This window comes from Pan troglodytes, chromosome 13 (assembly GCF_028858775.2).
Source record: "Pan troglodytes isolate AG18354 chromosome 13, NHGRI_mPanTro3-v2.0_pri, whole genome shotgun sequence".
In the NCBI taxonomy this organism is placed as follows: domain Eukaryota; kingdom Metazoa; phylum Chordata; class Mammalia; order Primates; family Hominidae; genus Pan; species Pan troglodytes.
Window position 1 is genome coordinate 140482125 of NC_072411.2, and position 118314 is coordinate 140600438.

General features: G+C 46.2%; 1 protein-coding gene and 1 non-coding gene across 14 annotated transcripts; both read left to right on the plus strand.

Moving 5' to 3' along the window:
* Positions 1-13181: 13181 nt before the first annotated feature.
* On the plus strand, positions 13182-104909 carry TRAF3IP1 (TRAF3 interacting protein 1). Of its 13 annotated transcripts, none has more exons than XR_001716541.4 (19): positions 13182-13446; positions 18025-18093; positions 18528-18689; positions 21407-21550; positions 21647-22063; positions 25554-25625; positions 26689-26764; positions 31094-31189; positions 37195-37296; positions 40140-40160; positions 41455-41539; positions 42016-42099; positions 45503-45626; positions 45849-45885; positions 48646-48722; positions 90125-90345; positions 92630-92762; positions 92998-93118; positions 103577-104909. XR_001716541.4 is itself a non-coding variant. In XM_016950831.4 (18 exons), exons 1-18 carry the CDS (start codon positions 13324-13326, stop codon positions 93055-93057), a joined length of 2103 nt encoding a protein of 700 aa, XP_016806320.1. In that variant the 5' UTR covers positions 13182-13323; the 3' UTR covers positions 93058-93190. The 13 variants fall into 13 exon arrangements, 11 of the variants coding, with proteins under 11 accessions (XP_016806320.1, XP_016806322.1, XP_016806324.1 ...); XR_001716542.4 differs by having other exon boundaries at positions 103581-103845; XM_016950831.4 differs by lacking the exon at positions 103577-104909 and having other exon boundaries at positions 92998-93190.
* Positions 104910-107515: 2606 nt separating this feature from the next.
* Positions 107516-107619, plus strand: LOC112208437 (U6 spliceosomal RNA). Its single transcript, XR_002942922.1, has one exon. It is a non-coding gene; the product is annotated as a U6 spliceosomal RNA (small nuclear RNA).
* The last annotated feature ends 10695 nt before the right edge of the window (positions 107620-118314 follow it).

Sequence of the window (118314 nt, forward strand, 5' to 3'; positions counted from 1 at the left end):
GGTTTCTCTCCCACCCTCTGCAGCACACGCACCTTAATAAGGCCTCTGAGGTTTCTCCTCGTCAATCTGGTCATCCAGTTTAATTAATAGGATATCAGTATACTGAACCAATGCAGCATTGTGCAGAGTGTCTGGTCCATCCAGACTATATTAGGAAAGAGGGAAGAAAGTTAATATGGCCCTGGGGTGAGACAATCAGTGTGTATTCTTCTTCTTCTTCTTCTTTTTTTTTTTTTAAGACGGAGTCTCAATCTGTTGCCCAGGCTGGAGTGCAGTGGTGCAATCTCGGCTCGCTGCAACCTCCACCTCCCAGGTTCAAGCGATTCTCCTGCCTCGGCCTCCTGAATAGCTGGGATTACAAGCGCCCACCGCACCCGGCTAATTTTTTGTATTTTTAGTAGAGATGGGGTTTCACCATGTTGGCCAGGCTGGTCTCAAACTCATGACCTCAGGTGATCTGATGATCTGCCCACCTCAGATCCAAAGTGCTGGGATTATAGGTGTGAGCCACCGCGCCCGGCCAGTGTGTACTCCTATCCATCCTAAATGAATGTAAGCGGCTTCTGGTTCTCCTCTTAAGTAGGGATGGAAATGAATGTATTGGCTTCCTACCATGGACTTGAGATTGTGTTGACCTGCTATAGCAAAGATACCACAATTGGGGCTCCTATTTGTTTGGGTTTGCAGTATTCCACTGTCAATCCCCAGGATCCATGTGGTTTTTGCAGGGGTTTGACTAATTAAATGACTCTATAATGGGGAGAAAGTATACCTGCATCCTTCAGGTTTTAACAGTGGAATCTATTCATCCCTTATAATTGCTGTAACTCTCTTCAGCATGCAATATTGGTTTTTATTCACTGTCTTGGCTGGGGGAGGGGCAGTGTCAGGGATTCCCACTCAGCTTCCCAGGTCTATAGCTCTTATTCCACAATCCCAAGTATCTGGCCAACATGGGGTTACCCCATATGCCAAGTGTGTCCACTTCAATCATTGCATTTGAGGGCTTGGGAAATGACCACCAGGTGGCTCCATGGACCCTGTGGACCTACCAAAATCCAAAGTGGGGCTAGGGCTCTATCACCTGACCCCGTATGCCCTCCCTTTAACAGGAGTCAAGATGATGCTCCATGTCCCCAGGATTCTGTGTGCAATAGTCCTTGAAATGGTTCTGTATTCCCCCTGCCTGTGTATAGTTACTTGAATGAGTGGCCTTAGGTTTCTTTGGGGAAGGACTGTGGGGGAGATTTTGGCTCCCTGCACCGGCAGTGATGTTGGGAACCTGGCCTTTCAATGAGTTCTAGGTCCAAAACCAGGCAAGGGATTGTAGCGGGGGACTGGGGCAGCCACTCTCAGCCTCCTGCTCATCCATGTTTGATTTATTTTAGTTTCGAAAGCTCAGCCACACCCTTGCTGACTGCTCATTCCCCTGGTCCCTAGGAACATTTTGTTGTATTATCCGGCCGCATAGCTCTCTGCATGTCAGGTCTTCCTGGCTACCACTCTGACCTTGCCACTCTTGGCTATAAAAACCAATATTACATGCCAAATATTGTCACTTTGGTAAATGAAGTGACCTCCGAGCCCTCTCACAGGACACAGTGGGCTGGTAGGTTTGCTGGCCCAACATCACGTATGTGCTCTAGTAGGCTCATTTCCCTACCATCCTCCATGGTGGGGCTGGAAGTTTTCCTTCACTTAGTGAAGGCCATAGCTCTTTGCAGGTGTCCAAGAGCCATTCTAACAGCCCATTAGCACTGTCTCCCTGGGACCCAGCCAGGGTCACAAGCTTCTATCACGGAAAGTCCTCCCACATTCATCAACTCTTGTCTTATCAGTCTTTATATTCTGTCCCCTGCTGGGTCCAGCACTCTTGGGATGCAGTCCTGGATGTGCTCTCCTGGATCTTGCTGGTCCATGCTAGGCAGATCCTGCAGTTCCTTCGGAATAGAGTCCCTTCCTCCCTTAGCAGGCCAGCACGTCCTAGCTAGGTTATGTTGTTGTTTGACCCTCATGATTGGTCTGGTGTCAGGAGGGGGTTATTGGCATAGACCCTGAAAAACACATGCGTTGTCTTGCAAGACAGACATCTCTCTCTCTCTCTCCCCCCTGCCCCCCAACTATAACACACACATTCTCTCTATATAAAACACTTCAAGAAAGGGGGTGCTAGCCTTAACAGGAGCAGTGGGCCTCCTCTGTAGGTCCAGATGATTCAGGAGAATCTGGGGATTCTAGTTTGTTTGTTTGTTTGCTTTTGAGACATTGGTCTCTCACGCCCACCCTGGGGGCTTCAGTTGAGCTGGTCAGTGGTGATTCAGCTCCGAAATCTCAATTTAGGGTCCATTTCCTCAGACCACTTCTGAGAGCAACTCTCTTGGGTAGAGATCTCTGGGAAACTGGGTTTGCACCCCCAACTCCATCAGTCCTTGAATGTGGGTGCCCATAGGGAGCAGGAGGCACAGTAGGCCCCTTTGGCTAAGTCTCCCCAGAAGGGAACCTGGCTGTGAGCCCACAGGGATCACTGCTTCTGGCAGCTGGGGCAGTGTGGGCCTCAGCCCTGAGTGGCACAGCACCTACCACAGGGGCCAAGGCAGCCATAGCTGAGAGGGCCACGCCTTTTTTTTTTTGAGACGGAGTCTCGCTCTGTCACCCAGGCTGGAGTGCAGTGGCATGATCTCAGCTCACTGCAAGCTCCGCCTCCCGGGTTCATGCCATTCTCCTGCCTCAGCCTCCTGGGTAGCTGGGACTACAAGCGCCCGCCACCACACCCGTCTAATTTTTTGTATTTTTAGTAGAGATGCGGTTTCACCGCGTTAGCCAGGATGGTCTCGATCTCCTGACCGCATGATCTGCCTGCCTCGTCCCCCAAGAGTGCTGGGATTACAGGCGTGAGCCACCGCGCCTGGCCAGGTTTTGTTTCTGGCGCCCGGCTGCGCCGCTCCTTTTTAAAGACTTCCTCCTTCCTCCTTCAGGCACCCACACGTTCATGCAGCCAGTATTCATGGGGTGCCCTGAGGAGACATATGGACCCTGTCCCAGCCTTCCTGGACCTTGTGCACTAGCTGGGGAAAGCCATGCCCTTGTTTAAGCATGGGCCGGGGGGAGCTGGACAGCACCGCCGGAGCTTGGAGGAGGACTCCTGGGGTCAGTGGGAGTCAACTGCAGGCTTTCAGGGAGTGGCAGGTGGGATATTTCAGGTTGGAGGGCTCAGTCAATTAACCTTCAACAAAAGTGCCAAGAGGCCAGACGTGGTGGCTCACACCTGTAATTTTGGTATTTTAGGAGGCTGAGGTGGGAGGATAGCTTGACCCCAGGAGTTCAAGAGCAGCTTAGACAATATAGCAACATCCTATCTCTACAAAAAAAATTAAAAATTAGCTGATGGCTGGGCGCAGTGGCTCACGCTTGTAATCCCAGCATTTTGGGAGGCTGAGGCAGGTGGATCATTTGAGGTCAGGAGTTTGAGACCAGCTTGACCAATGTGGCGAAACCCCGTCTCTACGAAAAACACAAAAAAATTAGCCGGGCGTGGTGGCGCATGCCTGTAGTCCCAGCTACTCGGGGAGGCTGAGGCAGGAGAATCGCTTGAACACAGGAAGTGGAGGTTGCAGTGAGCCGAGATCGCACTACTGCACTCCAGCCTGTGCAACAGAGCGAGACTTCATCTCAAAAACAAACAGACAAAAAATTAGCTGAGCATGGTGGCACACGCCTGTAATCCCAGCTACTTCGGAGGCTGAGGTAGGAGGATTGCTTGAGCCCAGGAACTGGGGGTTACAGTGAACTATGGTTGTGTCATTGCACTCCAGTCTTGGACGCAGGGCAAGTGACACTCTGCCTCAGAAAAAAAAAATGCCAAGAACACACATTGGGGAAATGATGATTTCTTCAATAAATGGTGTTGGGAGAACTAGATCCATATGCAAAAGAATGAAACCAGACCCTCATCTTGCACCATATACAAAAATCAGCTCAAGATGGATTAAAGACTTAAATTTCAGACCCCAAACTATAAAACCATAGAAGAAAACATTGGGAAAAACCTTCTTGACAGTGGTCTGGGCAATGACTCTTTGAATAGGACCCCAAAAGTACAGGCAGTGGAAGCAGAAATAGGCAAATGGGATAATATCAAAGTAAAATGCTTCTGTACAGCAAAGGATACAATCAGCAGAGTGAAGAGACAATGAGCAGAATGGGAGAAAATATTTGCAAACTATACATCTGATAAAGGGTTAATATCCAAAATATATAAAGAACTCAAACAAGTCCATGGCGAGGAGAACAAATAACCCAATTCAGAAATGGGCAAAGGACCCAAATAGGCATTTCTCAAAAGAAGGCACACAGATAAATGGCCAACAGGCATATGAAAAAATGCTCAATATTACCAATCATCAGGAAAAGGCAAATTAAAACCACAAGTCATTATCATCTCACACTTGGGAGAAAGTTATGATCAAAGAGACAAAGGATAACAATGTCAGTGAGGATATGGAGAAAGGGAACCCCATACACTGTTGGTGGGGATGGGAATTAGTGCAGCCATTATTGAAAACAAGATAAAGATTCCTCAAGGAACTACCAATAGAACTACCTTATTTTATTTATGTATTTATTTACTTTTGAGACTGAGTCTCACTCTGTTGCCCAGGCTAGAATGCAGTGGCATGATCTCAGATCACTGCAACCTCCACCTCCTGAGTTCGAGTGATTCTCGTGCCTCAGCCTCCCGAGTAGCTGGGACTACAGGCGCATGCCACCATGGCTGGCTAATTTTTGTATTTTTAGTAGAGACAGGGTTTCACTCCATTGGCCAGGCTGGTCTCGAACTCCTGACCTCAAGTGATCCACCTGCCTTGGCCTCCCAAAGTGCTGGGATTATAGGCATGAGCCACTGTGCCTGGCCAAAAAATAGAACTACCTTATGATCCAGCAGTCCTACTTCTGGGTAGATGCCTGAAGGATATGAAATCAGTATGTCAAAGAGGTAATTGTACTCCCCTGGTCATCCCAGCATTATTCACAATGGCCAAGACATGGTATGAACCTAAGTGTCCATTAGCAAATAAATGGAATACAGAAAATGTGGGATTTACACACCATGGAATACGAGTCAGCCTTAAAGAGGGAAATTCTGTCCTTTTCTTGGATGTTTGAACATAGAGGACATTATGTTAAATGAAATAAGCTGGCCAGGTGCAGTGGCTCATGCCTGTAATCCCAGCACTTTGGGAGGCTGAGGCAGGCAGATCACTTGATGTCAGGAGTTCAAGACCAGCCTGGCCAACATGGTGAAACCCCGTCTCTACTAAAAATACAAAAATTAGCCAGGCGTGGTGGCGGGCACCTGTAATCCAAGCTACTTGGGAGGCTGAGGCAGGAGAATCACTTAAACCCGGGAGGCAGAAGTTGCAGTGAACTGAGATCACACCACTGTACTCCAGCCTGGGCGACAGAGCGAGACTCCATGTCAAAAAAAAGAAAGAAAGAAAGAAGCCAGAAACAAAAAGACAAATATTGCATGATCTCAACTCATATGTGGAATCCAAAGTTGAACTCATAGAAGCAGAGAGTAGAATGGTGGTTGTCAGGGACTGGGGAGTGTTTGTGTGTATGAAATGCGGATATGTTGGTTAAAGGGTACAACATTTCAGTTGGACAGGCTGAGTAAATCCTGGAGATTAATGTATAGCATGGTAACTGTAGTTAGTAATAATGTATTAATTATATACTTGAAAATTCCTGAGAGAGATCTTACACGGTCTCACTGCAAAAAAAGATGAGAGGAAATGGATATATGAATTTGCTTATTTTAATCATTTCCCAATATATACATAAATCAAAACATCACTTTGTACACTGTAAATATATACAATTTCTATTTGCCAATTATACCTTTGTAAAGCTGCAGGGAAGGGGAAGAAAAAATAAATAACATGGCAAAAATATAAAACTAAATTACAAAAATAATAAAACGTGCTCTGTGTAACTTAATCAGAGTGGAGAGTATCTGCCAGGAGTATAAGTAGGGGCTCCCTTGAGACACCTGAAAACTTCTTACTCATGGTGGTCTCTCTTCTCAGATGTGGTTGGGGCCTGTGGCGTGCAGGATCCCCCTGCTCCACCCTCCTGGTGTCATCTTTACATTGACTGGGGCAAAGGAAGGGTGTCTTGGGCTGCCTGGGGAGGCAGAATCTTACACCCCTCACCCAAGAGTGGCTACTTACCAGCAGAGCTTAAGATTGTTGGGAAATTGGCATGGGTGGCTCAGAGGCCTTTGGTGGATGATGGGACCCAGGCCCCTGCCCCTTCAAAGTCATGGGACCCTCCTGGAAGGGCCTGAGGGCCTGTGAGAGGGAGGGTAGTGAATCTTTCCCTCGGACTGCCCATGGGGGAAAGCTCCAAGTATTATGGCCTGCTCGCTATGTATTGCACCCCCATACTCTTTGTGGGACCCAGAGGGCCGTCCAGCTTGCACAAGGCAGACATAAAGATTCAGTGGCGGGGGTGGGGGGGGTGAGAATATCTGAGCTGGATTTCAGAAAGGTGGGGGACCTTCTTTTGTACCCCAAGCTGGGGAAGCAGATGCGACAGTCACAGCAAACACTTCCTGCTTGTGATGGAAATCTGTTTCTGCTGGGCCTCTTGGGCCTAGTTCCCCTGTCTCTGCCCAGTGGACATGCATTTGCTCCATAGTGACCCCCCACCCCACTCCCTTGTGGATCCAGGGCTGGTGAGCCCATCTGCAGCTCTGCACTTCTCTGACCTGGTATCTGCTCCCCAGCCCTTCCCAAAGCCTGACCCACATCTTGGGCTCTTGGTAGAAATGGAGTTCAGGGTGGGGCCAAGTCAGCCTCCCCAGGCCTTTGTCTCTGGGAATGTCTGCCTCCCGGTGAGGGGAGGCAGGGCCTGGAAGACACATTGGAAGCTTTGTGGCTTCTCTCTCCTGGAGCGAGTCAGGGCCATGGTTATCATTCATTCAGAAACTGTTCATTTCAAAACATCTCCTGCCAGCCTTTTATGTTTCCAACACTTTCTTTGCTGTGATTTTCTATAGTTGTTTAATCAATTATCTTTTTTTTTTTTTTTTATGAATGACTCTTTTTTATGTTCTCTGCCTTTCCCTCTGATGCTTTTAGGACTCTGAGAAGCTTAGGGGTAATTTAGGGTACATCGTCCCTCCTACCTGGTACCTGGCTTGGAGCCGTTAGAACTGGAGGCTTCAGGCTGCCCTCTGCACCCTCCTGCCCTGGGAGGCCCTGGTTGCAGGTCTCTTTCTTGGAGTCAGGAATCCTTAGCTGCCTCTTCTTAGGCCTGCTTTCCAAGCACCCCGGATGCCCATCCGCCCTCCCGCTCTGTGCAGAGGGTGAGGACTCACCTCGAGGCAGTGTTGGGGCCTCATGAGACACAGTGGGTGGCATGGAAGACAGTCCATGCTCCTCAAGCACTGCACTGTCCAGGGACGCATGTCCACTCCCTGGCCACCTCCCCCGCTCCGTAAGGATCTCGGTGGGAGTGGGTGACTCTGCTCCCTTGTCCCAGATCTTCTCAGAGCTCCTGATGCCCAGGTGGGCAGGAGGCTCTCTGATGGCTCACAGTTCCAAACAGCCAGGCCCTGTGCCCTCAAGGCCTCCACAAGGCCTTGGCCCACACGGCTCCTGCTCTCCATAGGCTGGGGGAGAGATAGGAACCAGCTTCCCCTTTGGGCAGCACTGGTTCAGGGTCCCTGGCAGAACCTCAGGGGCCCAAGTGTTCTCCAGGCCACACCTACCTCTCCCACCACTCAGGCTGGCCACTGTCAGACAAGCGGGTTTCTGGCTATCAGGCCCAGAGGAGGATACTGCCCCGATGGGACTTTCTGGGGCGGGGGCCGGGGAGCTCTGCTCTTGGGAACATTGTTCCGAAGGCAGGGCGCTTGTGGTCTCTGTGCTCCTTCCACCGCTGCTCAGGCTGATCCCAGCCAGCTCAGAGCTCAGAGACGGATGGGCCCTTGCAGGAGCCTCTTGGCTCCCAGCTTGGCCATGGTGGGCAGATCAGGGAAGGCGGCCCAGCCAGGCTTCCTCCAGTTTGGGAAGACGCTCCCGCTTTCAGCCACCACAGCATCACCTGCATCTGGTGCAGCACCCCTGAGGGCCCTGTCGTCCTGTGAAGATGACCGCCCTCTCTCTAACACCTGGGAGCAGGAGGCTGCTGCAGTCTTGTCTAAGGGCTTCATCGTTTCAGAGCTTTAGGCCAGCCTCTGCGAAATGAGGGCCCAGCCACGAAGAAGTACAGTCTCACCATGCTCCTCCCCTATAAAGACTTTCAGGGAGGCCTGAGGAGAGGTTGGGTGGTGGGCAGGAAAGGTGAAATGCAGGAATGAAGGGAGCTAACAGCATTCTCCATGTTCATGGGAAGTGTTAGTTTCACTGGGTGGGGGATGTTGGCAAATGACAGGGCAGTATGGGAACTGTTTATTTTTCTTTATGGGGTTTGATGAACTGTGTAATTAATGCTTGTTCTTGGGAAGGAGGTACGTGTGTGATAAGGACATGTGTGGACAATCAGGAGAAGAACGGGAATTTGGGAGCCCTAGAAGGAGCGTGATTCAGTGATTCAGTGTCCACCGTCATCCTGGACTGTTCCAAGGGACTGCAGTGCCAAATGTCACAGTGGACTGTCCTGCAGAGGTCCTTGGGATGGTGTGAGTCTGCACTGGAGACCATATACTCTGGGAAGTGTAGTGCTGAGAGAAAGGGGATGGATAGAAGATCACAAAAGCTTCTGTGGGTTGGGAGTGGAGTTTCCAGAGTCAGGAAGATTTCATGAGGCAGGAGTCAGAGGCTGGTGGTGCTCTGGCCAAGGAGTAGGGTTATAAACGGAGAGCAGCCAAGATGGAATCCCTCTGAGGGTGCAACTCTTTGGGGGCTTGTTTTCCCCACGGAGCATGGGATGGTTCTATATGGTGAGTGTCGTTAAATTCCCTCTATCATGGGCTGTCTCTCTCTTAGGTGTCTCCCAGCCTTTTGGCCGAGTCTCACACAGCCAGCCCACCTGCAAGGTGCAGTGTAGGAGGAAGCAAGGCCAACAGTTAGAAGGAGATGAGCCCTGGCCCCTTTCATCTGGCCTCTGTCTAGGTGACCAAAGCTCACTTGGTCCTGGATATAGTTAGCAGCATGAGGAGTGATGTTCCTAGGACCAGTGGACAGCATGGACGCTGCCTTCTAGAAGGTCTTAACTCCCCATTAAATCCCCAGCACTCAGACAGTAATCCATACATAGCAGTGATTCAGTAAATGCTTGAATGATACTTGATGTGGTATCTTCACTAGAGATATATGAATATTTAGCAAGGGCAGGGAAATATGCTCAAAATCACTAATCACTACAGAAATGTAAATAGGAACCATAACAAGACACCATTCCACACCCGTAGAAAGATGAACGTTAAAAAAGACTGACAGGGGCCGGGTGCGGTGGCTCACGCCTGTAATCCCAGCACTTTGGGAGGCTGAGGTGGGTAGATCTTGAGGTCAGAAGATTGAGACCATCCTGGCCGACATGGTGAAACCCTGTCTCTACTAAAAAATACAAAAAATATCTGGGCGTGGTGGCAGGCACCTGTAGTCCCAGCTACTCAGGAGGCTGAGGCAGGAGAATGGCATGAACACGGGAGGCGGAGCTTGCAGTGAGCCAAGACGGTGCCACTGCACTCCAGCCTGGGCGACAGAGCAAGACTCTGTCTGCGGGGTGGCGGGGGGGGGGGGGGGTGCAGGTGGGAAGACTGACAGGCTGGGCACAATGGCTCACACCTGTAATCCCAGCACTTTGGGAGGCCAAGGCGGGCAGATCACCTGAGGTCAGGAGTTCGAGACCAGTCTGGCCAACATGGTGAAACCCCATCTCTACTGACAATACAAAAATTAGCTGGGTATGGTGGCGGGTGCCTGTAATCCCAGTTACTCAGGAGGCTGAAGCAGGAGAATCACTTGAACCCAGGAAACAGAGGTTGCAGTAAGCTGAGATCATGCCATTACACTCCAGCCTGGGCAACAGAGCAACACTCCATCTCAAAAACAAACAAACAAACAAACAAACAAAAAAACAAACCAAAAACAAAAAGAAGAAGAAAAACAAAAAGACTGACAATACCAGATGTTGGCAGGGATATGGAGTAACTTGGGATTCAATATATTGCTGGTGGGAATGAATGATGATGCAGCCACTTTAGAAACAGCATGGTAGTATTTGTAGAGTTAAACATATTCTTACCCTACAACCCAACAATTCCAATACAAGAGAAATGAAAACTTTCACAAAGACTTGTAAGTGAATGGTTATAGCAGCATTTTTTTTTTTTTTTGAGACAGAGTCTCACTCTGTCACCCAAGCTGGAGTTCAGTAACACGATCTCAGCTCACTGCAACCTCTGCCTCCCAGATTCAAACATTTCTTGTGCCTCAGCCTCCTGAGTAGCTGGAATTACAGATGCACCCCACCACGATTGGCTAATTTTTGTATTTTTAGTAGAGACAGGGTTTCACCACGTTGGCCAGGCTGGTCCTGAATCCCTGACCTCAAGTGATCTGCCCACCTTGGCCTCCTGAAGTGCTGGGATTACAGGTGTGAGCCACCATGCCTGGCCAGAAGCATTATTCATAAAAAATAAAAAACTGAAAGCAACTCAAATGTCTATCAACTGATGGATAAACAAATTACACTATGAAATACCATTCAGCCACAAAAAGGAATGGCATATTAATATACGTGTAACAATATGAATGAATCTCAAAAATATTATAAGAGAAATAATGAAATACAAAAGACTATGTACTGCATGATTCCATTTATATGAAACTCTAGAAGAGGCAAAATTATAATGACAGAAACCAGATTAGTGGCTGCCTGGGGCCAGGGTGGGGAAGGAGATGGGCTGCAAATAAGCAGTAAGAAATGTTTTAGGGTGCAGGGACTGTTCTATATTTTGATTGTTGTGGTGGTAACATAATTGTATATAATTACCAAAATGTATCAACCTGCACACTTAAAATGTGTGAATTTTATTGTATGTAAATAATAAAATATAAATTTTAAGTAGAAGAGACCCCCACATCTAGATATACCATGTGCAAACTTCTGGCAAACCAATAATAAAAATAAAATCTTGAAGGCAGCCAGAAACAATAGACAGAAGAACAAAGAATTACGGAAGACTTTTATTCAGAAACTATGCAAGCCAGAAGTCAACAGAGTAACATCCTTAAAGTACTGAAAAACAAAAACAGTCAGTCTAAAATGCTACACTTCTCTTTTTGTTTGTTTTTGTTTTTTAAAGACAGAGTCTTGCTCTGTTGCCCAGGCAGGAGTGCAGTGGTGCCATCTTGGCTCACTGCAACCTCCAACCCCTGGGTTCAAGCGATTCTTGTGCCTTAGCCTTCCAAGCAGCTGGGGTTACAGGCACACACCACTACGCCCAGCTAATTTTTATATTTTTAGTAGAGACAGGCTTTCACCATTTTGGCCAGGCTGGTCTCAAACCCCTGACCTTAAGTGATCTGCCTGCCTCAGCCTCCCAAAGTGCTGGGATTACAGGCGTGAGCCACTGTACCCCTAGAATTCTTTTTTTTTTTTTTTTTTGAGACGGAGTCTCACTCTGTCACCCAGGCTGGATTGCAGCGGCATGACCTCGACTCACTGCAAGCTCTGTCTCCTGGGTTCAGGTGATTCTCTTGCCTCAGCCTTCCTAGTAGCTGGGATTACAGGCGCCCGCCTCTGCACCCAGCTAATATTTTGTATTTTAAGTAGAGACGGGGTTTCACCATGTTGGCCAGGCTGGTCTCAAACTCCTGACCTCCCAACCCTAGAATTCTATACTTCTATGCTTAATAAATATTTGTGGCTGAATTTATTGGAGGTGGTTATAGGGGGACATGGAAGGAAAACTATAAAAATGCAATTTAGTATTTGTTGATAAACCATACAGCCTGACTGGCATTGAAATTGGTTGTCTGTATAACTTTTCCATTACCAACTGAACTGTGCTAGAAGAAATATTAAAGGAAGTTCTTCAGACAGGAGGGATATGACACCAGATGGCGATTTAGATCTCCACAAAAAATGAGGAGGCCTGAAAATGGTAAAAATGAAGGTCAATTTAAAAGTTATAATGGGGGCGGGCGCGCACGCCTGTAATACCAGCACTTTGGGAGGCCGATGCGGACGGATTGCCTGAAGTCAGGAGTTTCAGACCAGCCTGGCCAACATGGTGAAACCCCGTCTCTACTAATAATACAAAAGCGAGGCTGGTGTGGTGTCGGGGGCCTGAAGTCCCAGCTACTCATGAGGCTGAGGCAGGAGAATCACTTGAACCTGGGAGGTGGAGGTTGCAGTGAGCCAAGATCGCGCCACTGCACTCCAGCCTGGGCGACAGAGTCAGACTTCGTCTCAAAAAAAAAAAAGGTTATAATGATGTGCTCATTAGAAGAACTACAGACCCCAGAGCTCTCAAATCGCCAGAAGGATTTCTGCGGTAGGCCTGTGCATGATGGACAGAGGACAGGTGGGAAAGAATCACGGACACCTAGTAGGACAACTAGGCATGGCTTTGTCCCGGTTTCAGAGCACCGACACAGCATTTAGTCACCATTTACCTTCCTGGGAGGTGGGTTAGGCAGCGGGCACACTAGTCCTGCTTTGTGGGAACAGAAGTGAAGTCTCAGAGAAAACAGGTGACTTGCCCAAGAAGCCTTATTAATTACCAGCCAGGACAGCGTATTTTCTATTCCGTGTGTTTTGGGATAACTTAGTGCCGTCCCCTCCGATGAACCAGTGCCTTCGAAAGCCCTTGAGATTTGGGAAACAGGCGGCACAGATCTTGGAAGTTACCTTGTTCTTAATCAGTCCTCAGGCAGTCGCCTCTAACGCGAGCGAACACCCGCTTCCCGAGGCCGTCGCTCGGCAGAGGAGGGGCCAGGCGCCCGATCCCAGATCCCCTTTCCCCGTCCCGCCGCGCCCCGCCTGCGCTGGCACAGCCGCACTCCCGCAAATCCCTCCCGCGGAACCCCCAGTCCTGCCTGCGCGGGCGCTGGAAGGCGGGCAGGGGGCGGGGCGCCGCGGCGCGTCCGTTGCTAAGGCCGCGCAGCCCTAGTGACCGAACGCCCTGCGGCGGCCGCGCAGGCGCTGTGGTGGGCTCCGGTGCACTGTGGGATGGAAACCGGAGCGGCGCGTCCTGGCGGGACCGGGCGGCGGCGGCGGGGCCGGCGGCGGCCAGGGACCCGGGCTTAGGCTCGGCCGGGCCGGCTGAGGGGCGCGGGCGGCCAGCGGGCGGCGGACGCCGTCATGAACGCGGCGGTGGTGAGGCGGACGCAGGAGGCGCTGGGGAAAGTGATTCGGAGGCCGCCGCTGACAGAGAAGCTGCTGAGCAAGCCCCCGTTCCGCTACCTGCACGACATCATCACGGAGGTGGGCGCCGGGGGCCGGGCCCGGCCAGGTGCGGGTCGGGATTCCGGTGGGCGCCGAGGTCAGGGCCCGGGCCGGGTGGCGCCGGGTGCGAGCCGGGCTCGGACTCGGGTGCGGGTCGGGGGCCGGGGCTGGGCCGGAGTCGGGGCCCGGGCCGGGTGTGAACCGGGTGTGGGCCGGGCTTGGGGTGCAGGTCGGGGGCCGGGTTAGGGCCGAGTGTGGACCGGGTGTGGGCCGGGCTCGGGGTGCAGGTCGGGGACCTGTTCAGGGCCGGGTGTGGGCCGGGCACAGGGTGCGGGTCGGGGGCCGGGGTCAGTTCCGGGGTCGGGGCGAGAGTTCTGTGCGGCCCCTGCCTGGGAGCCCGGCCTGTAGGCCCAATTCCGCGGCGCCCACGGTGAGGAGGTCCTGCCCCTCCCCCGGCTCCGGGCCGCCGCTTACAAGGAGGCTCCGGGCCCTCAGGAGCATTCTTACTTCTTCCCTGCCTGCCCGTGTATTTCCTTAGAGTGCATCTTCCATTATTCCTGGCAGAGCTGCTTCTGTGACTCCTGCCTCGTCTAACCTTGCAGAATCCCTCTCGCTTGCCCTCAAGTATGTAGCACGTGGAAGGCACTCCCTAAATCCTGGGAGAATGGAAATAATATTTTTTATACAACCCTTCTGCCCCAAAGTTTCCCTGCATACCACATTTTGGGTGCTTAATAAATGCCTGCGGGTGAATTTAGTGGAGGTGGTTGTAGGGAGACTTGGCAGGAAAAACTGTAGCAGAGCTGCACACCCTGCCCTAAATTGAGATTGGTGGTCTCTGTAGCTTTTCCCACTTGCGGATGGTGTGCTCCTCCGTGACGGAGACCCTGGCTTGCTTCTTAGCATGGCTCTGGTGATCTGCACTGGGTAAGGTACATAGAAATTGCACAACAAACATCCCCTGTTGAGTGGGACCTGTCAAGGCTCGTGGTAACTCCCTGGTAACTCTCAGGAGCGTCACTGCAGCGGGCGCAGCACCCATTTCCATGGTGGACCCAAGGGCACGTGGGAACTCAGAGGTGTGTTTTGGGATTTAGGATTCAGGTTGGCCTTGCAGACTTCCAGGGCCTCATGACCTCACCTGGTGATGGTCCTCAAGCTCTGTTTCTCACTCTTTTCAACAGGTTGGGTGCCTTATTCTTGCACAGACTTTGCTTTACTGGTTCTGCCCTCCTACCTTAGCTTATAACGTGTGGTCTCCTGGAGCGTGTGCCTCTGTGTTAAAACAGTGCCTAAAAATGCTCTCGAATCCACCCACATCCCAGGGCCTCGCCAGCCCTGGTCATGTCCTCCCAGCTGGTGCAGCACTTACAGCCTGTCCTGGACAGTGTGTGGGGAGAGGACCTGCTGTGTGGATAGCCCGGTGGGAGGGGGACAATGTGCCGCATCACCACCGTCCCGTGAAGTAGGCGGGTACCCGTCCTCTGACCCAGAGGGAACAAGAGCCAGTGTGAGCCCAGCCCACTCTAGCTGTGGCTGCCAAAACCTTTATTCTCCCAGTCCTATCTGTCCCACTGAAATGCAGAGCCCCAGGAGGGAGGCGCAGGGAGTGTGCCTTATCCTTGTGGGGCAGTGATGGCGCTCAGCTCACGGTGGCTGTCCAGTCACTACCGCATAGTTGGTCAGAGGAATCCTAATGGGAGAGGAGGAGGAACGTGGCTGTGGCTCACGCCTGTAATCCCAGCACTCTGGGAGGCCAAGGCGGGCAGATCACTTGAGCCCAGATGTTCAAGACCAGCCTGGCCAACATGGTAAAACTACATCTCTACTGAAAATACAAAAATTAGCTGAGTGTGGTGGTGCACCTGTAATCCCAGCTACTCAGGAGGCCGAATAGGGAAGATTGCTTGAGCCGGGAAGGTTGAGGATGCAGTGAGCCGTGATTGTACCACTGCACTCTAGCCTGGGTGACAGAGTAAGACCCTGTCTCAAAAAAAAAAAAAAAAAAAAAAAAAGAATAGCCTTCTTGGCCAGGTAGATAGGGTGTGTGGAACGAGTTGCATGTTCCCAATTAGGAACGACTGGTCTGCTCTTCTCCCATAGACTTCCTCATCTAATGCCAAAGTTGATTTCTCTCCCTGTGTAAAGATAAATAAATTATGACCTACTTGATAAAGATGTTAGAATGACTGACATATTGGAAAGGATTTTCAGATAATAGGTGGAGAGCCTCTTATGAAAATGGTTTACTGTACTGAATATTATACACACATTGCTATATTAGTATTTTAGCTATAGCTAAACTAACCACCCCGTTTCATTAAGCTAAGTGTGGATACTGTGACGTTAATGTCTCTTGTCACTTACAGTTATTGCTCACAATTTTTTTTTTTTTTTTTTTTTTTAGAGGGATTCTTGCTCTGTCGCCCAGGCTGGAGTGCAGTGACACAGTCTCCACTCACTGCAACTTACGCCTCCCAGGTTCAAGCAATTCTCCTGTTTCAGCCTTCTGAGTAGCTGGGACTACAGGCACATGCCACCATGTCCAGCTAATTTTTGTATTTTTAGTAGAGATGGGGTTTTGCCATGTTGGCCGGCCTGATCTCGAACTCCTGACCTCAGGTGATCCGCCTGCCTCGGCCTCCCAAAGTGCCGGGATTACAGGTGTGAGCTACTGTACCCAGCCTATTGCTCACAATTTTAACTGCCAGCATCCTGGGAAAACCTCAGCAGGGACAAAATGAAAATGTTCCAGGAATGTTAAATGCAGGATGCTCTTAATATTCTACCTGTCATCTCAAGAAAAACAGTAGCATAGCTCTTACATAGTGTGGTGTGGAATGAAAACTCCTAGATTCATTAATACCTAACTTGATGCAAATTAAGGAGTTGTGGCTTGATTCCAGAGGAGGCTCTCATTAGGGTGGGACTGTCTTGTTTTTAAAACATGTCTCCCCGTAATAAATATGCTTTATTAGCTGACCTAGGATATGTGGCTATGAGCATACCTGTCCTTACCACATACCATGCAGCCTGCTGGTAAGGGTCCCAGCTATTCAAAATGCTTGTTGCTACAAATTGTATTGATTTTACAGTAACCTACCACATTTCAAAAAACTGCAGTCTGAGACAACCCAGGACCCGTGGCTGGGTGTGGTGGTTGAGAGGAACAGGAAAAATAATTGTCCTAAAAGCTGGTTTTAGGGCTAATTAGGAGGTACAGGTTACCTGAGGGAAGGGATGATTAGGGAGAGAACCAAAGCATGAGGTGTGGAGCCTGCCACCGTCTTAAGAAGTGAGTAGTGACACGTGGTGAGGAGAAAGACCCTTGCAGAACTTCTCGTCTTAGAAAACTAGGCTGAGAAATTCCTTTTCTTTTCTTTCTTTCTTTTTTTTTGAGGCAGAGTCTCATTCCGTTGCCCAGGCTGGAGTCCTGTGGCGTGATTCCGACTCACTCCAACCTCCACCTCCCAGGTTCAAGCAATTCTGTTGCCTCAGCCTCCTGAGTAGCTGGGATTACAGGCACCCACCACCATGCCCGGCTAATTTTTGTATTTTTAGTAGAGACGGGGTTTCACCTTGTTGGCCAGGCTGGTCTTGAACTGCTGACCTCAAGTGATCCACCCACCTCGGCCTCCCAAAGTGCTGGGATTACAGGTGTGAGCCACTGTGCCCAGCCAAAGTTCCTTTTCTTTTTGGAATCTGTTCCCTCCATTGCACCTGCAGGACTCTTGTAAAATGCCGTTCCAGGTCCTCCTCGTGGTCCTTCGGCTCAGTTCATGTCCCTGAGTGGCTTCACAGGGCCTCTGCACCAGGCCCCGAGTGTCTCTCTGGCCTCAGGCTCCTGCCGTCCTACATTTCTTTTGATCCCTTGCACGGGACTCTGTGGGTCCTGGACCTTGTGTGGACTTTCATTTTCTTTTTTTCTTTTTTTTGAGATGGAGTCTGGCTCTGTCGCCAGGCTGGAGTGCAGTGGTACGATCTCGGCTCACTGCAATCTCTGTTTCCTGCTTCAAGTGATTCTCCTGCCTCAGCCTCCCGAGTAGTTGGGACTATAGGCAAGCACCACCACACCCAGCTAATTTTTGTATTTTTAGTGGAGACAGGGTTTCACCATGTTGGCCAGGATGGTCTCGATCTCCTGACCTCGCGATTTGTCCGCCTCAGCCTCCCAAAGTGCTGGGATTACAGGTGTGAGCCACCACACCCAGCCGTGTGGACTTTCTTATGTTTGGCATGTGCATCCGAAATGTCCCCTTGCCCAACTCTTCTGTAAGCCTGGTCCCCATCTAGGTATGATTCCTCCAGGAAGGGTTCCCTGCCACTCCTGCTCCCTCCCGGATTGTGGATTAGGTACCAAGCCTGAGTGCTTCCTTAGTACCTGCATGGTGTCATCTTTACCCATCTGTCCACACAGCCAGACTAAGTTCTGAGAGGATCTGGCTGGCTTCTGCCCTGCACAGCACGTGTAGTAGACATCAAATATTTCTTAAGTGGATGATTCAAATCTGGGCTGCTAGTCAATTCGGACATCTCCCAAGTGTGGGGTTGAGTGGATGAGGCTGATGAGGAGGCTGTCTGTGAGGTGACATGGTTGCCTTTCTTTCTCTCTTGAAGGTGATTAGAATGACTGGTTTCATGAAGGGCCTCTACACAGACGCCGAGATGAAGTCTGATAATGTGAAGGTGGGTTTGAGTCGGGCTTCTCCTGTTGACTCCTCGCCTTAACGGATGGGATTTTTTGTAGGCCTGGTAGTGTGGCGTGTGTCATTTCTCTGCCACATGTGGTTGGAATACAAGGTCAGTGAATTCGTAAATTGATATAGATACCCTTTCTCATTTCATTTTCTCACTGTGGCAACTGGATGTCATACTAGTTTTATTCACTGAAAAATGGGATTAGTATTTCAAAGGTTAATGCTAGCCCATCAACTAAATTAAAGGCTTTAATGAATTGTTTTTGTTTTGTCAGTAAAAGGTCAGTATTTCTAGATTTGTTATATATCTAAAAACAGCTTTGTATGTAAACAAAAACTATCCTATGCCTGGTAAACATACTGAAGATAATGCACACTCTTCAAAGTATTGTAATATTTGTATTTTCAATGGAAATGTTTCAGGATAAAGATGCAAAAATTAGCTTCCTACAAAAGGCCATAGACGTGGTTGTAATGGTGTCGGGAGAGCCACTGTTGGCCAAACCAGCCCGAATCGTGGCGGGGCATGAGCCTGAAAGAACAAATGAGCTGCTCCAGATAATTGGAAAATGCTGTCTCAACAAGGTACTACTGCTGTCCTGGCATTTTGAACTTACTTAGTACTTGAGTAAAAAGTAGTCGGGGGTGAGGGACTCACATGTGCGGGCAGTTTAGGGAAGGAGTTTCAGTGGTGTCTGTCAAACACTGTGCTTTGAATCTGATCCCACCCCTTCTGGAGCCCCAGACATACAGGAGGAGTAATTTAATACTGAATGATAAAACAAATAAGGGTATGTAATACGCAAGTTCTGCAAGCTTTCAATAGAAAATTGGGAACCCTTCAGGCACACTGTGCCTGGCTGGAGGCTGGAGGCTGCAGGCCCAGGCTTCCATGCCCTCTGGCTTTCTCCTTTCTGAGGCTCCCTTGAGGACAGGTGGCTGCTTCCAGCCAGGGCTGCAGTGGCTGCAGGAGCTGCTTTTCTTCTTCCCTGGGTCTTATGGGAGTCTCTGTTCTCTTCCTCCATCTTCAGCCTCTGGTGTCTGCTTGCCTGTCGCCCTTCCTCTCTCTCTTCCACCTTTTCTCTCTCTCTCGGTTGCTGTTTCAGTTGTACGGGGAGTAGATTTTTTCCTTCTTGAGCTTTTCACTGTGGGCTAGAAACTTGGGTGTCAGGCCTCAGGCTTCTCTGGTTAGGTCCAGCCTGGGCCATGTTTGCCCAAATGTTGGAGAAGGTCTTTCCCCAGGGTCTTCCTTCTTTTGAAGGCTGAGTAGTGCCCTGTGGAGGAGCAGGTTGGACTTGTATTGAGAGTGTAATTAATATAGTTTTTCACATACCTAGTGGGTGGTTGGCTGGGGGCTAACCTTAAACGTGACCCAAATGGGAAGAGGTAGGTTTCAGCCCCCTCAACAGCAGTGGGTCGTGGAGGTGCATAGTGGTATCAGGCCGACTCCTAGGAGGCCCCCCCCCAGTGCAGGTCCAGCATGCAAACTTAGAGACTTGGAAGCAGATCTTGCCAGTACACTGGCCTCTGTCCCTAGGCTCCCCAGCTCCCCTTCCCGGGTCCTTTATGTTTCTCATCTTTCTAAAAAGCACATCTGGCTCCTGTCTCCTCTGCTGAATCATCTCCGGCTTCCAGTAGCCTCGGGGCTGGGCCAGCTCCATGGCACAGCTTGTGAGGCTCCTAGAGACCTGCTGCTACTTCTCTCCCTTCAGATCCTTCTCTCGTTTCCCATACCTGAGCCCTCCATTCCAGTCGCCACGCACCCCTGCATTCGGCCCTGGCCGGCTGTCTCCCGTCAGCCACTTGCCCTGGTGCCTGCTGGCTTCTTGGTGCCTGAGCTGCCTTCCTCCTCCAGCCTCACCCAGCAGCAGTGTGGCGTCTGTGAGTGCTTCCTTGAGCCTGGGCCTCTCCTCCCTCCCAGGCTGACTTAGGTGCCCCTGTAGGCTTCCTATAGGCTGTTGTTTAATTGTTGTGTTTATCTGTGTCCCCAGTACACGGTGTGTCTTTGGCCTAAATGGAGCCTGGCACGCGGCAATCACGCAGCATGTGCTTGTGGAATGAGTGTGTGAGTCAGTGGGACTCCTGACTGAGGTGTCCTACACTCTGGATGGCTGTCAGGGATGCTGGAGAAGGAATTTTTGCGTTTGATGGGGCTTGAATCAGATCAGTGGTTTTTTCCGCATAATTTTATTATTGTGTTAAAGTCCATAAAACATAAAATTTGCCATCTTAACCATGTTGAAGTGTACACTTCAGTGCTGGTAAATTCATTCATGTGCAGCCATCGCCACCTTCCATCTCCAGGACTCTTCTCCTTGCAAAACAGACTCTGTCCCCATGAAACACTAACTTCCTCTTCTCCCGTACCCCGGCCCCTGGCATCCTCCATTCTACTTTCTGTCTCTATGAATCTGACTACTCTAGGGACCTCGGATAAGTGGGGTCATAGAGTATTTGTCATTTTTTTGACTGGCTTATTTCACTTAATATAATGTTCTCAAGGTTTATCCATGTTGTGGCATGTATCAGAATTTCATCGCTTTTTAGGGCTGAATAATATTCCATTGTAATGGATATACCATATTTTGTTTATCCACTCAACTGTCAATGGTACAGTTTGCTCCCACATTTTAGCTATTATGAATAATACTGCTATGAACATGAGTATACAAATATCTCTTCAAGACCCCGTTTTCTATTTTTTTGGATAAATACCCAGAAGGGGAATTATTGGGTCATATGGTAAATCTGTGCCTAATTTTTTGAGGAGCTGTTATACTATTTTCCATAATGGCTGCATCATTTTACATTTCCACCAACAGTGCATGAGAGTTTCAGTTTCTCCTTATCCTTGCCAATGCTTGTTGTTTTGTGGGTTTTTTTTTTAGGAGCAGCCATCCTAATGGGTGTGAGGTGGTTAGATAAAATCTTAAGGCACTTATGGCTGGGGTTCTATGATCCCATTAGAAGTTTAAGGTATTTGTAGTAGAGTTGCATGGGTCAGCTTTATTAACCTTGAACACACACATTCACATTTGACAGCTTGGGTAGACTTGAACCAGGATTCATTTAGCTTGGGTGGACGCTACTGTTAGTGACCAAAGTGCTGAAAGTAATAGTTATCAAGATATGCTGTGCTTTGTATGTGATAATAACATGTTCAAAAAATATTTTATCCTTTGAATTTCATTGTAGACAGAGAATCTGTCTCATGAGCTATCTTTGAATGGCGATGTTCTATTTGTTACGTGTGCGGATCTCATTTCACCTAACACCTCATTTCCTTCCATTTGGACGACAAGCTCTCTAGTGACGATGCGGTGCGGAGGGTTTTAGCTGGAGAGAAAGGAGAAGTGAAAGGCCGGGCCTCACTGACCTCAAGATCTCAGGAATTGGATAATAAGAATGTGCGAGAAGAAGAGTCCAGAGTTCACAAAAATACAGAGGTGAATTCCAAGTCGCACATCTTTGAAAATGAAATAGTGAGTCTTTTTGTAGTTTAGGTAAAAACATTCATAAATGATTTTATTTTTATTGCGTAGGATAGAGGAGACGCTGAAATAAAAGAGAGAAGTACAAGCAGAGATCGAAAACAGAAGGAAGAATTGAAAGAAGACCGCAAGCCAAGAGAAAAGGACAAGGACAAGGAGAAGGCCAAGGAGAATGGCGGAAACAGACACAGAGAAGGGGAGAGAGAGAGAGCCAAAGCCCGGGCCAGGCCAGACAGCGAGCGACAGAAAGACAGAGGCAACAGGGAGCGGGACAGAGACTCCGAGCGCGAGAAGGAGACAGAGAGAAAGAGTGAGGGGGGGAAAGAGAAGGAGAGACTGAGAGACAGGGACCGAGAGCGCGACCGGGACAAAGGGAAGGACAGGGACAGACGGAGAGTGAAAAACGGGGAGCACTCCCGGGACCCGGACAGGGAGAAGAACAGAGAGCATGACAAACCCGAGAAAAAGGTAAAGTCTTGCTGAGAACCTCGCCTTTTGCTTAGCAAGAGTTTGTGGTGGTCTCAAACATGATTTTTATCTTTCTTACAATATGACTAGGAAACTGGTTTTCTTTTATGCCTATTTAAAATGATGACAATCTTGGATTCTCAATAGAAACCCAAAGGGATACTTATTTCTTGTCAGTTGTGTTTTGGGTTTTTTTGTTCATCCCCTAATAGAAGTTTATTGTTCAGCCAATCATTTATTAAGGCATTATTCAGTGAGTTTTTAACCATTTCCTACTTCATGTCCAGGGAGAATTCTGTTGGATTATAAGCTCCCTAAGAGCAAAAGCCAGAGATTTCACTCGTGTTCACTGTTGGATGCCCAGTTTGATGGAGTGTCTGACACATAGCAGCTTTGCAGTAAATATTTGGTGGTGGAATGGATTGAGCATCCAGGCAAGGGGTGATGGGCTTTTCAGATCATGAAACACTGGATGGAATTGATCAATTGATGGTGGTTTCTGAGGTCTCCCTTTATGGAATTTTGATCTGGGAGTGGTAGAAGATAATTTGAAGGGGGATGTCAGGAAAATATTAAATGCTTGCTCTTTTTAGGGTTTAATGATTCCCCACCAGGCATGTAGAGAAATCAGCGTTTTTCAGAATTTGAGCTGATTTGCCAAGTTGCTCTTGTCCTTGTCTTGCAGGTGTTTTAAGATGTGTTGCTTCTCCCGTGCGTGTCGTTTGTGTCATTTGTGTCACTCTCAGTATTGCTCTGAAGGCTTTGGAGCAGCCTCCACCTTAGCATTGCAAGCAGTGTTTATGCGCAGTCTGAGTTGTGCATGTGGTGTCTTTAGGAGCATGGACATTGCTCAGTTATTAAGGATTAGGGCTGCTTTCAAGGGCTTTTAGGCATCAGCAGATAAGTACAATAAGACCTGAGTTTACTGTAATTATTGTTTAATTAAATTTTCAGGTAAATTTAGGGTTTGCCAGAAAATCCTGTTGGTTTCAAACTGTTTTCTAAATGTGTGAATTCTTTCTGGACCCACCATGTGTGTTGGGGACGTTTTCCCAGACACGCATTCTTTGGGGGATGTCAAATTGTAAAGCATCCCGCGAAGATATTGGAAATCATCTTGTCTCCAGCTGCTAGGAAGGAGGACGCTGAGGTCGGGAAGGGATCCAGATCTGCCCAGTTGATCCGGCCGGGCAGTGAGGGGCAGGGCCTGAGCTGGTGCCATGGCCTCTTCCTCCCGGGACAGCCATCTTGTCTTGTGGCACTGCGTCTCAGGGTGTGCCTGCCCAGGGGAGGTGGGTGGGCGCCACAGGACTGACCCTGAGGGAATCCTGTAAACCAGGCTTTCCTGTGGGGGTCAGTACAAGCCCGTTTTGCGATCTGTGGGTCACAGTGGGATGGGGGGTGCCTATTGGGCAAGATTGTGTTTTTGTTAGTAATTGAACGTAGTGTTCTACAAGGCACTTTGGAGTTTTACTATTTAAAATGTCACTCTTTCCCCCTCCACTGCACATCCTGGAGTAATGTACCCTAAGATATGTGTCATACCTGGCTTTCCTTATGAGTCTTAGAAATTACAAAGACATTCCCCATCTTTTGCTCCTTTTTAGAGGTGTAAGAAAAAGTATTTTTCATGGACCTGATTTTTCTGAGGCACTAGTATATTCGGGTGTATTTTGCTGTGCATGAGGCATCCTAGGAAGGGGTCAACCTTCCTCAGCTCACAAGGCCTTGGGATTGAGGGTCCCCACGTTATGTTCCCTAAAACTGCTAATGAGGTAACTGGCTTTTTAAGTAGAGAGAAACCATTCCAAAGAAATTCTTAGAGGCTCGGCCGGGCATGGTGGCTCACGCTTGTAATCCCAGCACTTTGGGAGGCCGAGGCAGGTGGATCATGAGGTCAAGAGATCGAGACCATCCTGGCCAACACGGTGATGAAACCCCATCTCTACTAAACCAAACCAAACAAAACAAAACAAAAAAAAAAAACAAAAATTAGCTGGGTGTGGTGGCACGTGCCTGTAGTCCCAGCTACTCAGGAGGCTGAGGCAGGAGAATCATTTGAACTCGGGAGGCGGAGGTTGCAGTGAGCTGACATCACGCCACTGCACTCCATCCTGGGTGACAGAGCGAGACTCCGTCTCAAACAACAACAACAACAAAAAGAAATTCTTAGAGGCTGATATTTGGGAACATATCAGAGCCAAGTATAATGGTGGTTTTGTTTAAAAGCGTCTGAGACCATGGCAAAGTGATTTTTTCCTACTCGAGGCTGTTGCTTACTTGGCTGCCGTGAGATTTGCGTGGATCTCGCATGGTGGTTTTGCTTGCCAGGCTCTTCTGTGGACGATCTGTGGGCTTCTTCATTGAGCCGCATAGGTCTGGGAGGCAGCTGCGTCCTTTCCTCTGGTAAAAAGCGCCAGGCAGGTGTGAGCTGCTGTGAGGCATCTCCCGAGGAACCCCTGTTCCCAGGGACCTTACTCACATCTACGCTGGGGAGGCAAGAGACTCAAGTTCTAACCCCGGTTCTGCCTCAGTCATTCTTTATCCTCTTCCCCATTTTATTTCTGTCTAGTAGAGAGGCTGATGAGATCCTAGGCTACCTCATGGGCTTTTGCGAAGAAGAGGTGAAATAGTAGATATGAAAACACTTGGAAAATTAAGAGTGCAGTTGAGAGGCCAGGTGCTAAGTTAGACTGGCCATGTGGGGGTCCCAGGCCCCCCCTTTACTGCCTCTTTTATGGATAGCACGTGTGCAGTGCCCAGCTTGCAGTCATGGGTAATTACTGCTGATACAATCTGATACCTTCATAATTAACTTATGAGGACACTGAATTGTTGAAATATTGAACAGGCATTCTTTGCTTTTCAGTCTTCCTAGAGGAAAATCTCAATGAAGATAATTGTTCTACTCCTTCTACTCTGAGATATGTCTTCTGGAGAAGTGGTTTAAGGCGTGAGATGAGATGGTGTTTACGGTTTTCATGCAGTTTATGTTATGAGAGTGCTTTCCTCACTTAAAGTCTGAAGCCTTTGCATAAAAAGAATTGCCCCATTCTATAAATAAAGTTAGCCCGTGATCAGCAGAGGCGGCTAGGAGCAGTTTCTCCGTGGGTGTTGGAGGTTTATATTGTTCATTCCCTCCCTCACTTCCAGATCCCCGGGTTTCGCTGCGATATGTTTCCAGGAAGTTCGGTGTGGTGTAGGGATTCGTGTTCCGTGTAGCTTCCTGAGAGGCAGGAGTATTTGAAGTCCTTGCCCACCTACTCTGCCCTTATAGGAAGAGATCTATCTCCCTGCCATTGGCTCGGAAGACTCTTGGGGAACGCAGGCAGCAGTAACAATTGTGGCAATCAGAGCTGGACTGGCGATGTGGTGTTCTCATGGGAAGAATGATTTCACTGTTGGTCAGTGTTATAGAAAATAACTTGGCATATTTTTAGATACTATGGATTGGAATAATTCTAAAGTTTGAATTTTTTTTTTTTAATAGTCAGCAAGCTCAGGGGAGATGTCTAAAAAGTTGTCAGATGGAACTTTTAAAGACTCCAAGGCTGAAACAGAGGTAAACTTTAAAAAATAACTTTAAGAGATGTCAACTTGTAGCTGTGTTGAAATAGTGAATGCTGTGCGCTCCCCGGGTCCACTGAGGCGTGGAAGGAGCACATGGTCTGGGCCTATCTGTAATAGGTCCATTTTATTTGGTTGTAAAATTAATCAGTTAAATGCTTTACCTCCTGGTAAAATAGATGGGTGTGTGTATTCTCTGATTTTCTGTGGGGCACTCCTGGGTTTACTTATGCCTTTATATGACAAGTGTGATGTGTGGTGTGATAGGGTTGTCATTTTGGGGAGAAGGGGGAGGTGGCACTCAGGATGAGTCTGGAAGAGGCAGGTGTAAGTCACCAGACAGACGGGGCCAGTGGGAGGGACCCCTCCAACCTCTGGTTGGCCTGTTCAGGACTCCGCGATGCATTTCCTGGGGCTGGGGGTGGTAGAAGCTCATCATCCCCACGTGGGCCATCTTGTGGAGGTTACACTCATCCCAAGCAGTAGGGGCCACTGAGAGGTTGAAGCCAACTTTCGTAATCCAATTCGCATTTCAGGAGGTATTCAGGAGGTTGCAGGGAGATGGGTTAGGCATAGAGTAGAGGCTGGGAGGCCAGTTAGGGGAGAGAGGTGGTGAGACTGGAACTGTGCCAGTGGAGGGAGGAATAGGATGTGCTGTTTCCTTTGATTTGTGTTCTGTTTAAATATATGTAAATTTTTACCTTCCGAGTTGCTTACAAGTGCATTTAAGTAATTAAATATATAGCAACAGAAGTGGAGTCCTCATAAGCACATCCAATAAGACAGTGTTTCTCCAAGTGTGGGGAGCAGATTGTTGACCTTTTTAGGGCTGTACAGAATGATGGAATTCTAAATACAGTGTGAAAAGGGTTTTGGCCTCCGTGTAATTCACAGTCTCAGGTCTTGAGTCCTTAGTGGTATTGAGTTTTTAAAGCATATGGGCACTATTGCTGGATTTCATACTTGTTCTTCCTCAAGAAGAGCTTGAAAAATAAACCTGCTTATGATACTGCTGTGTAATACATCAATTAATTTCTTTTCATTCTTTTTTCTTTAAGACTGAGATTTCCACTAGAGCTTCCAAGTCATTGACAACAAAAACATCAAAACGGCGATCCAAAAATTCAGTGGAAGGTACTGCAAAACTTATATATGTAGCTGAAAATATGGATATTAGTTTTTTTTTTTTTTTGTCTTAATCTCAATGTCTAGTAGGAAAGAACTCCTATGGCTGGAAAACAGACTTGCTGTGTCTGGGAATGAACAGCGTGTGGAAATACTGAAGATTTGTGGCTGTTACATACACATGCATGTGTGCACAAGTGTGTGAGCTGATGACATCAGGGCAGAGTAGCCCCTCTTTGCTGGAGATCTGTGTTGAAATCTAAAAGTTGTGATCAAATTTTCATTTTCCAGAAATACTTACCAGCCATCTTCATTTCAGTAGTTCTGTCCTTTGCGTTGGCAGTCTGCATTTAATCCTCATGCAGGTTGGATATAGAGCATGTAGGCAGATAATGTTTACGTGTTTAAAAACTGCAGAAATTATGATTGGAAGCCATGCTAAAAGCCGAACGTACAGGCCTGGCCTGCGGTCCACTGAAGGATAGTACCTCATCATCTTGCCTAACATAAGAGTGTCAGGCAAATGCAGGGAAGCCCTGTTGGAGGCCACTGGCATTGGAGGCTTATTTTTCATTGAAGTATGAAGTTACTTTGAATGAGCAGTGCTAGTTTCTGAAAAATCATCCTTTTCCTAAAGTGTGTAAGTTAAAGAAGGGTGGCAAGACGTAGTAGTGGGAATTTTTGCCTTAGAAAGGAGGCTTAGATGGTAGGTTCCACGTGTGCACAATAATTAGTAATGCGTTTGTGACCAGCTTAGTGCCAGAAGCCTTTGCTGTCTTTTGGTTGACCGCTGTGGGGTGGGTTTCCAGAAGCGCAGTGGCTGGCACAAAGGGTGTGGCATTATGGCTACTGCGTGCCCTTAATGGCCCTTCACTCCACACCTTCTCCAGTGTTGTTAAGGCATGCTGATTTTGATGGACGAAAAACAAAAACGTTGATGACCAGTGAAATGGTCCTTGTCATCGCATGTGAGTGTTTTGGGCGTCTCTGACCTGCCTGTTCTTTGGTTTCTCTGGGTTCTTACTGATTTGCTTGCACGTGCTGTATGTTAAGGACATCTGCCAATTTGCCAGTTTTTGCATGAGTGTTTCTTTTTCAGTTTGTTTCTACTAATTATATTTGGTTTGGTTTCTGATTTGCCTAAGTGTTAAACTGTTATGTGCTTGAGGCCTCTAATCTTTTTTTTGGTAATCTGTCCAGAGATTTGAGAGGTGAAGATTTGTGCTTTATCATACATTTTTTTTTACTTAATTTCTTATGTTATCTCTTACTTTAATTCATGGTATAAGGTGAGGCTCTGAATCTATTTTGTCAGAATAATTCATCCGTGGTTCCAGGATCACTTATTCATTGAATGCTTCTCTCCTGCTCTGTGATGCCTTTTGTAGTCTGGGTTACGGGCTTTTTTGTGTGTGGTGTTTTTTACTTCCACTTTTTTATTTTTACTATTAGTTTTCTGTCATTGTTCTTTTCCAAAAAGTTTTAAGCCATCTTATTTGCTTATTCTTCCGGATGAATTTTAAAAACTCTTCATGACTCAAGAATTCCACTCTTGCAAAATAAACAAACCAACGTCTCAGAATTTGATAGGACTTGTGTTAAATATATGCTTTCATTAGTTTAGGAAGATTAGGCACCTCTAACTTCAGCTTAGTGAAGGTGTCCCCCTCTTCCGAGAACACGTTGCGTGTACTTGGTTGCGTATGTTGGTCACAGTGGTTGCTCGCTGGTTTATTTTATTTATTTATTTATTTATTTATTTATTTATTTATTTATTTATTTATTTATTTATTTTGAGACGGAGTCTCACTCTGTTGCCAGACTGGAGTGCAGTGGCGCAATCGTGGCTCACTGCAACCTCCGCCCCCCAAGTTCAAGTGATTCTTCTGCTTCAGCCTCCTGAGTAGCTGGGATTACATGTGTACGCCACCACGCCCAGCTAATTTTTTGTATTTTTAGTAGAGACAGGGTTTTACCATGTTGGCCAGGCTGGTCTCGAACTCTTGACCTCAAGTGATCTGCCCGCCTCAGCCTCCCAAAGTGCTGGGATTACAGCCGTAAGCCACTGTGCCTGGCCTGTTGTTGCCTCTTAATCCAGTAGTTCTTCTGTTGATTCTTTTGGCTTTCCTAAGCAGTCAGTTGTATCATCTGCTCTTCTTTTCTAATTGCTTCCGATATGTGCATCTGTGTTTACTGGTGAGCTTGTGCTCTAGGGTTCTTTTGTATGGTCTTAAGAGATTTTATTAGCAGACATTTATGGGCTTTTTGACACTGAGCTTCCCTGAGCTATCAACAGCTCAGTGGACTCTTGTCTTCCCCTCCTGCTAGCCGGGCACACCTCCCTGTGGGTTCCCCAGCAAAGCTGGCACTCTGCCGGAACATTCTGCCTCGCTTAAGTAGGTTCTCATTTGGGCAAATGCCCAGTACCCAGAGGTGTGTGACACACTGGACCTCTGTGTCTTGCTCAAGGGGATGAATGAGACTTTACTACAGGGCGTGAGGGTATCACATTGTTAAACATATTTAGACTCTTAAAGTCATTCTGGAATCCCTGCAGAATCCAGAAAGCATTCTGCCTGAGAATATTATAATTTTTGCTTATTTCTAAGTAGTGCATACAGAGCTGATCACTTTGACTTAATGAGTACATTTTAATTTCATTTGTTTGTTAACTGCTTTACATTACATTACAGATTAAGTTTAATATATATTTTCATTGTGCAATTTTATGTCAGGAAGAAGGGACCCTAAAACCAGTGAAAATAGTCTTTCCCCTGAAAAAGAACATAACTTTTCCTACTGTAAAGCTAAGAAGGAACATAGCATGAAACAGCTTGGTAAGCTAAGTGAACCATAGTGGAGGCTGTGAGTGAATGTTGAGAGTTGAAAGCTTTACTGCCTGGTCCTGTGCTTCTGCTTGGTCATTGAACATGTGGAAGTTTGTGGGGGTGGTTGGCATAGGTGTGGCCCTGCTTGACCTGGGGCCTGAGCTCTAGAACACTGCCTTCTGGCCAGGGTGGAGAGGGGGCAGAGGGACATGTTGGCCCCATGCAGGGCTGCCCCTGGCCAGGTGAGGATTTCCTACCCTGAGTCAATCACAGGCTTAAATTGTCCATTTGAGCCTTCCTTCACTGATTCTGCAGACATTTATGATAATAAAGAGAACACAGGGGTACATATGTGCATGTTAGTTTGTGATGAATCTTCAAGGAAAATGAAGCCAAGAGGAGCAGGAATGAGGGGCGTGAGCAGGGAGGGCCTCTCCGAGGGAGGACATCTGGACAGAGAGCTGACTTGGGTGAAGGAGGACATGCAGGTGTGTGAGTGGTGAGGTGGGTGGAGAGAGGAACAGTGATAGGGGAAAGGGCCGGGCCAGGAAGCAGGGCCTGGAGCTGCTGGTCCCGGAGCTGCTGTTCCCGGTCCACAGCAGCTGCGTGGTTTACAGTGAGTGCACGCAGAAGTCCTTGAAGAGTTTGAAGCAGCACCGAGGCAAGATTTGACTTAGGTTTTAGAAGGCCTCCTTTTAAAACTGGAGTGGCAGGAGTAAAGGCTGCAGCGCAGCGAGGAGGGGGCCATGGCATCTGGATAAGAGGAGGTGATGGTTCGGACCAGAGTGCCAGTGGTGACAGCAGAGTGGGTTTACTGTGCTGGCAGGTTGGATGCCACTTGTTTGAATGGAAAGGAATCAAAGATGAGATTCATTGTGGGAGGGGTCTGGGCTCCTAGGGGGTGGCCTTTATTGACATAGACGGTTCTGGGAGACACTGGTTGGTGGAATGGGTGGCAGTGTTAGGAATTCTGTGTTGGACAACAAATTTGAGATGGCTATGGACCAACCAAGTAGAAACATCTAGTCGACAGCTGGATATATTGACTTGGAGATCAGGAGAGAGCTGGAGAAACCAAAGGGAAAAACAAAAAATGGAGAGTTCTAGCATACAAGTGATGTTTACGGACATGGACCTTTGCGCAGTAATTAGTCCAGGGGCGTGTGTAGGTAGGAAAGGACGTGGTGAACTCCAGAGCTTGCTGTGGTCCCCCAGGTCAGAAGAGGAAGAGGAGGAGGAGGAAGAGGAGGAGGGAGGATCATCCTTGCAAAGGAAACAGAAGGCCAACAAGTTGGAGGAAAACTTGGAGAGGAAGAAAGTGTTAGGGAAGGAGAGGGGGCTTCTTGTCAAGCTCTAATGAGGGGAGTCATGTGGAGGCTGAGAATTGACCATTTAGTTGACAAGACAGTTTGCTGGTGACCTTGGTGTAACCCTTATAAATCCCAGCTAAAACAACCAAACACAAAATCTTTTATAATATTTTAATCTGTTGTTAACTATTTTATGTCAGGAAGGAAGGAGGATAATATTTCAGCTAAAAGTTTAGACTCCATAGTGTCTGGAATAAATAATGAGCCAAATCAGGAAACGACAACTTCAGAAATAGGTAAGAAAAATATATTCTTTAGTTTAAATTCCTCACCACTTTAATGTGAATGGTTATATCTCAATGTGGTTATACATTGTTAAAAAATTATTCTAACTACTTTAATGTTCATGAGACTTTTTCATCATGTATTGAAGACTGGACATAACTTGAGGTTTTATTTGCTTTAATATGCTAAGTTATGTAACTTTATTAACTCAGCTTTTAGTTAATTTTATGCCTTCTTATACATAGATTATTTTTACATTTCAGTCAAAATGCTTTCTTAATCTTGCTGTTGGGATCTCACAGTGGTGTGGCTGATGACACAGAGAAACGGTTTTTATGTCTTCATCCTGCTCTGCTTTATTCTACTCAGAAAATGCTCGCAGTAGAGATGTTTAAAGTGCTAGTTAGGCACATTGGGGAAGTTGGCCTGTCACAGCCAATCACATTCAGTCCAGCCGTGTGGTGGGTGTGCCCAGCCCTCGTCCTGCTGCCTCAGAGGGGGTGGTCCTTGGTTCAGTATCAGTAACCACTGTCATCTGTGACTTCAGACGGAATTCTTCAAAATGCTAGAATTCTTCATTTGCACTTAAGGTAAAAATAGTGTAAAATTAGACTTTAGGGGAAGAGGAAATTTTTGCTGGGCCCAACTTGCCTTGTATCTGTCTGACTTTTACACGTTCTGGAGCGTAGCTGGAATACCGATCAGCACATCCTTCTCTCTCTGTGTGCGTTCCCCTCAGAGCTGGCATTTCCAGGAGTGGGCGCACTTGGTACAGCAGCCGCAGTGTGAAAGATGATCTGTGGTTATTTTATTCCAAGTAGGGTGACTATATGGGAGTTGTCTGGGTCTTCAGTAGCATGGGATGGCGGAGTAAAAGGTGACTGAGCTGGAGCAGGGTGTTTCCACTGAAGAGAGCCCCTGCCATACAGGCATGCATGTTACCATTCAACCACATCTTGGTGATGTATGTTTTCTTTTTGTGGGAGCTTTCCTCATCCCCAGGCGCCTGGGGGGAACACCCAGGCACACTGCAATCCTGCACTGCAGGAGAGGGCAGCAGGCAGTGGCGAAAGCCTGAGGGGTGGACTCCTGGTAGCCCCCACCCAGATAGCTAGGACCTCATCTCTGAGGCCACAGGGATGACTCCCCACCTCCTGCTTACCTGCCTCATGGCCTTGAGCCAGACACGTGAGTGGGTTCTCTGAGCCACAGTTTCCTCGTCATAAATGGGCGTAAAGATACCTGCCTTGAGGGTGAACGAGGTGTCCATTAAGTGGTGGCTTGCCCCAGGCACGCCGCGGTCTAACCCGCTTTATCACGGATCACCTCTGCTGAACTGCCAGCCCTGGATCAGGGCGAGACAGCGCTCATCCTGAGATGGGCAATGGATTTAGAACAAATTGAAATCATTCTCCAGACATGTAGTGAGGACTGTATAGCTAATATCGACAAGTGTGAAGATAACACAAGCCCAGGCAGTAAGAAGCACAAACTGCAAACGTGGTTTCTGGGTTGAGCTTTTTGCAGAGATTGGGATGGAGCCTGATGCCACCTGCTGGGGAGCAGAGTCTCCCGCTGTCCTTGGGTGGCAGTGTGGGGTGGGTGGCGGGGCGGGGGGTTGGGAACAGTGGCCAGGAGCAGAGTCTGGGCTCTGGAGAGACTCCCGGTCCCTTGTCTTTCTCCTCCCCCCGACCCTGGCCCTGCTCCCCTAGGGTCCTGCCACAGCACGGACCTGGGGTCTCTGTCCTCGCAGTTGCAGGTGTTACCTTGCACTGGTCATGGTTTAACATTTGGAATTCAGAGTTTGCTGGCAGTTGTTACAGTTCCTTAATTTCTTCATTGAGGGTGCACTGCTATTGGGTCTGGTTAATGAGCTGGTCCTCACAGTACCTTTCCTTCTTAGTGCTTCAAAGAAAAGTCCATGTTGTCAAAGCCGGCCTTTGTTGCACTGACTGACCTGGCCCTCGTGAGCCCTGTGCCCATAGCCTGGGTCATCATCAGAGAATTTGTGGGTTTTATTGTTACCATTTTGATTTTTTGGGTGGATTAAAGAGTTCAACAAGGAATTTATCCATTTCTTTTTATGAACAATTTCTTCCTGTACTCCAGTTGTTATGCAAGCTGTAAGGCATGCTTTGTTCGCTTTACAATTGTGTGACAGTTCCAGGTTTTTCTGGAACATTAAGTCAGGTCTTTATTTTGCTTAGTTTCCCTCATTTCATTTTTGCTTACTTCTCTAACTGTTTCTATTGTGAAAAATATGGAAAAGTAGAAAGAATAGTACAACTAGTGCCCATATACCTCTCACCCAGATTCACTAATTTTACATGTTTGCCATTTTGCTTAATGTACAGTTATGCATGTGTGTGTGTATACATATATATATATATTTTTTTTTGAGACAGAGTCTCACTCTGTTGCTCAGGCTGGGGTACAGTGGCGTGATCTCAGCTCACTGCAACCTCCGCCTCCCAGGTTCAAGCGATTCTTCTGCCTCAGCCTCCTGAGTAGCTGGGACTACAGGTGTGTGCCACGATACCCGGCTTCTTATGTGTATTTTTGAGACAGGGCTTTGCTCTGTCACTCAGCCTGGAGTGCAGTGGTATGATCATAGCTCACTGCAGTCTTGAACTTCTTGGCTCAAGTGATCCTCCTGCCTCAGCCTCTTGACTAGCTAGGACTACAGGCATGTGTCACCATGCCCAGCTAATTTTTTTTTTTTTTTTTTTGTAGAGAGAGCATCTCACTTTGTTGCCTAGGCTGGTTTGAACTCCTGGGCTCAAGTGATCCTTTCACCTCAGACTCCCAAAGTGCTGGGATTACAGGCATAAGCCAGCACACCCAGCATATAGTTACATATTTTAATGAACTGTTTCAAAGTATGTTAAAAAATATCCTAACACTTTATCTCTAAATACTTCGACATGCAGCTTTAAAAAAAAGTACATTTTCCTACATAGCCAGAAAAGTATTGTCTATCTGAACTCAGTTATTGCTTCCTGATAGCATCTAAAACCCAAGTTATATTCTAATTGTCCCAGAAATGTTTTTCTATTCTTTTAAAAAAAAAAAAAAACTGGCTATTTGATGACATTTAACTTAGTGTAGCTAAAATTTGCGCAGAACACTGGCCGAATGATGGACCTCTTTCAATTGTATTTATGGACCGTACGTCTGATTAGTTTCAATAACAGTGACTGATAGAGACTGGCCCCTCCCAGCCGGGCACAGTGCTCCTTGCTGTATGCACAAGATCTCATTTGACTCAGGATGGCTCTGTGAGGCGGGGCAAACTGGGCAAACTGCGGCTCAGGAAGGCTGAGGGACCTGACCAAAGCATAGCCCATGGAGAGAGGAAGCGCCAGTGTTCTACCCTAGGGCGTCTTGAGCCAGGGCTCACATTCTCACCTACAAGGTTCATTGGTTACCAGGTAGCTCTAGACAACAGATTGTGCTTATGCTGTGACTCTTTTTTTTTTTTATTTTGCCAATTCATTTTTATTTTATTTTATTTCTTTTTTGAGATGGAGTCTCACTCTATTGCCAGGTTGGAGTGCAGTAGCATGATCTTGGCTCACTGCAACCTCCACCTCCTAGGTTCAGGGGATTCTCATGTCTCAGCCTCCTGAGTAGCTGGGATTACAGGCGTGTGCCACTAGGTTTAGCTAATTTTTGTGTTTTCAGTAGAGATGGGGTTTCACCATGTTGGCCAGACTGGTCTCAAACTCCTGAGCTCAGGTGATCCACCTGTCTGGGCCTCTCAAAGTGCTGGGATTACAGGTGTGAGCCACCGCTCCCGGCCATCATTTTCATTTTATAAGTGCATTATTTATTTGTTTAAAGCTATTATTTGACAAATTGGTTAGTCCCTTCTCTGTGATTATGAATTGATTCTACAGTGTGGTATAATTAGTGAGCTATAGTCTGTTTTCATGTTCTTTCTCTCGGTGTGAACTTGGGGTTTAGTAAAGCTTACATAAGAATACCACTAGAACTTTGAAAAGGTAAAATTGTGAAAGTGTCATTGGTCTCTGAACTACAGAATGAAGATAATGCATTTATAATTTGCTTACTGTGATGGTGAATATGGTAGAGTATGGAAAACATTTGACACTTTGAAATCAAGTACACAACTTAAAACGATTAGAGTGTTTTCTTCTAAAGTTGAGCATCTGCAACCGCCAAACTTATGTTTATTTTTAGATTTTTTTTGTTAAGAACTTAATATTTCATGTTTATTCTCTGGTTACCCTGAGTAAAATATAAATAACTATTTGAATCAGACTATTTAAGTCAGTATCATTTTCACATATTGATAAAAATGTCTTTGCAAAATTATGTGTCATCTATTTTATGTAGTTCTATTGCATTATAAATAAAACAGTTATATGATAGTTAATGTCAGGTTGATTCTGATGTAAGCTGTTTTGAATAGTTTTAAGAATTATAAGATTGTGTTTCAGGAAAGGGAACATTTTACAATTTTATTTTTGTCTCTCAGTTTCGTTTTAGAGTGGTAGGTCCTTTGACTGAAGCTAGTTTTCCAGCTCTGGGTCCTGCTGTAATATAGAACCTATTCCTCTAGCCCCTCATCTGGGCCCCCTATCTTTTTTTTTTTTTTTTTTTTTTGAGACAGAGTCTGGCTCTGTCACCAGGCTGGAGTGCAGTGGCACGATCTCGCTCACTGCAACCTCTGCTTCCCGGGTCCAAGAGATTCTCCTGCCTTAGTCTCCCGAGTGGCTGGGACTACAGGCATGTGCCACCACACCTGGCTAATTTTTCTATTTTTAGTAGAGATGGAGTTTCACCATGTTGGCCAGGATGGTCTCGCTCTCTTGAGCTCGTGATCCACCGGCCTCAGCCTCCCAAAGTGCTGGGATTATAGGCGTGAGCCACCACACCCGGCTCCTACCCTTTTTTTTTCAGACATGATCTCGCTCTTACACGCAGGCTGGAGAGCGGTGGCATGATCATGGCTCACTGCAGCCTCAACCTCCTGGGCTCACGTGATTCTCCTGCCTCAGCCTCCTGGGTAGCTGGGACTACAGGCACCTGCCACCATGCCTAGCTAATTTTTGTAGATATGAGGTTTCGCCATGTTGCCCAGGCTGGTGCCTGCCTTGGCCTCCCAAAGCGTTGAGACTTCAGGCATGAGCCACTGTGCTTGGCCTTTTTTTTTTTTTTTTCCCCGAGATAGGGTCTTACTCTTTGCCCTGGGCTGGAGTGCAGTGGCATGATCACAGCTTATTGCAGCCTCAAACTCCTGGACTCAAGTGATCCTCCCATCTCAGCCTCCTGAGTAGCTGGGACTACGGGTGTGTGTAACCATGCCTGGCTAGCTTTTTAGATTTTATATATTTTTTTGTAGACGAGTTCTCTCTGTGTTACCTAGGTTGTCTTTACTCCTGGGTTCAAGTGATCCTCCCACCTAGGCCTCCCAAATTGCGGGGATTATAGGTGTGAGCCACTGTGCCCAGCCTGTTTTTTTTTCACAGCAAAAATATTTTCTCAGGTATTTGATATTTGTTCTATCTTCATAAACTTTGGAACATCAGTCAGTAATTAGTAGACAATATGTGGAAGTTTTCAATATGGCCAGGACTGTGCACTGTGTCCAAAATATTTTTCTTTTCTTCCTGCATTCCTGAAACAGCCGCCTACTTGCAGCCTCTCAGCTGCTGGGTCTGGCTCTAGTGGGGAGGTGAGTGGAGACTGGCAGTGTCAGGTAGCTCCAGAAATGGGGGGCGGGGGCAGTCTGCTCCTCCTGGCCTGAGTAGACCAAGGATCCACTCATAGTCTGGGGTGTCCTTTCCCTTTCACCCCAGAGCCGCCCATGGGGGAGGAACATTCTAGATGCATGTTTTCTAAAAGCTGCCTTTGGTCAGTCCTTTGTCAGTCCAAACTTGCAGTGTGGGAAAACATAGATAAGTAAGTGTGCTCTATGTTAATGAAGCCGCTGATCACCGGCCCTTTGGTGTACAGTCTTAATGACTAATTTTAAACTGTTTTATGTCAGGAACAAAAGAAGCTAATATTAACTCAACTAGTATTTCAGATGATAATTCAGCTAGTCTGCGGTGTGAGAATATTCAGCCCAACCCTACAGAGAAGCAGAAAGGTAAGAATGGTCCCGTTTCACCCTTTCCTGGCAAGAGCAGAGTGAGCCCTCCAGAACCTTCTTCCCAAAGGGCCGCAGCCCAGAGCCCGAGGTTTTCCTCTTGGGTCTGAACGTGGCAAGTGATTCACTTCTGCCTTTTTGCATAAACTAGAATCGAACATGGTGGTTTCTTGGTAGCATGGGACCCACTCGTGTGCTCCCCCGTGCTTTGTAAGTGAGAGGAGGTGGCATGTTTCATCACTTGGGGGGTGTCATGAGTGGTCCCTGAAAAGTTTTGGGGTCACTACTTGGAGAGCCCCACCAGTCAAGAGGTGTACCCCCCAGACTTCATGGTCACAGTGCTGTGGCCACCATGATTTTTCTGTCTGTCATTTTCTTTGAGTGTTGAATTATACCTCAGTGAGATTTTACTTTCACCATAAATTTTCTCAGCCTTAAAAAAAACTTTGGTAAAATAGCCATTCAATGTTTGTGTTTTGAGGCCTTGGAGCTCCTAACAGGCCTGCAAGGGTACCAGTGCCCAGGTAACCAAGGCTTGTGCAGGTGGCAGCGGCAGGGTGGGGTGTGGCCAGGGGAGGGCTGATGTTTGTTGATTCGTTCAAACAGAAAATTATCTGTTGAAGGCCTACTGCATGTCAGCCCTGAGGCTGGGAGCGCATGAGCCAGTGAAGTCAGGCTGGCCTCCTGCCTTCCTGGTGCAGATGAGGCTCGAAGATCAACAGAAATCGTTTGATGGGGTGGCAGTCTGGGACGGGAGGGGCCTTGGTTGGTGAGGGTGGCCCAGAAAGCCTGCAGGGCAGAAGGGGCTGTATAAACCAAGATCCCAGCTGGGATGCGACTGCAGCAGGGCTGGCTCAGCCCAGAGGAAGGGCCAGAGCCAGGTCCCTGTGCCAGCTTATGGAGTTTAGCCTTTATTGGAAGAGCAGCGGGAGGCTAATTATATCTTTAGGAGGAGCAGTATAATGATATTTAGATTTTAAAGAGTGGCCATGTTAATTAGGGAGGGTTAAAGATTGTGCAGAGAAGAGAGAGAGGCCTGGACTGTGGAGGCGCCCTGGGAGGGGAGAAGTGGTGGGATTCCAGGGCTGCTGGCACGTGCTGGGGGAGCTGGCATGGAGCGTAGAGGGAAGGCCCAGGCTAGAGAGGAGCTGTGAGAGTTGCTGGCGCTGGGTGATGGCAGGAGCCTGGGTGGGGACTAGGTCACCTAGGACGAGATTGTGAGTGCAGCAGCTGGCAGAGCACTGGCGCCGTGGAAGCACAGGCGTCGGGGAGGATGGTGTGGGCCATGTGGCAGGTGCCTTGGGTTCTGGGTAACGGGGACTGGATGTATCCATTGAAAGGTAGAGAGTTCACTGTGCTGACTTTCCTTTTTGGGTATCGGCCTTGTGGTTGAATAACTGCACCTCTCAGGCACCTTTTTGAGTGCTGTGTTAATCCAGGGTCTGTTCCCAACACCCTGGTGTTTTGAAGAAAGAGCCGGGGATTTGAAACTGTGTCTGCTGCCTGCCCCCAGGTCGCACGAGGACTCTCAGTGCTGGTTTCTGCTAAGCACACGCTCCAGGCCGCACAGCCATGAGGAAAAGATCTTCTGCCATCTGCTCTTGGTCCCCAGCAGTCCCATCCCAGGGTTGAGCTGAGTCCTCTGCCCCCATTGGCCCAAAGTGCTGGGGTCTCTGAAACTGCCCTTGTAGTGGCACTATCTGGAACCACATTCTCCAGGCCCCTGCTAACCACTGTGCCCTCCAGTCCCCTAGGCCCTGGTGGGTGCCAGGCTACCCCCTGTGCTGTGGCACTTTGTGGGGTGTGACCTCTGGAGGTTCCCAGGCCCATACTAATAGAGTCCTCTAGAGCCTCCCGGTTCCCCTTGATCCACAAGCTTGGCCCTCTCTCTCCCTGCCAGAGCCACCCTCTTAGGGCAGCATTTATGAGCTCTTGGCTGTTATGCTCACAGAAAGTCCTCCTGTGAATAAACGAGCTAGAGGTGTCTGTAGAGTGCTCCTCACTCTGCTCGGTGTGGACCCTCACAATAACCCAGGCTGATTTCTCGAGGCTGCGTGAACTGTTCCTGTCTGAGGCGGGGCCGTGTTAAATGAGGCGCTGCATCAGGCCCTGCTGCCTCCTCTCTGCCCGTATAGTGTGCTGGGCTGTCATGTGAATCCATGCGCTTTCCGCTCTTCTGCAAATGCGTTCGTGCATCTTAAGAGTGTGCAACAGAGATTTCCCACCTGTGGTTTTGAATCCACCCCACCCCTGTGGTGCCACTGCTCATTTACTTTGACCGTTTAGGTCACATTTGTCCTCAAGACAACACTTGAAGAGAAAGGATCCTGGGTGAAGGTGCAGAGGTGGGCCTGTGTTGAGCTGGAATTTTCTTCTGCTTTCAGGAGCTGATGGAAAAATGCTTACCAATCATGTCTATAAGATGGGCTGTTGTTGACTGTCTCCCAGTCTTTGGAACGGCCCGGGATTTGGTTGGCCGGGTTCAGACTGTTGTGTAGTTCCCTCACATTTGGATGCGCTTTTTCTGTGGCTCTGGCTTTGTCGATTCTTGTCTCATGAACTTGTTTACTTCCTCTCCGATGTGCTTTCTCCACATCCCTGTGTCCTGTTTCTATTTAGTACCATTTTATGATGCACAGTTTGTTTGCTCTTTGTTTTTCTATCTTTGAAAATAAAATGGCAATAGGGACATTAGAAAAGCGGCTATGAGGAAATGATCTTTTTTTCTTAGCAGACATCCAAAATTATGTACAGTGTGTTTTTTCTCCAATTCTGTTCTCATCATTTAATGTATTGAGGTTGACTTACACAAAAGCTAATTTTCTGATGTGCTTTTTCTTTAGGTGACTCCACCAGTGATGCAGGTGAGGAATGGCCTTAGATACCTGTGTGTCATATCAATTGTATGCATGTGTATGAATGTAAATGTGGACTCTCAGATTCATGCTTTATAAAGTGCATTAGTGAAAGTAACTTATTTTATGGAAAAAGATCATAACTACCCTAATTTATTTATTTATTTATTTATTTATTTTTTGAGATGGAGTTTCACTCTTGTTGCCCAGGCTGGAGGGCAATGGCATGATCTCGGTTCACCGCAACCTCTGCCTCCTGGGTTCAAGCAATTCTCCTGCCTCAGCCTCCTGAGTAGCTGGGATTACAGGCATGCACCACCACGCCCAGCTAATTTTGTATTTTTAGTAGAGACGGGGTTTCTCCATGTTGGTCAAGCTGGTCTTGAACTCCTGACCTCAGGTGATCCACCCGCCTCGGCCTCCCAAAGTTCTGGGATTACAGGTGTGAGCCACTGCGCCTGGCCAACTACCCTAATTTAATTTGAAATTTAATTTATATGTTTTAAGTTTGAAAACAATACATTTCAGGATTTTTTCCAGAATATAAAGTATATTTCTAATATTCAAATTCTGACTATTTTCTGAAGTGTTAATTCCTTTTACTTTAAATAGTGGAGTAAACTTGTCTTAATAGTTTAGGCCTTGTTATTTACTGATTAATTCTTTTTATCAAAATGAAGAAAACTTTGTTCAGATTATAAACATAATATGGTATACCAATGTAGAAAAATTTAAAAATGCAAAAAAAAAAAAAGAACAAAAATTAAAAGCACTGGTAATCCTACTGCTTATAACTTAAATGAATATTCTTCTAGAACCCTGTATATATATATATGCATATGTATATAATTGTTAGATATATTATTGTACTGGATTGTTTCACACAAAAGGGGGCTGACATGTGACTGTACCATAATCTACTTAGTTACTGATTGATTGTCAGTATTACCAGTGACGATGGGTGAACATCTTGACATGTGTCCATTTCTCCTCTTGGGTTGTATTTCCTTTAAGTGCTGAGTTGATCGGCCTGCCTTTTGAATTTTATTTCTGAAGTAGTTGAACCAGTTTGTATTCCCTGGGTTTGAGTGTGCCCATTTTCCCAAATCTTCACCGAGTTTAGATATCAGACATCGATTTTCTCTTCATCAACATGATTGATGGAAAAATTGCTCATTTGTATTTGCAGTTACAAATGTATTTGATTGCAAATAGCTGCAAATACAGATGCAAATAGTATTTTCAAATAGTTATCTATGTGTGTTTTCCTTTGTGAATTGCTAATTGATTGTCATTTGTTTAGAAGGAGATGCTGGACCTGCTGGCCAAGATAAGTCTGAGGTGCCAGAGACTCCAGAAATTCCTAATGAGCTTTCATCCAACATCAGGTCTGTGTGCTTTGAATCCCTTTCCCTCAGCAGAGTGATCACACCTAGGACACTGCTGTGCTTCTCTTTCTGGCTGCTGCTATTTATTTAGTGCTTGAGCTAACTTATGAGGAATTACTTATACAAAGAATACAAGAAGTATATCAGTTTTCTGTACTGGAGTTATATCACTATATAGTGATATAATATTTTGGAGATTTAGGGGAATTCAAAATTATAGCTGAATTATGTGATGTTTTGATTAGTGACAGTTGTTGGTATTTTGAAATTACTGAAAATACAAGTGGAAAGATGGACACTTTCTGGTTGGTCGGGTTACTGGGACGTTCCTCCTCTTCTGCAGAGTAGCGCGTCCTAACCAGCACATTGATTATGGCCTGGAGATGAGAGTTAACATTCACCTGGGCTTTCTTTTCCAGTTTGAAATGTATAAGCCTTTCATACTTCTTTTTTGGTTTTCCAATATTTGGGTTTAGAAGAATTCCTCGGCCTGGGAGTGCAAGACCAGCCCCTCCCCGGGTCAAACGGCAAGACAGCACGGAGGCGCTACCAATGGATAGGTAAGGCTGGCTCAGCAGGGCAGTTCCAGCCACACAGTGTGTTCTCCAGTGGGCATGGTGCCTCCGCTAAGAGAAGGGGGAGGGAAGCAGCACATGGTGCTGGAAACGTGCTATTGAGGAACAAAAAGTGAGGGTAGGCCCTCGCCTCACACCATAGGCCAACAGACATGTCAGATGGATGAAAGAGAAAAACCATGCATACATGTAAAATACATCTTCACATCTATGGGAAAATGTTGGACTGCATTTCTCTGACCCCTAGATTGAAGACTTTCTAAGCATGAAAACAATAGGGGAATTAGGAAAAAATAGGGGAAAAAAATTAGGGGCTTAATTGCAGAAAAATTAAAAATAGAAGGTGATCAAAATGTTATAAGCAGGCTGGGCCTGGTGGTTCACGCCTGTAATCCCAACATTTTGGGAGGCTGAGGCGGGTGGATCGCTTGAGGTCAGGAGTTTGAGACCAGCCTGGCCAATGTGGTGAAACTCCCGTCTCTACTAAAAATACAAAAGTTAGCCGGGCGTGGTGGCATGTGCCTGTAGTCCCAGCTACTCAGGAGGCTGAGGCAGGAGAATCACCTGAACCTGGGAGGTGGAGGTTATAATGAGCTGAGATTGCACTGCTGTACTCCAGCCTGGGCGACAGAGTGAGACTATCTCAAAAAAAAAATTAAAAAAAAAAGTCATAAGCAATATAAAGACAAACAACAGATAGGATGGATCAGAGTGGGTTTCAGATCAAATAAGAGGCAGGAATTGGAGGCAGGAGTAGATGTGTTTTTCTAGGAGTTTTGCCACAAAGAGAAGGGAAGGAATAAGACTAGAAAGTGGGAAAGGTGGTGTCAAGGGGAGTTATTATTTTTCTAATGATGGGAATGATCCAGTGGAAAGGGGAAATTGATGACGTAGGCGACGTGGGACAGGGGTTTGGTGGAGCAGAGTCCCCGTGTGGGTGTGGGAACGGGCGTGGAGGTGGAGTCGGCACATGGTGTGATGCAGATTCTTAAGGTGATTTTCTGGTACTTATTTTTCTCATGAGCCGTAAGAGGGTCTGGGGGAAGAGGAGTGTCAGAGGAGAGAGGGGCTGGGTGAAGTCGCTGTGCACGAGAGTGGGCTAGTGAAGAGACTGGAGCAGAGGTTTTCCTCTAGGGGTGATCCTACTTTGGGGACACTGGGCCATGATCTGGAGACATTTTCTGGTGTTCTGATGAAGGGGAGGGGTTAGGGCAGGGCAATTGCTGAACCTCCTGCAATGCATGGGACAGTCTCCACCACAAAGGAGGATGGGCTGCCTGTCCATAGTGCCTGGGCGGAGGCCGTGGCTGACAGCTGACTTCAGGGCAGCATCTGGTGGACTTGGGCGTAAAGAGACAGAAGATGGTGTGGCGGGGCCTGTTCTGCAGCTGCAGTTGGCTACACCTACAGGCACTGGGGGGCACAGGCTGTATTAAACAGGGCTCGGCTCTGCCAAGCAAGTGCACCGAGAGAGAAGGGAAGGAGTAGGAGTATGTGGAAGCGCCACGGTCATGACCAATGTGGGATTTATGCCAGTGAGTGAGGGAGGAGCCCTCGGGGTGAAGGTCAGGAGGAGGCATTAGGATTGAGAGGCTGAAGGTGCCGGATGGATAGAAGGATTGTTGGAGTCAGGCCCTAGGGCGGTGAGCTGGGAATATAGATAGTGGTGGTAAAGGAGTGGGGCGCTTGGATTTGAGGTTGGGGCTTGCTGTTAGTGGTAGTGACAGGGGTGCCCCTGGGAGTGGGCGTCAAGTGTGGGAGGTGGGATCATCCCAGCAGGGTTCAGGGACCTAAGGCCAGGATTTTGGAAGGATCATTTCTCAATACTTGAAATCACAAGTTAAGACAGGAGCACCGTTGGCGAGAGTGGCGGGTCCAGGAGGACTGGGTGGGACCACGGGTTGGCAGCTGATGGCAGCAATGATGGGGTCGAGGGTGACAAGATTTAAAGTTGGCAGTTTTTAGGGAGAGTGATCTGGAAACCGAAGCAAGCATAAGGAAATTACTGACCTTCCCTCTGGGCCTGTGACAAGAGGCCAGTGGGAGGAGCAGCAGCTGCAGCTGAGGGCTGTGGGGAAGCTGTGTCCTGGAGAGCAAGGCGGGACAGAGACGGCCTGCCGATCACGGCAGGCACAGGGGCGCAGGTGTTGGGGAGGTGGAACGTGGGCCACAATGAGGGTGTGCTGGGAGCGTGAGAGACGAGGGACGGGAGCCTGGACTTCCTGGTACTGACAGAGCAGCGGGTACGAAGTGAGGTTGGTCCTGGCGGAGCCACACGGGTGGTTGTTGAGTGTCTCAAGGACCCAGTTGAGGAAGTCGAGGATGTTTGGGGCAATGGGTGTTATTTTCAGAGGTCGTTCCCAAGTGTCTACATTCCCTCTGGACCTTGTGCATGGCACTGAAGCAAGGGAGGGTTTTGGTGTGTGTGTGTGTGTATGTGTGTGTGCGTGTGCGTGCTTGTGCTTGTGTGTATGCGTGTGTGTGTGTGTGTATGCATGTGCACGCATGCAGCACTGCGATAACGGGGCAGGGGAGTTAGGTAATTGCTTAAAGCACGAGTGTGTAGGGAAGAAACAAAGGCAGGAGGGGCCATTAAGGAGCCGGTAGAGTGTTTGGGTCGGGGGCTCACATTTGTACAGAGTGAGCTGACAGTGGCCTGAGTGAGGAGGAGTGGGGCAGCTGTAGGTGGGGCAGTTCTAGTGGGTGGCCCTGGAGAGCATGAGAGAGCCCTTGGGTGAAGGCTGTCACCAAGGAGGACAAGGTCTGGGGCTGGAGGGCCAGGCTGTTGGACGCTGACTTGCCCAGAATGATGTGGACTTGGGTGGAGCGCAGTGTGTACGTGGTGCTGAGTGGGACATAGGGCAGCCACTGTGACTAGGAGTTGAATGAGGGGCCTCCAGCTGGCTGTGTGAAGAGAGGTCTGGGGTCAGCCCTGGTCAGTGGGACCCCAATGTGGCCCCTGCCCTGAGGTTTGTGACCCGGGGCAATAAGCGCCTCCAGGTAGAAAGCAGCAGGTGAAGGGCTGGTGTCACTGAGAGCGCAGTCAGGGGAGAGGCGGAGGCCCTGAGGGTCTTTGTGCAGTAGAGGGCATGGCGAGGCTGTGGGGACGGGAGGCCAGGTGTGGACCAGGAGGCCTGGGCAGCACAGGGACGTGGGGAAGCTGGGTGGGGGTGGAGGGCGAGGCTCACAGGGACTCAGGCCTGGAGGGCTTGCAGAGGACACTGTTTGCAGACAGTCCATCTTAGCTTCAGCGGGTAGCTTGAGATGCTGTTCTAGCTAGAGATGGTTGGTGATTAGATTCCTCTCTGCCGACCTCTGACACAGTTTCAGATGCTTGGGACTGATGAAAATGTGTAATTCTAATTTAATCTAATTTCTTTTTATTTAGGTCAGGGATTGGTAAAACCGTTTCAAATGTGATTACAGAGTCCCACAATTCTGACAATGAAGAGGATGATCAATTTGTGGTGGAAGCTGCCCCTCAGCTCTCTGAAATGTCAGAAATTGAAATGGTTAGTTAACCGAAATATGGTGTTTTTTAATAATAATGTTTTACCTTCATTGAGATTAATAGTCTAGCTTTTAGATTTATGTAGACAAAAATGTCCTGTAATTTTTCAGTTAGTTTTCTACCTTCGTTAATTTTGTTGTTCTTTTTTTGAGATCCACAGATGCATGATCTTTAGAATTCAACAAGCCTGAATCTTCTTTTTCCCCCTTCCTTTCCTGCTCAGGTAACAGCAGTGGAACTAGAAGAAGAGGAGAAGCATGGTGAGTCCTGGGCACGAGTGTGCATGTTTGTCCATGTGTGTGTGCTCATGCACCTTCTCCACGTGTGCCTGGAAGGATCCAGTGCAAGGGACTGTTGTGTGCCAGGTTCTGGTCTGGGTCACACTGGCAGGATCACACTGGTGGTACATAGGACCCTGCGGGCATGGATTACTCTTAAGGCGATGGCTGCTGCTCCCCATCCTTAGAGGAGCGGGAGGGCACAGTTGGAAGCTGGAAACTCACTGGCAACTGTCCTGCAGATGACATCTTGTCTCTTCCGTACGATTAAATTGTGGAAGTAGATGATCTCTGAGGCCCTTTGCAAGTCTAGTTCTGGAATGTTATTGTTGGTTTTCTAGCTGGACAACTCAGTAGTGCAAACCCCGTTCCCCACACCAGGGTTTGAGTATCCTGGAACACAGTTTCTGCAGAAGAGGCAGGCTGAGTACTTTCCTTTATAGATCTGTTCTCACAATATGACTTTGTTTCCTGGCACCTATCACAGGTGAGTAACGAGGGCTTGTTGGTTTTGGGGGTTTGGGGTTTTTTTGGTATCTATATGAAGCCACCCTTTTTTATTTGAGGCGGAGTCTTGCCCTGTCACCCAGGCTGGAGTTCAGTGGTGCGATCTCAACTTACTGCAACCTCTGCCTCCCGGGTTGAAGCGATTCTTGTGCCTCAGCCTCACAAGTAGCTGGGACTACAGGCGTGCACCACTATGCCTGGCCAATTTTTGTATTTTTAGTAGAGACAGGTTTTCGCTACGTTGGCCAGGCTGGTCTCCAATTTCTAACCTCAAGTGATCCACCCGCCTTGGCCTCCCAAAGTGCTGGGATTACAGGCATGGGCCACTGTGCCCAGCCTAGTCACGGATTTTTAACATAGTGGATGTGTTTCATTTCAGCCCATCTCAGTTTTTCTTATTAATGTTCAGATTGCCCAGTATTTGACCAGGGGAACCTATTGGAGTTATTTTCTGGGGGCCTTTAGACACATCCCAGTACACTCTTTAGCTTCCTTGTTTTCTGATACGACAAGGTGTTTCTGGATTATTTTGTGTACTTCCTGCCCCATAACTGCCTCATTTCTTCAAGGCACCTGGCCGCTTACTGCTCTGGGTTGCTTCTTGTTTCCGGGCATTTTCACTGCAAAAGCAGGGATATACTTTTTTAAAATAAGAAAGTATATTCTGACTTCATGATGATATTTCCAATTCCGATTTAGGATTGTAGGGTTTTGCCTGCATTCTTTGGTTTTATATATGCATCTCTTCCATCTCATGCCAAAAAGCCTGGCTCCCAGCAACAGCGGCTGTCCCCACCATGCTTTATGATCCTTCATATGCTCACACAGCAATTTTAGAACACCACCACTGGTTTTTAACAACAATAGGACTACTGGAAACGCTGAAGGATTTTATTTTATTTATTTTTATTTATGTATTTATTTTTGACATGGAGTCTCGCCCTGTCGCCCAGGCTGGAGTGCAGTGGCGCGATCTTGGCTCACTGCAACCTCTGCCTCCCGGGGTCAAAAGATTCTCCTGCCTCAGCCTCCCGAGTAACTGGGATTACAGGCGCCCACCACCACACCCAGTTATTTTTTTGTATTTTTAGTAGAGACGGGGTTTCACCATGTTGGCCAGGCTGGTCTCGAACTCCTGACCTTGTGATCCGCCCCCTTGGCCTCCCAAAGTGCTGGTATTACAGGTGTGAGCCACCAAGCCCAGCCCAAGGACTTTTTTTTTTTTTTGGTAGGTATGTCTGCCTGTTTGTTGGGTATATCCTATTAGGGATGTACAGTCAGTTACCCTGTTTTAAAGTTGTGAAACAATTATTCTGTAGTGGCGCATGCTTGCCAATTGGATATCACTAAGTTTATTTCATTTTGCATTCAACCTTTAGGCATTAGTGTTGTTTACCTTTTTAATGTAAGATAATTCACATGATTTTAAGGTCAGATGTACAAAACCAGGTATAATCAGAAATATGGGGCTTTGACCCGTCTCCTCTACCCTCTACTCTCCCTGTCTCCTCTACCCTCTACTCTCCCTCTCCCTGTAGGTAACAGTAAAATAGGGCTTATACTTCCATTTGAAAAACAAACAAATAAATAAATGCATGTGCATGTGTATTTACTGATACCTGCATTTATTTGCATCTTGCTCTTTTTGATTTGACAGCAGATGCAGGCTTTCATTTTGCAGCAATGCAGAGAAACCATCCTCATTTCCTTCATAGCCGCGTCGTCCTCCACCGTGTGGACGTACCCTCGTTTATTCAGTCAGCCTCGGGCCGATGTATGCTTGGGTGAAACACTATTCCAAAAAACTTCCCATGATATTTATCCCATGAGGAAATTCTGAAAGAAGTGGAATAGTCTTGCCCCAGTGTAAAAGAAGTATCCGTACTTAGAAGCATTTCTTGTTATTTCTGTTTGTAATAAATGGCTATATTTTTGGATGTCAATCTGCACTCCTTCTTAATCTTTGAAAATAGAAAATCTATTTTATTTCTAAAGCTTTTTACTTTTCAAGGAGCTGATTTCCCTGAAACACTTTGAAATGTGATAATTTCCACTACCAGCTGTCTATCACTCTTGTGTACTATCTCCTTAACAAATAAAGATTATTTGAAACTGTTTCAGCATAAAAAGAGATAGGATAAAAACTTAGTGTTTTTCCCACCATCCCACCCATTTAGAATAGGTTTTTGGGATAGAGAATAAACTTTTAACATAAAATCACTGATTTTTCAACAGGTGGACTTGTGAAAAAAATTTTGGAGACGAAGAAAGATTATGAGAAATTGCAGCAGTCACCCAAACCTGGGGAGAAGGTAATGGAATGATTTCCATAAACACTGGCATTTTAGCAGTCTGTTTCATGCATTTACAGACTTTTACACGTTGGAGCATCTTTCAAATATTACCATTATCAGTGATGTCTGTTTGCATATTTAAATGCCATTCCTGGCCAGGCATGGTGGCTCACGCCTGCAATCCCAGCACCTTGGGAGGCCAGCGCAGACAGATTACCTGAGCCCAGGAGTTCGAGACCAGCCTGGGCAACATGGTGAAACACTGTCTTTACAAAAAATACAAAAATTACCCGGGTGTGGTGGCGCATGCCTGTAGTCCCAGCTACTTGGGGGGCTGAGGCAGGAGAATCGCTTGAACCCGGGAGGTGGAGGTTGTAGTGGATTGAGATTGTGCCACGGCACTCCAGCCTGGGCGACGGAGTGAGACCCTGCCTCAGAAAGAAAAAGAAAAGCCATTCCTCCCTCCTCCCGGTTGGGAGGATATCAAGTGTGGGACTTCCTCTGTGGGGCTACTTCCCTGGCCTGGTATCCAGCCCCGTCTTGGGAGGGGGCAGTGGCTTACTTGGGGAGCTCAGGAGCCAAGAGCCAAAGGCCTGTTGGGCTCTGACTCCCTGACTCTCCCCTTCTGGCCTTGCCCATCCCTTCTCCCAGGTCCTGTTTGCAGACTGGGAGGCTGGCTGCCTGATCCTGGCTGATTGCAAAGTAAGAGACTGGGAATTTTTTTTTTTTTTTTGAGGTGGAGTCTCGCTCTGTCGCCCAGGCTGGAGAGCAGTGGCATGATCTCGGCTCACTGCAAGCTCCGCCTCCCGGGTTCACGCCATTCACCTGCCTCAGCCTCCCGTGTAGCTGGGACTACAGGTGCTTGCCCCTGCTCCTAGCTAATATTTTGTATTTTTAGTAGAGATGGGGTTTTACCGTGTTAGCCAGGATGGTCTCGATCTCCTGACCTTGTGATCCACCCACCTTGGCCTCCCAAAGTGCTGGGATTACAGGCGTGAGCCACCGCGCCCGGCCGGGAATGTTTTTAAGTCTTTTTTTAAAATACGTGTTCTATTGTACCTGGTTCCCCGCAGTCTCCCTCACACATGTGTGATTGATGTGCTTTTGTTGGGACCTGTGGCCTCTTGCCAGCCACTACCCTTTCCTTGGGCACATGACCACTAGGGTGGGCACCTGTGGGCCAACAGGGTGTGTCTCAAATGCCACAGCCAGGTTTCTCTTACAGTCACTTTAAAGAGGAAGAATAATTTTTTTTTCTTTTAAACAGAAGTTTCTTGGATAGTTAGCCTAATAACTCAACAATTTAAAAAAGTTTTATATGTAGGGATGTGTGCACACATACGTACACACACATGCACACCTATATGTATTTCTCCCCAGCTGAATTAATGATTGTTTTAGATAATTCTGCTTAACATGTCCTAGTTTGTCACAAAGCTAGGGCCTGAAATAGCCAATGAGAACTGTGCAATTGAGACTAACAGTAGAGGGAGCCCTTTTAACAATAATAACTGGAGAATGTTGTCGGTGGAGGCTTTGCTGACAGCACCACTGTTTGCCTTGCTGAAAGGAGAAATGCCTTCTGCAGTTTGTTTTTTCATTGATGGAATGTTAATACATTATAGTCCTTTCTGTATGCATGAGGGGTTGTCCTGGTGTCCCTGGTGGTATTTCTGAGACCCAGTCGAAAACCCTGAATGTGTCCCTCCAGGCTCCTAGTGGAGGTCACCTTTGAAGCCTCCATTGGTTTCAATTTTATAGCTATGATTTTTACGCAAAGCATGTTAGGATTGTGTTTCAAAGTCTCCTCGGAAGAGTAAATTATTTCAGATTGGTAAATCTTTGGGCTTCAGAAGATAAAAGGAAAAGTGTCCTTTTTTGGTGAACATCTGCTGTTTTGAAAAAGAGTGGTCAGTGAGAACTTCAAAGTCAGGAGTGATGTATGTTACAGTTAGGGGAAAATCAGCAAGCGTCTGTATGATTTTCTTTAGGATATTGATAAACATCAGGCTTAAATTTAACTTGTTGGTCTTCTTAAAACATTTTTGTTACATTTTTTTTTTTTTTTTTTGAGTCAGAATCTCGCTCTGTTGCCCAGGCTGGAGTGCGGTGGCGCGATCTCGGCTCACTGCAAGCTCCGCCTCCCGGATTCACGCCATTCTCCTGCTACATTTTTTTTTTTAATAAATAAAAATGTGGCCAGGCGCAGTGACTTACACCTGTAATCCCAGCACTTTAGGAAGCCAAGGTATAGCTATGATTGCTTGAGGCCATGAGTTTGAGATCAGCCTGGCCAACATTGCCAGTCCCCTTTCTACCAAGAATGCAAACATTAGCTGGGCATGGTGGTGCACACTTGTAGTCCCAGCTACTCAGGAGGCTGAAGCACAAGAATCGCTTGAGCCCAGGAAGCAGAGGTTGCAGTGAGCTGTGATTGCACTGCTGCACTCCAGCCTGGATGACAGAGCAAGCCTGTCTCAAAAAAAACATGTAGGAAGAGCCAAAGTCCTTTTTCCCCCTGCCCCAGTCCTGTTCCCCCGAGGGCAGTCCCCAGGATGAACTTGGTGTGTATCTCTACTTTGGATGTGCCTCGTGTTGTTTTGCGAGTTTCTAATGTCACCCTAGTGTTGATCTGTTATGCAGGTTGCTTTCTTCATGCAGCAGGTTTCTCTCTCTCATGTTTTGATACATGTAGATGTAGTTTATTCATTTTAATTGAAGCCTTATAGTCCATTATTTGCTTGTTAATTACTCTATTGATGGACATTTAGGTTTTTCAGCCATTTCCTTTCATAGACAATGCTTCCATGGCTCCTCTCCATGCCTCCTAGCATTCAAGAGCCAGTGTCTCTTCCAGCAAGAATCAGGCCGCTTTCTGTAAAGGGCCAGATAAAAATACTTCAGGCTTTTTGAGCCAGATGGTCTCTTGCAACTATTGAATTCTGCCGATGTGGCATGAATGCAGCCGCAGCATTAGACCATGTAAATGAGCATGTGTGGCTGTATTCAATAAAACGTACTTTACAAAAACAAGGTCCAGGCTGTGGGCTATAGTTTACTGATTTCAGCTTTGGGGGTATGCCCAGGCTTAGAAGTGCTGTGCCAGGAAGTACACAGATCTTTAGTTTCACCAGATAGGCCACTTTCCTCCTCAAAGTGGCTGTACCAATTTATTCTCCCAGTACAATGAACATCTGTTTCCATACATCCATGCCAACGACAGTCAAGATAGTGAACACACTCATCACCCTCCACAGTGTCATGTGCCCTTGGTGAGCCCATCCTCCAGCCCATCTCCATGTTCCCCTTTCCCCACACCCCACCCCCAGCAGCCACCCCTCTGCTCTGGTTCACTGTGCTTTAGTTTGCATTTCCTAGAATTGTGTTTAAATGGAATCATGTGATGTGCACTCTTTTGAGGTTTTTTTTTCAGTCTGGCCGTTTTTATTCAGCATAATTATTCTGAGATTTATCCATGTTGTTGCAGCATGTATCCATAGTTTATTCGTTTTTATTGCTGAGTAGTATTCCATCGTATGGATATACCACAGTGTGTTCATCCGTGTATCAGTTGATGAACATTTGAGTTGCTTCTAGTTTGGACTATTATAAATAAAGCTGCTGTGAACATTAATGTTCAAGTCTTTGTTTTGACAGATACTTTCATTATGTTGTGTCAATACAGTAGAACCCCTCTTATTTGCAGGGGATATGTTCCATGACCCCTAGCGGATGCCTGAGACTGTGGATAGTACCAAACCCTGTATATACCATGTTTTTTCATGATACGTTCCGATGATAAAGTTTACTTTATGAATTAGGTTCAGTAAGAGATGGACAATAACTGATATTAAACAGAACAATTTTAACAATATGTCAGCACCACTCCCGTGTACTTAGGGGCCATTGTTAAATAAAATAAGGGTTACTTTAACACAAGCACTAGTATACTGCCACAGTCTAGACTATCTGATAACTGAGAGGGCTACTAAGTGACTAACAGGTGGATGGTGTGTACAGTGTGTATATATACTGGACAGAGGGATGATTTATGTCCTCAGCAGAACTGTGCAAGATTTGATCACTCTACTCAGAATGGCATGCAATTGAAAACTTATGAATGAATTGTTTATTTCTGGAATGTTCCATTTAATATTTTCAGATTGCAGGTAACTGAAACTGCAGAAAGTGAAACTATGGGTGGGGATAGGAATGTTGTACCTAGAAGTGGGACTGCTGAGGCATATGGTAAGTGTGTGCTTAACTTTTTAAGAAACTGCCAGACCATAGGGCTGGGTGCTATGGCTCACACCTGTAATCCCAGCCCTCTGGGAGGCCGAAGTGTGAGGATCACTTGAAGCCAGGATTTTAAGACCAGCCTGTGCAACATAGGGAGACCCTGTCTCTACAAAAAAACAAAAACAAAGATTGCCAAACTGTGTTGCAAAGTGGTTGTATCATTTTGCATTCCTACCAGCAGTGTATAAGAGTTTCAGTTCCTTCACATCCTCGTCAGCACTAGGTACGGTCAAACTTTAAAATTTTTCAGCCGGGTGTGGTGGCTCACACCTGTAATCCCAGCACTTTGGGAGGCCGAGGCAGGCAGATCACGAGGTCAGGAGATTGAGACCATCCTGGCTAATGGTGAAACTTTGTCTCTACTAAAAATACAAAAAATTAGCTGGGCGTAGTGGCACAGGGCTGTAGTCCCAGCACTCAGGAGGCTGAGGCAGGAGAATCGCTTGAACCCGGGAGGCGGAGGTTGCAGTGAGCCGAGATTGTGCCACTGCACTCCAGCCTGGGGGACAAAGTGAGATTCCGTCTCAAAAAATTTTTTTTTCATAGTTGTAATTTGCATTTCCTTAATGGCTAATGATGTTGAATATCTATCCTATGGTTGTGTACATAATATATAATGACACCCTTGTGTCTCATATGTTGTAAATATTTTTCCAATCTATCGCTTGTCTGACTTTGCCTTTTTATTTAAAAAACTTTTTTTTTTTTTGAAACAGAGTCTGGCTCTGTTGCCCAGGCTGGAGTGCAGTGGTCTGAATCTCGGCTCACTGCAACCTCTGCCTCCCAGGCTCAAGTGATCCTCCCACCTCAGTCTCCCGAGTAGCTGGGACTACAGGCACACGCTACCACACCTGGCTAATTTTTGTATTTTTTGTAGGGGGATTTTGCTATGTTAGCCAGGCTGGTCTTGATCTCCTAGGCTCCAAGCGATCCTTCTGCCTTGGCCTCCCATAGTGAACCACTGCACCTGGCCAGACTTTTCTATTTTGATGTAAAATTTAAACAGCCTTTTTCTTTATACATTATTTATTTTTTTTCTTTTTGTTTTGGCCAAGAGTTTAAGGTGCAGTTATACTTTATTTTTGATTTTGTCTGAAGAAGCTGTCCTATCCTGGTTGTAAAGGTAGTCTCTAGTTTAGTCTTCTTTTTCACGTCTAGGTCTCTGCGTGGTCTGGAAGTGTGATTTTCTGCTGTGTGGTAGCCAGCCGAGGCTTCCTTACCCCGCCTTTGTACCCCCACCTCTCTAGGGAGCCCAGGCACTACGTGTTTCCGGGCTCTGCTGTGTCTCTCCTTGTTTCAGCACTATGGTTTTACCTCTGGGAAAGCCTTTCTAAATGTTCCTCCACTCCTCCCCCACTCTCCAGGTTGTCTTGATTGTGAGTAAGTCTTTATGGCTTTATATAATTGTGGGATCAGTTTGTGTGGTTCCATGAAAAACCTTGTTGTGATTTTCACTGGAATCGTATTGATCTTTGCTTGACTTGACTTTTACCACTAACTTCCACTCCATTGCCTTGCCTGTCTTTGTAGCAAAACACCTTAAAATAATCGCTTATCTTTTGCTGTCTACAATCTACCTCTTCCCACTCTCTCCTAACCCCATTCCAGGGAGGCCGCTGGCTCTCCACCTTCGTCCGAGTTGCCTGAGTTGCCCTCGGCAGGGTCACCTGACCTCTCAGTTGTTATATCTGCTGGTTATGTCTGTGTCCTGCGACAGCGTTTTGATGCTGTTGGCCACTCTCTCCGTCCTTGGCATGGCCTCCAGCACAGCACTCTCCTCTGGCGCCCCTCCTGCCAGGCCAGTCCCCCTTCTCTCTGTCCTTTGCTAGTTCCTTCTCTTTTCATTCTTTTCTTAGTATCACCATCTTAATGTTATTAGCTGTCCTTTCAAACTAATTTTTTTTTTTTTACTAAGTCAGTTTCCTTAGTGGTTATATTCCATTTTTCTGCTTTTTCTTTCTTATTTTGGTAATTAATGTTTGAATCTGTTAGGTTTAGATTTACCTGCAAGCAAAAGAAAGCTAAAACATTAGTGGCGTAAATGAAGTATAAAGTGTTTTATCTCATGGGTCAGTCTAGAGGTAGCCATCCAGGTGGCAGTGACCCTGACGCCTTCTGCCTCATTCCTCCACAGCATGATGTGACCTCCCTTCCTCAGGGTGCCTCACAGGCCAGGATAGCTTCAGCTTCCAGCCAGCAAGAGGGAGAAAAGGGAGGAAGGAGAAGGCCTGCCCTCCTCCTTCAGAATATTTACTGGAAGTTGGACAGCACTTCCACTTACATTATGTTGGCTAGAACTTAGTCACAAAGGAGACCATGAAGTGAAATCTCTATTGTAGGCATCCATTTGCATAGCCAGAAATCAGGAATTCCATTATCACAAACTAGAACGTGTCAAATTTTCTCAGTGCCTGCCATGCTCAGAAAATGGTAGTGCTTGCAAGGCACATGGGTAAGTGGAAGAGGCTGCCTCCCTGGCTAGAGGCCGAGGGTTCCTGGACCCAGCACACGTCTCACATGTGGGCCGCACACAGTGGCGGGAAGCTTTGCCAAAGCGGAGATCAGAAACAGGGTCGACCAGCTGTCTCTTCCACAATGTTTCTCTCGGAAATTGTTTATTTCATTCATACAGTCATGGCATAAAGATGTTTGAAGTAGCCTTTATGATTTTAAAATATCTTATCTATACTTAGTTTTTCTTTTCTTCCCAAAATTTTGTGTCTTTTTATTTCTTGGTGAGACTTTGAAAAAACTATTAAAATAAACACTCTCTAGCAAAGAATCAACTTTCAGTTTTATAGATACTCACTTTTGTTTTATTTGATTAATTTCTACTCTGTTATTCCTTTTAATTTCTTTGGGCATTGACTTTTCCTAGTCTCTTGAATAAAGCACACAGCTCCTTTATTTTGAGTCGTTGTCGTTTTAAACCTACATATATTTCCGATTGCACAGCTCCTTTTAAGCATGGTTTATCCTTGACTTCTAAATTCCTTGGATATTGAATTTGATATTGAATATTAAAAATTCCTTGAATTTTAATATGAAGTACTTTGTTACAATTTTAACATATGGGCAGTTGGGATTCTTTTTTTAGTTTTTTACACATAAAGATTTTTAAAAGTCTTTTTAATGATAACATCTAATGTAATGAAATTGATTATTTGGAATTGATGAGACTTTTAATGTGGCCTATTTGGTGGTCAGTTTTGTGTTTCGAAGTGCTTGCAAAGCTGCTTACTTCTAGACATACTTCAGGTCCAGGCTTCCACATACCGTTGTTGATTTCACAGAGAGGCAAATGTAAGACTGTATCCTCAGGCCAGGTGCGGTGGCTCACACCTGTAATCCCAGCACTTTGGGAGGCCGAGGTGGGCGGATCACGAGGTCAGGAGTTCAAGACTAGCCTGGCCAACATAGTAAAACCCCGTCTCTACTAAAAATACAGAAATTAGCCGGACATGGTGGTGTGTGCCTGTAGTTTCAGCTACTCAGGAGGCTGAGGCAAGATAATTGCTTGAACCCAGGAGGTGGAAGTTGCAGCGAGCCGAGACTGCACCACTGCATTCCAGCCTGGGCAACAGAGCGAGACTCTGTCTCAAAAAAAATAAATAAATAAAAATAAAAATATATCCTCAAAGCATGTATGCTGAATCTATCATCATTATCGATTTATACATATTATCATAATAATTGCTTATTTTCTCTCTGTCTCATTAAAAAATACAAAACAGGTGTTTTCTGTGCTTTTTCACATAAATTGTGGTGTGCCCTTCCTTAGTCTTGATACTTTTTATTTTTTTGGAGGATTTTTTCAATACTAAAGAAATGCATATTTATAATTTGGGCCTCTCTCCAGCCTGTCTTTGAAGTTGCATTGGAAGTAAAGCCATTTCTTATTGTACTAATGGACTTGAATAATACATTATAGAATAAATATGTGAATCAGATTGCTTTAAGCGTTTTCTTCATTATCCTGACTTTTTTGCTCTCTTTTCAAGAGGAAATATAAACTTTGTTAATAGTAAGATATTAGCTCCTGCCAGCGTTTTTTTTTTCTTTCTTCAGGTTTATGAAGAAGTTTTTGAAAAACCATCAAAAGAACCATTTTATTACAGTGTTTCTTACGCTTTCTAAAGGTTTATATATGAAGATGCTTTAGGCTAATGGCCAACAGTTTCGAAGACTGTTCACTCACTTTAAAGTATTTAAATATTTCTCACTCCTAATTTTTCAGTCTCCTTTTACATGATCTTCCCTTTGTTTCTCTTTTTCATTTTATATCTAATTATTAATAAGTATGATTTTTAGATGCTTTTTCTTTTCATTTAAATTTTTTATTTTGAAATAGCTATTGGAGTACTTCTTTTTGTAGATTTCCTTCTTTCTTCATTTTAAGGTTTTGTGACTGCTCTCTTCTCTACTTTCTTGATCTTGTAAACCGTGCCTTGTTCTGGGACTGCTAGACGTCACGCCCATATCTTGTCCTGGTGAGAGCAGGTGGGCATGTATTGAATTTGACCTGCATATATGTTTTTTGTTGCCATTCTGAAAGAAAGTTGTAATAAGCAAGCAAATATTGCTAGAATGACTAGCATGGATGACTGTCTTAAAGAGGCATTTATTTGGGAATGTGAGAACTTCTTGTATCTTGAAATGCCTCTTGATGGATACAGTGACCTTATCGTGAACAAGTTATGTTTTAATTAAAGTCAATGGCATATAACAAATAGTATTTAGCTAAATTGTTGATGAAAGTCAGGGATTTGAGTCTTAAATTATTTCACTTTGGTGATAGGAATAGATCCTCAAATTTCTTTTTTTGGTAGGTAGATGGTGCAGTTTCATCACAAATACTATAACTCTTTCAGAAAAATGCTATTCAGAATCTCTCCTTACCTGAAATTCTACACCTGACAACAGTATTTTTAGTTTGGATATTTTTGGTCCTAGTATTATTGGATTTTTCCTTTGCTAGGAATATTGTTTCCATTGAAATTGTTGTTAAAGAAATAAAAATGGGCCAGGCGCGGTGGCCCACGTCTGTAATCGTAGCACTTGGGAGGCCAAGTCAAGCAGATCACTTGAGCTTAGGAGTTAGATACCAGCCTGGGCAACATAGCGAGACACCATCTCTACAAAAATTAAAAACAATCAGACGTGGTGGTGCATACCTGTGTTTCCAGCCACTCGGGAGGCTGAGGCAGAAGGATGGCTTGAGCCCACAAGTTTGAGGCTGCAGTGAGCCAAGCTCGCGCCACTGCACTCCAGACTGGGTGATAGTGTGAGACCTGTCTCAAAAAAATAAAATAAAAATAAAAATAAATAAATAAAAATAAAAAGAGACATACTCTATTGGTAAGACTTTAATAGTTAAATTGGGAACTACTGAAATTGATTCTAATCATGAAGGGTTATATGGTGGGGTTTTTTGTTTGTTTCTTAGAGGTTTTGTTTTTGTTTTTAAAGAAATAAGGTGATAGTTTTATGTTCCCAAGTAAAATCTCTGAATGCAGTATCTTACAATATGCAGGCTGGAGATTTTAAGTTTTGGATATAAAATTTGTTACCACCCTATTATCTTATAAAAAATCAGACACCGGCTGGGCGCAGTGGCTCACGCCTGTAATCCTAGCACTTTGGGAGGCCGAGGCGGGCAGATCACAAGGTCACGAGATCGAGACCATCCTGGCTAATATGGTGAAATCCCATCTCTACCAGAAATACAAAGTGGTGGCAGGCGCCTGTAGTCCCAGCTACTCGGGAGGCTGAGGCAGGAGAATGGCGTGAACCTGGGAGGCGGAGCTTGCAGTGAGCAGAGATCGCGCCACTGCACTCCAGCCTGGGCGACAAAGCAAGACTCCGTCTCAAAAAAAAGAAAAATCAGGCACCAGCTATATCATTTAAAATATTTATAAACATATGCCATGGGTGTATTATAGACCACAAAAATGGTTTGGAAGCCATTAAAATATTACATGTATATGAACTTTATAAAGATAATTAGGAGGAGATAGGCCTTTTCTCTATAGACAAATAAAGTTCATGATAAGGATAAAATATGAGTTCTTTAACTGAAAAAAAAAATAGATACACATATAAATGACTTAAGAAAACTGTATTATAAAAATGTGTTTGGCTGTATTGTCACAAACATTTCCAAATTGATATGCCCATTATCTTCTGGTTCATGATTACTCAGCGAATGATAATATAATCAATAAAGATTTTATTTTTACTGAAAATGTCACTGAAATTCATATTATGTCCTCGGTTTTTTAGATTTTAGTCAGTTGTGGCCTGATAGGTTATTTCTGGTCTTAATTTTGCCAGTACCCTTTTCTGTGCTTTGCATAAAAAAAATCTTTATTTTGATTGGTTTTGACAGCCTGCCTTGGATGTCAATTCAGTTTCTAAGTAGTGTAGACCCTGGTGTTTAAATACACTCACTGTGACACATTAATGGATATATGAGGGAATGATGTTGTGTTAGCCCCAGGATGAAAATTAGTGGAGGCTGGGTGCGGTGGCTCACACCTGTAATCCCAGCCCTTTGGGAGGCCGAGGCGGGCAGATCACGAGGTCAGGAGATCGAGACCATCCTGGCTAACAAGGTGAAACCCCGTCTCTACTAAATATACACAAAAATTAGCCAGGCGTGGTGGCACGTGCCTGTAATCCCAGCTACTCAGGAGGCTGAGGCAGGAGAATCGCTTGAACCTGGGAGGCAGAAGTTACAGTGAGCCGAGATCGCACCACTGCACTCCAGCCTGGGTGACAAAGCAAGACTCTGTCTCAAAAAAAAAAAAAAAAAAAGAAAAGAAAATTAGTGGATAAGGATTAGAATTAAATAGAATTTAGTCACATTGACTACTAAACAATGCCCCAGCTCAGTGGAGAGAAGTGTAGGAGGTATCTGGAGAGCAGTAAGTAGAGAAATCAAAGGGGATGTGGCACAAGTTCCAGAAGCCTCAGCGCCCTGCAACAGAAGACTGAAGATGTGGATCTCACTAGTTTGAAGAGGTGTGAAGACTTTAGAAGCTACCCAGTGAGACATCATGAAATTGTTAAAATCTGTTAGTCATTAGGCCTTGAAAGGAATGGTTTAGAAACGACCTAGCTGAGCGAGTGGGCTTGGGCCTTTGGTGCACGCTTGGCATGGGCTGGGGTCCCCTTAGCATGTGGTGGTGGCTGTGACAGCTCTTGCTCCTCGTGGGACTGAGCTTTCTCAGAGAGACTGTGGGACACGGGAGAGACCGCGGTGGGACCGAGAGCCTGGGCCACCGAGCCCTCTCTGTGCAGGGCTTCCCACGCATGGCCTCCTGCACCTGCACCACAACTCACTGCTGAGGAAATTGAGGCTTAGGAGAGCCTGAGTCCCTTGCCCAAGGCCTTGCACTCCAGAGCCTGGATCCAAACTCTTATCTAGCCCCAAAGTACAGGTTCTGACCACAGGAGGGAGCAGCACCGCAGCTCCAGCATGCCCCAGGCCCGGAGTGTGTGCCTCCCTGTCTCAGTGCGGGGTGGGCGCGTTGAGCTGCTTTTTTTGGAGCAACTTATTTTGAGAATTATTTTAATCCTTAAATTCCATATTTATTCAGCTTCCCTTTGAAAAAAAAGGGAAATTTTTGTTTTTAAAAAGTGTTAGTTAGTATTTTTGTCCTTTCCAAAACATATTCACTTGTGCTTACTGTTGTGAGACACACATGTATTTTTCTAGTTCCCATCTATTATTCCTTGCTGTCTGTTTCTGACCTGAAAAGCAGCTTCCAGTGAAGAGCTATCACTAGAGGAACAGGACTTGCTGAATGAATTAGGTTTTATTGAGTTTTTAATTTAATGTGGGTAAAGCAGGCTCAGGAGGGCTGAAATGGACGAAGCAATGGCACAACTTTATTACTTTTCTCCAGGGTATGGATTATAGGGGATATTTTAGAGTAAAGAAAAACTAAGATTCTTGGCATTAAAATGCTTCGATTTCCTATTTATAGCAGTGATGCATATATAATTTTTCATATTGGACTGTTATTAAGGTTTTTCTGATTGAAATCTCCGTACGGTTTCTTCTGGCCAGTAGACTTCCTCCATCCCCAGATGTGACCCCTTTTAGACTAATAAAGCCTCTTGATAATACTTATAATACTTGTCACAGAGGGCAGGACTGACATTCACTTAGTGAAGGGCTTGTATTATACCAGGCTTTGCTCTATGTAAGTTTTATATTTTCAGGAATATTCTTAAATCCCTTAAAGAAAAAAAATGAAAATAAAGTAGAAATACATTTATTTTATATATTGTTATTAATAATTTTTTTTTGAGACGGAGTTTCACTCTTGTTGCCCAGGCTGGAGTGCAATGGCGTGATCTCGGCTCACTGCACCCTCTGCCTCCCAGGTTCAAGTGATTTTCCTGCCTCAGCCTCCCTAGTAGCTGAGATTACAGGCGCCTGCCACCATGTCCAGCTAATTTTTTTTTATTTTTAGTAGAGACAGAGTTTCACCATGTTGGCCAGGTTGGTCTTGAACTCCTGACCTCAGGCGATCCACCCGCCTCGGCCTCCCAAAGTGCTGGGATTACAAGCGTGAGCCACTGCGCCTGGCCATTGATAAATACTTTGTAAATAAAATACACTGTGTCTATACTCTTACATGATGCACCATGTTAGTTTTTAAAACTTGGGAGTAATTTCTGTATATTAGTATTTTGGGTTCTGACTAGGTTTCTAGGTAGCTTAACAAAGCTTTTATTGTACTACAATAAAAGTACTTTGTACAAGTAGAGTTCATTTACAGTAAAAAATGATAGAAAATAATGCTGTTATTTTAATAGTAATAACCAAGCAATTAAAGTAAATATATATTTTTAACAATTTTGAAATTAGCTTTCTAAGAAAAGCGGGTTTAGAAGCAGGCAAAGCATTCACTTGTGAAAGACACTTTTGGGAACTTCAGAGCCTTCAGAGATTAATGGTAGTGATATTAAAAGTGGAGCGCGTTCCACTGTCTTCCATGCGGGAGCTTTCTGGCTCTGCTGCTTTTTGTTGCAGAAGCATCCAGTCCAGAATGAGTTAGGTGTTTTGTAAGTTTCTTTCAGTCTCAAACAGTCTGTGCTCTTCCCTTGATTTGGCCTTGACAGTTTTGAACAGTACAGCTATTTTCCTGACTGGCCCCCGGTTTGGGTTTGTGTGGTGTTTCCTTGTGATGAGAGTCAGACTTTGCATCCTGGGCCAAAACCTTCCAGAAACGAGGCTGTGCTGCCTTTGCTGCGTCCTGCTGAGTGGTTCAAGGTTTCAGATTGTTCCTGACTGCAGACGCTCTCCGTGGCCTCTCGAAGAGGATGCTGTCTGCCAGCTTCTCTGCAGTCAAGCTGCTCCTTTTCTCTTTGTAATTACTAGCATTTTGGAGGAAGTACTTTGTACAATCGAAGTACCCTGTGCTTCACTAAGTTTAATCATTTGTTGGTATCATTATGGGCTTGTGCCTTCCATTTGGACTCTGTGGGCTGTAATCTCTTACTGCCATGATTTTCATGCGCAGATGGCCTCAGATTTGGCTCTGGAGAGCTCCTTCAAGCTGGCTTTGTGTCCTTTCAGCCTGCGCCCGGCATTCTTTGAGCTGTTCCTTGCTTTCTGGCTCATCCTGTTCTTTCCCTGCTCCAGCCCCAGAATCAGCCATTTCCCCAGGAGACCTGGGTCCTTTGATTGGAGAATGGAGTGTTTGCCACTTTTGGAGGTTCAGCTCTCAGGTCATCTCAGTGAACAGAGCTAGAGGGGGAAAATGTACATGTCTGTGTTTGTGTATATATGCGTGTGTGCATGTCTGTCTGTATGTGTGTGTATATGTGAATGTGTATGTGTGTCTGTAAGTGTGCATGTGTATATATGTGTGTGCATGTCTATATATGTGAATGTCTATGTGTGTGCATGTGTGTTTGTTTATGTCTGTATTGTGCATGTCTGTCTGCATATGTGTGCGTGTCTGAGTGTATACATGTATACGTGTGCATGTCTGCATGCATGTGTACATGTGCATATATGCATGGCTATGTCTGTGATATATGTGTATGTGCATGTCTATGTATGTGTGTGTACATGTGTATGTGCAAATGTCTATGCCCTCCCTACCTGGTCTCCCTGGCCGTGTGGGTGCCCTCTCCCTCCTGTGCTGGGCTCCTGCCTCCATTCTCCCTACCCCGGGCTCTCCCACCCCCAGCCTAGTGTACATGCTTCCCTGGCATTGTGGCATTGCCCACTTCATGGCTTCAGGACCAAATGGCTCAGGAGGGAAGATCAGTTACTGACTTTCCCCTGGAATGGGCATTTCATAAGGTGAAGACCAGTGCCTCTCATCTCCCTCTCGTGGCTAGCATAGCAGTGGACATTAAGTGCATGTCATCAACTGTTGAAGAGATGAATTTCATCGCCAGTTGAACAGAAGTTAGAAGAGAAAGGGGGAAGTGGAAGGGAATGAATGATAAAATGTGGGGAAGCACTTGCCAGAGGTGAAAAACGAAGCTATGTGCATTTAGGGGAATTATGGACATTTTTCATGCTGTAGCCTCTGGTGAGCCCCATGCTAACACCAGGGGGTGCTTTAAACCCATCATGAGGCCTCTGAGTGCTAGGGAGCGGGCATAGTTCTCTTGTAATGTGGTTTTCTGCCACAATTTGGACATTTGTCGTTTGGACAGTAATATAGATTTCTGAGTAAAATGTGATAAGAACGAAGTTTACTAGCTTTCTGATCTCAGTTAATGCGACATTGAAAGTATGTTTTTTAGAGGTGCTTTGTACTTTTCGTAAAGAGCGTGAAGCTTGACCTTCTATGAGTCTGCACTTGAAAAGGGCTTTCATGTGCCAGGTAAAAAGGGAACTCACAATATTGGCAGTATTGTTGAGATCAGGTGTTTTTTTCGGTTTGTTTTTGTTTTTTTTGGTGGGGGGAACAACCAAAAACAATCCTACAAGTATATTGTACATCAAGAAAAAATAGGTTCTTTTGAAAAGAACCAAAGTCAGATTTGCTGTAGACTTCTCTGTGGCCCTAAATGCCAGAAGAAAAAGGAACAGTTGCTTCAACATTTGGAGAGAAAGAAACTGACCCAAGATTCTTACTATTTAGCTAGATTGTCATTTCATACATAAAAACAGTGGAAGACACATCCAGATAATGCAAGAGCTCAAAAAAAGATTGTTCTTATATTCTTCCAAACCTAAGCCTAAGGAAAGCCTGAGTGTGGGCCTGGGATGACCAGCACAGTGGCCACTCGCCCATGTGGTGGGGGTATTGGAAAACTGACGAATCCCAACTGAAATATATCCTAAGTATAAAACACACACCAGATTTCAAATATGATGTTGGAAAAGAAGAATATAAACTATCTCATTAGAAATTATTATATTGATTACATGTTGAAATGATTTTGTATATATCACATTAAATAAAATTTATTGAAACTAATTTCATCTGTTTCTTTTTACTTTTAAAGTGAAACTAGTAGAAAATATTAAATTACATATATGGCTAGCATATTTCTATTGGGCAGCATTGGTATAGGTGAAATGAATTAAAATTGATTATTGAAACTGATTAAGCATATAGAATTGAGTATAACTACAGAATTGAATGCAAAATCCCTAAACTAGTTCTTGAAAAAATAGTTTTGTGGAAGAATAACATAATAATAATAGATGGTAGGGTTGAGGGAGTCAAGGGAAGTAAAATCACATTAAAGTAACATTCATTTAAAAGTTTTTTTCTCCACTTTCTTTTTCATTTTTATTATACTTTAAGTTCTAGGGTACATGTGCACAATGTGCAGGTTTGTTACATAGGTATACATGTGCCATGTTGGTTTGCTGCACCCATCAACTCGTCATTTACATTAGGTGTTTCTCCTAATGCTATCCCTCCCCCCAGCCCCCTACCCCCCGACAGGCCCCAGTGTGTGATGTTCCCTGCCCTGTGTCCATGTGTTCTCATTGTTCAACTCCCACGTATGAGTGAGACCATGTGGTGTTTGGTTTTCTGTCCTTGTGATAGTTTGCTTAGAATGATGGTTTCCAGCTTCATCCATGTCCCTGCAAAGGACATGAACTCATCCCTTTTTTATAGCTGCGTAGTATTCCATGGTGTATATGTGCCACATTTTCTTTACCCAGTCTATCATTGATGGACATTTGGGTTGGTTCCAAGTCTTTGCTATTGTGAGTAGTGCCATAATAAACGTACATGTCCATGTGTCTTTATAGCAGAATGATTTATAATCCTTTGGGTATATACCCAGTAATGGGATTGCTGGGTCAAATGGTAATTCTAGTTCTAGATCCTTGAGGAATCACCACACTGTCTTCCACAACGGCTGAACTAATTTACATTCTCACCAACAGTGTAAAAGCATTCCTATTTCTCCACATCCTCTCCAGCATCTGTTGTTTCCTGACTTTTTAATGACTGCCATTCTAACTGGCGTGAGATGGTATCTCATGGTGGTTTTGATTTGCATTTCTCTGATGACCAGTGATGATGAGCATTTTTTCACGTGTCTGTTGGCTGCATAGATGTCTTCTTTTGAGAAGTGTCTGTTCATATCGTTTGCCCACTTTTTGATGGGGTTGTTTTTTTCTTGTAAATTTGTTTAAGTTCTTTGTAGATTCTGGATATTAGCCGTTTGTCAGATGGGTACATTGTAAAAATTTTCTCCCATTCTGTAGGTTGCCTGTTCACTCTGATGGTAGTTTCTTTTGCCATGCAGAAACTCTTTAGTTTAATTAGATCCCGTTTGTGTATTTTTGGCTTTTGTTGCCATTGCTTTTGGTGTTTTAGTCATGAAGTCCTTGCCCATGCCTATGTCCTGAATGGTATTGCCTAGGTTTTCTTCTAGGGTTTTTATGGTGTTAGGTCTAACATTTAAGTCTTTAATCCATCTTGAATTAATTTTTGTATATGGTATAAGGAAGGGATCCAGTTTCAGCTTTCTACATATGGCTAGCCAGTTTTCCCAGCACCATTTATTAAATAGTGAATCCTTTCCCCATTTCTTGTTTTTGTCAGGTTTGTCAAAGATCAGATGGTTGTAGATGTGTGGTGTTATTTCTGAGGCCTCTGTTCTGTTCCATTGGTCTACATCTCTGTTGTGGTACCAGTACCATGCTGTTTTGGTTACTGTAGCCTTGTAGTATAGTTTGAAGTCAGGTAGCGTGATGCCTCCAGCTTTGTTCTTTTGGCTTAGGATCGTCTTGGCAATGCGGGCTCTTTTTTGGTTCCATATGAACTTTAGAGTAGTTTTTTCCAATTCTGTGAAGAAAGTCATTGGTAGCTTGATGGGGATGGCATTGAATCTATAAATTACTTTGGGCAGTATGGCCATTTTCATGATATTGATTCTTCCTATCCATGAGCATGGAATATTCTTCCATTTGTTTGTGTCTTCTTTTATTTAGTTGAGCAGTGGTTTGTAGTTCTCCTTGAAGAGGTCCTTCGCATCCTTTGTAAGTTGGATTCCTAGGTATTTTATTCTCTTTGTAGCAATTGTGAATGGGAGTTCACTCATGATTTGGCTCTCTGTCTGTTAATGGTGTATAGGAATTCTTCTGATTTTTGCACATTGATTTTGTATCCTGAGACTTTGCTGAAATTGCTTAATCAGCTTAAGGATATTTTGGGCTGAGACAATGGGGTTTTCTAAATATACCATCATGTCATCTGCAAACAGGGACAATTTGACTTCCTCATTTCCTAATTGAATACCCTTTATTTCTTTCTCTTGCCTGATTGCCCTGGCTGGAACTTCCAACACTATGTTGAATAGGAGTGGTGAGAGAGGGCATCCTTGTCTTGTGCTGGTTTTCAAAGGGAATGCTTCCAGTTTTTGCCCATTCAGTATGATATTGGCTGTGGGTTTGTCATAAATAGCTCTAATTATTTTGAGATACGTTCCATCAATACCTAGTTTATTGAGAGTTTTTAGCATGAAGGGCTGTCGAGTTTGGTCGAAGGCCTTTTCTGCATTTATTGAGATAATCATGTGGTTTTTGTCGGTTCTGTTTATGTGATGGATTACGTTTATTGATTTGTGTGTGTTGAACCAGCCTTGCATCCCAGGGATGAAGCCAATTTGACCATGGTGGATAAGCTTTTTTTGATGTGCTGCTGGATTTGGTTTGCCAGTATTTTATTGAGGATTTTCACATCAATGTTCATCACGGATATTGGTCTAAAACTCTCTTTTTTTGTTGTGTCTCTACCAGACTTTGGTATCAGGATGATGTTGGCCTCATAAAATTAGTTAGGGAGGATTCCCTCTTTTTCTATTGATTGGAATAGTTTCAGAAGGAACGGTACCAGCTCCTCTTTGTACCTCTGGTAGAATTTGGCTCTGAATCCGTCTGGTCCTGGACTGTTTTTGGTTGGTAGGCTATTAATTATTGCCTTAATTTCAGAGCCTGTTATTGGTCTCTTCATATATTCAGCTTCTTTCTGGTTTAGTCTTGGGAGGGTGTATGTGTCCTGGAATTTATCTATTTTTTCTAGATTTTCTAGTTTATTTGTGTAGAGGTGTTTATAGTATTCTCTGATGGTAGTTTGTATTTCTGTGGGATTGGTGGCGATATCTCCTTTATCATTTTTTATTGCATCTATTTGATTCTTCTCTCTTTTCTTCTTTATTAGTCTTGCTAGCGGTCTATCAGTTTTGTTGATCTTTTCAAAAAACCAGCTCCTGGATTCATTGATTTTCTGAAGGTCTTTTTGTGTCTCTATCTCCTTCAGTTCTGCCCTGGTCTTAGTTATTTCTTGCCTCCTTCTAGCTTTTGAATTTGTTTGCTCTTGCTTCTCTCATTCTTTTAGTTGTGATGTTAGGGTGTTGATTTTAAATCTTTCCTGCTTTCTCTTGTGGGCATTTAGTGCTATAAATTTCCCTCTACACACTGCTTTAAATGTGTCCCAGAGATTCCGGTATGTTGTGTCTTTGTTCTCGCTGGTTTTAAAGAACATCTTTATTTCTGCCTTCATTTTGTTATGTACCCAGTAGTCATTCAGGAGCAGGTTGTTCAGTTTCCATGTAGTTGTTCGGTTTTGAGTGAGTTTGTTAATCCTGAGTTCTAATTTGATTGCACTATGGTCTGAGAGACAGCTTGTCGTGATTTCTGTTCTTTTACATTTGCTGAGGAGTGTTTTACTACCAATTATGTGGTCAATTTTGGAATAAGTGCGATGTGGTGCTGAGAAGAATGTATATCTGTTGATTTGTGGTATAGAATTCTGTAGATGTCTATTAGTTCTGCTTGGTCCAGAGCTGAGTTCATCTTCACTTTCTTTATGGTGTCTTTCAATGACATTTTAAAGACATTTTTAATTTTAATCAAACTTTTCAATCTTTTCTCTTATGGTTAATGCTTTTGGCGAGTCGGTTAAGAAATCCTTCTGTATTCCAAGGTCAGAAAGATATTTACTCTTTTTAAAAAAGTAAAGCTTTGTTTTGACATGTACATGCTTAATCCACCTGGAGTTGATTTTCCTGTATTCTGTGGGACAGAAGTGTAGTTTTTTTCTCTCCTCATATGGATAACCAAGTTTTCCTCCTTTCCCCATTGATCTGCAATGCTGTCTCTGCTGAATATGAAAGTTCCATATGCGTGGAACTCTTTCTGTGTTCTCTGCCCCAGAGATTAGCAAACTTTTTCCGTAAAAGGTCAGGTAGTAAATATTTTCAGCCATGAGAACCATGTAATCTCTGTTGCCACTACTCAACTTTGTTATTGTAGTGTAAAAGCAACCACAGGCAATATATAAATGCATGAGCGTGGCTGGTTTCCAATAGGGCTTTATTTATTTATGGACACTGAAACGTGAATTTTGTATAACTTTCATGTGCTGCAAAATATTATCCTTTAACTGGGTTTTTCAACTATTTATAAATAAAAAATCATTCTTAGCTCATGGGCTATAGAGAAATCCAGGTGGTGGGCCGGTCCACAGGCTGTAGTTTATACTGCTCCACTGGCCCGCGCTGATACCACCCTGCTGTAATGACTGTAGCTTCAGAACAAGGCCTTGTGTCTGGTAGCAAAGCCCCTGCCACCTTATGCCTCTTCTTCAGCTATGTTTTGGCAATTATTGGTCTTGTCCACTTCCATCTACATATTATAACCTGCTTATTAGTGCCGTGAAAAACCCTCTTGGGATTTCAGTTGGAGTATTTATGAACAAAACTATCTCTCCATTTATTTAGACTTGCTTTAAAGTCTTTTAGTGAATGTTTATAATTTGATTTGTTAAGGTTGTTCATATCTTTTGTAGATTTATATGTGGGTATTTATAGTTTATCTGCTATTATAAATACTGTATATTTATTTAAAATTGTTTTCTAGTTGTTGATTGCTGGTAGATAGTAGTGCTGTTGACTTATAACCAGCTTCATTTAAAACTGTTTGCTTTAAACATGTGTCTGTTGAGTCTTTTCTGTTTTCTTCACTGTAATAGCGGCAAACACCTAATAGTGCACGGTGTGCAGGCTCTGTTCTAAGACAGCTAATAACATAGGTCATAGTGAGACTCGGGCACTGTTGTTACCCATTTTGAAACTGGGGCATTTGGAGGTTAAGGAACGTGTCCGGGGCCGTATGAGTGGTGAGTGGCAGAGGAGGGATTCAAGCCCAGGCAATCGCACCCAGAGTCCATGCCTTTAGCCCAAGCTCCGCACCATTGTCTGTGTCATCTGAAAGTCCTGATGGCTTCATTTCCTTCTTTCCAGTCTTAGGCATTTAATTCCCTCTTACTGTTGCGTTTCTGTGGCTAGGCCCTCTGCTAGAGTAGGAATAGTAATGGTGATTGTGGGTAACCTCGTTTCCTTCCTTCCTGATTTTCTTTTTTTTTTTTTTTTTTTTTTTTTTGAGACAGGGCCTCCCTGTCACCCAGGCTGGAGTACAGTGGTGCAGTCATGGCTCACTGCAGCCTTGCTTTCCTAGGCTCAGGTGATCCTTCCTCCTCCCAAGTAGCTGGGACTGCAGGCGAGTGCCACTCTGCCTGGCTAAGTTTTTGTAGGTTCCCCCCAACTGTGGGGCTTGGTTATTAATGCGTGTTAAATTTTACTAAATGCTTTTTCTGGGTCGATTGAGATGATTCTATTATATTCCTTAATTCACTATATGATTGTAGCTTTTCTAATATGAAACAGTCTTTCCATTCCTTGGATCAAATCAATTATGGTATATTATTATTATTTTTAATCCACTGTTAAGAGTCTAGTTGCTAATTAGTATTTTTCCATTTATATTCATGAATGAAATGGACCCATAATTTTGTTTTTCTTGTATGATCCTTATTTTTTTTAGTACCAAGGTCAAGAATGAATTGAGGATAGTCTTTGTTTTTATCTGTTCTGGAAGAGATTGTATATGATTGGAATGTATTTCTTGACAATTTGACAGCTTCACATGTAAAACCACCTGAGCTTGGTGTTTCTTTGTGGGAAATACTTAAACCATTGTTTTCATTTTTGTATTAATTATGAGAGTATTCAGGCTTTTTAAAATGTGTTTTCGAGTCCATTTTGACTGTCAGTTTTTTGAAAATTTTCAAGCTTATTGGAAAAAAGCTCTTGCTAGAACTCTTTAATATTTGCTCTGGATGTAGTTTAGTTTAGTTTAGTTTTTTTTTTGTTTGTTTGTTTTTTGTTTGTTTGTTTTAACCAATATTACTTACTTAGGCATTTTTCTTTTTTTAAATATATTTTTCCAGAAATTTGTCTGTCTGTCTAAACCCCACTGGCTTTTGGCTTTGTTGTTCTCTTTTTAATCTTTGTTTTTCTTTTCATTGATATCTCCAGTTTTATTTAAATTTTCTTCCTTCTCTACTATTTTTCTTTTTAAATTTATTAAGTTGGACACCTAAGTTACTAGTTTTTATTTAGCCTTTTAAGAATCTAAGGAAACTTGTTTTGTGACTATAAATTATCATGTTGTAAAAGTTAGCATTCATTCATTCACCAGCCATCTGGCACCTGCCATGTGCTAGGCACTGTTCTTGGCATTCAGTCAGAAACGAATGACAAGGTTAACAACTGTCTTTTTGGCAGCTGTTGAGATGTTCCTGTATTAATAGACTTCCTAATGTTGAACAGTTCTTACACACCTCAAATAACCTTTGCCTGGCCATCATCTATTATTTACCCAATATAAAACTATATTTAATTTGCTGACATTTAACAATAGAACTTCATCTCTATATTAAAGTGGAATTGGCCTGGAGTTTTAGAGAGAGAGAGAGAGAGAGAGAGAGTTTGTGTTTAGGTTTTAGAATCAAGGTTATGTCCATTTTATAAAATTAATTTGGGACCCTGCATTTTTTCCTGGGCCCTAGAACAGTTTAAGTCTGATGGGTGATCTGGGTTAAGGGAACTTTGAGGCTGGGCACTTTCTTCCCAGTTTGATCTGAAGCCGGGACCCCCTCTCCAGGCCCCAGGCTGCTGGGTCAGAAGCCTCTTACTCACCATCACTTGCAAACCCAATACCATGAGGCACTCAAGTGGTTTTGCGGTCAGTCTTTGCTGACCAGTACCAGGTTGCTTCTACTCTTGCCTTCAGGGGAGGTGGGTCAGGAGTAGAAAGGCCCCAGAGGGTCCGGTCCTTCTTTGGTGCCCTCTGTGGGACTCAGCGTTCGGTCCCCACCTCAGGCAGCCTGGCGCTGATGCTGATGCAGCCGCCCTGTGTCAAGTGCTCAGTGGAACCCCAGACTTGTTCTCCTTGTTTCCTGTCGACTCACTCTTTGGTCGTCTGTGTGTCACTGGGGGCCTGTTTTCTTGCAGTCCAAGGTTACCTGGAGGCTGCTGGTCTCTCGGGCCGGACAACCCCCACCCCATTTAAGTCCCTGCCCACGAGTCTCCTCTTCAGAGAGGCCTTTCCTGTCCACCTAGCTGTGTGGGGCCTCAGCCGCACACTCACCATCTCTGACCCGGGCTCTGCTATCCTCACAGCATTGGTCACTGACTGAGACCATGCGACTGACTGAGACCATGCAGCTGGCTGTCAGGATGCTGGTGGAGGGAAGAGTGAGGAGTGCCAGCTTCAGCAGAACTCCTTATTCTGTCTGCCTTGGCAGCCACAGACACCTGCTCGCGTGAAGGCGGCCGCGTGGTGCCATCACTTGGGTATTTGGAACTTGACCATCCTGTATGTGAATTTTCCTTTGCTCATCCAGTCCTTAGACTCACTTCTTCTATTCATAATTAATTCTGTGACACGTGTTTTCTGCCGAGGACCTCTGACCTCGTGGCCACTTCCTGCTGCAGGTTTAGACGGTGGTTTCCTCCCCCGCTCACATGCCAGCCATTCAGTTCAGTGGGTCTCTTGTTGCCCTGTAACTGCCTTTTATAGCTGCTATTTTTGGAATGATTAAATATGTTAAGAATTTAGAAGGCAAAATGTGTAATAACAACACTGGAGCCAGAATGATAAGGAAATACTGTAGCAATAGGCTCAATAGAAAATGATTAATATTTTAGTAAGACATTTAAAATAGCAAATCCAATTAGTTAGTACAGAGGTGGAAATAAAAAACAAAATAATTGAATAATCACCTCACTGGCCATTTCCAGCATTGATGGAGAAAGACAATTTTAAAGTCCATTTTAAAACTTAGATTCTTTTGCTGCTGCTGCCTATGAGATGGAAAGGGATTCTAAAATGTAGAGAAAGTGAACTTTACAACCTTATGTCCTTTGAAATTTGCTTAGAGGTTCATCTGCTCAGAGACGTCTACGTATTAGAACCATTCAGAGAGTGTTTCTGAAATGCTGGTGCCCAGGCCCCTCCCCTCTCAATTAGGATCAGTCTCTGAGCAGGTGCTGGCGCTGGGTGTAAAATTGCTCCCCAGGTGACTTCGTATGCAGCTGGATCCCTACGGTGCCTTCCAGCTTCTCAGAGGGCCTCTCTGAGCCCTGTAGGAGCCACGTGGAGAAGCTGCTTACCTGGGCCCTTTGGTTCCTGTGCACGACGACTGATCCTGTTAAACCCAGAAAATATGGTGTCTTCATGCACAGGAAGGGAAGGGCCTCTCCCCCGGGTCCCTGAGTGGTGGGAGTGTCCTCTTGGATTTGGCTAATTTGAACAGGAAGCTCTGCAGTTGAGGCAGATCTTGCAGTATCCCCCTAACCGATAGGAAACATGCACTGCTGCCCGACCCAGTGGCCCAGCCCGGCCACTCACAGCATCTTCTTCTCGAGCATGTGGGTGGACTTGGAGGCTTGTTTCCAGGCTGTTGTGGAAGAAGCAGATCCTGCTCTTCCTGAGCTCAGCCTCACCCTGAGCAGCCTCAGTTACCTGTGATTCACCCCCGGCCCCAAGGTGAGATGACCCCAACAATATTTTAAAGGAAATGCCTGCATCACACCTTTTCGTCTTTGAACTCCTGAAAAATCAAAATAACAGAAACACTGTTGTAAAGTGATTAGAAGAATGCAAGAAAATGAGGTAAAAGCATGTTAGCAACCTTCATTTTCATGAAGGTGTGTGAGTCAATGTTTAAATGTGAGTGCTGTACCCATAAAACAAGGATGGAGAGCAAGGATCCTTCCTGGGAATATCTTCCATAGAGACTTAAGTTCTTTTGAGTGCTTGAAACCAGTTTTTCCAGATCTCTATTGAGTCTGACTCATTTGTTTTGGTTTCCTGAGGATACTCTCAAAAGGCTTCATCTGTCCTATTTACAGAATAGCAACTATTTTTCTTGCCACAATGACGGGATTTGGGTAGGATGCTTGGGTTTTTTTTTTTAATTATTTATTTATTTATTTATTTATTTTTCAGAATTCTGTTTCCATGGAACTCCTGGGTCAGCTAGGGTAGCTTGAACCCAAGTTTATCTTCCCCCTCTCAGAATCCCAGTGAAATGAATGGAACATAAAAATGGGGCAAAAACCAGTGAGGGTTGCACCCGCATTCCAGAAACTTTAGAAAAGTTTCTTTGGGACTTGCAGATGGGGCTGGATTCGAGGAGGGCCTGTAGGGCCCACTGAACCCCACTGACACCCTTGGAGGCGGCCATAGGCATGGGTGGCGGGTGGGGTGCTCTTTGATTCTTGTTCCCTGCTGTGGCTCAGTGGCATTTGGAAGTGGGCCCTGAGATGCTCCCAGGTTCAGGCAGGCTTGCTACCACGCTGGAGGCCGGGAAGGTGGGGGCCAGTCCTGTGCCTGCAAGCAGCACTGTGTGGAAGGATGCTGGCCAGGGGCTCCTCCAGTCACTGAAGAGAGATGGACCGAAGTTCCCTTGTAGACACCACCCTGATGGGCCACTGCCCTGCACTTGTCCCTGATGGGATCCTCGAAAATGGGTATAAACATTCATTTGCACCACTGTTCCAGGTAGTGAGCAGAGAGAGGGTTCATGAAGCACCCCACGTGAGCAGAACTGACGGGGACCTTTGAGGAAAGCTCGTCGTGGGCGTGGGGTGGGATACTTCTGTAAATATGTTCATCATGCTCTACGAATTTAAAAAATGCCAATGATTAAGCGAAAAGCAAAAAAATGACATGAAGACCGGCTGAGAAGGAAAGGGGCTGGCGGGTAGGAAGCCACAGATGGGGAAGAGGAGCGCGCTGAGTCAAGGAGGGACTGTTACGGAGGCACACGGATGTGATCAGAGGAACAAAGTATTTACCTGAAGCCGTAAAGAAGCAGAATCGACACAACAGAATAAGCAACCAGTGATGTTTGGGGCAAACTTGAGAAGCCTTTCCAGAATATGAAGGAGGAAACACCAAAGCCATGGGGACATGTGAGAGAGGAGATGACAGAAAGGGGACAGAGAGCCCGGGTGTGATGGTCGGCATTCATAAGGAGGATACGAAAACAGGCGAAACAGATGCCACAGTGGTTCTCCTGCATGGAAGACCTGAGTATGCAGACAGGAAGGCACTCCCTGAGTGTCAGCTAAAAAGTACCAATATGATACTGAGACACATCCTGGTGGAATTGTTGACTGTCAAAGATAAGAAAAGAGCTCTGCAAAGGACCCAGCCAAAAAAGCTGATAAAAGAACAAAAATCAGATTGACCACAAACTTTTGCAACATTAAATGTTGAAAGAATCCAGAAAAATTTCATGATCGTAAAGGAAACATTGCAACACAAGAACTTTATATAGCAGCTTAAGTTGTCATTTGCATCTGGAGGCAGTGAAATGGTGTGTTCAGATCAGCAGGTCGGGGAGGGTGAGGGACATGTGGATGTCTGCCTCCAGGCAGGCCTTTTCCTGGGAGCGGCACGTCTTCCCGTGGCACCCCATAGATGTCTGAGGCTCAGCAGCTCACAGTCGAGTGTCACCAGCTTCCTCCCAGACAGACCTCCTTTGCTGGCTCAGCATAGGGCATCACTGTCCCCCAAGTTGCTCAAGAGAGTCCCACCCCTCCCTCCCTGCCCCTCCATCTCTCATAAAGCAAGAAGCCTGCATGCTTCTCTCTAGTCCTGCTGCCATCCTCTCCTGCCTTCATCAGTTCCCTGGACGGTTGGTCACAAGAGCCTCGTTGCCTCCTCTCTCTCTCCCCCAAGTTGGAAGCCAAGTGTTTTTATTAAAACTTCGATCTCATTAGGTTTCTGTGCTCCTGAAATCCCTTTGTTGGCTTTTAATCGCCCATAGGATCAAGTCCGAAATCCTCACCACTCTCGGGCTCCAGCCACCTCCCTGCCTCTCTCTACACACTGTCCTCCAGCCTGCAGCCTTCCCTTGGCTTCCGGAACCTGCTGGTGGTTTTCATCTCTGAGGAAGTCTGCACCCAGCTCTCCCCTTTGTCTGGAATACTCACCCACTATAGGCCCACCTGCTGTAGGCTGCCCTCCAGGCAGTCTCCTACCACCCAGACTGTGTGGGGCTCTTCTTCCATTCCCCCATCTCCTTGGTGTCTCGGCAACTTGAATCAAACTTGCGGGTCTCTTTTCTGACTAGATTGTGAGAGTCCCAAGGGCAGTGGGCCCGGGCCCTGGCACACAGTAGGTGCTCAGTAAGTGCTGTGAGTGTGTGGCTGCACATAATGGTGCTGTCCAGCATAGGCCTTTGGAAACTACCTATTAATGAACAATCTGCATTGAGTCTGTCAGTCATCATCCAACAGGTGAATGCTCACTGTCCCACTGCACAGATACACCGTGGCGTTTCCCTAGGCCCCTGCTGACTTTGGTGCTGGTGTGCTTACAGGCTTTTGCTATAATTAGAAATGCTGAGATGAAAAATCTTGCCCATGTATTTTTTAGCACCTCTCTAACGTTTCCTAAGGGTAAATCTCAGAAGTAGAATCTTGGGTCGTCTAGATTGTCAACATCTTTCTGTCCCATACCTGAATGTGTTCATTTCCTCATTCTAGCAAACACTGGACATCTTAATTGATTTTGGATTCCTTGCTAGGAGCTAAACCCGTTTTATTACTTTTCATGTTGCAAATTGAGGTGAATAACTTTTTGTTTGTGCTAGTTGCATTTCTCTTTTTGTGAATTCCTGTTGTTATTCTTTGCATGGTGTTCTAATTTAGTCCGTTTACATTTAGTGCAGTTGTTGATATAGGGAGGCTTAAGTCTGTCATCTTGCTCTTTGTTTCACATATCTCCCCTTATGGTTTTTGTTCCTCTTTTGCTTATTTACTGCCGTCTTTGGGGTTGACTATTTGTTAGTTTTCTACTACATTTTGTCCACTGGCTTGTTCTCTGATTCAGCTGTGGTCTTGCAGGGCCCCCCATCTGGATGCATCCTCCTTGGCTCAGTGGCACCCTCATGCTCCTCCATGTAGACTCAGCTCTGTGCCCTGGTCAGGCTGTCATCCCCACACAAGATCTGGGGCACTGGTGGGCTGGCCTCCTGAGTGTCCCTTGTCTCGGGGCTCTCACTTGTATGCTGCCTCCGCCCACGGCTGACAACAGTTGCCTCTGATCTTTTGTTCTGTTTTACACTTGTTTGCTAGTCTGGTTTCTCCTTTTCTAATCTGTCCAGAATCAACCTGATATATGTATGTATGTATGTATGTATGTATGTATGTATGTATGTATATATATATATATATGGAGTCTTGCTCTGTTGGCCAGGCTGGGGTGCAGTGGTGTGATCTTGGCTTACTGCAACCTCTGCCTCCTGGGTTTAAGTAATTCTCCTGCCTCAGCCTCTGGAGTAGCTGGGATTACAGATGCATGCCACCCCGCCTGACTAATTTTTTTTTTTGTATTTTTTTTTAAAATACATTTTACCATGTTGGCCAGGCTGGTCTTGAGCTCCTGACCTTGTGATCTGCCCGCCTCAGCCTCCCAAAGTGCTGGGATTACAGGCGTGAGCCACCACGCCTGGCCTGATGTCCTTTAAAAAGGATTACAGAATCCTAAAACTCTATGGCTAGAATGGAGTTTAGAGATTTCATTTCAGCAAAGATGAAGAAATTTGAACAAAAGTTAAGAATTGCTAGTAATTTTTCCTAAAGCGTGTATTTTATTCTATAATCAAAAGTGAGATAGAAGATCTTCTAGGATGGAAACTCTGTTTCCTGTTAGATAAATGTATTTGTCACTAGCTCCCTTAGTAGCTTCTCCAGTATTTTCTCCTTCTTCATGTAGCCATGGCCAGGGAAGAGCCAGTCATTTCAGTTAAGAAATTCAAGTCAGTTGTAGCTTTTTATTTTTCTTTCTTTCTTTCTTTCTTTTTGAGATGGACTCTCGCTCTGTCTCCCAGGCTGGAGGGCAGTGGCGCGATCTCGGCTCACTGCAAGCTCCGCCTCCCGGGTTCACGCCATTCTCCTGCCTCAGCCTCCCGAGTAGCTGGGACTACAGGCGCCCGCCACCACGCCCGGCTAATTTTTTGTATTTTTAGTAGAGACGGGGTTTCACCGTGTTAGCCAGGATGGTCTCGATCCCCTGACCTCGTGATCTGCCCGCCTCGGCCTCCCAAAGTGCTGGGATTACAGGCGTGAACCGCTGCGCCTGGCCTGTAGCATCGTTTAAGTGTTGACTACTTACCTTACATTTAACCAAGAAATTATTCCTGAACCGGATAAAATCACTAGTCAGTGTACTTTCTCTTAAAAATAAATGACTCATGTAAAATTCAATATCCATTATACTGAAAACCTGTAATGAACTAGGAATAGAAAAATACTTCTTTTTCATGAGAGAGAGAAAACACCTGTGTCAACAGTCAACATCGTATGTAATAGTGAGTGGCTGGAGATATTTCTACTACAGTCAGGAACAAGGGTGGGTACCATGACCCTATTTAGATATTCTACAACAGTGGTCCCCAACCTTTTTGCTACCAGGGACCGGTTTCGTGAAAGCCAGTTTTTCCGTGGACTGCTAAGTCTGTTTGTACAGAATTCTTTTGGCCTCAAACCCACCTCTGGTGATTAGAATGTTTCTTTCCTTTTGGTGCAAGGAGGGCATCTCCTACATGGGAGTTTCATCACCGGCTTTTAAGAAGAAAGGGGGAAGTCAGACTGGCCTTCTTGCACCGCTGTTTTTTAAGTGCCTTTAGCTCAAAATAATGCTCCTACCAAAGTAGCATATTTTTGGGTGGGATAGTCTGTCACCCTTCAGTGAACAGGTGATTTTAATAAATATTTCCCTTGTCGAAGTCAAATAAAATATAGAGACAAATCTTGAAATTTAAAACATTTTATTCGGGAAGAAAGAATTACAATTTGGGGTATACATGCAGACCAGATGGTCTTCGGTATGTCTGAAGAACAGAGCAGGTTGGGAGTTTTATCAGAAAGAGAAAGGTTACGTATTGTCTTGGAAGAAAACTCATTGGCACTAGAAAAGTTTTGGGGAGCTGGCAAGCTGGGATTGGTGAGTGACAGTGGTAGGTAAAGCCGGTCTTAGAGTCACAGAGGGTTGTTTCAGTGGCTTCTAGATAAAACTGGTCTTAGAGTTACAGCAGGCTGTGTCAGCAACTGGGCTTCTGAAAAATATAACTCTTAAACATTTTTTTATTTTTATTTTTGTGACAGAGTCTCACTCTGTCTCCCAGGCTAGCGTGCAGTGGTGTGATTTTGGCTCACTGCAACCTCCGCCTCCCAGGTTCAAGCGATTCTCCTGCCTCAGCCTCCCAAGTAGCTGGGACTACAGGTGTGCGCCACCATGCCTGGCTAATTTTTGTATTTTTAGTAGAGACGGGGTTTCACCATGTTGACCAGGCTGGTCTTGAACTCCTGACCTCAGGTGATCTGCCCGCCTGGGCCTCCTAAACTGCTGGGATTACAGGCGTGAGCCACTGAGCCCGGCCAAAATTTAACTCTTGAAGTAGATGCCCTGAGTGCTTTTTCCCCTCAACCCTATCTCTGGTTTAGTTGGGTATGACAAGAATAACCCAACTCATAAAATCAATTTTCAGACCATTTTAAGGTCCATCAGAAAGGCCAGTTTGAAGATTTCTCTGTTTTGTGTTCTGATCTTTTGCCTTGACCGCAGTGACCCATTGGGGCTCATGCCAAGCTCACTCACCATGGCTTAACACATAATTCTAAGAGGGTTTCTCATTCATCTTCCAAGGCCATTCACGTTTATCTGTAAAAGTAGCTAACATTTAATGATATTTTGCTCTGTATGCATTTTTTCTCCTATAGAAATTTACCATTAATAATTATTCATTATAGACAATATAATTATTCTAACAGCTAACATTTATAGAGCACTTACCATGACTAAGGAATTGCATGTTTTATTTAATACGGTCACCTACAGATGAGATAGGCGTTACACCCATTTGCTAGGTTAGGAAAATGAGGCACAAAAGTTACCTAGTCCAAGATGATATAGACAGTAAGTCCCAGAGGTAGGAGCTACCCCAGATCTGTTGGGCCCCGATCTGGGCAGTTAGCCCTCATCCTGTCCAGCTTCTCATACATCCATGCTAAAGGCTTACCACCCATGTGTAAGTAGTTGTAAGTAATTCGTCTAATGAGCAGCGGTCTGTTATTTGGAAGGCTCCTTTTAACAGCCTATTCCTGACTTGGAGTAGCAGTTTTCTAGCTGCTGCCAGATAACAGTTCAGTAGTTATTATCTTCAGTTGTCAGATTGTAGAAATGGCATGGGAGTAGAGCTAAAGCTTCCTTTATAGCCTAGAAATAAGATAGTGATTAATGAAAAATAGTTGATGTAAATTTCTAAAACTATATGAAAACGGTTTGGCATTACATCATAAAGTTGAGAACACACACCCTTTGACCCAGTAATGCCACTTCCTGTTGCATACCCGACAGTCACGTGCTCATCTCTATTGGGACATATATAAGATTATTCAGAGTTGTATTTTTTTGTAATAGCCCTAGACAAAAAAAATAACCCAAATGTTGTCCGTCAGTGGCAGAATGGATGAATAGTGGTATTTCATTCATATAATAAAACACTATTCAGAAACGCAAATGAAAAAAATACATGTAACATGGTTGATTCTTAAACATAATTTTGAGGCTGGGCATGATGGCTCATGCCTGTAATCCCAATGCTTTGAGATCTAAAGAGGAGGATCACTTGAGGCCAGGAGTTCAAGACCAGCCTGGGCAACATAGCAAGACCTCGTTTCTGCAAAAGTAAAAAATTAAAAAAATTAGCCAGGCATGGTGGTGCACACCTGTATCCCAGCTACTTGGGAGGCTGAGATGGAAGGATTATTAAGCTTAGAAGTCCAAGGCTGCAGTGAGCTGTGATTGCACCACTGCATTCCAGCCTGGGTGACAGAACAAGACTCTGTCTCAAAAAATTAGTCGGGTCCGGTGGCTTATGCCTGTTATCCCAACACTTTGTGGGGGCCAAGGTGGGTGGATCACTTGAGGTCAGGAGTTCAAGATTAGCCTGGCCAACGTGGTGAAACCACGTCTCTACAAAAAATACAAAAATTAGCCTGGCGTGATGATGCGTGCCTATAATCCCAGCTACTCGGGAGGCTGAGGCAGGAGAATCACTTGAACTGGGGAGGCGGAAGTTGCAGTGAGCTGAGATCGTGCCACTGCACTCCAGCCTGAGGGACAGAGGGAGACCCTGTCTCAAAAAAAAAAAAAAAAAAGGATGTGTTTGCAGGCTGTTTTGCTTGTGTGTTCAAGGGATCCAACTTGACCTACATTCGAGATGAACATATGGTTTATGAAGAAGTTTGGTGATGGAATATTTCTGGATGAACAGGACACTTAGAATAATTATTCAGTCATTCTGTGCTTTTCTTTTGTAAATTGAATGCAGGTATTCCTCCGTTTATGAAGAACACAACTTTTTTTTTTGAGACAGAGTCCTGCTCTGTTGCCCAGGCTGGAGTGCAGTGGCGTGATCTCAGCTCACTACATCCTCGACCTCCTGGGCTCAAGGGCATCATCTTGGCTCACTGTAACCTCTGCATCCTGGGCTCAAGCAATCTTCCCACCTCAGCCTCCTAGGTAGCCAGGACCACAAACATGCACCACTATGCCTGGATAATTTTTTATAGAGATGGAGTTTCACCACGTTGTCCAGGCTGGTTTCAAACTCCTGGGCTCAAGCCATCTGCCCGCCTTGGCCTTCCAAAGTGCTGGCATTACAGTGTGAGCCGCTGCGCCCAGCCTAGAAAACAAACTTTTGACAGGTTGCATATAAATCAATTCCTGAGGTAATGAGAGAGTATGTTATTTGAAGCAAATACATACTCTTTTGATTTATTGCCCACCTCCCCACCCTACAATTAATCAGGCTTTTGTTTATTGGGTTTGCTTAATGTTGGGTAGAGCCCTGCTCAGGAGTGTGGCTGAGCAGTCACATCCAGCAGCGGGGCAGGGCAGGGGTCAGAGGCCTCCATTCCCGTGTGCCCTGGATCCTGCTTCCGAGAGGGACTTCTGGCAGCATTAAAGACCAGACTTCTGAGACATTTTTTTTTTACATTTTATTTTATTTTAGATTTGGGGGTACATGGGCATGCTTGTTAATGGGTAGGGATTTGGCTTCTGGTGTACCCATCACCCAGTAGTGAATGTTGCACCCAGTGGGTAATTTTTCAACCCTCCCCCTCCCAACCCTCCCGCATTTTGGAGTACTCAGTGTCTATTATTTCCATCTTCATTTTTTAAATTTTATTTTAAGATATTTTAAAAATAATACTTTTGGCCGGGTGCAGTGGCTCACATCTGTAATCCCAGCACTTTGGGAGGCCAAGGTGGGTAGATCACTTGAGGTCAGGAGTTCAAGACCAGCCTGACCAACATGGTGAAACCCCATCTCTACTAAAAATACAGAAATTAGCCAGATGTGGTAGCAGGCACCTGTAATCTCAACTACTTGGGAGGCTGAGGCAGAAGAATCTCTTGAACCTGGGAGGTGGAGGTTGCAATGAGCTGAGATTGCGCCACTGTACTCCAGCCTGGGTGACAGAGTGAGACTCCATCTCAAATAATAATAATAATAATAATAATAATAATAATAATAATAATTCTCTTGAAGGATTGCAGTTGAAATTCAAATAAATCTCTAAGGTCAATAATGTGTATTTATATGACTTATAATCAATAACTATAAATTTAAAAATCACTAGAAGTGCAAATGCCCATGTTTCTGAGGACAAGTGTGTGTGTGGTAAAATGTAAATAAAATAGTCCCAGAAATAACTGTTCGCCTGAGAAATCTTGGAAGCATTTTCTGAAAAGTGTGTGCGCACGTGAGCACATGAAGTGGCCCAACGCTGAGCTGCCTTGCCAGAGGCCTTCCTGCCAGAAGGCAGCTGAGTAAACAGTCTTTAGCCCGCAGGAAAAGGGAGGCCAGCCAGGTAGGAGGCAGGAGGGGACAAGAGGGGTGACTTTGTGTCCCCTTGAAACACACGTGGGCTGCCACCTCTCTGTTTGCCTAACTTGGAGAAACTGCCTTTAGACACTGGATCCATGGTGAGGGTGCCACAAAAAGGTGCCATGGGTGGTTCTGCGATGTTCACAGCAGACTTCCTCTGAGCTCAGGATCACCAACCTTTCAGCGGAGAAAAGAGCTTTGAGATGAATTTCATAGCTGTGGGTTATTTATATTCTTAAAATGGAGATGGAGAAGGAAGTGTGTCGATGAGGAAGGTAAATTACATTTTAATGAAAGAACTTGCCTGGACATGACAGCTTGTTAGGTGGTGCTGATAATATCTATAAATACTTTTTTCATTGTGCGCTAAAGTATTCCAAACATGCCTGGCTAAGAATCTTTCATAGCCAACAAGTTGACAGGAGGTAAAATAACTGTATCAGTGCACAGGAAAAAGCACCCATGCTTTGTCCTGGGGGCACTTGCAACTTGCTTCTTTCTGGGGAATAAATTTACGATAATGGTTAACATCTATTTGAGGGTTTACTATGTGTGAGGCACTGAACTGCTTACTTTATATTATCCCATTTAATGTTACCTGAAGGATAAATATTATTATTTCCATTTTATTGTGAGGAAGCTGAGGTACAGAGAGGTCATTCCAAGGTCATAAAGTTAGGAGGTGGTGAGGCTGGGTTGGCACCAGGCCCTGGAACCACAAGGCACTGACTGCGGGTCCTGTTGCCCCCGAATCCTCCTATGGTCTAGGTGGTTTTAGGTCATATTTTGTGTAATGACAGATTTCCTTTCCTTTTCTTTTCTTTTCTTTTTTCTTTTTTGAGAAAAAAGGGTTTCGCTCTGTTGCCCAGGCTGGAGTACAGTGGCACAGTCTTGGCTCACTGCAACCTTCTCCTCCTGGGCTCGGGCAATCCTCCCTGCTTAGCCTCCTGAGGAGCTGGGACTACAGGTGTGCGCCACCACGCCTTGGTAATTTTTGTATTTTTTTTGTAGAGGCAGGGTTTCACCATGTTGGCCAGGCTGGTCTCAAATTTCTGGCCTCAAGTGATCTGCCCACCTCAGCCTCCCGAATTGCTGGGATTACCGGCATGAGCCAACACACCCAGCCATGACAGATTTTCAATAATTAACACAGCAGGGGCAGTCATCTAATTCCTGTGTGGGGGTAATAGATCCTCAAACTACTATTGGATTAAAAGTCTTTAAAAACAAGGTTGTTTTTATCTGGAAAATTGTTGATATATCTACATGAGCAACATATAACTCGAGGTCTGTCATCAGAGAGGTGTGCTTTTTAAAGCAAATAATCACGGCTTGATGCATTCACCCTGCCCCTGCTGTGTTAAATGAAAGCTTGAAAATTGCCAGAGTGTTGGTGTTTTGCAGCAATGTATTCCAGTGCCTTTATGCTAGTAATAAAACCTGTCCTGACTATCACAATCCCAGCCCAAGTGTACTTATTTTAAAGTCTTAATCTCTTAAAAATAAAATTATAAGCTTTAAGATTAGTGTTCCAAATTCTGCTTGGTCCTGTGCAATAGAAATATGAGGAGTTTGGCCAGATTACCTCTTAGTGTCTTTTTCTACATTGTAACTCTCCAATTTTGTAAGATATTTGTTCATATTAGTCTCCTACCTTAAGGTCCATGCCCTAAACATTTTTATATTAGAGTTAACACGATGCCAAATGCACAGGAATTACTTGATAGTCATTATGAATGGGTTTTAATAGAAGTTTGAATTTCTTAACTAAGTCAATGAGACATTTACTAATTTGTGTATAATAAAGACAATATATTTTTCTCTTGGGAAGTAGCTTATTTTATTGAATTCATTTCAGTCATTTAGCATCTTAATTTAAAGGCATTTTATATAGCCTTTTAGAAATTAAACGTTTTGATATAACCATAGATTCATATCCAGTTATAAGAAATAATAGACGCCCAGGTGTGGTGGCACGTGCCTGTAGCCCCAGCTACTTTGGGAGGCTGAGGCAGGAGAATCACTTGAGCCCAGGAGTTTGCGTTCAGCCTGGGCAACACAGTGAAACCCTGTAAAGAACAAATAGTAGAAAAAGAAATAATAGAGATATACTGTATGCCTTTTGCCCACTTTCCCCCAGTGATAACATCTTACAGAACCATAGTACATTGTCAACCAGGATATTGACAATGAAACAGGATCCAGAACATTTGTATCACCTCAAAGATCCCTCTTGTTGCCTTTTTATAGCCACACCCTCTTCCCCCACCTTGAACTCTTCCTTCACCCCCAGCTACCACCATCAGTTCTCCATTTCTGTAACTTTGTCTTTCAAGAATCTTGTGTAAAAGGAATCCTACAGCATGTAACCTCTTGGGATTCACTTTTCTTATTCATAATCCTCTGAGGGCCATCCAGTTTGTCCCATGGATTAGCAGTCTGTTCCTTTTTTTTTTTTCTCGAGACGGAGTTTTGCTTGTGTTGCCCAGGCTGGAGTGCAATGGCGTGATCTCGGCTCACTGCAACCTCGCCCCCCCCACCCGGGTTCAAGGGATTCTTCTGCCTCAGCCTCCCGAGTAGCTGGGATTACAGGCATGCGCCACCACGCCTGGCTAACTTTGTATTTTTAGTATAGATGGGGTTTTGCCATGTTGGTCAGGCTGGTCTCGAACTCCTGACCTCAGGTGATCCGCCTGCCTCAGCCTCCCATAGTGCTGGGATTGCAGGCATGAGCCACCGTGCCTGGCCAGTCTGTTCCTTTTTATTGGTAGATAGTTTTCCCTGGTGTGGATGCACCACAGTTTAGTTAACCAACTACCTGTCGAAGGACACGGGGGTTGTTTCCAGTTTGTGGCTACTTTGATTAAAGCATCTGCATGCATTTGTGTACAGGTTTTTCTATAAACATGAATTTTCATTTGTTTGGATAAGTGCCCAGGAGTACAACTGTTGGTTGATACTGTAGTTGCATGTTTAGTTTTATAGGAAACTGCCAAACTGTGTTCCAGAGTGGCCATATCTTTTTACATTCCCGTCAGCAATGAGTGATCCAGTTTTCCCTAACCAGCATTTGGTGTTGTCACTATTTTTTATTTTAGCCATTCTGATTGTTGTGTGGTGATGGCTCATTGTGGTTTGAATTCGCATTTCCCTAATGCCTAATGATTTCAAACATATTTTCATGTGTGTGTTGGCCATCCTTATATCTTCTTCAGTGAAATGTGTCTTTTGCCCATTTTCTAATTGAATTATTTGCTTTCTTGCTGTTGTGTTTTAAGAGTTCTTTGCATATTCTAGCTATAAGTCCTTTATTGGATGTGTGATTTGCAGTTGTTTTTGCTCAGTCTGTGACTTACCTTTGCGGCTTCTTCCCAGGGTCTTTCGCAGAGCAAACATTTGAAATTTTTTTCATGCTTTTGGTGTCAAGTCTTCGAACCCAAAGACTTTTTCCTCCTGTGTTTTTTATCTTAAAGTTTTATAGATTATATTTAAATCCATAGTCCATTTCGAGTTAATTTTTGTTTAAGATATGAGATGAGGTCAACGTTTTGTTTGTTTGTTTTTTGGCTTATGGATGTCCACTTAACCCAGTGCCAAATGGTGCAAAGCTCTCTCCGCCACTAAATTGCTTTTGTACCTTTGTCAAAGATTGCTTGGGCATATGGACATATTCGTATGGATCTACTTTTGGATTCTGTGTTCTGTTCATTTGATCTATGTCCCTCTGTCAATACTGCACTGTCTTGATTACTGTAATTGTATAAAAAGACTTGAAGCCTACGCGGTGGCTCACACCTGTAATCCCAGCACTTTGGGAGGCCGAGATGGGAGGATCACCTTAGCTCAGGAGTTTGACACCAACCTGGCCAACATGGTAAAATCCCATGTCTACTAAAACAAAAATTAGCTGGGCATGCTGGTGTGCGCCTGTGATCCCAGCTACTTGGGAGGCCGAGGCAGGAGAATCGCTTGAATCTGGGAGGCAGAGGTTGCAGTGAGCCAAGATCACACAACTGCACTCCAGCCTGGGCGACAGAGTGAGACTCCATTTCAAAAAAAAGCCTTGAAATTGGGTAGACTGGTTATTTCTGTCTTTATTCTTTTTCTGAAAATGTTTTAGCTATTGTAGTTCCTTTGCCTTTCTGTATACATTTTAGGATAATCTTGTCTATACAAAAACATTGGCTGCAAGTTTGGTAGGATTTGCATTAAACATGCGTATCGGTTTGGGGAAAATTCATGTCTTTACTGTGTCGTGTCTTCCAATCCATGGACACAGTGTGTCTTCTCATTTATTTAGATTTCCTTTGATTTCTTTCATCTGCATTGTTTCGTTTTCCATTTCCAAGTCCTATACATGTTTTGTTAGATTTACAACTAAGGATAGTCTTCTATTGAACAATTGTCAATGGCATTGTATTTTTAATTGCAGTGTCCATGTTTTCATTGCTCATACATAGAAATATAGTTGATTTTCATATGCTCATCTTGTATACTACAACCTTGCTGAACTCACTTATTAGTTGTATGAGTTTTACGTTTTACTTAAAGTCCCAATTATTTAACACTTTCTATGTGCCAGGCATTATGCTAAAGCTTTCTTGTACTTGTCCAAGCCAGTAAATGGTGGAACTAGGATCTTCATACATAAATCATTTATCCACTTCATTAGTTCATTTCACAAATTCTTAGGCAGAGCTTATGTGAACCGCAGTGAATCTAGGCACAAAGTCCTGCCCTCCTGAGCCCACAGTCTGAAACTAGCAGAAGTAATGCAAGTGATTATGTAGCTATGATACGTTCAAATTAAATAAGTTGATTTGTTACAACTGAGTGCATTTACTAGCTCATTCTGTAAGTGGGTGAGGCAAGGAAGGGCCCCTTACCGGTCTGGAGTGGGGTGGGGGTGTCCAGGGAGGGCTTCCTAAAGAAACAGTGTTGCAGGGCATGATGGCTTACATCTGTAATCCCAGCACTTTGGGAGGGCAAGGCAGGAGGATCACTTGAGCCCAGGAGTTTGAGAGTAGCCTGGGCAACATAGTGAGACCCTGGCTGTAAAGAAAGAGAGAGAGAAGAAAGAAAGGAAAGAAGATAACCATCTGATCTTTGACAAACCTGACAAAAACAAGCAATGGGGAAATGATTCCCTATTTAATAAATGGTGCTGGGAAAACTGGCTAGCCATATGTAGAAAGCTGAAACTGGATCCCTTCCTTACACCTTATACAAAAATTAATTCAAAATGGATTAAAGACTACATGTTAGACCTAAAACCATAAAAACCCTAGAAGAAAACCTAGGCATTACCATTCAGGACATAGGCATGGGCAAGGACTTCATGTCTAAAACACCAAAAGCAATGGCAACAAAAGCCAAAATTGACAAATGGGATCTAATTAAACTAAAGAGCTTCTGCACAGCAAAAGAAACTACCATCAGGGTGAACAGGCAACCTACAAAATTAGAGAAAATTTTCACAACCTACTCATCTGACAAAGGGCTAATATCCAGAATCTACAATGAACTCAAACAAATTTACAAGAAAAAAACAACCCCATCAAAAAGTGGGCAAAGGATATGAACACACACTTCTCAAAAGAAGACATTTACGCAGCCAAAAAACACATGAAAAAATGCTCATCATCACTGGCCATCAGAGAAATGCAAATCAAAACCACCATGAGATACCATCTCACACCAGTTAGAATGACAGTCATTAAAAAGTCAGGAAACAACAGGTGCTGGAGAGGATGTGGAGAAACAGGAACACTTTTACACTGTTGGTGGGACTGTAAACTGGTTCAACCATTGGGGAAGTCAGTGTGGCGATTCCTCAGGGATCTAGAACTAGAAATACCATTTGACCCAGCCATCCCATTACTGGGTATATACCCAAAGGATTATAAATCATGCTGCTATAAAGATACATGCACACGTATGTTTATTGCGGCACTATTCACAATAGCAAAGACTCGGAACCAACCCAAATGTCTAACAACGATAGACTGGATTAAGAAAATGTGGCATATATACACCATGGAATACTATGCAGCCATTAAAAATGATGAGTTCATGTCCTCTGTAGGGACATGGATGAAACTAGAAACCATCATTCTCAGCAAACTGTCGCAAGGACAAAAAACCAAACACTGCATGTCCTCACTCATAGGTGGGAATTGAACAATGAGAACACATGGACACAGGAAGGGGAACATCACAATCCGGGGCCTGTTGTGGGGTGGGGGGAGGGGGGAGGGATAGCATTAGGAGATATACCTAATGTTAAATGATGAGTTAATGGGTGCAGCACACCAGCATGGCACATGTATACATATGTAACAAACCTGCACATTGTGCACATGTACCCTAAAACTTAAAGTGTAAAAATAATAAAAAAATTAAAAAAAAAAGAAAGGAAAGGAGAAAGAACTGATAGTAATTTTCCCAAGCTTATTGATTCTTATCAACTCACATCAGTTTCTGACATTCAGAGATGTCTGTGATCAAAGCTCATATGAAGAGAATTCTAAATGTTGCATGGCAAAGAACCCAAGAACTCCTGGCCCAAAGCGCATGCAGCTCTGCACTCGTCTCTGCGTCCTCCTCACCTCCTTCACCTGCTGCTGTCTCAACTTGACCCCTTCCATCTGGCCCCTGACCCCTGGACTCTGTGGCCTCCCTGAGCGGCCAGCACAGTCACGTCTAAGTCGACCTGACCTTCTGCCTGCTGGGTGCTGCTGGGTGCTGCTGGCTGCTGCTGGCTGCTGCTGGCTGCTGCTGGGTGCTGCTGGGTGCTGCTGGCGCTGGCTGCCCTGCACATTCTCCATGCCCTCCTTTCCATGGCACCAGTTTCTGCCTCTCCTTTGGGTTTCTTTCCCCTTGCCCCCTGGCAAGCTGGGTTTTGAAGTCATTTGGGATGGAAGGTGGACCATTTGAAGAGCTGTAGGGTCAGGCCCTCATTCTGCCAGTCCATTTGGGAAAAATCTTCCATGTCACTAAGCTCTTGTAACAATAGCTACAAAAGTTTCTTGTTAGTTGGGAACTGAAATCTGCCTGTATAGAGATTTGCCCTCAGATGGATTTCCAGGTAAAGACAGACCCCCATCCCCATTGAGCAGGGAAGGAGCGGCCCCTCCCTGGCAGTGCTGTGTCCTCTGATGGCGTGCAGCACTTCAGAGTTACTCTGTTAGGCAGCATGGCTCTCCCTTTGCATGGGAGTGAGTGTCCCACAACCAGCACTGTCCCTGCCTGCGGGCCTTTCTTCCCAGCCCCATGGCCGTGTGCTGAGTGCACCGGCCCTGTTCTGCCTTTGGACTGAGGAGGCGTGTTCCTCTTCCTATGTCTCCCTGACTGTAGGAGCGATCTCTCTTTGAGTCGGCATGGAAGAAGGAGAAGGACATCGTTTCCAAGGAGATAGAGAAGCTCCGCACGTCCATCCAGACCCTGTGCAAGAGCGCACTTCCCCTGGGGAAGATCATGGACTACATCCAGGAAGACGTGGATGCCATGCAGAATGAGCTGCAGCTGTGGCACAGCGAGAACAGGCAGCACGCCGAGGCCCTGCAGCAGGAGCAGAGGTGGGGGGTAGTAATGGGGAGGGGGCCCTGCAGCAGGAGCAGAGGTGAGGGGTAGTAATGGGGAGGGGGCCCTGCAGCAGGAGCAGAGGTGGGGGGTAGTAATGGGGAGGGGGCCCTGCAGCAGGAGGAGAGGTGGGGGCTAGCAGGGGGGTAGTAATGGGGAGGGGGCCCTGCAGCAGGAGCAGAGGTGGGGGGTAGTAATGGGGAGGGGGCCCTGCAGCAGGAGCAGAGGTGAGGGGTAGTAATGGGGAGGGGGCCCTGCAGCAGGAGCAGAGGTGAGGGGTAGTAATGGGGAGAGGGCCCTGCAGCAGGAGCAGAGGTGGGGGGTAGTAATGGGGAGGGGGCCCTGCAGCAGGAGCAGAGGTGGGGGGTAGTAATGGGGAGGGGGCCCTGCAGCAGGAGCAGAGGTGGGGGGTAGTAATGGGGAGGGGGCCCTGCAGCAGGAGCAGAGGTGAGGGGTAGTAATGGGGAGGGGGCCCTGCAGCAGGAGCAGAGGTGGGGGGTAGTAATGGGGAGGGGGCCCTGCAGCAGGAGCAGAAGTGGGGGGTAGTAATGGGGAGGGGGCCCTGCAGCAGGAGCAGAGGTGAGGGGTAGTAATGGGGAGGGGGCCCTGCAGCAGGAGCAGAGGTGAGGGGTAGTAATGGGGAGGGGGCCCTGCAGCAGGAGCAGAGGTGGGGGGTAGTAATGGGGAGGGGGCCCTGCAGCAGGAGCAGAGGTGGGGGGTAGTAATGGGGAGGGGGCCCTGCAGCAGGAGCAGAGGTGAGGGGTAGTAATGGGGAGGGGGCCCTGCAGCAGGAGCAGAAGTGGGGGGTAGTAATGGGGAGGGGGCCCTGCAGCAGGAGCAGAGGTGGGGGGTAGTAATGGGGAGGGGGCCCTGCAGCAGGAGCAGAGGTGAGGGGTAGTAATGGGGAGGGGGCCCTGCAGCAGGAGCAGAGGTGGGGGGTAGTAATGGGGAGGGGGCCCTGCAGCAGGAGCAGAGGTGGGGGGTAGTAATGGGGAGGGGGCCCTGCAGCAGGAGGAGAGGTGGGGGCTGGCAGGGGGGTAGTAATGGGGAGGGGGCCCTGCAGCAGGAGCAGAGGTGGGGGGTAGTAATGGGGAGGGGGCCCTGCAGCAGGAGCAGAGGTGAGGGGTAGTAATGGGGAGGGGGCCCTGCAGCAGGAGCAGAGGTGGGGGGTAGTAATGGGGAGGGGGCCCTGCAGCAGGAGCAGAGGTGGGGGGTAGTAATGGGGACGGGGCCCTGCAGCAGGAGGAGAGGTGGGGGCTAGCAGGGGGGTAGTAATGGGGAGGGGGCCCTGCAGCAGGAGCAGAGGTGGGGGGTAGCAGGGGGATAATGGGGAGGAGGCCCTGCAGCAGGAGGAGAGGTGGGGGGTAGTAATGGGGGGGTAGTAATGGGGAGGGGGCCCTGCAGCAGGAGCAGAGGTGAGGGGTAGTAATGGGGAGGGGGCCCTGCAGCAGGAGCAGAGGTGGGGGGTAGTAATGGGGAGGGGGCCCTGCAGCAGGAGCAGAGGTGAGGGGTAGTAATGGGGAGGGGGCCCTGCAGCAGGAGCAGAGGTGGGGGGTAGTAATGGGGAGGGGGCCCTGCAGCAGGAGCAGAGGTGGGGGGTAGTAATGGGGAGGGGGCCCTGCAGCAGGAGGAGAGGTGGGGGCTGGCAGGGGGGTAGTAATGGGGAGGGGGCCCTGCAGCAGGAGCAGAGGTGGGGGGTAGTAATGGGGAGGGGGCCCTGCAGCAGGAGCAGAGGTGAGGGGTAGTAATGGGGAGGGGGCCCTGCAGCAGGAGCAGAGGTGGGGGGTAGTAATGGGGAGGGGGCCCTGCAGCAGGAGCAGAGGTAGGGGGTAGTAATGGGGAGGGGGCCCTGCAGCAGGAGCAGAGGTGAGGGGTAGTAATGGGGAGGGGGCCCTGCAGCAGGAGCAGAGGTGGGGGTGTAGCGGAGTGGGGCAGTAATGGGGAGGAGGCCCTGTGGCAGGAACATAGGTGGGGGTAGTGGAGGGGGGGTCCCCGGAGTCAATGGGGACTTTGCTGCATACCTCCTTGTCCCAGAGGCTGTTCTGTATGTCATTTAAGGACTTCAAGATTATCATTGAAGAAATATTAACTGCTGCTTTTATAAATCTCATGTTTGACTTCACTTTTGGTTGTGGCAGGGGTTGTGAAAATAAATAAATATTATCCTTTTCTTTGGATGAAATGAATAATTTACTTCTGTTGTCTTTCAATGTCTTAATTAAGAAGCCAACACACAATGAGATGAGAGAGTGATGAGCCGCTGGTTTTGTTCTCCCTCAGTATCACAGACTGTGCCGTGGAGCCCTTAAAGGCTGAGCTCGCGGAGCTGGAGCAGCTGATCAAAGACCAGCAAGACAAGATCTGTGCTGTGAAGGCCAACATCCTCAAGAATGAAGAAAAAATCCAGAAAATGGTATATAGTATCAATTTGACTTCGAGAAGGTGAACACTCAAAAGTTTCAGAGATGAAAAGTCACCTCAGTTTAAAAGCAAAAAGGAAGATAGAAAATCATTATTACTCTTTTAAGTTCCAGTTTGCTAAGAAAATGAACAGTTTACAATGTTATTATCCAGCTAATTTTCAGAGCTTTAAAACTGTAAGCATGTTAAGTGTATTAAAAAAACCATGTTTTCTTACCTCCTTCCAGATGGAATACTGGCTAGTTATAAATAGCGCTTCCAAACACCTCTGTGAAAAGTTTTTTTGAAAGCCTGTTCTTTGTGTTTCTGCTGTAACCTGTTTAGTTCTGTACCAGAACTCTCTAGCAGGTAAGTGGTGTGGGCATACCAAGGGAACAGTAGTCCTTTATTTTGGTTTAGTGGAAAGACTTTCAGAGGTCAGTGCCGAATGAAGGATGACTGTGTACTTTTTGATAGGCACTTGATAAGTAGAGTGAAGCCTGAAAATGAATACATTATATTTTTAGTTAATTTCCATTGGAAAGGGCTAACCTCAGCCTGTCTCCATATCAGGTACCTATCAACTGGATTGTTTTCATTTTTGTTTTTTGACCTCTTTGTAATTGCATGTACTTCTCTATGTAATTTTCCTCTTGATCTCTACTATCTTTTGCTTGTGTTTCTAGTCCTTAAAGTTCATAAATTTAAAAAGGAGATTTCAGGATGGCCTTTATGGACATTGTCTGGACATACATCCTCACTTTCTTCCGCAGTTTACCCTGGTTTTCCTCAGACAGAGGCTAGCGCAGCCCCCCAGAGTCCTTGTTCTCCTCAAGAGGGTCTCGCTCTGCAAAGCATTGGCCCCCTGCCTTTTCCTTTGCATGGGTGTGCACACCCAAGAGACAGGCAGCTTAGGAAAAACAACATAAGGAAGACTTAAAAGGATGCACTGATTTACGACGTTTTTTGATGTTAGCCATTTTTTTGGAAATTGTTTTTTAAAGCAAAAGTTTTTTAAAAACATGGTTTATAGTTTTTCACTTACATATACTATTGTAAATACTTAGCAGAGTCTTAAGTTACTGTATAAAACATTTCATTGTGTTTGAAGACATACTTATGGGTCTTGAGGTCTGGGTCCTAATACTTTTAAATAGTGTATTTATTATGTAAACTGAGGAGTGCCATTTAAAGTGTGAGGATTGCCTGAAAAGGTTTTGTTTCTTTCTTTTTTTTTTGAGATGGAGTCTTACTCTGTCACGCAGGCTGGAGTGCAGTGGCGCAATCTCGGCTCACTGCAACCACCGCCTCCCGAGTTCAAGTGATTCTCCTGCCTCAGCCTCCTGAGTAACTGGGACTACAGGCACACGCCACCACGCCCAGCTAATTTTTGTATTTTTGGTAGAGATGGGGTTTCACCGTGTTGACCAGGATGGTCTCCACCTCCTGACCTTGTGATCCGCCTGCCTCGGCCTCCCAAAGTGCTGGGATTACAGGCATGAGCCACTGCACCCGGCCAGGTTTTGTTTCTTTAAGGATTAGCACAAATGGCACTGTTGGGTTTTTCTTCATACAATTTCCAAAGTAAATTCTGTACTAAGGTTGTTATATGATTTTCTGAGCTGAATAAGTTCAGGAGCAGATTATTAAGATCTGCCATTCTGAAACGCTGGTCTTTTTCTCCTTCCTATAGTGCACCATAAAATTCTGTTTGATCAGATTATATTAAATACATTTTGGGGGAGTGGAGGGACATGAGTTAAGTAGCCCTTCATGTATTTATAATCTCTTTTCTACTGAATCAAATGACTTAGCCATGACCCTGAATGGACCTTGTTTTACTTCAAGTTAAGATGTCTGCCTTTTATGAATTTGTATATGTGAATAGAATTTGGGGGTTGCAAAAAATTGCATACGTTGTATGTAAGTAAAATTTTTTATGAAGTAGTCTGTCAAATTGTATCATAAAGTTTATTTTTCTTTTATACGTAAATCATTAAAAATAATCACATATTTTTTCCATAAGTGTATGGATTGTGCAGTTTGATTCACACATGGAAAAATCATAAGCATTTGGATTTTTTATTTTCAAATGTGTGTGTTTTGTTTTTCTCGTGAGGAAAGTTCAGGGAAATACATCTTTTCATTCATATTGTGACACATCTCTTTTCAGTATGAATTGAAGTTTTATAAGATAGGTAAGCATTTATCAGAAATTGTAAGATCATTTGTGAAGTTTTAGAAGGTCTCTACACGTGATTGTTACTGTATCTTATCCTACACACTAGATCCTGATCTTATTTAATTTGAGAAATTTAATTTTTCTCTTATTTTGAGACAATACACAAATGGGATTATTAAGTATTTTTCTATACTTTGGTTTATAAGTTTTCAGGGAGTACTGGAGTCATACTTCAGGAATTTGAATTTAAAAGTTGAGCTGATGATAATTTATATTCAAAGGAAATGCATAATAAACCTTTGGAAGAAATAGTTCAAGACTAAAATGCAGCTTTCTACTTTGATATTCATCCTTATTTTTCTTTTTAATAATCAACTTTTAAAAACTGAAATCTGTGAAGAAAAATGATGTCACTTGGTGACATGAAGTGCTACTTAGGATTTGGGTGATATGGAATTCTAGTCAGTGTATTAACAAGTGCCCCCGAACTATTCCGGTGCTAGTCTTCTGAGCTGCCCTGGACTGATGGGGTTTATCTTCTGTTGGTCGATGTGCACAGTGTCATGGCACACGAATAAGAGAAAAGATGGCCAGGGCCTTTGAGCAGCTTTGGGATCAGTAGCCAGTGTGAGCCAGCAGCAAGCAGGATGAGCAGCCTGTTTGAGCTTCCGCAGGAACCTGCTTCAGAAGGAGGCCACGCCCAAGCAGGATCAAGGCTCAGCATGTCACCATCAGGGAAGACACTAAACACCCAGACCTGGACTTGGCTCCCCACTCTGGACTCTTCTTTCCACACCCGAAAGTGCAGAGAGTAAATAACCTTGTTCATGGCGCCTCTACGTAGACCACTGTGGGCTCCTCTGAGGGGCTCTCCAGCAAAGACTAATGTAGCAAAGCAGAAGTAAGAAAAATTCTAAGTCAAGCATGAGCCAGCCTAAGTCGGAGGGGAAGGAATAGCTGTTCTCAGTGATTCTCAAATGTAACTACTTGCTACATTTGGGCTCTGAGTTTAACTCTATCCTAGGATACACTTTATTAATAAAAATGTTTTATATTTTTCTAAAAAGTGTTTCAATAAGTATGGTTTATGCAAGCTTTACATTGGGGCATTAGTGAAGCCCCCTAGTCAGAACCCCTTTTTGATTATGTGTATTTTCATAAAGGGATATTGGGAGGGACTTTGGTTTCTTTTAAATTCAGCAAGAGAAATTTAAATGTCTTTTAAAGCTGTAGAACTTGACCGGGTGTGGTGGCTCACGCCTGTAATCCCAGCACTTTGGGAGGCCAAGGCAGGCAGATCACCTGAGGTCAGGAGTTCGAGACCAGCCTGGCCAACATGGTGAAACCCTGTCTCTGCTAAAAATAAAAAATAAATTAGCCAGGCGTGGTGGTGGGTGCCTGTAATCCCAGCTACTTGGGAGGCTGAGGCAGAAGAATTGCTTGAACCAGGGAGGCAGAGGTTGCAGTGAGCCAAGATTGTGCCACTGTACTCCAGCCTGTGTAAAAGAGTGAGACTCTGTCTCAAAAAAAAAAAAAAAAAAAAAACTATAAAACTTGTTTTGGCCAGCCGTGGTGGCTCATGCCTGTAATCCCAGTATTTTGGGAGGCCGAGACGTGAGACTCACTTGAGCCCAGGAATTCGCGACCAGCCCTGGCAACATAGTGAGTGAGACCCCATCAAAATAAACAAAAAAGCCGGGCATGGTGGTGTGTGCCAGTAGTCCCGGTTACTCAGGAGGCTGAGATGGGAGGATCACTTGAGCCTAGGAGGTTGAGGCTGCAGTGAGTCATAGTCATGCCACTGCATGCCAGGCTGGGTGACAGAGCAAGACCCACTCTAGAATAATAATAATAATAATAATAATACACAAAACTTGTTTTTAAATCCATATATAGAGCTGAATTCCAAATTGGTTATCAGTTTCTTAAACCAAGCAAATTGGTCTTTCTGTTAAGAAAATGGAATTCAAAAGAAAGTTAAATTACACATATTACAAGAAGGTTGTACTCTGGTCAGTCAGGGCAGAATCACATCCTTGTAAATGAATGCAGTCAAATGTGTGTGTCCAGCTTGGCGGGCGTGTGGTGTTGGCGAAAACACCATAGAAACCTCTGGGTGTCTTCTGATGAAGCCAGGCACCCAGAGCCATGTGATTCCAGGAGATGCTTGTGGAACAAGGCTGGGCTGGCCCTGCCCCACTGGGCACACCGATGGTAGGGTCTGATTTATGTTCTCCAGCAGCCAGGCATGACACTTTGCGGATAGTGCTATGTGTAAGTTTTTAAAGAAAATTATCCTTACTGTCAATCATGTATCAATATCACCCTTAGTCGTGCCAGGTATTCATGTTGGCATAACTAATTCATATTCCTAAAGTATTCATTTCTTCTTATTTAAAGGACTTTTAATGGAAGAGGTAATATATTAGCATGGATGCACAATCACGGTTAGCTGAAAGGTTCCTCTGTGAGAGGTCCCCTCCCGTGGTCCCTGTCTGCCTTGCTTCTCCTTGCCCCTGTAGGCAGCCATTTGCATTAGACCCTTGTACAAGCAGATAAGAATATTTACTTTTATACCCCTGCAACATACAGTTTCACAAAAGGTCATAGTCTATACCCTGTTCTGAACCTTGGCTTTTCGGATTTATGCAGTCTGGGGACCTCAGAGTGTCCACCCTAGACACCGTCCTCACTTCTCTCCAGGCTGCGTGGATCTCCCCCTGCGGCTGCCTGGCTTCTCCTGCTGGCTCCCTGGTGCTCAGTCGCGTGGTTTCTAGTCTTCCGCCATTAAAAGCAATGCCGCCGCGAATAGCTTTGTTCTCCCATCATTTCTTCTGTGTGGAGAGATACCCGGAAGTGAGACTGCAGGGTCAAAGCACAGTGTGTCGCCATATTGGTGGGTGTTGCCAGATGCTGTTTGTGGGATGGTTCCATGTTCCTGCACCAGAAAATATGTGGAAGTGTCTTTTCCCTGCAGCCTTCCAGCAGCGGATGGCCACACGTAGAGATTTCCACTGCTCAGGCGAGAAAGGATCTCAGCATGTTTTCATTTGCACTTTCGCATTTTCACTGAGTTGGAGCCTCTCTTGATGTGTTTAAGGGTCATTTGCTTGTTTGCTTTTCTGTTCTGTGAGCTGACTGTTCAGCTCATTTGCCCTTTGTTCTGTTGGACTCTTGGTTTTCCCTCCTGGATTTCTAGAAGCACTTCGTGTTTTGAGTTCATATTATTCCCAGATTGCCTTTTGACTGTGCTATAGCTTCCTTGCCCCAGTGCGATGCTGGACAAATACGAAGGACAGTCCTTGTGATTTTATAATTGGTCCGATGCTGCCAGGAACGATGGCGACGGCTGTTTTCTCGTGTTAAAAACAGACTCTTCTGATCCTGGTTACAGAGAACCTCTAGCAGGAATGGATGTTGAATTGTTCTTGTGATCGCATTTTCTCTCCTTTGGCTTAGTAATGTGCTATCCTCGATTACCCAATATGAAAATATCCTGCGTTCATAGATGAAGTCTTGCGTGCTCAGGCGGGCTGTTCCTCCCTCGTGCTGAGTAGTTCTGCCGCACATGCGTGAATCCACTGTTTCTTGCTGCCCGGTGCTTGTCAGCCGGCAGGGGGGTTGAGGGCATTACTCTGTTGTTTGATTAACCCCAGTCTTAGGTAGACACCGTGTCCCCGGGTCTTGGCTGTAGCTGGGTTGGGGGCATACTCTGTTGCTTGATTAACCCCAGTCTTAGGTGGACACCGTGTCCCTGGGTCTTGGCTGTAGCTCTGGAACCAGCTTGCATTCCTGCCCCTCCCCCAGGAGTCAGGGTCTCCTATTCCTTCCCAGCTACAGGGGTTCCCCCAGTGCCCTAAGGCTGACAGGCTTCTCAGCTGCCCCTGCACCGTATTTTCTGTCCCAGAGGGGAGAAGATTCCAGCAGTAGTTCTGTGCCCTCCAGCAATGACTACCGTTGGAAACTTCTCCCCTCTGGGACAGAAGACACCGTTCAGGGGCAGGTGAGAAGCCTGACAGTCTTAGGGAATGGGGAAACCCGCCGGAGCTGGGAAGGGAGTAGGAGACAGGGCCCATAGGGAAGAAGGGTCTTTCTCAGGTGTGCACAGCAAGGGACACTTCAAACTTTCTCCAGTCTTTCCTGAGAGGTTTTGTGGAAACAGCCTTGGGGAGGCAGCTGACCCCTGTTGAGGCCCCGGGGGCTTTGCGTTCTCTCTCCTGGAGCACACTTGTCCTGCAGCCGCCCCACTGAGCTTTGCTCCCCAGGTTGGCCTGCACTCCCCTGCCCCCTCTGGCAGCTGGCTGTCTGTCCTTAGGTTTGTCCAGCTGTTTTTCATCTGAAGAAACTCCAGCCAGGCACGGTGGCTCACACCTGTAATCCCTGCACTTTGGGAGGCTGAGGTGGGCAGATCACCTGAGATCAGGAGTTTGAGACCAGCCTGGCCAACATGGTATAACCCCGTCTCTACTAAAAATACAAAAATTAGCCAGGTATGGTGGCACGCACCTGTAATCCCAGCTGCTTGGGAGGCTGAGGAAGGAGAATCGCTGGAACCCAGGAGGCAGAGGTTGCAGTGAGCTGAGATCACGACACTGCACTCCAGCCTGGGTGACAGAGTGAGACTCTGTCTCAAAAAAAAAAACAAAAACAAAAAACCCAGAGTTTAAATTCTGAAGTCGCTGCTTACTACTTCTGAAGGTGTTTCCTAGGTCTTAACCCAAACTGGGTTGAGAGGCCCTCGACACAGATTGACTTTGAAAGTCTGGCCCAAAGCGGTGCCTCGCTTTTCACCCCTGGCCTCTGTATCTTGTTCATGGATCATGCTGCATTGTTTCTGAAGCACAAACAAGGTTTATTATCAACAGTAAGTGGCAGATCTGCGTGGGGTTCAAGCTTGAACAGGAAGTAGCCGAGGCGAGAACCACAGTGTGTGTGCCCCGCGGAGCCCACAGCATAGGCCCTGACTGCCAGGCCTCCTGTCCCACCACCGGCCTTCTGGGGGTTGTGGCTAGACCCCTCCTCCCCTGCCCAGTTTTGTGGGTGGTGGGCATAGCTTCAGGCCTTCTTTCACCTTTTGGGCTTCATTCCTCTCCCCTGCCAAACCGCACCCCTGCAGGGTAAATTTTGCCCCTTCTTGAGGTGGTGTGGAAGAACACGGAGTGTGGGTCAGGACACCTTCCTGTCAGGTGTGGATGTGTGATTTGGGGTGCTTCTATCTGTCTGTCCTTTGAGCCTCAGTTGTCCACTTGACAGGTCATCTTAGCCACGGGGAGCACACGTGGCTCATGGGTGCCTGGTGATTGTTGGTGTGCGGTGCGCTGGCAGTGTGTGCTGTGCTGTCCCTCACCTCGGCGGTTGGCTGGCGGGGCCTGGGGGCTCCTGCTCAGCTCCGACCCTTCAGGACCAGCTGCCTGTGGCCCTGTCTTGGTGGATGGTCTTACATCTCCTAGGCAGAGAAGCTGATGGCTGAAATGTGCCATAAAGACACAGTGACATTGAGAAATGCCTCCGCCATGTTTGGATAGCTTGCTATTAGCATGTTCCCGTGAGGGACGGAAACAGCAGCCTAAGCTGAGGACTCATGAGGAAATGAGAGCCCAGGCCCCACCCCTGAGGACGGACGAACCTCAGGGATGGGCAAGTTTGCCTCGGCCTCGGCCTCTGGTGGGGTGGGGGGCTCAGGCCTGTGGGTCGGGGGCTTGGCCTCTTGGGAGGGGGGTTGGGCCTCCTAGGTAGTGGCATTGGGATGAGAGAAGCGCGTGCTAGAAATTTGTGGTTTCAAAGCCGGGCATGTGACCCTTTAGAGCTAATGGGCCCTGACAGTTCTGGGAAGCATTTGTTTTATTTTCATAAAGTGCATAAAATCCTTCTGACTTGAGCAGAAAGAAATTGGCGGTGCTGCTGCAGATGCTTCCCCAGGCTGCCCACCGTCTGCCAGACCAACCGGTGAGGACAGGCGGGGCCGATGGCTGTGGGGAGAGGGTGCCTAGGGCCAGCTTCCCCTGCACCTTGGGCCGAGGGACAGCCCGAGGAGGAGGAGGAGGAGGAGGGAGAGGCTTCAGGTGAGGCAGTGAGGGACCCTCAACAGGACTAGACTCCCAAGAGGACTGGGTGGTGTCTGTGTCCAATTCTGATGTGGGGACGCGCAGTAGTGAAACCTCCCAGGCCCTTCTGTCTCCCTGTCCAGGGGACCTGGGGTGAGAGGGACCCTGCCCTCCTGCAGCCCAGCCTAGGATGCTAGTGCTAAATACTTTTTGGGCTGAAGAATTTCCTTAAAAAGACACAATTTCCAGAAGCCACAGATGAAAAAAAAATGGACACTTTGCTCCATTAAAAAGTGAAACTTTCTGTATTCCAAGCAAAAGTAAAAAACAACACATTGGGATAAACTTGCAATGTATTTTAAACTCTGTTTAAAGACAGACTTTCTAATAAGAGAAACAGCCCAATTGAACGATAGAAGAAAGGAATAAATAGGCAATCAAATAATCACAAAGCATGAGAACCCAACTTTGCTGTTGAGAGAGAAGGTGGCAGAGATTTGGGAATCCAGACTGGAAGAGGAGTTACCTGGGCTTCCCAGCGGCGCAGGCACTGCCATGCCCTTGGCCTTGGCTGTTGGCTTAGGCAGGTGGCCTGACTCCGGCCTCCCTCTCCCACCTGCTTGGTTGGATTCAAGAGTGCTGGCCTCATCTTGTCATCAGAGCATACGCGCAGCATTAGGTGGAAAGTGCGAAGGGCAGCCCTCAGCACACAGCACACGGTGCGCTCCAGGCGGACCCTGGCTCTGGTTTGTGATCTGTGTAATGTAGGTTAATATCACAGTTGCACACATCTTTCGATTGCCAAAAATTTAAAAATTGATAGTATTTGGAGTGGCTGAAGATGTGGGGGTGTAAATTGTGTGAGACTTCTGGAGGACATTTTGGAAGTACTTCTCAAATTTAGAAATATTTTGCTGGCACAAGAAAAAGCTGGAGCAGGGACATGGCCCCCTATCTTGAAATAACAGGTCTGGGGTGGAGGGAGGGTTGAGCCTGTTCTCTGTGGCGCTGGAACCTATGGGTGGGAGACAAAGGGAGACTGATTTTGGCTCCGTGTAAGGAGGGAGCCTCCATTCCAACAGGGTTCAAAGATGACAGGACAGCTCCTCATCAGGTGGATGGTGAGCTCCTCGTCACAGGAGGCGTGCAAGCAGGCCAGATCTCCACGCCCCCATTGCACTTTCTACCAACTGCATCAACACGTCAGCACCCACGTAGGCTTCAGGCCTTGGCAGACATGACCTTCAGGAGCCCCCAGGCAGATGGAGCCTGGGCTGCAGTTCCTGCCTGCCCCTATCCCCCAACCCTTGGAAGGCCTCTGAAGTCTCCAGCGCCCCCTCACTGCTCAACGTTTGCCCAGGGAGTCCTGTCCGGCCCCCAACTTGTCCTTCTTCAAGCTGGGGAATGAATATCATCATTCCCTTTTGAATAGAAACCACCTTTTGGGGAGGTTCCCCACGGTGCAAGGACACGAGACCACCTTGCAGGCAGCCTTCAGCGGCCTGCCCCTCTTTGAGAACAGACTGCATTTGCCAGTTTTCCTACTTCACTTTCAAGGAGGCTATGTAAGACCCCTTCAGAATTGGGGGTCTTCCAAAAATTTTATTCAAACCCTGGGCAAAGTTACCCTCTGTGACTGTGTGCCTGACACTGGCCGCCTGTGTTGGCCGCAGCTGCCCTGCAGTGTTCCAGGGCTTGGCACCTCAGGACTTGAAATTCCCTCTTTGGGGGAAGTCCCTCTGCTGTTTTGTTGGAGCTGCAGGGAAGAAAGAAAAGCCTCCTGGCGGGCGGTTGTTGAGGAAAAGCCTCCTGGCGGGCGGTTGTTGAGGAAAAGCCTCCTGGCGGGCGGTTGTTGAGGAAAAGCCTCCTGGCGGGCGGTTGTTGAGGAAGAACTTTGGCGCCTACTTTCTCAAGTGAGCCTCCCCGGGGCTGGGAGTCAGGCCATAGCCAACCCACAGATGAGGAAACCGAAGCTCAGAGAGCAAGGTACAGTCCCTGCCAGCTCTCGGTCCCTGGCACGATGTCCTGTGGAATTTAGGGGCCTGGCTGCGTTGGCTGAGCACATGGCTGGCCCGGGGCCCCAGGGAGCAGTTCAGGAGAGCATGGCCTGCCCGTGCCTGGGATTTTTCTGCTTGAGTGTTCTGTCGTCTGCATGAGCACACAGCTAAGAAAGGGCAGGTTGCTGAGTTGAGATTAGCGTGACCCCTTTTTTGGCTGATGTGTGAGTGAGTGAGGATGCTTGAGAGGGCAGAATCAGACAGGCGTTCCTGCTCTAAACAGTTCCACTGGGCTGCATGGCCACCGCCCGCCCCAAACCATGCACCTGAACCAGGATCTTGCTACTTGGCCCATCCTGCCCCGAGGGTGCAGCCGCTCATTGTGGGAGTGTCCGCAGGGCGGCCAGACCCATTAAGCCCAGCAGGCGTGGCGCCAGCACCCACGGCGCTTTCCACAGCCCTCAAAAGTGTTTTCATTTCTTTCATAATCAGAAGAAAAAAATGAACTTTTAGGTCAAAGTAAATGTTTTAATATACAATATTAATATATTCATCTTTACATCAATGCCATCGTAAAATAGAATTTTAAATATTTTTTATCGAGGAAGGGCTCCTGAAAGTCGTAATGCAGCCCCGAGCCTTGGCCGGTCGCTTGGACTCGCAGCCGTCCCCCGTGTGGCTTGGACCCACCGCGAAGCTGACCTCATTCTACTCTCCGGCCCAGCATGCGCCCAGGGAGAGGAGCAAGCTCTGATTCTTCTGGTGGGTTTTCCATTTCCAGGGATTATGGCTCTAAAGAAAAGCGTCTTTGGGACAGTTTCAATACAAACACCAGGATGCTTTTAAAAATAGAACTTTCAAATAATATCTCTTAAACCATGGATTTTAAGCATTAATCTCGTTCGATAGTTGCAAAATCAAAACCTTCCGTCAGCACGTCGACCTGGATCTTGCAGCCCGCGGCGCTGTGCAGGGAAGCTCTCCTCTCAGACGCCCCTTGAGCTGCGGTTGCTTCTCAGCCCCTGTTCAGAGCATAGTCACATGGGCGAGGCTTGTGAGCTTGTGAGCCAGGCCTTTATTCCTCCACGAGGGCTCTCTCCCATTGCCTGTAAAACTGCACACCCGTTTATCTCTATATTTTCCCTATTTTTACACCTGCCAAAACATCCATTTGTGGTGGTAAAATACTTGGACTCCCGAGCAGTGAAATGAAAAAGGTTGCGATTTATATAAAGAGCAGAGTGGCCTCTGGGGTGAGTTGGGCTGAGTTAAGGTCCCTGTAACCTCCAAGATGAGCCTGGCAGGACGCAGCTAGTGGGGCACGTCCATGGCTGCATGGTGGCCTCCAGGCCATGCTTACCCACTCTCCTCTCCAACCCCCAAAGCCTTCTGCTACTGGCTGGCATGGTGAGTGCCTGGGCACCAGGAACAGGGCACAAGGGGCACTCGTGGGCTGGGGCTGGCTGTACAGTGAGAGTTAGACATTCAGGAATGTTACGAGCCATTACATTAAAATACAAAGGTAAGGAATATGGAAAACTAATTTTTTACATTTTCCTTGTGTCCATGCCCTGAGGTGATTTATATCTTGGACCTCAGGGGGAAATCCTGGGGTGTATGTGCGATTGTGCATCTCTTCTAACTCCAAGTTGGGTGAATTCACATTCGCTGAAGGCGAGAGTATTTACACCACGGAAATTGACAGATGCTACAAGTCAGGACTTGACTTGTTTTGTTGTTTATCTAATTTTAAGAAAGTGATAGCGTGAAAGTGAGTGGAAGGAATGCTCGGTAAACATGAAGTAAATGTCACAGCCAGCCGGGTGCAGTGGCTCACACCTGTAATCCCAGCACTTTGGGAAGCCAAGGCGGGCAGATCACCTGAGGTCAGGAGTTCAAGACCAGCCTGGCTAACATGGTGAAACCCCGTCTCTACTAAAAATACCAAAAAATTAGCTGGGCGTAGTGGTGGGCAATCCCAGCTACTCGGGAGGCTGAGGCAGGAGAATCACTTGAACCCGGGAGGCCGAGGGTGCAGTAAGCCAAGATCACGCCACTGCACTCCAGCCTGGTGACAGAGCAAGACTCCGTCTCAAAAAAAAAAAAAATAAATAAAACCAAATGTCACAGCCGTGTTCACAGTCATTCCATTGTGACGAGCACAAAGCAAATGGAGGAAAATTCTTCCAATATTCAGAAACTTATCCAATTCAACCAAGAAGTCCCTTGGGTCATGGCCAAACAAGTGCAGTTCCTATGTGAGTCTTTATTGTTTCACTTTACTCTTACTTGTTAAAAGAAATGAAAATAACCAGCATTCGTGTCCGAACTAAACTTGTCAATTGGAACCATAGGTTCGCTATGAATACAAGAGTTCAGCAAAAATCAAAAGCGTTCTGTGAGAATCAATCAGCTATATGGAATTTGTAATAAAGAGTATTGTATATTTTGTCACAATCATGTGGCACACAATTCAGTGAACAAGGGACAGCATATAGGACGGTGGTCCCCTTAAGGCCATAAAGGAGCAAATCTAGAAACCTGATATATTGCAGTTGATAATGGGCATTGCAGATCAAGTAGGGGCAATGGTTGATATTCAGTAATGGTGCTGGGACATTTGTTTTTTCCATATGAAAAAATATATACACAAATAAGAATATATGTACCATCTAGGTTTCTGTAAGTATGCGCTGGTGAAATTTCATATTTATTATTAATATTTCTAGGCTGGGTGTGGTGGCTCACACCTGTAATCTCAGCACTTTGGGAGGCCAAGGTGGGTGGAACATGAGGTCAGGAGTTCGAGACCAGCCTGGCCAATATGATGAAACCCCATCTCTACTAAAAAAAAATACAAAAATTAGCTGGGCGTGGTGGCGCATGCCTGTAGTCCCAGCTACTTGGGATGCTGAGGCAGGAGAATCGCTGGAGGCTGGGAGGCGGAGGTTGCAGTGAGCCAAAATCGTGTCTCTGCACTCCAGCCTGGGTGACAGAGCAAGACTCTGTCTAAAAAAAAAAAAAAAAAAAATTTATAATTCCCCTCCTCCTAGGAGGGGAGGACACTGTCTCTGGTTTCGGTCCTCTCCTACTGGAGAGCTGCGACAGGTGCCGTTGAAAGCTCTAGCCCTCACCCCTGTGGGGCAGGTGGGGGGGGGGTCAAGGAATTCAGGCCCCTGGAAAAGTGAAACCTTCTTCCGCTCCAGAGCAGCCCCTGAAAATCCTCTGGGTCGCTGGGGATTTGCCCTCCTTTCCAAGATCATCTCCTAACAACAGGTTCTTCAAGTTACACTTCTCCCTGAGTCCCCAAGCCCGTGTAAAGAGCCGGTTCCCTGGATCTGGGAAGGCTGGGCTGGGGCTGTGGATGGAAGGTAAGTTGGTTGCTTTCCAAATGACTACACCTGTCCTGCTTCCCCATCAAACAGCCTCTGTGTTTACAGCTCCTTCAGGCTCTGTTTTTGTGAACAGGCACATTTAGGGGCTTTGGATGTGGCCTTCCTCCCCTCGGTTCAGCGGGCTCCAGGGAACTGGGTATTGAGGTGTTCTCAGGGGTCCAACACCTTCAGCTGGGGGCTCCAGAACCAGCAAAGAGCCTGAGAACGGGGGCGGGGGATAGGGGAGGGAGAGTGAGAGGCCTTGCAGACAGATCAGAACTGGCCTTGGCGAATCTAGGTACAGAACCCAGGCTGCCCCTACCCAGGGTCCTGCCGGGTGGCATGCCTCACCGGGGAAGGCAGGATCGGGGGGTCTCTGGTGTCTTTCCCTGGGCACCCAGTGTCCTGTGGTTTATTGTGTTCGTGTGATGGGCGTCAGTCCTGCAGCAGCACTGGGAGGACAAGAGGTGGGCCCTGGGGGCTTGTGTTTCCCAAGCCTCTGCTGCTGTTATCTTAGTTACCTTTATTGTTTTCCTTTCTGATAACCGAATTCATATTAATTCATCTAGAAAACCACACGAAGAAGTAAATAAACATCACTTGTAAATCCCACCTTCCAAAATTGACCACAATTTATAATGCTAGTTGCTAGTATGTATTCATTTTCTCATCTTGTGTGTGTGTGTGTGTGTCTGTGTGTTTTACAATCTTGTCTATTACAATCTGTTGTCCGTATAACATACACAGAAGCACCCGTTTATACCATTGGGACTATGCTGCTTACAGTGTTACGTAATGTTGACTTCTTTTTATTTCCCTTAAACAATTTTACTACATTTCTTCCCTGTCACTAACTGATGTTCTCTTAACCATGATTTTAAGTTTCATTGAGTGGGCACCTTATTGTAGTTCAGTTGCGTATATTTTCTCATTTCTATAATGATTTATTCTTTAGTGCGTTATGAAATACTTGCTTCTGTTTTTTTCTCCTGGGTTATCTTTTTATTATTGATTTCTGATTTGATTGCATCTTAGGGAGAGAATGTGGCCTGCCCAATACCGGTGCTTTGAACGGTGTGGAGGCTGCCCTGATGGCCCAGCACGTGGTCACTTTCATAAAAGCGCTATATATTTTTTTCACAACTTAATTACTTTATTGGGCTTAACAAATAGCATTTCCTGCTCCCTGTACTAAAATTGGAATGATATAGAGAAGATTAGCATGGCCCCTGGGCAAGGATAGCACAAAATTTTTGAAGCATTTCATATAATTAAAAAAATAATATTTTGACATATCATTATATTTGTTACTATAAAATACACATAACAAAAATAACCTTTTTTTTTGAGACAGAGTCTCACTCTGTTGCCCAGGCTGGAGTGCAGTGGCACGATGTTGGCTCACTGTAACCTCCACCTCCCAGGTTCAAGTGATTCTCATGCCTCAGCCTCCCGAGTAGCTGGGACTACAGGCGTGCACCACCACACCTGGTTAATTTTTTTGTATTTTTAGTAGAGACAGGGTTTTGTCATGTTGGCCAGGCTGGTCTCGAACTCCTGACCTCAGGTGATCCACCCACCTCGGCCTCCCAAAGTGCTGAGATTACAGGCGTGAGCCACCCTGCCTGGACTACCATCTTAACCATTTTTTAAGTGTATAGGTCAATGGCATTAAGTACATTCATACTGTTGTGCAGCTGATCCCTAGAACTTCTTCACCTTCCAAAACTAAAGCTCTGTATCCACTAAACAGTAATTTCCCATTTCCCCTACCCCCAGCCCCTGGCACCCACCATTCTACTTTCTGTGTTTATGAATCTAACTGCTCTAGGAACCTCTTATGAATAGAATCATATAGTATTTATCTTCTTTGTGACTGGCTTGTTTCACTAAGCATAATGTCCTCAAGATTCATCATGTTGTAGCACGGGTCAGCATTTCCTTCCGTTTTAAGGCAGAGAATAATATTCCATTGTATGTATATACCACATTTTATGTATCCATTCATCCATCAGTAAATGCTTGGGTTGTTTCTACCTTTCAGTTATTTGAATAATGCTGCTATGAATATGGATATGCAAATATCCTTTGAGATCCTGTTTTCAGTTCTTCTGGGTGTATGCTCAGAAGTAGAATTGCTGGATTGCGTGGTAATTTTAGATTTAATCTTTTCAGGAACTGGTATACTGTTTTCCATAGTGGCTCCAGTACTTTGCATTCCCACTAGCAATGTACAAAAGTTGCAGTTTCTCCATATCCTCACTAACGTGTGCTATTTTCATGGTCCCTATAATTTTGAAAAGGACCTGTACCTTCACATGGTCGGGCACGGTGTTGTATCTGTATATGCCCATTCTGTCGAGCTTGTAACCGTTTTGTTCAAATCGATATGCTAATAGATGTTTTTTCTGTTGGATTCACCATTTAATGAGAGAGGTGTTTTAAAGTTTCCCGAGTACTACGATGAACAATTTATTTCTCCTCGTAGTTTTTTCTGGCTCATATATTTTTCCATCCTTTAAATCTTTCAGAATTCTTATATTTTAACTGTGTCTTTTATAAACGTTGAGTCAGGGCCAGGTGTGGTGGCTCATGCCTGTAATCTCAGCAGTTTGGGAGGCTGAGACAGGTAGATTGCTTGATCTCAGGAGTTTGAGACCAGCTTGGGCAATATGGCAACACCCCATCACTACTAAAAATATACACACAACACACACACACACACACACACACACACACACACACACACACAATACAATAGCTGGGGTGGTGGTACATGCCTGTGCGGTCCCAGCTACTCTGGAGGCTGAGGTGGGAGGATTGCTTGAGCCCAAGGTGGGAGTGGGTATGGGAGGGGGCCAGGGGTGCAGAGGTTGCAATGAGCTGAGATCGTGCCACTGCACTCCAGCATGGGTGACAGAGAGAGACCTTGTCTCAAAAAAAAAAAAAAAGAAAGAAACATTGAGTCAGTAGTCTTTGTTTTTACCTGGAGAGTTTATCACATTTGGATTTATTATACTATCTTATTAAGTGCTATTTTTCCCACTTTTTGTTTTTCCTCAACCTCTTTTTTCTGGACTTCTTTGGGAGACAAAATCCTCTTATTTTTCCTAGACCTGTCTAGTTTGGAGTTTGTACATTATATGACTGTTATTTTAATAGTTACAGTAGCTACTTTAACACTGGTAGTTTACAAAGTCTAAGCTTAATTTCTTTAGCTTTCTTCAAATAATACAAGGACAATCCCAATTTATATGCTATATTGTCCAGTGTTTCCATTTTATCCTGTTTTTAAATTCACAAATTAAACACTCTATTGTTTAGGCAGCCAAGGTTTGTTAAAATTTATCTACCTACTTACCAATATCTGCTCATCATTTCTTTTAATTTTTATGGGTATATAATAGGTACATATATTTATGGGGTACATTTATCATTCCTTCTTGCATCAAATACTCTCCATCTGGGATCCTTTTCCATCTTTCTAAAGTTGATCCTTTAGAATTTCCTTTAAGGGATACAGGATACAACAAGCAGAATTGTCTGTAACTAGCCCTAGAAGCTCACTCAGGGTGGCCTGGATAAAGAGTAGGTTAAAACCACCGCTGCCCCCACTCAGCCTGCCTTCTTTCAGTTGGGGGGAGTGATGCAAGCTCGACATCCCGTGGGGCTCAGGTGTGGGGCAGCTGGCTTTCTCAGCAATGAAAACAGCTGGCACCCAGGTCCCAACTGCTGCTGCCTCAGCAAGTCATCCCCCTCCTAATAGGTCACTTCCTGTTTGCCTCAGAAGGGTAGCAACAGGGGCCGGTGCTTCTCCCTGAAAGGTGAGCTGTCTCTGTGTGAGCAGAACGAGGCGAGGTTGGGGTTGCAGGCTCCCTGCTTTTGTGTCTCTTGCTGCCACTTGCCCATGTAAGCTTCTGATGCAGGATTTTTCTGGGCTGCTTTGCCAGCTGGAGACCTCTGGTCAGCCACACCTCTGCCCGGGCCTTGCTCGGCCCCAGGTTTGCCACAGGAGGCACCCTACCCACTCAGTCCACTGGGCCGCATCTGGCTTGCACACCAGTGCAGACCCCATGGCCACCATGACTGAGTGCTCAGCCCCCGGCTGGAGGGTGTGTGTGGGCAAGTGAGTGTGGGGTCCAGCACTGGCACAAGAGTGGGCTCTGTGTGGGGCTTGTGGCTGGACCAGGCATGTTGCAAGCTCCTGCAGTGAACTCTAGTGTCCAGATGAGGAGAATGCGGTGGCATTGAAACAGGGAGGGCTGCAACCTTGAAGCCCCAGAGGCCACACTACATGGGCTAACAGGTCTTTTAGGCCTGCTGCAGCCCAACAAACAAGGGTATATTAACATCTCTGTCAGTCCTGTTGCCCTGCTCCAGCCCATGGCTCTGGGGCTCACCCAGCCCTGTCGCTGCTTCCTGTTGGTGTGGTGCAGCTGCTAGGCATTGATCATGGGTGGGGAGGGTAGAGGGCTACAGTGTTACTGCCGTCTTTGTATCCGAGTTCAGCGAGGTCCCGAGTGCTTGTCCCACATCCAAGAAGAATGAGATTACACTGACAAGTGAAGGGTGAGAAGGGCGGAGAACAGTTTTACTGAATGATGAAACAGCTCTCAGCAGAGATGGGATTCAAGGATGGTCTCCCACCAGAAGTCATGTGGTCTCTCTGTCAGTGTGGCTGGGTTTGGGGCTTTTATGGGCTCAGAATCGGGATGTGTTATTGATTGGTTTGTGAGTATCCAAAAAAGGCTAAAACAAAGGCACAATTCAAAGGTGGGCATGACAGTGTAAAAAACCAATTAGGGAAGGGTAGGTATATGTAAAATAGGTGAAGCGTGGGGATCAATCAGAGGAAAGTGCGCCAAATGGGAAGAGAGGTTCTCAATCCGGTCCGTGGACTTATACAAGACTGGTAGCTTGGCTTTTGGGCTTTAAACTGTCTTTGGTTTGAAGGTGGGGTTTCACTAGGGACCTGCCCCCAGTCTGTCTAAGAATTTGTCTACCTCCTTCTGCTACCACTTCCCTGATAAAGCTTATTCCTTAATCTATCCTGTGTTTTGTTGGGAAATCATCTAAGATCTGCTTCCTGGCAGGTGGTGACCACCAAGAGACCCATCTTTTAGACAGTGCCTTTTAGTGATAAACTTTGTCTATTTTGTCATCATACCTGAAAGATAGTTTCCCTGGGTGTAGAATTCTAGGATGACAATTGATCTCTTAAAGCACATTGAAGATGTCATTCTAGTGCATTCTGGCATCCACTGATGCTGTTGAGAAGTCGGCTTTCAGTTACATTTGTTTCCTATGTGGTCTCTCTTTCTCTGGCTGCTTTTTAAATCTTTTTCCTTGGTGTCCTGCAGCCTCAGGACTTCAACATGCATTGAAGTGTGCTTCTATTTAAATCTTGCTAGGGATTTACTGAGATACCTGGATTTCTAACTCTGGAAAAATTTCATTCCTATCTCCTTTAATATTGCTTCCTCTCTTCTCTGTTGATTCCCTTCTTGAACTCCAGAGTAGATGCTCCTTAGACCCTCCTACCCCAGCCACCACGTCCTTCACTTCTTGTCTATATTTTTCTATCTCTGTCTCTTGGTCCTATAGTTGGGATGATTTTTAAAAATTTTTTAGATTTCATTTATTTTTTAGAGATGAGGTCTCACTCTGTCACCCAGGCCAGACAGAGTACAATAGTGGGACCATAGCTCACTGCAGCCTCAACCTCCTGGGCTCAAGTGATCCTCCCTCCTCAATCTCCTGAGTAGCTAGGACTACAGGCACATGCCACCATGCCTGGCTAGTTGTTTTTTTTTTCTTGTTGTAGCGATGGAGTCTCATTCTGCTTCCCAGGCTGGTCTTGAACTCCTGGCCTCAAGCGATCCTCCCACCTCAGCCTCTTGAGTCTCTGGGATTACAGGTATGAGCCACCTTGCCTGGCTAGGATGATTTCTTGAGCACCGTCTTTAAGTCCACAACCAATTGCCTCTTTAGACATATCTAATATACTTTTCACTGCAACCGTTTAGTATGTTTTTTTCGACCACTGTGTTTTTAATTTCATTTTAGAAGTTCTGTTTAATTTTTTTTTTCAAATATACTGGTTCTTTCTGTGAAGTCTCTTGGCCCTTGTTCACATTTTCTTTTTTTTTTTTTTTATGATCTTGTTGCATGCCAACTTTGTTCACATTTTCAGGCTTCTCTTTACTACTTAAACATTAAAGTTGAAATTGACACCTTCCCCAACCGGGCACTCCCTGCGCCCTTCTCCTGCATGTGTCTCCCCAGCCTGGCACTCCCTACACCCTTCTCCTGCATGTGTCTCCCCAGCCTGGCACTCCCTACACCCTTCTCCTGTGTGTGTCTCCCCAGCCTGGCACTCCCTGCGCCCTTCTCCTGTGTGTGTCTCCCCAGCCTGGCACTCCCTGCGCCCTTCTCCTGTGTGTGTCTCCCCAGCCTGGCACTCCCTGCGCCCTTCTCCTGTGTGTGTCTCCCCAGCCTGGCACTCCCTGCGCCCTTCTCCTGTGTGTGTCTCCCCAGCCTGGCACTCCCTGCGCCCTTCTCCTGTGTGTGTCTCCCCAGCCTGGCACTCCCTGCGCCCTTCTCCTGTGTGTGTCTCCCCAGCCTGGCACTCCCTGCCCCTTCTCCTGTGTGTGTCTCCCCAGCCTGGCACTCCCTGCGCCCTTCTCCTGTGTGTGTCTCCCCAGCCTGGCACTCCCTGCGCCCTTCTCCTGTGTGTGTCTCCTCAGCCTGGCACTCCCTGCGCCCTTCTCCTGTGTGTGTCTCCCCAGCCTGGCACTCCCTGCGCCCTTCTCCTGTGCTGTCTCCCCAGCCTGGCACTCCCTGTGCCTTTCTCCTGTGTGTGTCTCCAGGGCACAGGTGTGTCAACTCCATGGCAGCCGGAACTTTTGTCTGTTTATCTCACTTTTGTGTCCACTTCCTTGAACAGGGCTTAGTAAGCCAGCACTGGTTGGATAGACAGTAGCTTCATATTCGGTGTCTCATCGGTGTTTGAAGCCTGTGAAGGACCCTTTTGCTGACTCTCCTTCTGTGTGCACTTTGCTATTTCTGCCCCAATGAGAGGTTATTTTTCTTGGAACTTGATCTGTGGGAATTCTTTGAGGCCCAGGCTGAAGTGGTCTCTAGAAAGGAACTATATTTGCTTCTGCCAGTTGCTTGGGGCACTATCAACCTAGAACTGCTGTCACTTAGTTTCTTTGCTTGAGAGTTTTCAGAACACTAAAGTGTGAATTTCGGTGGGATTTTTGATCTAAACTTCATGTGAGGCCCAGGCTGGGCTAAGGTTGAGATGAGCAGGCTTTTCTGCTGAGCCAGTATTTTAGTTCTTGTTACTTCTATCTCCACCTCCTCCTCAATGTTATCTTTAAAATTTTTTTTTTAAATTTATTTATCTTTATTGATCATTCTTGGGTGTTTCTCACAGAGGGGGATTTGGCAGGGTCATAGGACAATAGTGGAGGGAGGGTCAGCAGATAAACAAGTGAACAAAAGTCTCTGGTTTTCCTATGCAGAGGACCCTGCGGCCTTCCGTAGTGTTTGTGTCCCTGGGTACTTGAGATTAGGGAGTGGTGATGACTCTTAACGAGCATGCTGCCTTCAAGCATCTGTTTAACAAAGCACATCTTGCACCACCCTTAATCCATTTAACCCTGAGTGGACACAGCACATGTTTCAGAGAGCACAGAGTTGGGGGTAAGGTCACCGATCAACAGGATCACAAGGCAGAAGAATTTTTCCTAGTACAGAACAAAATGAAAAGTCTCCCGTGTCTACCTCCCTCTACACAGACATGGCAACCATCCGATCTCTCAATCCCTTCCCCGCCTTTCCCCCGCCTCTATTCCACAAAACCGCCATTGTCATCATGGCCCATTCCCAATGAGCTGCCGGGTACACCTCCCAGACGGGGCGGTGGCCGGGCAGAGGGGCTCCTCACCTCCCAGTAGGGGCGGCCGGGCAGAGGCGCCCCTCACCTCCCGGACGGGGCGGCCGGCCGGGCGGGGGGCTGACCCCGCCACCTCCCTCCCGGACAGGGCGGCGGGCCAGGTGGGGGGCTGACCCCCCCACCTCCCTCCCGGATGGGGCGGCTGGCCAGGCAGGGGGCTGACCCCCCCACCTCCTTCCCGGATGGGGCGGCTGGCCGGGCAGAGGGGCTCCTCACTTCCCAGTAGGGGCGGCCAGGCAGAGGCGCCCCTCACCTCCCAGACGGGGCGGCTGGCCGGGCGGGGGGCTGACCCCCCCCACCTCCCTCCCGGATGGGGTGGCTGGCCTGGTGGGGGCTGACCCCCACCTCCCTCCTAGATGGGGTGGCTGCCGGGCAGAGACGCTCCTCACTTCCCAGACGGGGTGGCTGCCGGGCGGAGGGGCTCCTCACTTCTCATATGGGGTGGTTGCCAGGCGGAGGGTCTCCTCACTTCTCAGACGGGGCGGCTGGGCAGAGACGCTCCTCACCTCCCAGACGGGGTCGCGGCCGGGTAGAGGCGCTCCCCACTTCCCAGACGGGGCGGCAGGGCAGAGGCGCTCCCCACATCTCAGACGATGGGCGGCTGGGCAGAGACGCTCCTCACTTCCTAGATGGGATGGTGGCCGGGAAGAGGCGCTCCTCACTTCCTAGATGGGATGGCGGCCGGGCAGAGACGCTCCTCACTTTCCAGACTGGGTAGCCAGGCAGAGGGGCTCCTCACGTCCCAGATGATGGGCAGCCAGGCAGAGACACTCCTCACTTCCCAGACGGGGTGGCGGCCGGGCAGAGGCTGCAATCTCGGCACTTTGGGAGGCCAAGGCAGGCGGCATGCTTCGCCGGGTGGTCAGAGCTATTCGCCCATAGTCCGTAGCCCAGAGCCGGGGCTGCTCGGCTCTCCGTCCCGGGGGGCCGGGCCCGGGCTGGAGGCATGCGAGCCTCTCACCGCCGCCTCCCAGCGCAGCCACCCGAGCTGCCGCCGCCGCCCTATCTTTAAAATTTTTTAAAATTGTGATAAAATACATGCAATATATAATTTACCATCTTAACCACGTTGAAGTGTATATTTCAGTAGTGTCAAGTGTGTTCACATTGTTGGGCAACTGATCTCTAGAATGTTTTCATCGTAAAAATGGAAACTCTATACCCATTAAACACTAGCTCCCCATTTCCCCTCCCCCAACCCCTGGCTGAATTGCCATTCTTTCTGTTTATGAATTTGACTACTCTAGATACCTCATGAGTGAAATCATATAGCATCTGCCCTTTTGTGTCTGGATTATTTTGCATAGCATAGATGTCTTCAGGATTCACCCACATTGTAGCATGTAACAGGATTTCCTTCCTTTGGAAGCCTGAAGAATATTCTATTATATGGACATACCACATTTTGTTGATCCATTCATCCACTCATGGATGCTTGGGTTGCTTCCACCTTTTGGCTGTTGTGAATAATGCTGCTGTAAATAGATATGGGCGTACAAATGTCTACGTCCCTGCTTTCAGTTCTTTTGGATATACTCAGAAGTGGAATTGCTGGATCACGTGGTAATTCTGTTTAATTTTTTTGAGGAACCACCATACCATTTTCCATAGTGCCTGTACCATTTTAAGTTCCCACCAATAGTGCACAAGGGTTCCAATTTCTCCATATCTTTGCCAACACTTGTTATTTTCTATTTTTTTCTTAAATAGTAGCCATCCTAATGGATGCAAAATGCTATTGCATTATGGTTTTGATTTATATGTCCATAAAGATTAAAGATGTTGAGTATCTTTCCAAATGCTTATTGGTATTGGTGTATCTTCTTTGGACAAATGTCTGTTCAAGTCTTCTGCCTATTTTTTTCTCTTTTGGTAGGGTCAGGGTCTTGCTGGGATGCCCAGGCTGGTTGCAAACTCCTGAGCTCAAGCAATTCTCTCCCCCTGGCCTCCCAAAACACTGGGATTACAGGCATGAGCCATTGTGTCCAGCCATTTTGCCTGTTTTTTAAATGAGGTTATTTGTGGATTTTTTGTTGTTGTTCTTATTCTCGTTACTTTTTACACTGAGGGTGGGACTCTATGGGTGCCAGTTCTATGCAAGCATTTCGTATGAGACTCCTGCTCTAAATTGGTTTCTGCACCCTATGCAGTCATCCAGGTAGAAGTTCAAGCTCTCAGCACACAGTTTGAGATGAGTGCTGGCTCAGACCCACTAAGCTGTCAAGGTTTCTGCCTTCTCTTTGCTTCTGGCCGTGATGGCAGCCTGAGGATGCCTCTAACAAGATGCGTTTTACATTTTCTCCAGCATTTTAGCTGTTTGTATCAGGAGGGCCGTCAGGCATCTAATCGCCCACACGATAGAAACCGTAGCTCCCGGACACTGATTTTCTTACCACATCTTGACTTTTCTCTCTGCCATCAGAAGTATTTGCTTGTGTCTGAGAGAGCCCGAGGAATTCCGTATAGGTAAATGCATCATTAGGGTCATGACAGAAAGGAGAGCGGGGAGTAAATGTGTGTCTACACCATGATTTTGTAATTTTATATGCCTGTGAATAAGGGCATGAAGTTTACGTAGAGAAAGGAAAAGAGGTCATTTCTTAGACTGGTGTATTGTGGACAGCTTACTCTCCTTTTAAAAATGCACTCCTCCCTTCATCAGCCACGCAGTCAGTCAGTCAGTCGAGAGTGAGTCCTTGGCTCCAGCCCTGTCCTGGAAGCAGGAGACCCAGAGACTGAAGAGATTAGAAAGCGCCCGGTCCTGAGTCCCTGTGCTTGTGATGCTGGTTATGTACACAGTGAGCAGTGGCCTGCAAACGAAGTTAGGTGATGCAGTAATGGTATGCGGGTTAAACACTTTAACATTGGAAGGGCAACCTAAGAAAAAATCCCAGCAGTTTGGGGAGAGAACACCTAGTTCTCAAACAGATGTTTTCGAGGGACAACAGGAACCACTGGAAAAGAGTTTGAAGTTGTGAATTTCCTTAGAGCGGTGAAAACAGGATTCCATTTTCAAAAATGTCCTTTTCACACCACTAAGAAATGCCAGCCACAGAGGGGATCTCAGCTGGGGGAGGGCGCAGAAGTGTGTAGGGTTTAGAGAAAAGCCCAGCCCCCTTAGGGCTTCCAAGAGCAATTCAGAATTCCTATGTGGAAAAGGGGAGAGGGGCAAGTTCCCAGAGAGACGAAGGGCAGAGCAGCCTGGAGACTTCCTCTCCGCCGGGACACCGCCTGCTCCGGCTGTCGGCAGCCTTCTTCAGGTCCCCTGTCTTTGTAAAAAGTGCTGCTCAAAGCTGGGACTTAAACTAAACAGATTTCCTAGAGGAAACACACACACACCATCACACTCTGCTAACATTGCTTTTATGGACATTTCCCTGAGAAATATTTCTCTCTGGAAAAATAAATTCACAGGATGTAATTAAAACCATGATGTGTGTATGTTGGCCAGGACTCTTCTTAAGTGCTTCACCAAATGGGCCACCAAATAAAGCAATGAAGGCCGGCTTTGTTCACGTCGGTTAACAATGCTATTTATTAATTGTAACACAGGGCATTCTCTTGGTACTTTATGGTTTCAGAAACAGCCTTGCGGTTGGCCCTTGCCCAAGGCAGCCTCAGTTCTGACCCCAGTGTGACCTCTGCAGGGAGACACCGCGAGGGCTCCTCCGTGGCACCGGATGAGGCGACAGGCTCAGCTCCACCGACACGCCCATTCAGGCGTGTGTTTTCTGCTGATAACCTAGGGGAAAATACATTCCAAACATGAAAAAGTTCCCGAAAAAGAAACTGTTAGCAAAGCAGTGCTTTTGAGTAACAGGGCTAAGGGGAGTGAGATCTTCTTACCCTCGGTGTGGCTCCTGGAGAGGCCTTCCCGCTCTCAGCCCGGGCTCTCCTGCTGGGTCCTCGCCGCAGGGAGCGGCTGTAATTCCAGTTTCCTTACTGGATGTATGAGCCCTGAGGCTTCGGAAACAGTTCACCACAGACCCGTCTGAAGCCCAGGTG

Excerpts from the sequence above, each read along its gene's own strand:
- TRAF3IP1 (XM_016950831.4), top strand. The coding sequence starts at position 13,324 with ATGAACGCGGCGGTGGTGAGGCGGACGCAGGAGGCGCTGGGGAAAGTG. Across the intron at positions 18,690-21,406 it reads GAAAATGCTGTCTCAACAAG|CTCTCTAGTGACGATGCGGT; the intron begins GTACTACTGCTG and ends TTGGACGACAAG. Across the intron at positions 26,765-31,093 it reads ATCCAAAAATTCAGTGGAAG|GAAGGAAGGAGGATAATATT; the intron begins GTACTGCAAAAC and ends ATTTTATGTCAG.